Source organism: Genypterus blacodes, unplaced genomic scaffold, assembly GCF_046128005.1.
Source record: "Genypterus blacodes isolate CSIRO-AG114 ecotype Tasmania unplaced genomic scaffold, CSIRO-AGI_Gbla_v1 ptg000263l_1, whole genome shotgun sequence".
NCBI lineage: Eukaryota > Metazoa > Chordata > Actinopteri > Ophidiiformes > Ophidiidae > Genypterus > Genypterus blacodes.
In genome coordinates this window covers 142430-267500 of record NW_027467055.1, presented here as the reverse complement: position 1 = coordinate 267500, position 125071 = coordinate 142430, and the positions used below count along the sequence as shown (strand labels likewise).

Here is a 125071-nt window from a genome sequence, read left to right as displayed (position 1 = left end):
CTCCCTCGTCCTCGCTCTCTCTTGCTCTCTCTCTCTCCCTCCCTCCCTCTCCCTCCCTCACTCCTTCTCTCCCACTACCTCTCTCCCTCTCCCCCTCCCTCTCTCTCTCACTCACTCACTCACGCTCTCTCTCTCTTCCTCTCCCTCTCCCTCCCTCCCACTACCTCTCTCCCTCTCCCTCTCCCTGTCCTTCTCACTCATGTTCCGTCTCTCCAACTCTCCCTCTCCGTCTCCCTCTCTCTCTCCCTCACGTTCTCTCTCTCTCTCTCTCTCTCCCTCTCCCTCCCTCCCTCTCCCTCTCCCTCACTCCCTCTCTCCGTCTCTCTCTCTCTCTCTCTCTTTCTCTCTCTCTCTCTTAAGATGGGGTTACTAATGAGCAAATGTTCTGATGATGAAGCCTTTTTCCAAGAATCTTTTCTCCCAAACGCTCGCGGCCTTTGGATGACTCCCCAAGGAGACCATTAATTTAGATATCAGCGTTTGTGTGTGTGTGTGTGACTGCATGCGAGTATGTATTTGCTAGTGTGTGTGAGGGCAAATGCTTGTGTGTGTTGCCTACCAGATATTTTGATAAACTATTTATTTAGTTGCTTTGCTTTATCAAACGCAGACAAACAAAAAGGAAAGGCAGATCCAATGTAAAGTGTGTGTCGGCCCTAAAACATGCAACACACACACACACTCCCAAACTCCTCACTGTTAAGAGGCTACACCCCTTATCACGTATCCGTCCTTCCTATCATCATTCTACACCTTCACCCCAACTCGCTCCCCAAACGCCACCCCAAAACATCCTTCTATGTCAACACGTCCCACCCCCATTCCACCCCAGTTCAGACCATCACCAACTCAAAGGGTTAGGACACACACTCACACACTCTCTCACACACACACACACACACCCTCTCCTCCCACGTTAGTTACAGTACATTACATGTATATGCAGCAAATGAAGACACAGACACACATGCTTAACTGATGTACTGACAATGAAGCATTCCTTATTTCATCACACACACACACACACACACACAATCAAAGTGAGATGTAATGACCCCCCCTTACGCACACGTGGCTCTCGCTCTGGCCATCTGCCTCGCCGATGTTTGGATGTGGCTCAGTCGGGCTTCTTCTCGCTCTCTGTGCCGCTTTGTTTTTGGAGCAATATGTTTCCTTGCGAGAGAGGAAGAATCCACTCCACAATGCTTACAGCAACTCCTTCTCTATCCAAACACTGGCGGTCTCTCTGTCTGAGGCGCTGACAAAATGGCCACCGGGCCCCGCAGAGAGCCTATTAGCTCCGTCCGTCTCTGTCAGCGAAGAGCGGCAAAATGAGGTTTTAATGGGCTGCAAATGCAACCAGGAAGTTTGATTCTTAACGCCTGGGTTTTAATTTGGCTTTACACATTTTGGCAAATCCAAACTCTTGATTTGACTTCAAATAAATGACAACTGGCTTTATTTTGGCAGATTTGCTTCCATTTTAAAGCTCCAATGGCTGCAAAAACACATGGCAAATTAGTCAATCCGTAACCATCTTCAGACAGTAATCCTCATCATCCTCATAAATCAGGAATTGTGATTTTAAAATTAATCTTACCAAACAGCAACAATGTGCATGGAGTGATGAACCGCAGTCCTAAATCTGTTATAATAAAACTCATTCATCTCAGACATTCATCCTCAACTATTGGACCCGGCCGAGGCGTGATGTCATTTCTCTGGTTGCCAGTGAACAGCAGGTGCTGAGGCAGATAATACTTGCCGCCGTGTCATCTTATAGTCTAAACACGATCTCAGAGAGGACTAACTTATAACATTTGTGCAGGTGTGTTAATGTTAGGCCAGTAAATCTGCGAGTGTTTGTGCCGGAGCTCTGCCATGTGACGGCAGCGGGAGCTCGGCATTCTGGGTAGAAACTGTTTGGCCTTTATTCATTCTGTCTTGTACGTTAGACTGCTCCAGATTTAGGGGTTTGATTTTCAGTTTAATTTCAGTTTAGCTTTAATAATGTTTTGACCATTTATATTTTAGTTTTGTTCTGACAGTTTTGTGGTCAGTCAGCGTCTGTGCATTATAACATGCTTATCTCTGTATATGGGCATCCATGCAGTTACATGTGTGTTTGCGTTCACGCGGCTGCACACATGCATGTACGTGTATGAGGCCGGTGTCTTGGCTGTGCCCCTGATGCCTGGCTGACTGGTCCCAGTAAGAATAGGGGTCTGATGTAAACAGGCCTGGTCGTTCCCACGTCTCTGTTTACACTGGGAGACCCCGGAGCAGCGCTGCCAGAGCGCTGGATTCCCTCTGCACGGCTAACTCACACACCATCTATCTCTGTCTCCTGCAGAGATACTCGCAAGTACACACGGCCACGAGCATGAAGATATGAGCATTTGATGTACAAACACACACACACACACACACACACACACACGTACATACTGTATAAAGGTGCGAAAATGTGCTCAAACCCAAGTATAACAGGAACGGGAAAGGTTTTGTCTCTCTGTGTTTCTTCTTCTTGTTTTATCTCCTTCCCCTCATTTCTTATCTTTCCTTTTCTTTTTCTATCATTTCCAGGCTCGTGGCCATGTCCTTGTTGACTCCTTTATTTTCTCAGCATATTCAGCCATCTCTAGAAGACTCAAACCCGTATCAACAATCTGACACAAAGTTCCCACAAAACCATCAAACCCATCGTGAACCCAATTTAACAACGCTATCGCAGAGACTTTGAAAAGCTTTAACCTCCGTGAGTTCTTTTGAGATGAGCCTGTGATGTGCACCCAACATAAACACAACTCTGGGGTCCTGACAAACACGCCCAGTTTACAGGCAATGGTGAGGTCACCACAGCAGCACATCTCTGCAGCGATGCGTCTGCTGACACAGACAACTTGAGCTTTAAATAGAACGGCCGTATTTACGTTCAGTGTTTTCGAACAACAGCAATGTGAGCGGAGGCCTGAAGGATGAGTTCTTGTTGGAGAAGTTTAAAAGTTCTTTAGAGTTTTGGGAGTTTAGAGAAAAAGTTATGACCTTTTAAGAATGCAAAAGTGTTTGCAACATCTAGAAAATCAGTGGGAAATGCACCTCCTGGGATCTGGGTTTATATGTATTATGTGACCTCCATCCTCCCATTTGGTGCTACAATGTTGCTCCACCCAAGAACAAATATTTAGCATTAGAGTGTATTAATCATTTTGTTGTCATGCTTGGTAAGTACAAAGGTTAGGAGTTATTTCCCTTTCTGCACATAACATAGTTTCTCACCTCAGATCAAATCAGGATCTTTGTAGACACACACACACACATACACACATGCATATATGTATTACGCACCCTCACAAGTATTCCCTCATGCATCTCTATCTCATTCTCCCCCTCTGTCACTCTCTCCTCGACACACATGCACTGTTAGCTGTCACAGTGAGCGACCATCTATTTATTCTCTGAAATATCCGCAACTATTAGTCTTCAAGTGCTCACATCTGCGTGTTTATATGCTGCATCTAATGACCTAATGAGAATAAGAGCATTGTTCCCCTGGGAAGAGACTGTCCAACTGATGTGTAGCCCAACAAACTGTAAACACACTCCTAAGAGCCTGCGCCCTGCGTCAGCCGAATCACAACACACGCACACAAATACACCAGCATCGCAAGCGGCCCGACTTTCCTTACCTGCTCTAAATCCAAACCTTTATAGTAAACATCTTAGGACATCTGAACGAGGCTCTCAACGCGGAATGGATTTGATTTACAAGGCTATATTTCACCAAGAGGAACCCGGGAGGATTAAATGAGAGAGAGAACAAGAGGGACACTTTGGTAACCAGGGAGGAAGAACAATAACAAAGGGAGCTGAATCATAAAGAAGTTATTTTGCTGTTTTGTTTGGGTGCTGGCCAAGCGTGAGTGTTTGCGGTGGTCAAGCACAGAAGAGTTGGGTTATGGCACACAATGTTCAAACCAGTATAAGCAAGCGATAAGTCATGCACATTGAACATACAAACACACATGCTTGTGTACACATACAGACTGTATCTGTGTTTGGTTTAAGAAAATGATTCGTCTTGTAAACATTTTGTGTTATTCTCATCGGTGTAACCTACAAGTGATCATTTGTAATATTTCACATGGTGCAATAAGAAGAGTTACCGCTGCAAAGGCACTCGTGGAAAAGTCACCATCACTTAAGGGTTATTGGTTGAGACAGCATAAATGCCTCAGGCCATCAGAGCCCATTCACTAAATTCATTCATGAGCCATTGGAGCGGCTGTGAATTCTCTCATTGATAGCACAAACATTCCCTCGCCTCCAAACTCCTTCTCCTCTCTTCTTCTCCAGAATTCCCGATAGAGCGTTTACTGACCAGATGTGTTCATTTTCGTTGGAGATACAAGTCCACATACACATGCATGTCACTCAACCATAAACAATGAAAAAAGTCTCACATTGTTGTCTCTGCAAATGGTGTTAACATAAGCCTCTTAAGTGTAATATTGGCAGACGTGGACGATCACAATGACAAACTTGTGAACATAAAATTGGATTTGTCTCAACAAGCGTTTAACCCTTGCAAGTGATTTGCAAATTACCTAATCTTTCCTGATTCATCTTTTCATTTAGCCCAAGACTCAACCTTTCTTTCCTGCTCATATCCAAATGATGTAATTTATCTTCTACCGCCACTGTCCACGCGGGGGCGCCAGACAGACGTGAGACACAGATGACTGAATAACAAAGTGGAACCAGTTGCACCCGTAGTATTTTGAGAATACAATCTTTATGTATTTATCTATCTATTTGTGTATTTCTTCGTTCGTTTAGAGGTGTTCCAGGAAACGTCGGAGTTTATGTGTTTTATTTAGAAAGTTATAACCGGATATTGTCGTTTTCCATTTTGTGAGCTTTTACGGTGTCTCGTATTGTACAGGTTATACATGTGTTTAAGAGGTATTTAGCTCTTAGATCTGTACATGTTGAGCAAAAAATTAATCAAATATTAGTAATCTGGCCCTTTTATTGTGCGCAGTGCGAATGTTCGTGTTTAGTGTGTATGGATGTCGCTCTTATTCTGAAGGGTATCTGGACCGGAAAGGCTATTGTTATGGCTGCTGAAGGAAGAAGGATTGTGCTAGCGGCTCACCAGTGATCTTGCAGAGGAACAATTACTCTGTTTGAAACATCAAAACACAATAATACAACGATCGGCTGCAAGCAGGTAGTTAAACATTACGTCACACCTTCGGGATGCACATTTGCGCAGTTAATCGGTAAAAATACTGCGGAAATGAAGAAACGGGTCCTCAGTGTAGCTAAAGATACGTAGCAACCCTGCTAGCTAGTGTAGCTAACTACTTTTCATTCATTATTGCTAAGGCGCTTTGTGTGTTGCTAAGCTAATCGGTAGCTTCCTGCGTTACCCGATGTTGGCTGATTACTTCCGTGTTTTTTAAGGCTTTAAAATGTCTGTAATAACCGCATCGACGCGTTTTGTAAGTGCAGGGTCTCGTTTGATGATATCGGGATTAACAGTTGACATGACAACGAAAGCTGGACTGGAGTATGAGTAAAGGCCCGTTACTGCTTTATGTGTTGTATGTAACTTAAATAATTTAGCAGCATTGAATCTAAATACTTGCTCAGCTTAGTTGATGGATAGATTCCCGAAATGTTTTTTTAAATGTTATTATTTATTTTAAATACAGTGTTACACCATGATGAGGGTCGATCTAGGTGACTGGCTTTGCGGATGCCTTTGTAATTGTTGTTAACGAGTTTAACCTCCTAAACTGGATTACTTGTAGTCCTGTAGCGGTTAAATGTTCAGATTTAAGTCTAAAACATCCCTCGTGCAGAATACTATTACTTTCCAGGGCTGGCCATGTGTGTTGATAATGTTTATAAGCTGTTAGCATAGATAATAACTTAATAAACCTTGGCAGGACAAGAATAAAATGTGTCTTTGTTTGTTTGAGGAATCATAGGGGTAATTTTTCCAAATTGCCTAATAAAGTTGTTTTCTCGCAGCCTTGTCTCTGTCCGTCCTTGAAGTCATGGTGGCGTTAACGATGGGTGTGTGAGACGTAAAGCCCCCTGTGGTCCGTCCCCCGTGCTGCTCCACACACACACACTTCCTCATGGATTCCAGCAATGACGAGGCTCTCGACATCATCATCACCAACGTGGTGGCCACCTTCAGGACCAGGTGCCACCTAAACCTGCGCACCATTGCCCTAGAAGGAATCAACGTGGTCTATAAGCCTGAAGTCGGGGTGAGCAGATCGTCCCTGTTTGCTTTTCAACATTTCTTCCATCTATTTGTCATGTATGTGTTTGTTTTCTAATGTTTAACTCTGTGTGTTGTTGTTCAGAAAGTCTTGATGAAGCTTCGGAAGCCCAAGATAACCGCCACAATCTGGTCCTCAGGGAAAATCATCTGTGCTGGAGCAACCAGGTGGACAACGCTACACACACACACACACACACACACACACACACACACACACACATATTACCATACCTTCATCCATCAGATGAATAGCATAGTAACAACAAAGGTGTTTTGTCTTGAAGTTAACCATGTGTGTGTTGTCGGCCGTAGCATAGTTATTCCTTCACTCACTCTTCTTCTTGCTTTCCCCTCTTGCTCAGTGAGGATGAGGCCAAGCTGGGCGCTCGCAGGTTAGCACGCTGCCTGCAGAAACTCGGCTTCAAGGTAAGAATAGAAATCTTCATCCCTTCTCAGTTTACTCTGTCACCAAATAATAGAACACAATTAAAAGACACAATGTCCAGGTTATTCTGATTATATTGGTTTATATATAGTATGACATGGACTGAGTGAGTAGAATATTGTGCTAATCTACACTTTTGTTTTGGCCGATATCTAAATTTCTTCTCTCCTCGTGTGTGTGTGTGTTTTCTGAGCAGGTGAGGTTCTCGGCCTTCAGGGTGGTGAATGTGCTGGCTGTCTGCTCCATGCCCTTTGCCGTCCACCTCGCCGACTTCACCAAGAACAACCGGCCCATTGTTGTGTAAGACCCATGACATGCATCATCCCGGCCTCACAGCACCGCAGTCATCACAACAAGCGTTTCTCCTCACTTTAGTGTTCCCAGAGCTGATTGTATACAAATTCTGGAAGCAATATTGATTTTGCTTATTGGCACGATGGCACAGAATACATTTAACCCAGGGTCGAAGTAGAATTCTTGACGTTTTATTTTTGTAAAGCAGTGTCATTATCCCTCATCTCTGCTGTCATTTAGAGAGAATTTAGCCGTAGGACTGTAAACTAGCCTGTCTTTAACATTTGCAGTGATAGGAGGACCTCTAGTGGTCAGAGCAACTTCCTGTGACGCACACTTGGAAAATGAAAAAAGTCAAGACTTGGTACATGTGTGTGTGTGCATCTGTATTGTGTTTTAAAATTGTGCATGTTTGTGTTTCAGATATGAACCTGAACTCCATCCTGCTGCCACGTACAGGATCAAACACCTAAGGGCCACTTTACAGGTGTTCTCCACTGGCAGTCTCACAGTTACAGGTATGCTCACACACACACACACAAACACACACACACACACACACACACACACAGTATACAGTATTTTGAGAGATGTACTACACACTTTAACTCCTAAATTCTTCTCTCCCCCCTCCCCTGCATTTCCCCTTCTGCATGGTTCAGGACCAAATGTGCAGAATGTGGCGACGGCCGTGGAACAGGCCTACCCACTTCTGTTCGAGTGTCAGAAACCCCTCTATAAAAAATAAAGAGAAGAAGGAAGACTGATGACTGGAGGGAATATGAGCTTTTGTGTTTACCTGTGTATAGAAGCAACCCTATGTATGTATATATAATTAATGCGTCTGATGGAGAGGACGTGGACAAAGTCACGCCTCGAGTATGTTTGGAATGAGTATGTTTTAACGGTATATGAGGATTTGCAGAATTGTGTTGTTCATAATTTTGTATTTTGTATAAAAATAAAGGATAATGAAATAACAACTGTAGCACGACTCCTGAACCTCATTCCCTTTTCATTTCATGTATTTGAGTACAGATTACAGGCAGGAATACAACAAGAAACAATGAAAACATGTTGTCCCTGTGGCTCAAAGTGGTAGACCACCATCAGATTTCCTGAGTTTACCATTAACATGTCATTCCTACAGATTAAAACATCACAATTTAAAAAAGGAACAATTTAAAACATAAATATAAAATAAAAACAAGGAAAAAGTGTATTTGTAACAGACACTCCTCGTGTTACAGCCACAATGGGCCTCTAACTCACAACTGTTAGTTGTTAGTTAGGTAAGTTGTGAGTTACCATCAACTTTACTCGCTGAACTAAAGAGGGGTTATGTGGGTAAAAAATTGTCTTTAGTGTTTCTCCTCATCTGTCCACTGGGGGCTGCTTGTAAAAAATAGTTTCACTTTTTACAGTGTGAGCACACTGTAAAGTGGATTTACCCACCTCACTTTCCTGTGGGTGATCAACATTGAAAGAGACATAGGAGAGCGAGAGACACCGAGGCCTATTCAACTTGTTTGCACCAAAGGTATAAAAACCCTTGACTTTTTTACAGCGGACTCCTCCGATTAAAAACAGTAACAATTTACAGCGGATTGATTTAAATTTTTTATTACATTTTTATATATTACATTGTTCTTCACAATAAAATCTGTAGTTCGTATTTCTGAGGGTTAGATTTTAAAAATGAAAATATCACTCCTATTTTTCATTTAAGGAGCCCACTGTAAAAAATAAAGACAAAATTTGGGGCCAAAAAATTTAACAGGTCTCATTTTCTCTCACTCCTATTTCTCTGTCAATGTCGATCACCCACAGGAAAGTGAGGTGGGTAAATCAACTTTACAAAAGGTGAAACTATTTATCACAACGCCCCCCCAGTGCACAGATGAGGAGCAGCACCAACGAAAGTTCAGCCAGCTTCATCTCTCCTTAGCTCAGTGAGAATAGCTGAGGCTTGGTCATTACAAGGTTGTGAGTTGTGGGTGATTGTGTGTGTGTAAAAAGTGTGACTTTGGTCTTTATTTGATGTTTGAAGGTTGCCCATATGAACAAACATGAGAAACAACGTGCCTGTGACTCAGATTCAATGTTTACCATAAAATTCTGATTCTGACAGAGGAACATTTGCTCCAAGTAAGTAAGAAAACATTATAAATCATTTGCTAGGCTAATGAGGATATAAACATGTTCAAGTGTAAACATTTCCCTTTGTGACTTTTTATTTTTTACTCCTGCACTTCTTTCTTGAGGAGCCAAACTTCGTTCTTGCGGTTGGTCAGTTTGAAGGGGCTGTCGTAGCCGGCAGCGTAGTAGGGGTCGTCTCTGTAAGGGGCGCCGTCCCTCTGCAGGCTGACCATGAGCTTTTGGAGCTCCTCACGCTTCATCTTCTCATTGGAGAAGCCCCCATAGGTCCTGAGATGGGGAATGACACATGAGAGCATTGAAGCATTGAAGCGTTGACGTGCTCTGTTTAAGGATCTCTATAGTTTCTGACACCTAGAAGCAATGTGATCTACCTGACGTAAGCTGCAAACTCTTTTCTGTGCTCCACAAACACTTGCGGGTCACTGGGCTCAGGAGGCGATGCCTGGTGCTCTTCCGGGATGTAGAAAGACACGGTGAACTGGGTTTCACAAGCGGGGCCGGGTCCAGGGTCGACCCGACATGACACGGGGGCGGTCATCTCAACTTTCACTTCTAAGAGAGACGACAAACACACACACACAATAGAATCAGAGAGGGTTACACATTTACAGATCACATTCTCCTTAGATGGCAGATCTCAACAGTCACTGCATATAAACATTATATGTGCTCATAAACAGTGGCTTTGTGAAAAGCTGAGCAGGACTAAAAGGTGCCAATTCTCCATTTATTCCCTCATCTGTGAACCAAAACGTTCTCATTGTGACAAACATGTGCATCGGAATGGAGAAGAGAACTTTAAAAGCTGTCTGTTCGCAAGGAGGTTTAGTGCAGACAGTATTATTCCAGATTATAAATATGGAATTCTAGAACAATTAATTGAAACTCACTGTTTTGATTGTTGCCTTGAATGTAACTGAAGAGCCGTCGGAACCCTGTGCTCATAGCTTCATCCCACTGCATCCCACTGAGAGAGGTGCTCACCCACTTAGTATCATGGTAGGTGCGGACTTCATAGTCTGATGCCTGGAAACACACACAAACACAAGTTACAGATCATCGTATCTAGCATTTAAGATCGTGGATTTGGAAATGTTCGTTTTGTTTGTCAGAGACAGAGAGTAAACATGAACCTTTGCCTCCACTGGAGTGAATGTTGGATGCTGCAACCCGGAGGAGAACAGAACCTGACCCACAGCTTTCAGCATGACTCCTGTCAACACGAGTCAACAGGAACATATGTAGATGTTTGCCGCTCATAACAACTCGTCTAAGCAGAATTAAGCATTAAAATAACTAACACCTGTGTGTAAGTTGGCCAAGCGAACAGTTTTAGCTTTTGTACACAAACTAATTTCGCTCGTAATTCAAACCTGGCGAGCTAGTATAATACTAAAACAATCGTAATACCTGTCTGGTGTTTTATAAAGCTTATTTTACCTGAACATGTCATATTTTAATTGCAAACAAGACTACAAATTTACCTTGTCGTGTGCGCGTGCTCTCCCTGCTCAGACGTCTCTTGCGTCTGTTTACGTAACCTCTCCTCCTCCGGTTGTGTAACGCGAGCCGCGCCCTGATTGGCTAAAGCTAAAACGAACGGCCCCAACCAACAATAGCGAGTGAACAAAGAGTTCGGGGAGACGAACCTTAACCTGCTGCTTAATTTAGTTTTCGGGTTTTTAAAAAAAAAAAATATTTGAGCCTTTCTACACACACATTCTTTCTTATGGTGCCACCAGCTATTATAACATTAACAACAATATAACTATAAATAACTACATCTAAATCAACTACTACTACTTAACTAATTGTAAACAGAACATTAACAGTACTTCTGTGTGAGCACAGTACACTACTTTTGAATTCGTTCTAGCCACAATTTATATTCATGCTTTGTTTATCTTTGGCAGAGTTGGGCAAAAGGATTATTGTGATGTTCGTGCTTCTGTAGCCCAACTGTATTAACTGAAAACGTAAATTAAATACTGAGCATATTTTGATAAAGCCATTAAAGGATGAGACCCAACAATATGGCATGGATCAATGCTATTATACTGACCACCATTAACTGAGCAAGTTGGTTATTTTGGTTTTTGACAAAATCAAATTTCCACAGTCCAGCAGGCATTTCTGTGACGTGCACGTCCCTTTTATTTGCTACATTATTACTTACAACAGGAGATCGACAGCCAACGTTGAAGAAAAAATAATTCAATTGCATTTTTTATGAAAGATTCCAGGGAGAATGCAACACTCAAGTCCCACAGAAATAATCCAACACGTAACAGAACACCTAAAAATTGACCTCACACACCAGACAGATGAGTTTTTAATTGGAGGAAGCTGGCTACATCTGCACCCGTTATCACTAGAAAGTAATGTGATTATATTACGGCATGAATTGAGTTTTGTTTGATATGAATGCATAGTAGAACTTTACACCTGCAGCCCAAATGTAGCACTCCAAATGTGCAGACGTGTATATGTACGTACACAAACATGGAAACTTGGATGAGGAGCTATAAAATGTACTGGGACGACAGTGATGGACGCTTTCCTGTCTACATGATGTCGTTGCTGTCGGGCTCGGTTTGGTTTCACCGAGCGAAGGGGCGGATGGAGAGAGTGGTTTGTAAAATGTTCGACCGAAAAAAATGACTGCAAAAAGTCGCAGCGAGCATTTGTTCGATTATCACTCCTGGCAGGATATTATGAAGGAACTGGAAGGCCTTACAAACGCCTACAAAGCAATTTATTATAGTCAATGGTCAATAAACGAGTTTCATAAAAGGCGATACAAGCGAATAAATAAATCCATCAATTAATAGGCAGAAATATAAATCAATCTATTACATAATTAATGCTTTATAATTTGGTCCTACCCGTTACTGGATTTTTTCATTCACTTGTATTTTTTATTGGCCAATTTCCTATAATATAATAAATAGCTTTGTAAGTGTAGTGTGGCTCTCTAGTGGCTCCATAACAGAGGGCATGGCTCACACTGCCGCTCATGGCTGATAATTCTGGTGGATAAAGGTCAGCACGGCGTCTTTGGACAGCTTCTCCGGGTCCATCCGCGTCTGAGAGTCCGGGAGCACAATGACGCCTTCCACCCAGGCCCAGAAGAGCCGCTCCACGTGACAGACGCTGCAGAGGGGGAGGGGAAAAAAGGCAATAAACTGCACGGTTCATTCATTACACCATTTCATCAGGACTGAGTTGGTTCTGTTTCGCCCCTGTTGATCCAGGGTGGAGAGGACGGTACGTACTGGAAAGGGGCGGCAGAGTTGGCCGGCATCGTGTACGTGGCCTCTTTGGTCAGCTTGTTGTAGAAGAACTTCCTCTTGGAGTTCTTGCTGTAAGCCATGGTCCACGGATCTGATGGATGGATGGATGGAGGTGTCGGCGTCAGAGATATTTGCACATTCTTAATCCTCAAATAACAAAAACACAAGCCGCCAGGACACAAACAGGACATACCATCAACTATTTTGCACACTGATTGATCTGATAATGTCATCTACAAAAAAACATTCATCATTTGACCCCATAGCTAGACACACACACCATTGACTGTCTTGATGATGTAAAGTCCTGTGGGAAGAAAGTGCCGGTCATCCCTGCCGGTGTAGGACAGACGGCGGGATCCTCCTGAACCCTTCGTCAACTTCATCTCTAGTCTGCGTGAAGAAAAGAGGAACATTTGACTTCAATAAAACCCAAAAGCCTGGTTTGGACGATCAGCATAAGCATCTGGCGTCTAATCACATCATACCTGAAAAAGATTTTCTCCATTTCCTCCAGCCTGTAAACTTCCTTCACTCTGTATTTGGAAAAGCAGATTAAACACTTCAAAAGGTAAAACAGCGATTTCTCAGTCACACGTGTTTGCTTCTTGTGGACCAATTCAAACTCCCTCACGTCATCACTTACCTGATAGGGTTCATGTCCGGTCTGCTGGGCTTGGCCACTGCCTTCACAAACTTCTCTGCCATCTGAATACTGAACATATAAGAACGACAGGCTTCATTTTAAAGGAACGTCAAATGCAATCAATCAAGTTTCCCCAGTAAAGCATACGGCGTGTAACTTCAGAAGTTTTGTTTCCTGCGACTCAATCCGACATCGCCTTACCGTAAATTGAAGTGTTTATCTCTAACGTCAGTGCCGTTGAGAATGAGTACATCCATGACGTGCACGGCGTTAATCCTGCGCTGTGCTTTCCTCTGACGGAACAGACAAACAAACATGTGAAATCCACAGTCGTGTGAGTCTCAAAAAGTGGCCTGTAAGTGTTATGATCATGCACTCTGCTCTGTTTTGCTCTGCTCTGCTCTGTCCACTCACCTCGCCCTTCAGCTCTTGGACGATCTCCACACTGAGGAGTGTATCTCTTGGCAGCTCCAGCTTGAAATTCTCCAGCTTCTTCCAGCGCAGAGGCATCTTCCCGTCCCACGTGTATATCTGGGACTTCTACGTGAAACAAAGGAAAACGGAGAGAAGGAATGAGGAGATGAACGCCTTCTTTTCTTAAATGCATAAACTGGATCACAAAGCCTCCATCTGTGACTCTTCAGACTCACCCCGAGTGCCAGGAGGAAGATCTGCTCGCTGCCTCCCACAATGCACCGGTGGTCCAGGATAGGACGCAACTTTTCAAGTGTGGTGGAGGTGAGATTTGTGAGCTTGCTCTGGAAGGACTCCATGTCGGACGTCTGAGGTGGAACGGAAGCAGGAGAGCGAGACACTTTAACAAACTCTGCCCTGTGTGTTATCAGGAATGTATTATTGCCAGTACGGTGTCACTAGTCTCAGATTGACTTACCTTTATCAATTCATAGAACTTCGACTTGGGGTCTGAGGAAGCAGGAGTGACTCTGGCCTTGTCTGGCACCTGGAAATGGACACAACAGGTACTTGTCTTTATGTCAGTTCTGTCACAGTTCTAACATCAAAGTACTGACAACATGTATCTAAACGACTCACCCCCCAGAGCTTCAGACATTCCTTTCTAATGTCAGCTTGCCTGGACTCAGAAAGGGTCCTAGACAAACACACACACGCTCAAAAATCAGTTCGCACAAACCTCGAACACGTATGTGGCGGCAAATATTGGCGCTAAAAGAAAAAGAGCACTCACGGGTCGACCACGTAAGCGTGGATTTTAGCCAGGGCCTTGATCTGGACGGCACCGAGGCTGCAGAGAGAACGCAGACCTATGAGACCCTTGGCTAACAACGGAGCGGTCAAGCTCTATCTGATTGCAGTGCGTCTCTACCTCTCATTGGAGTTGACCATGAACCGGTAGAAATCGGTGTCTTCTTTGATGATGCTGAGCGGAACCACCTCCATCACGTCGGACTGGGTCTCCCTCAGCGAATTGAGTTTGAGGTTGACTCTGAACATGTACTCCCTGACAGGTTCTGAATGGGGCTTCAGGCTGCGGCACACAATGTACCTGCAGAGGAGAATATGAGAGGAAAGTTTAGCAGCTGCCCGAGGCCATGCTGACACCAGGAGCCTGTAATCTACTATAAACACAGTTATTGTTATTATTATTCCCTGAGATGCTGCACATTCACTTTTTATATTGTATATGATATTAAATATGATGTATATCATCTCACACACACCTCTCAGAGTTGGCGGGCCTGCTGGTGACAGGTTTGAAGAGTGAGATCCTGTCGAAACAGAGGTACATCAGGTAGACCAGGCCGACACTGAAGGGAGTGAACAGGTCAAAGGTCTTACATACAAAATGGCCACCTGAGGGAGACAGACAGCACCAAAATCACTCGGGTTGCCATGATCAACACTAAATGACTCATACACACACACACACGTGGGTTGCCATGATCAACACTAAATGACTCATACACACGCGCACACACACACACGTACGTGTCCTGAGCGTAGACAGAGCAGTCAGGAACTGACAGAGCAGCAGCTGTTTACTCAGGACCTCCTGCAGGTTCTCCTGGCCCTCCACAGAGAATCCCTGCCCATCAGAGAAAAAGACATCAATCCACGGATTACATCACTAAACACAGAGCCTTAAGGCGGCAGAGTCTGTGTGACATGTAGATTTGGGATTTTGCAATAAAGCCACTGAGCAGTCGGTAGAAACGTGTTCTCCTGTGCTTTAGTCTCACCCCGTCCGCCATGAGGAAGTGCAGCCCTCGTTGCTCGGTGCTCTCCATGACAAAGTTTCGGAAAGCTGTCATGTTTTCAGGACGAGTGATGTCGCCGTCCCCATCGACCCCTCCCTCACCTGGGAGACACAGAGGGCAGCTTTCCCCTTCAGGCACCTTTGTTTTGTGTCCTGTCTGGAATGTCATGAGTGTGTTTTTGCGATCGTACCATAATAAGGCTCGAACAGCTCGCTAGGCGCCGCAAAGAAATCTTCCAGTTTGAAGTCACAGGGTCCTTTCAACGTCATGCCGAAGCCTTTGGCGTGCCAGCGTCTCTTCCACAGCACGTACTCCGAAAAGCCGCCGGGACCAGCGCAGACGTCGCCGAAGTACAGGAGTTCTCCATCTCGATCCTTTGTCACAGGCACCTGCATGGTGAGAGAGGGCGGCGGTTTGTCTCGCACTCTGTCGATGCGGATCAGTAAATGTTTTCAACAACTCACCCCTTCTGCATCCTTTGGGTTGGTGAACATGTAGTCGAAGCAGTGGTCAATGTTTGACATTTTCATCGCTGCTCTACATGGAGTAAGGCACATATATGCATACGTCGTGTTACAGACAGTATGAGTTTTAGAGTTAGAATGTCTTTAATAAACAAATCAGAATCGTTACAATAAACTAACAGGTAGTAGTAGTATTAGTTTACTATAACCGAGATGGTTCCTACGTATTGGTACAGGAGAAATGTGTAATATTGTTTGATCTCTGAGGCCTACAGACTGACCTGTTGAGGAAGAAGACTCCTCTGATGGTCTCGTAAGCGTTGGAGCGCGTCCTTGCCCTCCTCATCTCCTCACCTTCCAGGTTGTCGAACACCGTCTGAATACATCACACACACACACACACAGCAGGTGTTCCTCCAAATTCCCCACAACTCAATGTAATACAGGACTGCGATTTGTAAACAGAGAAGCTTTGAGCCAGAGATTGAAGGCGAGTACGCTGAACAGTTGAAGGTATCAGGTGTTTTATAACTCACCTTGCAACGGAGAAGAGTGTGCAGGATATCTTCAGTGCAAAACTCTGTCTCGTCCTCAATCTTGTTTTTTCTCTGTTAGGAGTCAGAAACAATGTTTTTATGACTCAACATATAAATGCAAATCTGCATATTGTGTGTGAGTGAGCACACGTGTGTTTACCGGTCCGATTGCTATCCAGTCCTTCAGCTCATCTGCATCTGGAAACTCTGTGGTGCATTCAGGGAACCACTCTACTTTCTCTACAGCACTTGGCTGGACAAACAAACAAGGAAAACAAGGAAATGAGAAACGAGCAAAGACTGGATGTTATACAGGTTTGTCACTAACGTCCAGGGTGACAAATACATCTGAGTACTGGTCCTTAATCCTGCTGCATACCTCAGGTTCATCACGCCAGTCCACGTTGAGCTCCCCCTGGAAGCCCTGCAGCATGAGGCCCAGGCCCCTTCTCCCCCGCTGGGTCGAGGCCTCAATAATCTCTTTGCGGCCCTGGCCGAACTTCCCCAGACCCTCGCCCTGGCGGAAACCCATCTTTGCCTGGAGGAGGAAGAGGTGAGGAAGAACAGTGAGACGACGGTGAACAGCGCTCCGTTTATCTCTGTATACAGGGTGAAAACTGAAGTTTACAACTATGCAAAATAAAGGAACTGTAATAACTTGTAAAGAGACTTTGAAAAGGTCTTCTGCTCATGAAAGTTTAAGTACATTACCATGAGTTTCTGTGACACACTGTTGTACGATGAGAACTTGGAGGAGCTCTCTGTGGGGTCATCTGTGGGGTCATCTGTGGTTTGGGCGTCGAGAGATAAGGAGGGCATGGAGAAGGATGGTCTTTGATCTTCCTGGTCACTGAGGGAGTCATTTTGGCTGGAGTCTGGACAGCACCATCAACACGCACACACACACAACTATTACATACTGAACTGAAGGTACAAATCAATCATATCGACACAACTTGAATTAAGAAGTAAGACATGGTACCGTGTAGCCGCGACTCTTCGTCTGAGCTGCTGTCTTCACGGGGCCTCTTTGAAGTCAGCGAGGGCGCCGACGCTGTGTCGTTTCTTCTCTTCATTGTGACTGAAACGGAGCGGCGATTATAACAAACGTGAGCTGTTTTGTCATAATAATAATAATAATAATTTGGTAATAATAAAGTACAGGAAAAGGAACAAAACAGTTTCACGCACATGACAACAAAGCAACAAAGGTGACCTGTAACAACAGCTAGAAGAAACCTTTAACCACATGTGAAGGTACGTAAAGTGAATATTGATATACTATTTTGTCCATAAAACGTAAATAATACTAATAAGAAGATATTGCTATTTTCCACAGTCTCGGGTTGATCAACAGACTATTTCATGTTACATTAATTTGTATAGCAAACACCCCAAAAACCCAGTTATTAATTTTTCTTTATGGTGAGAGCAAATATCTAGTTCATAGGAGGACATAAACACAGCAGAATGCCCTCTAACTGCTCCTGCAAACAGCTGAAGGGAATCTTTAGAGATAAACAAACAACCCAAACACTGGACACACATCAGAGTGGCACACAAGCAGATTGAAACAAGAATGGAGTCAATTTTCTTTATTCTATTGGTTTTCGGGGGTTACAAAAATAAATAAATAGATATCATTACCACACATGATGTAAGTTTTAGAGTAAGGTTCTTTCCCTCCAGATTATGACAACAGGTCCCTGATTACACCTGCAGATGTGAACAAACACGGATATCTAGGTTCATGTTTACCTTTACCTCTTGGTTGTGGTGTAGTTAGCAGCAGCAGGCTGTTAAAGCTGAGTAGATTCGGCCCATTCCACTGCCAAATATGTATTTATGCGGGAGGTTGCGGTTACAGTTGAGGGGATTGTGCGGGTTACTGTCTGTGTTTTTAGCCTGAAGCGCAACTGAAACCAGAAACTACGCAGCTGCACTCAAATTAGCTGTTAGCTTACTTAGCCAGCTAAATTTAACCGCCACCAAACCAATACTTCCTGCTCCTTTAGCGACACAGCACCGACACCGACTTGATTATATGCCCGTTTCGAGATATTCGAAAAATAATTTTATTTGTTTATAACTTTTGGAAATAGATGCTCGGTATATTGAAGTTTATTAGCCCGCGTCTTGTTTCAGAGCTTTCAGGGTTCTTCCTTCCATGTTTGCTTGGCACGCAGTGATGATGTCATGTAGCGGCTGTCCACTCAAATGCCAGTCTGTAAATCGATCGAAAAACAAACAAAGTAAACTGTGAAAACAAACCCTAATTGTACAACATTTACAGATACTCGTTGTAAATAACACGTAAATAAATCCTAATAGGTCAGCAGATCCCCATAACCCATCCAGTTTTATTTGACTTTGATGTTGTTTTTCTATTGTTTGTTGTGTGGAGGGGTTCCCACCAGTGATTCAATATTGAGAAGGGCAGTCCAGAAGTCTTGAGCCAGTAAGGAAGAAGTACTTAGGAATCCTCCTGGAAGTAAACAAAACATACAATGGCAAAAATGCTTCTCTTCTGCATTTGCGTATACAGAAGTGGGACCATTTATTTGCCTCGTGATAGTAACCCCTGTAGACGTCATTACAGTGTTGCTTTGTCCCTCACTGATGGGGTTAAGTGTATATTTGTTGGTGCATAGATGGCCAATAGACTGAGAACATCTCTCACAGGTGAATTAGATCGCTTCAACTCTAGTGGCTCTGCTAATCCCCCGCTGACACAAATGTACACACACATTAGAGCACCATGTGACAGTCTTACGCAACCCACTCTAGGCTTTATATACCACCTGTGGGGCGACTTCTGCCTCAGGGACGTCTTCGCAGGTGCAGGTGTGTGTGCTGGTGCATCCGAGCAAGGAAGAAGAGTGTGTGTGTGTGTGTCTTCGGACACACACGGGACAACTGCTGCCACTGCCACCCTCAGACTGGTGGAGACATCTGAGAGCAGAAAGAGAGACAGAGAAGGAGAAAGCGTACCAGGGAGCAGAGGGACTCGGGGTTGCCTAGCACAACGTCCCGAAGGCTGCTTGCAGAGGCCTTTAGGTGGTTTCATCTGTGAACCAAGATGTTTTTCCGCATCCCTCGACTGACCCCTGGATATATTAGATACCTCCAGGTGCGTACAATGCTTTACAACACTTTTATCCTTTGTATAGATTAGATCTTCACTGGTATGACGGTGAAGAACATTTCCAGGAGGGCCTCTAATATCACAAATCTTCTTGAGATAATGTCATTGCACCTATTGTACATCGCTTTGGATGAGCCAGCGCTGTTCACAGATGCCCGCTCGTCATAGCTGGATTAGAACAGAAGATTACAGCAGCCTGTTTTTGAGTGGATTTGAATCAGGAGCAATTTAGCTACTCAGGGTCAGGTTAATGCCTTCTAATTGGATCTCCAGAGGTATGGCCTGAGAAGTGTTCATCATGTCATGTCATACTGCTGCAGGGAGGATGGTAGGTAAGATCAGCTAAGATTAGCCAGGTAGAGACGAGTATGTGAGCAGGGACTGAAGTGCTGACACACTTGCCTTGGCAATCATCAACCCTGGTGATGATCACGCCAAAAGGGGGTTGCTGTGGCTACGTGGGTGTTGACGCCTGCCCTCTCTTTCAGACTCAGGCGGCCCAGACTGTGCTGCAGAGGCGGGAGGGTCCAATGATGCCACGCTTGGCCTTCATGATGGGCCTTGTGGGAATCGGCATGTCCGGCTACAGCTCGCGCCAGCTCACACTGCACTATAAACCGTCCAGTCACCTCTTGAGATGAGATGACAGACACAAACACGCACACACACACACACACACACACACACGCACACACAGGCACACACGCACACACAGGCACACACGCACACACACACACACACACACACACACACACACACACACACACACACACGACATGACCCCATTGTGTGTTTCTGTCAACAGGCAGTTTTTTCTCTGTGCATCTCGACTCTGATTACCCTCTGAACAGTTGAAGTTTAATTTCATCCTCTTAATCTGGATTTCATTATGAGTGTGTGGTGTTTGAGTTTGTTGCCTTAAGGCTCTGCTTGTACAGCGATGAGTAAAAACTATGAATTCCTGCTTCTTTTAAACTACCTCTCTCTTTCCGCACACACACAAACAGCTTTAGGCGGCGTTTGTTGTTGTTGTTAGGTGAATTTGGTTGATGTTGTTGCTTTAACCACACATGCTCTCGATGACCATGTGCCTTATCGTGGGAGCATTCAGTCTGAATTGACCCTTAAAATTGTATCGCAGTTCACAGAAAATAATCCCGTTGCCATGACATCGCAGAGGCCAGTCAGTGAGGTGATAGATTTCATGATTGAGTGATATCACATCAAAAAGCAACTTCAGCTCAGAGAATCGAGGAATCTGTGCTCATTCTTGATTCTGGAGTTGACAGAATGAGTTTTTGTTTGTCTGATTCTCTGTGTCTGCACATCTAAAGGCAGAGATCTATCACACAAGTCCACTGTGGCTCTGTTTCATGGCTTTGCTCAGCCCCTCAGAATGCACAGAGAAAATACTCCATTGACTGAACTATGGGATAATGTATATAGAAATAGAACAGGTGACATTCCATATGGTAACGCTGCTACTTTGCACTTTGTTGATGTGAGTGTGTGCATAAGATGTGCACCATCTCGTAAATATCAGTTTGATGCTGAATGAGATTATTGGAACAACACGGGGAGTGCTACCAGCTTTTGTTGTGACCTGGACTGGGCGATTATCTGGCTGGACAAACACATGGCACGGCTGTGTTGTTGTCAGGCTGTGTAACCAGGACGACCACCCTGGATGCCACCCGACAAACATGTGAGTCCGCCCGGATCTCTCCCAGTTGCACGACACCGTTCAATTAAACAGAAGAGGACAGGAAAATGAACCTAGATGAATGACCGGTACGGTCTCTTAACGTAGCTAGAACACTTGTTTGTTTTCTCTGTAAATATATTGTAAATATAAAGTTTTTGTAAGGGAAAAACCTTTGACAGCGTTTGAATGTGTCACCGACGAGGAATGAAAATTAGCAGTTTAACTGTGATTGTCCAGATATGTGTTACCTGTGGGGGCACGGTGTCATAAGGGGTCATAAACACACACGCATACACTCATACAGACAACAAGAGATTAGCCTGAGGTCGTGCAGTGATACACTGAACCCTCACAGATCCTATTAGGGTTCATACCTTTTTCTAGACCAGCTTATACTGACTTATGTGACAGGGGTCAGCCACATGAAATGGAGACAAGAGATATAAGTGGGATTGTTTATGCTCTCAGCTTTGCAACTGGGATGTAAACTGATGATGGGACTTCAAAAAGGCATTTACACAGGTGGTTTAGAGTTTCAGCAATAAATGACAAGTTTGCAATGTTTAGCTTAATTGTTTGCCAGTTGTTAATAGTTTATATTGTGTGAGTAAGGCATAAAACGTCTGAATTTGTATTAAAAACCAACTATGAATATCATAGTCTTAATTTACAAGATGTTTTTTGCGATTTAATTCATTTAAATTATTATTATTATTATTACTGTTAAATATTTAAGTGTATATTGTAATTTAGCTATATGGCATCATTCCTTTGGCTTCAGTGACATGAAGCATTCTAAATGCAAAACAAAGCACCTTTGATCATGCATTGCTTTTTTATGGTTTCATAATTGTGTTTGCATGAATAAAGCATTAAGAACATCAAACAACTGGCACACCCTTGCTTTTTTCAAACTCAATTGAGGAATAATCCAGCATTGATGACAAGATGAACTACGTCGGTCAGGCACTAGATGTCACCATTGATTTCTAGCCTCTAAGTCCTCACACTGACGCTCTACCTCCATCAGGGTGTGCAAATGTGCAAATGTGACCGATAGAAAGGCCTGACTGACCCCACACAAGCTGCAAGCCACTTAAAGGACTGAGAGGAAGCAAGCCATCACCTCAGTCGTGATTTGATATCCAGGGCAACTCTAAGAGGCAACATTGCTCTTCCATCATTGCTCGAGCCATATCATGTTTCTGGTAAACAGCCAGACGTGTGTGTGTGTGTGTGTGTGTGTGTGTGTGTGTGTGTGTAAATCTATATGCTCTCCCTCTGTGGTATCTTCCTGCTGATTCACGCTGGCTTAACGCGAGCAAGCTTGACAAGATCGAGCTTGTCAGACAGTGATCTCCATTGTTGCCAGTTAGCTTGTAGCGATTTGTGGTGGAGGCTGAGGCACAAAGTGCTGACCCAGTTATAGATCTAAGCTGCTTTGGGAAGGAGACCAAACCGACCCCTGCGGGAGCCAGCTGGGGTTACAGCAGCCACGCCATTCCATCTGCAATTAACAGGAGCTTGGACTTGAGCTTTACATTGAAAAGAACTGGAAACAAAGTGGAAGCTGAACATCACCTCGTTAAAATGGGTGGAACAGTGGTTGGACACGTTCATACAACACATGTGAACACATACACGCGGGCAGAAGTGTTTCTTACAGGGGGAAACACACACCTGTTCATCTGAGGGTTTTATCAGGTTCCCAGCCTTGGGGAAGACTGGAGTCAAAGGCAGACAGACGCAATAATTTCTTACTCTCCTTCTCTCTGCAAGTTCACACACACGCAAGCACGCACACACACACACACACACGCACTCACGCACATATGCACACACACACACACACACAGAGGTCCATTGTGTGTCTGTTTCATTGCCCTCTCCTCAGGAGGCTCTTGTTACAACCTCCTACAGTCCTACGGCCAATAACAAAGACTTGAATGTCTTTGCTCCCAGAGAGATTGATGAGAAAGAGTAAGGGACACACACAAGGAAGCTCTGGCCTTACCTGTATACGTACTGTGTGTGTGTGTGTATGTGTGTGTGTGTGTCCAGAGGGCATGGTGTTGTATCTCTCTGGATCTAACCTTTCATTACTTTCATACCTTCGCTAAGCGACTGAAAGTGTCTCATATGTTTTTCTGCAGCAGCTCAAATCCAGTGAAACCAGGTAACGTGTGAGTTTCTTCAAAATAAAAGGTAGAATCATTTGGCACAACACAAAGATGTGATGCTGCGGTGCCTCAGGGGCTCAATCCCAGGCCGAGACTGTGGCTGAAAACGCACAAACTAAGTTCTGTGCAGACGAAACCAAGTATCTACTCACAGCTTTTGGTTCAGCCCAAGTGCTTTTGAGCAATGGACCCTGTCCTCTGACCTCCCTGTGAAAGATTTTGCTTTTGTTTTTTCAGCAGATCCTAAAATGTGCTTGTGTTTGTTGCGGTATCTTCTTTGTCTGTAGTTTCAAAGTCTCAGACTTATATTTGCAATTATACCATTTTCTTGGCCAGATGTCTTGGAAAATGGACTTCATTTGTGATTATTTCAAACCAAACTCTCAAGTTCTTGTTGCACCAAAAGATAGACAGAAAACAAACACTCGCAAAAATAGAGATAAGGAGAGAGAGAGAGCGGCTGTGGCATGATAAAGCACAATTCCTATTTTAGCCTGTTGGCTTACGTGTGTGTGTATCTGTGCTTGTGTGTGTGTGTGTCGTCTGTGACGCAGCACATTCTTCCCTCTTTAAACAGCTCTTCTTTAACAGCTTTAATAGCTTAGCCTCGTTTACAAAGTGTCTTCAACCTCCAGCTCATTAAAAATATTCATGTGCAAAGGCCTAATGAGTTCCTCGATAGCTTCCACGCTGACACAAACACACACAGCTTTATGCACACACACGCAAAACACAAGGCAACATATGCGTCGCATGTCGCAAAAAACACAAAAAAACCACTAAAGGTTAACCAGTTGTGACACTGGGCTGATTTATACACACAGCTAGTCTCGGGTTCTGTAGCGGGTTGTGTGAATTTGTGTTTCCAAACAGTGACCAGCAGGTGTGTATGCCAGGACACATCCCATCTATTTTAGACCTGGAGTGCAGAATTGATGAGGCGTGGCTGAAAAGGATGTTTGTAAAGGGACATTCCCACTGACGCATGGTTTAAGAAAAGACGTGACAACTTGATTCTAAGACATGATGTGAAATCTGGATCTACAATGTGAATCGTTTTAACATATTTTCCTATGACTTCATCAAGACCCCCACCCTCCTGACACCGCGCTTCACAAACACCTGACCCCCCTCCTCTTCGTCATCGCTGACCTTTGGCATTTTGAGCCACAATCCGCTCACAAAAACAGGGCAGGAGGAAAAGCACACAGGAGGAGAAAGAGAGGAAGAGGAAGGAGAGCAAAGATGTTTTTCAACTCACTTCAATCATTAACTAGTTGTCTGAATAAGTCATAGCTGAGAGTTATAGTTTCCTCAATTTGCTGTGCTAAAATATAGATACTATAATAATTTCTACTCTCATTCTCTTCACTGTTTCTTCTGAAATGACAATGAATCTAATTTAAAGTCTTACATGGATGCTCTGCAAAGTTTACAGATCAAACTTATCACAGACAAAGCCGTTTACCTCTGAGGGGCATTTCTGTGAATTAGCCTCTCAACATTAAATGCCTTAATCTGCGTTCTTGGCTAACGAGACTTAGCGTGTTCCAGTGGGTTTTGTGCCGGAGAACCCTGTGACCGGTGAATCTCCTCAGATAGTTATGGAGTCATGGTTAATCTCAGCTGGGTGCTACCGAGGCTGTGTAACCTCAACGGATTATGAGTGCTGTTTAAAAGCACTGGAAAATTCCAAGCGGCGACTTATTTTCCGTATAAATGTCAAACTGTTTACGTCCACAGGTGGTCAAAATCCTGATGGAATGTACAAACGTGAAAGTGTAGACGTTTATGGGGCCTGAAGAGCTCATAGTATTCTGTCTTATGGATAGCTGAAATACAGAATGGCTACCTGCTGCCTTCAGTGTTGATTTGCTGGTTCGTATTAGGAGCCATGTCATAAATTTGGGATGCAGGAACAGACTCAACAGGTCATTTAAAAGCACAAATCAAGCCTCAGGAACCATAGCAACACTTAGAGTCTATTGATTTAAACCTCAGATGTTGTATGTTGTTGGTTTTTACATGTATCTACCATACAGAATGTGATCTGCAGTAACCTTTACACAAACATCTCTTAGCTCTTCAAACGTCATGGAAGATCCTCGCATGTCTTCTTACTTAGACAGACTGGACCTAGACCTGTCACACACAAGCATCCGTGATAGCCGACGTGGTTAATCCCAGACGTGTCACGCAGGCCGGACTCAATGATCTGACATGGGGGCTGATGCAGACACACATGGGGTCATATGTGAATGTTGTGAATCTTAGAGCAAAGTCTTAATGCAGCTCCATCTGTAACGTCCCTCAGACTGCAGCTCTTATTCACCACCAACCAACCGCTGCCGTGCAGATATGAGGATATAAGGGCCTCAAATAGTCCCGGTGATGACCCTCAGTGTCAGAGGTCGCTGACCTGCATATTGATAAGTGACGTTCGGTGATGGACACGTCCTAACAGCCACCTGTGTTTAGTGTCAGCTGGCACTAATCTCAGTGACACCAACCTACATAGAAGCACTTACCTAAAGATACAGCACAACAACTTTTTAAAAGATTTTCTGGTTTGGAAACAGCTGATTTCTGTCTTATGTTGGCTGATTTCTGTAAACATCAAGTTTAATAAAACGTCTTCCCAGCTGACTTACTGTAGCTCAATGTGGACACCAAAACAGGAATTTACAAAAGACCTTTGAATCAGGTGAGTGCTCTTGAGCCGCACTAACCGTGGCTATTTTAAGAGGTCAGACCACGAGCATAATGTGTCATTTGTTTGCCTGGCGTCAGAGGTCTTAGAGAGAGAGAGAGAGAGAGAGACGGAGAGAGACAGAGAGAGAGAGAGAGAGGCGGGCGTGGGAGGGTATAGTAGCTAATCTACTTTACGCCAAAGAGACGGGAGACTGATTTTCATGTTTGCTTAAACACACAACCACTGTCTTTTGTCTATTCATAACTCTTTACCCAGCAGGTTATGGAGCTTGAGATAACATCTTCACAGCTCTTTGCATGTTGCTGTACAGCCCACAGAAGCTACTAGGGGAGGGAGCACGGAAAGTAAATAGAGGTGGACTTTATTACAAAACAAACAGTCTAAAATTGTTTAGGTTCTTGGAAGAAAAGTGCATTTTCAAGACCACTTCCTCCCTGAATGACTCTATCTTTATCTGTGTTTGTAGTGCCACTGACACGTATTCATACCTTTGTTTACACTCTGTTTTATAGGATTGCAAACATTTTTCCCTCTCTGCTTAATAACCTTTTCACACACGGCCAAACACAGACTGTATACATCACCAGAGTATCGGTCATACAGTGAAAATATCCTGGATTAAGGCTCCAGTGACTCAGTCATGCTGAAGCCGTGATCATTCTACAGTCATGTGAAGTTCAGGTCACTGCTGAGTTCAGTGTTATGTAAGTATGAAAGATCTGATCTAACTTTCTTTCTTTCTTTCTTTTATTCTTTCTTTCACCGTCAATCTCATTCTGTGACATGTGACACTCAACCAATAGTTCCGTTCCTATCCAATAGTTTTAACCATTTCACCACCTTACACAGGCTTTTATTTTGATAAGAGTCCTATATTGTGCACAGTTGCTTTAACACACAGTCCACCAGTCATTCATCAACTCATCATCATCATCACTTCTTTTATAAGTTGACCCTTCACACAGTCTCAAAGGTCCCACATTCCCCTGGAAATGCTCCCTGCTTGGGAACCAGTGATCCAGGAAGCAGATCAGAGGACTGAACTGCAACACTTCAATAAACACAAAATATGAAAAACATCCTGCAAAAATCTGTTTTCCCACCTGACTTTAAAAATGAAAAGGTTACATTATTTCGGGAAAGTCTGGGCTTAGTGTTTGTGTTGGCCAGAGATGAGGAGTATAACCCTCTTCCTCCTCCTGCCATGGCAACTTTGTCAGAGAGAGCAGAGGAGCAGAGCAGAGGCAGGGGGGATGTGGGAGGGGCCAAGCTTGGAGGTCCAGGTGGTCCGGGTTGCGTAAAGACGCATCAAACACACAGCACAAACACTTTGGAAACGGAGGAGTGAGCTTCATTTCAAAGATCCGGGAACCTACATGAATGAAAAGCTGCTTTCACACAAAGCCTCTTGGATTTGGCTGCAGGGGGGAAATAACAGTAATAGCTGAAGCTCGATCGGCTGCCGGTGCGTCGCAGCGGACTCTCCAGAGAAAACCGGGACGGGAGCGAACCGGTTGCGGGATAAACCTGCTGGAAACTTCCCCCCCATCTCCCCCAAGAACAGAACAAGACGGCTCGTTTACGGAGGGATGTTCAGGAAAAGCAAGAGTCAAGTGCTGATGGATGATGCGTCAGAGGAAGACGACATGTCCTGGCACTACCATCACTCCTACAAGGTAACGAGGCGCAAACACACTCAGTCATTCAGTCTCCTGGTTGCTGTTTTACCGTAAACAAGAGCAGCTTTGTAAACAGTGACGTGTGTAATTCCGTTTGTTTTAATGTCATCTACTGGGAATGAACCTGTCCAAAACGACACGATTTCCTGGGATTGGAATGGGCAGTTTTACGCGCATGATGTCATCCATGTGCCCGTGTGTAGCTAAAAGTCTGTGATTGTCGCGAAGCAGAGAAGAAGAGGAGGCAGAGGAGGAGGAAGAGGAGCATTAAGTCAGACTTGTCAGCATAGAGTCGGAGATGTAATAGTCAGATTGACTCACATCCTTCAATTATGTGGTACTTTGGGGGCAATTTTACACATTTATGATCACAATTTTAACCAGAACCAGTTTAAAAACATCCTTCATACATGATTTCCACATGCATGTATTGAACTAAATACATGAATGTACAACTAATCTGAAATTTTGCCAGCAGATTCCCATCACAAGGGAACAGAGTTACACATGAACTAAACAAAATAACACAAAAGAGTCAAAACACAACATAAACAGTACAATCCACGAAGTCCAACAGAGTAGAATAATAAATATAACTGAAGAGTCAACACAAGGAGATCAAACCGCCCCGACTCTCTAATATTGGAGGCGACGGCGTTCCACTTGCCCACTGCCTTTTTGCATAGAAACGCGTTGGAGGCCTCACTGGCTTATCCCCATCTGGGTGTTGCCACGGCGCTACAGGAAAGTGTTGCTGTAGGTGGAGTTGGTTTAAGGTCCAAATCAACACGCACAACGTTAAACAACCGGGTTCTCTGTGAAGCGTAGATGAGTCATGAGCTATTAAGATGATTTTATGATGCCCAGAATGATACTGGATCAGCTTGTATGTTTATCCATATTCAAGCGTGTAGATGGAGTCTATATACACCCACACATACACACACACACCAGACACTGCTCTCCCAGGTGAGTGGGAGCAGTGTGTGTGTGTGTGTGTGAGGTCTCCTATCAGCACTTGCAAGCAGCTGGGTTCTGTCAAGGTGCTGGTGGCGGAACATAAGGGAGAATTCATCTTAAAAGAACAGACCCACACCCACACCCACACACATAAACACTTACACCCATGCCGGGATGATCTAAAAGCAAAGGTGTGCTGCATTCTTGCACATCAACAAGACAGAACATCTTTATTTCTTGAGCCTTTTGCTCACACATCTCACTCGGACAATTGCTTCAGATATTGACTTTTTACAATCCAGATCCTCAGAGTCGTCAGCTTTGTACAAAAACAGCCTGGATGGATTGATGTGGCAGATAGGAGGCAATTGGGACGATCAACCAACACTATTTCCCAGCGTTTTTCACCCGTTGTTGTTGTGTCAATGTGAAGGGTGTGTGGCCCTTGGCTGGATTTGTCTGGGTTGTTCGTCACTCTGCAGCCTGGGAAACGACGTATGTGGCCTGTACCTCTGAAGAGCTGCTTAGATTTGCGTCTGCGACTCTATTATCACTCCTGTGTGTGTCTGTGTGGGTGATATCAGAGATCAGGCCAGATACTTCAGCTTGAAATTCATGGGAAAGTCATCAGGGGAGGTCTCTCAAAGTTGCCATGGCAATATAGTCTAGCCAGAGGTCTGGGATGGATCATAAAACATCGTAAACGCAGTAAACAGTCAGATCCAAGTGCACAGTGATGCAGAATGAAGCTGCGGTCGTCGCAGAAAGAGAAATTGAAGTCTTTTTTGCTGTACTTTAGGCACAATTAGCCATTCGTAACGATATTAAATCAAATTTGTCAGGTTTAGCTGCGCCAGTAACATAGAGATGAAGTTCCAGCCCATATAAAAATCCATAACATTTATTTTTGCTATCTTCTTTTACAATTCTGGGTCAATTGTCACAAATTTGACCCGTAGGATGTCTGGATCAAACTGGGCCAAAGTTGCATCTTGTTGTTTTGATGGTAAAGACCTGATGGTGGCGCTGTAACAACAACAACAGTTACATTTTGTCAATAACACTGGAAGCAGACGTGGTAGACTCATAAGCTTTCTGTTTGTTGTGAGTTGTTATTGGAGGACTAATCCGCTTGTTTCATAGAGAGAGGACCAACGTGGACAAAGAGACAGGTAGAGACAGACGGAGGTAAAGACAGGGAGGAGAGAGGAGGGAGGAGAGAGAATGCAGCGCTTCAGGGGGGGATACAAGACTCTGTGCTGCAGCTTGCTACCCCCTCTCACACATACAAACACACACACACACTCCATTGAAGTTCACCAGGCAGCTGTGAGTGTGTAATGTAAATGTGTGTGTGTGTGTGTCCAGCTTAAGCGCACCTGAAGACTTCAATAATGGCCCCTAATTCCAGTGGCGTACGTCTGTGTGAAGTGGGATCAGCATAGAGCAGAAGAGCTCCGGGCCCAAACCTCAGACATCATCACATCTTTGACGCCCGTAAATCATCAGAGGCAAAAGAGAGAATAGCTGAGCTCAGGGGTTAGATGGTGGGAATCACAAGAGGGGGTGACGGAATCAAACTGTCAGAACACACAAAGGTTTTTTTCAAATCTTTTACCTTAATTATAGAAGAAAATTGCTCAAATGCATCAATTATTCCAGGCCAGTGTCAACTACACAGATGAATGCCAACGTGTGATGTTGAAATTCTAACTGTTATGTCTTGGCTTGGCAAAAAAAAAAGACTATCTCAAATTACACAGACACACACACACACACACACACACACACACACACACACACACAGGAAGAGAGAAAGAGTGAGCGAGGCCAAATGCCCTGCCTGAGGCGTGAAAACAAAACTTTCTCTCGGTCTCGTTTGGAAAGTTTTTGTTGTTTTTATTCCGCCTCAACTCTGGACAGACAGACCCCCCCCCACACACACACTCTCTCTCTCTCTCTCTCTCTCTCTCTCTCTCTCTCTCTCTCTCTCTCTCTCTCTCTCTCTCTCTCTCTCTCTCTCTCTCTCTCTCTCTCTCTCTCTCTCTCTCTCTCTCTCTCTCTCTCTCTCACACACACACACACACACACACAAATGCACAGAAATCTCCCTCCATTGCTCTAACAGTATGGTCACTAGCCCTATGCTCTATGTGTGTGTCTTTAATCAGTTTAGGCGGTGTGTACCCAGGCATGTCCACACATCTCTCTCTCTCTCTCTCTCTCTCTCTCTCTCTCTCTCTCTCCCGGTCTCTTTGATGGTTTTACGGGCATTGTTGCTCCACCGGGCTGATCCCAGGCTCAGTTCTGATGTCTGGTGATCTCTCGTTCCTGTGCATTAATCGCCCTCGAGACTCTTTGAAGTACATTGAAGTACTTTGCGGCTGAAATACCTGAACAGCTTTGCCCTCACATGCTGTCACGTACAGTTAACAGGTCACGGGTGAACCCAGTTTGTTTTCTCTCTCTTTTGTCTAGCGCTGCCCTCAGAGTCCCCTCGTCTTCCCCATCCGCCCCTCCGTCCCTCCATCCCACCTTCCAAACACGCTGTGTTTATGTTCCAGCTCTACAAATAGGTTACCCTGTCTCTTACAGGAAGGCCTGCACACACTCCTCACACAGCATCCCCGCTGCGTGGTGTGGACGGCGTGTGTGTTTGTGTTGGGGGAGAGTTGCTATTTGTGTTAACTCGCTGCCTGTGTGTGTGTGTGTGTGTGTGTGTGTGTGTGTGCCTTAGGACAAAGACATAGAAGGAGAGGAAGAGGAGGAGGAGGTGGAGGAAGCTGTCACTTCGATATCCAAGGTAAACAGCACCGCTCCATAAGTATGTGGATATAACACACACACACACACACACACACACACACAAACACACACACACACACACACACACACACACAAAATGTACTTTCCTTTCCCATTTCCTTTAACTTTTTTCTATTTCACTTTTATGCAAATACACACCTTTTATCTCTGAGTTACCCTTGTGCTAAACCCTCCCACAATCTGCACATGCCTGTCAAACTCTTATCTTCTCCCACACACACACACACACAAAATATTGCATTCATACCATCACACGTGTTGCGAAACCCTAAAACAGTCAGTGTTGCTTCACCCAAAAACCGACAGCTGTCTGCTGACCCCTCCAGTCCACACGCGCGCACAAACACACACATACACACACACACACAGAGATGACCACAGGGTTGCACAGTGCAGCTGAGGTAAAGCAGGAGGGAGCAGAGAGTCCTGCTGAGGCTGCAGTGTTTATCTGTAAACACTCCAGCAGTCAGGCTATCATCCCAAACCTTATCCTCACCTTATCACTCCGAAATGGCCTTGTTTACTGTTATGTTTTGTGTTTGTGTGTGAGTGTGTGCCGTTTGAGTCAGATTTAGTTTGATCCTAATTTACTGATTAAGATTTCCCCAAAGTAAGGTTTGTACTTCACTAATCCTGGATTTCAAGGGTAATGCAGGTTATGTGGACGATCTCTTGCTTATTCTTTTAGACAATAACTTGGCAATTATATAACAAAAATACATGAAACTTTAATTTTGAATGATTAGAACAAGGTTGAGTTTGTATGAGCTTGTTTGGCTTCGGTGGAGGTTCACTCATGCCTGAATTCTTTATTGTCTCCGTGCTCCGGCCGGTCACTTGCGAGGTGTAAATCTAGCGTCGGTGATTTTATCCACAGGACGCATTTTGTGGCTCATGTGTGTAAAGCGGGGACACGGCCGTCTGGACTGGAGAAGGGAAGGAAACGCGGCATTCTTTCGACGAGAACAGCCGCTTGGAAGGAACAATCCGAGTGGAAGAAAAACAAGGCTGAAAATAGCTACGGCCTGTCTGACAATATGAAAGGCCTTTTCTTGCTACCACGGCATTCTTTATGCTCATATTAGGACACACACAAAGTGGATTTCCAAAACGTGCTTTATATTCATGCCAGTTGTCAATACGGGAAAGTTGCAGCCAAAAAAAAAAGTTTGTTATTTACAAAACTAATGAAGAGCTTTTTCGGGAAATGCCTCTTTAATATCCCAGCTCTATCTTGGAGGTATTGAAGAATTTGCTCCAATAAGAGCTCTATTGTTCTGCCAAGAGTGGAGCTGTAGGTATAGCTGTGCAACCCACACACACACACTCTTCCACAAACCCACTCACACAGAGTGCTTATCGGTTGGTGGGCGAAACCCGCAGAATGAGATTACTGGGCATCGAGCGGGCCTGGAGGTTAATTCTTGGGAGAATTGTGAATAGGCAGGCCTCTGTTTGTGCACACATACACAGCTTGGATTTAGCTACACACACACACGCACACGCACTTGGTCTCTCTTGGCATCTCCAGTTTCTGCTCAGCGGTGCACAGGGGAGCGTGGGGTGGGGCAGGGAGTTGGAAGAGCTCGGAGAGGAGGGCGGAAATGGCTGACAGATGAAATTCAGCCCATATTTCTTGATGATGTTAAACTGGCTGGATACTAGCAGCCGCGCTTGGCTTCGAGTTTAGGACGATGAGAGATGAAGAGGAGGAGAGAACGTTTGTATTCATTAATCAGCAACTATCCTATCTCTTTAAGATACGCAGTAAAGTGTGCGGAATCTATCAAATGTGACTTTAGTATAAACACGAGAAGAGCTCACGAGTGAAGTTGATTCAGTATGTGTATGTTTGCGGATGTGGATTAGTCAGTGTCAGACCTTTATGTCAGCTGTAAGTGCTGTGTTTATGCTCACATTATCTGAACATAAGACTCATGCTGGGATCTTATTGTTAAGTGGATTGCTCGCCCACTTTCTTGTTTGTTTGTGCAGCTGTTATCACATCTTCTAGTCTGGAATACAGAATGAAAGGGGAGAGATGAAAAGCGTGCGTAGTGCAGGAGCTCCAGTCCTCCATGAGGTGAAATGTAGACAGAAATAAGGAGGTAAAAGGGTCACGGGGGTCAAACGCATTCATCAAATAATGTTGTGAGTACTCAGAGTAGGAGTGAACCTCGTGACCTTGACAGTTGACATTGGGAATTCTTCCCAGGCACAGGGAGGAAAATGGAGCCAATATTTTGCTCCGCAATCGCTGAGGAGGGAGGTACGGGCGCTCCGTGGAGAGCGGAGAGGGCAGAGAGGAATTCTGACTCTGATGGGAGTGGAGGGTCTTCCACTGGAATGTTCTGCGTGGTACTGCCAAGTCAACAGCCTCTCTCACTGTCTGGCTCTCGCCTTCTCCCTCTCTCTATTGAGGTTCTGTGATAAGTCAGGGAGATCGGACCCAAACGCAGACTCAGACATTACATTACATTACATTACGATCATTTGGCAGACGCTTTTATCCAAAGCGACTTACATTGCATTACACTACCACCCTTCGCAGAGGGGGGAGCAATTGAGGGTTCGGTGCCTTGCTCAGGGGCACCTCGGCAGGGACTCGAACCGGCGACCCTCTGGTTCCCAAGCGGAAGCTCTACCGACTGAGCTACTGCCTCCCCAGACGGAAGACAGTTGTAGGAAAAAAAGGGGTTTTAATCCCAGTAGTAGACAGTGGAGTCGTAGCAAACAGGCTCACGCACGTACTGACGAAAAATCACAAAGTCAAGCCAGACAGGGATCCAAAACAGAGGAAGGGAAAGGTACAGAAGGTTTAAGCAACAACGAGACATCAAAAGGCAAAACTAGACACAGGAAGATGAACCAAGTAGAAACAAACACTCACAGTCTGGTAGTGTTTTGATGAGTTGATTGGATGCAGGTGTGCAGGCTGAGCAGGTGTGCTGAATGAGTGGTAATCAGGAGGGAGTTAATCAATCCTTCATATTTGTACTGAACATGGAGATGAGGCTATTGAGCAAGAGTTTGGCCCAACATTCATGTTTTGTAATGGGTCATAGATAATGTCTTATACTGTAACTGATGAACGTCCTCACATAGTCTTAATGACAATCGGGGGCAAACGAGTGGGAACTTTCTGAAAGCACAATTCATTAAATCCTCCTGTTCAGAAATAATGAGCAAACACGCAGGAGATGAGGTCAAGCACTTCACTTCACTTCAGCCCAGCATGACAAAGTGAAACACGCTCATGTCTACTGATTTCTGTCAGGAGGCCAAAGTGAAGAAGATAACGTCCAAGAAAGAGAAGAGGGAGAAGAAGATGTTCTCCTCTAAAGATGACGAGCACCTCTTGCTGACGGGGGTCAAGCTGGCTGACCGCAGAGGGTGAGTTTCACACTTCATATTCTGACTCATGAAGATGCTGCTTTGAGATTATCACACTATCAATCAAATATGGACGTCTTTGTTTTGTCATTTTCTTGATTCTGGTGTTTTTCTCTGATTTGTTTTAAGAATCTTGATGGACATATACATAAAATGTTATTTCCAGCACAAATTGAGCAATTAAGCATTTTTTTCAGCAATTAAAATGTATTAATATAGATTTTGCTTGACTATAATTAAACTACTAAATGTATACTTATGAATTAAAATGTTACCAAGCTGTTTGTGACTTTAGAGGGTTGAAGGAATTTCATTAGTCTGGATTTTTGCTTAAATTCATGGTTCACATGATCTGAATGGAGTCACGCTCTGTGTTACAGGTCAAGCAGCTGTACCAGAAATATTTACAATCTGGAATAGAAATAATGGAGCCATGTCCAACCACTTAAATGTGTTTACGTGAGGCATAGCTACACGTTTGACAGCACTGATTAGCTTCAGATCCCTTTAGGAAGTGGAACATGTATAGAGAGGAAAAACTGAAATCAATCTACCCGCTGTGACAAACAAATGGGAATTCCTATGGGGAATGTTCCAGTCTCCACAAATAATATGTCTGAGACACACCCGGTCCACCTCAGCTGGGTATGTCCTGGATCTCATGTATGCATTTTCAAATACAGATAAGGCGCCTGGACGAGGTTCCTAGAACAGGGTTTAGACATTCTTAAGGGAAATTCAGGGACATGTTGCTGCATTTAAATAAATAAAAGAAATAACTGTAAATGTATTTATTGTTTAAAATTCTGCCGATTGTCTGTTACCAAAATTGGTATTTCTCTCTCTTTGATTTCTTCATGAAGGTCTCACAAGAAAATCAAGGAGAATGAGAAGGAGAGGGAGAGGGAGAAGGAGAAAGAGAAGGAGAAGGAGAAAGAGAAGGAGAAGGAGAAGAAGGACAAGCCAGAGAAAGGCCACTGTTTTTGGGAGAGTGTCACCATGACCATGAGGCAGATCTCACCAACCAAGAAACCGGAGAAGATAGACGGCTGGGATCCGCCCCACCTCCAGGACCTAAACGAGTCTGAGACTGACCAAACCCCAGAGGTGGAGAACCAGACAGGAGACTCGCTGGCGTCCTTCCCCGACCCCTTAGACCTGCCGTTAGGATTGTCCTCGTGGGCTAGCTGCGGCCTCGAGGAAGACTCCTCACGCTACGCCAACCTGGACCCCAAGGATTCTACGGCCGTCAGGTGGACAGCCCGCGCCAAAGGCAAGCTGGCCGGCATCAGCAGGAGGAGTCGAGGGGTTGTCTCAGAGAGCCCGTGGGAGGGGTTTAAATAGCCACACCCCTTTACCTTTGACACCCAGCATTCCCCTCTCCACCCAACATCAGCGCATCTGTTTAGTTCAGTCTCTGGACAAAACCGAAGTGAGAGAAATGGTGTGTAAATAGGAAATGCTCTCATCAAGGGAGAAAACATTGCAGCGCCTTCCATTGACTTGCAAGTCCTTGTCTTTTCTGTCTACTATTTAAGAGTATGAGATGTCAAAGTACCTAAACGAGAGTATGAGGTACCTGGAGAAGCTCAGGACTGTTGGATTCTCTCGATGTCCCCTCTCCTTAAGTTCCACATACTGGAGAAATGCTCACACTGATTGGCACAGAGGTGACTACTGTGACTCAATATGTTTGCTCCATACCTTTGGTGCTGCACAATACAAGTCAATGGAAGGCGGTGCAACGTTTTGCCCTCGAGGGGGAACGGTTTTCAGAAAGCAACGTGACGATATTGAGGCGCTGTAGTGGGGCCCTGAACTTAACACATGAAGTCTGTCTTTACATTATGTATCTATTAATGTTCCATCGTCAAAGTCCTAAAAGATAGTATGTCAGAGTTGTCATTGGGGCTTTGGCAGGATTGCCAGTTGGGTAAAATAGCGCGGCCACATTGAATCAATGACAAACTAAAGCCTTACACTACTGTACCATTATAACTGTGAGGTCCACTGGTCTGGCCTTTTGATATTTTATATTGCCAAGCAGCGATAAGAGTGTTTTGCTTTATTTTCTTTTGCTCTAAGTGGCAGAAATGTGATGAGAAATATGCAAACCTGCTGCTGGCACGCTATTCAAAGCTTTATGGTAGAATAACTACATTTTCCATATCTATGCAGTTAAAGCCTCTGAGTGAAGAATGTGAGTCTGTAGCCTGAAGTGAAACACTGGTAAGGGGCTTATCTTCTTTGTGCAATCACGAAGCAGATTATGAAATACCTTGAGGCTCTGGAATGTGTGTGTGTGTGCATGTATGCGTCTTTAAGGTGGTTCTCAGTCATCCAGGGACTCATCCAAGTGTCTGTTTCAGATCTGAGTCAGTGTTTTGAGAATCGTTCCTGACTTGTGCCAGGTCATGTGAGAGCGGTTGGTGGTGACTCCAGCACAGTCGATCCAACCTACAGTGACTCCCACATGACAGAACTGTGATTCTAATGACCCTCCCATGACTACTTTGAGACCCAGTGAGTCACCTGGAACTGGAGGATAAATGCTGACTCAGAACCAGTGCCCGAACATGTTAAGTAACATACATGACTGCTGAGGGGGGGCATCTAACAAAACAGACCATGACCATGTCAGAAATACAACCCTTGGCTTAGTGTGTTCATATATGTTGAGTGAGTCTTTCCAAACAGTAGTCAAATATTCAGTCACGTAAATTGGTTCACAGAGGCAAGAACCAGCCCATCGAACCCAGCAAGCTCTGTTTACATGTTCTGTCCCTGTAAAGACAAGCTGTGATTGGTCAGAAACAAATAGAATACTTGGAATTCCCTATTCAACACACTTTTGCCCTCAATTCTATGTCCTGCCCTGCTCGGAACTCAAAAAGACTTGAACTAGTGACTAAATAGCAAGCCTACTGCTACTACTGCTACTGCTAGATGTGTGTGTGTGTGTGTGTGTGTGAGAAAGAGAGTTGGCAGTATGTGGGGGCAATGAACGATAAGTCTACTTGTGTAGTTGTATATTTTAAACACATTTGTATCGTGAGAACTCTTCGTATGCTGAGACTACTGTTTGTCAAGGAGCAAGCACCTGTCAAGTGCCTTATGTCAACACAATGACATCATGTTTGTTGTCAATTTGTACCAGACCAAATCATCCGCCCCGACCAAACACCTGCCATGCCTATCGAAGTCCATGCAGGTGAAGATGAGTCACCCCATCATGCACTTCTGCTTTAAACACCACCAGCAGCAGACGAGCTTGTGTGGTAACTTGGTGATCAGTTAAATTTTGCGTTTGCATTAATCGTATCGAAGGTCGCGGAGAGTGATTGGTTCCTCCAGTGATTGTTTATGATTGCTCCGCTAGGTGAATGAATAGTTACAATTCACACTGCTTTGCTTCTCTTATTTTCTCTTCTGTTAATCTGTTTACTGAATCTATTTGCTGATGCTGAAGTCTGCTACATCGCAGCCAAGAATGTGCACAGATACGGCTCCGCTGCCAAAGGACGCCCGTATCTTGTATTTATTTACAAAAATGCCAGGGTCACATTTTCTCCCAACAGAATAAAGATCCACTCTGGACAGTCTGGCTCTGCTTCTTTCTACACTTTCCATGCGGTTTGTTTTGAACCGACCCTTGCTTTCTCGATGGTTTCCACTGATTGGGCTCAAGTCCTTTTATAAGACTTTTGAAACGGGTCAGTGTGTGGATTTACAGCCCCACTCCTCAGTTATTTCAACTTTACATAGGAATGTGGTTGTGTCTTTGTCTCTGAACTGCCCTCATAGAAAGCCACACAATGGGGTGTCAGGAGAAAAATATTATTTGTAGAGCTGAAATTGTTGGGAGTTTAATTTCTCACGACAAATCTTTTTAGGTGGGTAAACAGTTGGCTCCTGTGATGATTTGTTCAAGTACAGGCTGCTATTTGGTTAAGTTTAAAAGAAGCTCTTCATACAGGAAACAGAGGAACACATACTTCCCAAGATTAGGAACAGTTTTTATAAATATTTAATTATCATACAGCAAGTTTCCGTCCCACAAAAGTCATGATCGTACCACAAAGAGTCCATAAAGGAATATTACAAAAGTCGGAGGAAGGATTACAAAACGTTTGTCATAAATCACGTTATACATTTCCCTTGATGGTTCTTGTCAAAAGTATATTGTAAAAACTTGTACGGTAAATGTTATTTTACATTATTTTCTTTTAGTGTCAATGCCTCAGATGTACAGAGAGGCACAGAGAGAATTCACAAAGGACAACATACACAATGTAAACAGTCTTGCACAACATTAAAAACAGTTATTGCAGAAGAGAGCCAAAGTAGAACAGCTCAAACCCATAAATAAACACTAAACAAAAGTCAGTTTGTTCCCCCAAACTGTAAATGTTCCCCCTGTTACATATTTCACTCATCATCAGTTCCCATTATTTATTTATCGTAAACTCAAGCCATTTCACATTTGCCCGATTGATATATATATATATATATATTACATATTATAGATAGATTAATTTTATTTTTTATTTTTTGTGCATACGGAGGAAAAACCTTCTCAGTACCTTTCTTAAATATCAATAAAAACACTTTTTCCTTCCCTTCATCTGGAGTTTCCTTTGCGTCATTTGTGCGTAAGGGAATAAAAAAAAAGTCTTTCAGTTCAAGCCCTTTGTATCTGGGTAAAAGACATCAGAACGTCACACACTTCTTTGGAGTGACAGCAAACACATACTTCAGAATTTGAAGAGGTCGATAAAGTGCTGAGGAGAGACGGGCGTGAAGCAGGTGGCTGGATCCACGGCTGTGCAGGGATGACCGCCATCCTGGAACACAGCGAAGAAACAACATCATCGTTACAGGTACAACAGCATAGATACACACACTGTACACACACACACACGAACACACAGACAGACATATGATCTGGATGTATGCAGACAGCTCACACTTTCCTTCAGGCGCATGAAGTGATCAACACGAGGAATTAATGATCCTACAAAACCAAGCTGTTAAACGTTTACTACAGTTACAGCAGAAAGGGTAGCAGTGTGTGTTAAAAACTCCTCAAGCGAAATGTGATGAAACCATGCAAAGAAATGTAGAAGAAAAAACTCAATACGTAGGAAAAAAAAGTACACATGCGTAACAAGATTGGCATAACACAAGACAAACGGAGAGGCAAGATGGGAGAGAGAGTACCTTGAATAACCATGCCAGGTGGCGATCCTTAAGGAATTAGGGAGAAGGGGGACCGGGGAGAGAGAGGAGGATACAGGACATGAGTACGTAGGCAGAGGTTAAAAAGTATATAGGGACCCGGCCAAAAGGATAACAAGATTTTTAGGGTAGTAAATAATTGCAAGGGAAAGGAATGGGGAGGTTGGACGTTATGGTAACAACACTTGGACAACAAGCCTTCCCCAGAACTCAAAAGTCACCAGAGGATAAACAAAGCATTGGTTTGATTTAAGGGGAAGATACAGACATGGTTAAAAATGTTGGTACCGTCCCAATAAAACTAGTGCAACTTGTACTTGACTCTTCTGTACCGTATTCCTCTGTAATTCTACAACCCGTGTGGGAAATCTGTAGTTAGATTTCATTTACCTTCCAGAAGACGATGCTACAGTGTTTGCAGAAGTGCAGAGTGTCACTGTAGAACTCTTTCCTGGGGTAATGCTTCTGTAAGGTGAAGTACATCATCTTCCAGTCCACGTTGTCACTCTTGTTTAAAACCAAATTCTTGCAATACTGTGGCCACATAGACAAAGACACACACACACACACACACACACAACATAAACAAACAGGATTAGAGTCATTTACAACTTGAATACGGGGGACATTAATGTAATAACATAACAATTCTGAGTCTGTATGTGAGAGAGACTGAAGACTGTGGCAGCGCTGCACTCTAGTGGTCAGAAGGTGAATTACATCTAAAGGCAGCTCTCTCTCTCTCTCTCTTCTCTAATGTTCAAACCTCTCATGTTGTCTCACCGGTTTGTCTGAAAAGTGAAAGTGGCAGAGCTTCTTCCACAGCGTCTTGTTCTCGCTGAGGACTTGCAGAGTGGGCGTGGCCTGTCCCAGGTTGATGATGTCATAGGCGTCTGACAAGTTGTCGAAGATCTTGCTCTGCATGTTCAACGGCAAGTCGTTGAATGTCTTGGTGCTGGGTACCTGCTGAGGAAATCACAGCAACACACAGGGACAAGTGAAGAATGAAGCCAATGCAAATATGTCAATGTGCACTTCTCTCGCTCTCTCTTTCTCTCTCCCTCTCTCTCTCTCTCTCTCTCGCTACCTTGGGGATCTGAAGGTTGTTTAGCTGCTGCTGCCAGCTGTGAATGGTTTCTTGTCGACACACCCAGATGTTGGCGTTGCCCACCAGGACACAGTTGCCCATGTCCACAATCAGCCTGTGCAGCACCAAGCTCAGATCCCTCAGCAGGTCCTTAATCAGGCGTGGATTGTACTGGTCATCTAGGACTGGAGCACAAATAGAGCGTCGGCAAAACATCACCATGACAACCGTATATATAAGTAGTGTGTTTTCAGCGTAACATGACATAAGATCATTAAAAAGAACATCCTGTAAGTTTCTCTCTGTCTCAGGCCTCACACCTTTTCGTACAATCTTCTCCAGTGTGTTGAAGTAGTTCTTCTGAGCAGCTCCGCTCAAAGTAGGCAGCTGAGACTTGGCTATTAACTGGAAAAGCTGTGGGAGGGAGACAGGGGACAAAGGGACAGATATAGAGTGAACAGAGTGGCAGAGTAACTTTGTGGTGAGCATTTGTAATAAATCCGCAGCGGCTTTATTGCTCACTTTTGCAACGTATTCGAATCTTCTCATATCCTGAAGGTGGCTGGAAAAGTCGAGACGGTTGAGGGCCTCACCAAGCGTGCTGTAGCCGTTTCGCTGATGTTTGCGTTAATTATGACACACACACACACATACACACACACAATTTAATATGAGTATGAGTTGATCTTTAACAGTCACTTAATGCTTGTGAAATAGATCAAGCACTCACCTCTTTAGTGCTGTCTCTCTGCACAAAGACCCATTTATCCCTGTAAACAACTGGAGAAGAACAGAAACATGAGGTTTGCTGGCATAATAACAAAGTGTTCAATGCGTATACCTGTGCGATGGACAAGTCACACTCCCACAATGCATCTATTCCTAATAACCAGGGGTGTAAAACCAAGTCAAGCTAGGAAATGCACCAGAAATATTTAAATTCCATCACGACTCCTATTATTTTGATGCATTTAATTAAAGAAACTTTGCTGACTTTCCGAATAGGAGTAGGGAAACTTAATTATACACTTTTACTGGAGTACAACAAATCTGTATCCCAAAGTAGAAAGATTCAACTTTTTCAGAACAAACAACCTGTTGGGTCAAATATTACAACAGCTTGAACATGTCAGAGTTGTTGGTAACTCAGTTGACCTCAACACACAGCTCAACGACTTGCTTTGATTCAGCATATACACAACTACACACTACAGACTAGCCTTTAAATGGCCCAGAAGCAACACAAATAAGAGCTGTTTAGCTGACAACTGTTTTTCAAATTATCTTTTTCTGGATCTGATGTTGCAGCAGCGATTTCCATTGGCAAAGAAAACCTGGCCTCCTTCTACTTCTTATCTGTTTTATCTCATGTTAGCCTCTCTGTGACAATATTTGGATATTGTTTTCCTTCAGGCGTGTCTTTTTCCACCACATTGATGCCAACAAGTTTTCCATGTTCTAGCCACATTTCTAACAATTACCATGTTTTAGGGGGGATGAAATGGCTCATTACGAGTCTACTCCCCGCTTACTTACAGAGGGGGGGATGGATTGTCTGGAATCGAACCAAAAACAGGGTTGAGTCGTTTGGGCAATTTTCTATTGACACATAACTGTTGTTGACAGTTACTAAAATAAAAACCTTCACAATCCAGTTTTTAAGTTGATTGTGAACAGAACACACCCTAAAATAGACAATTCAAATAATGTGTGTGCAACTAGTGTGTCTGTTTGTAATCCTCATACTTCAGATGTCTCACACAGCCAGATGAATTATTATGCGTAACTCACACTGAGACTTGGTGGTGTTGTTGTAGAAGTCCTTTTTTCTCTTTGCAGAATTGAGATCACACACGTCTCCCACAAACAGGTTTTCTTTGCCGTCGTCGCAGAGCCTGTTTAGAACGACACACACGGGAGGAATCGATTAACGACGCATCCTGAAACTGCTTGCAGAATGTAAACATGAAAGGGTTAAGGGGTTAGAATGGACACTGAAGCTTCTGGAGACAACTCTGCTGCAGGTTTATGGAGCAAGTTGCGGAGGTTCTATCAGCTCCAGTGCGTCTGACACTGAAATCTTATCAGCCTATGTTGGCTCGTCAACACGCTACATGACATGATGGGGTCACGGGGAGTTTTTGTTGCTTAGCATATGTTAGAGATTAAAAGCTGTCAATTACACAATCTATCTGTCATTGTACTGGTAGCCACTGGAGAGGAGTAAATGTCCAAGCTGTGATTGTAACAATATTGTGGATAAGAAAGACATAAAGGGAGTCAAAAGTGGAATTCTATTAGATCATTATCTGAGCGAGGCTGCTCGGTCCAAAAGTGTGTGTTCTTATCAGAGATGAGCTGGACGATAGCCGCTAATATTCCAGCTGACCTCAACCTGACAAATGGTGACAATGGGAGCTAATACATGTTCAACTCTAACAGAGAAATGAAAATAAACACATTAAGTGTACAATTTATCCAGGTGGGTGACATTCAAGACCACACTCAAGATCCTCATCCTCCATATTCCCTCAAGAGATCTAAGCAGTAGTGATGGGTAAGTGTAGTATTCATGGGTGTGTGTTTGTGATGGACGGCAGTGACACAGAGTCTGTCGTTGCCTGAACTTAAGGTAATAATCCATCCAGTCTAACATTTACCCTCCTTTGATGTTCTTGGCCCTCACACAAACACTTTGTAGATAACCTGTGATCAAAGTTTGGCATCCTCCTCTTTCTTTCCAGAGGTTGCAGCTACAAAGCAAACTAAACACTGTCGCTTGTCCTTTGCCTTTTGTGATATTAACTGCTTGTGTAAGTCAAGAGAGAAGCAATGTAGATGTTGCAGATCATAATTCTCTTCCGCAAAGGTCAGCTACGAAAAGCAAACTGCCTAAAACTTCCCAACCAGTCTGATCTGGTCTTCAAATTATTTGGTGGCATTATTTTGATCACAGTAATAACCACTTACGCCTTACGATGTGATAATAGAACCTGTCACGCCTTTAAACTTTATTAGACTCCTGCTTTTGAAATCTCATCAAATTGATTGTTTAATCTTCTTTTCATTTCCACTGCACACATGCCAGATTTAGCCCCGACAAGCTCAGTAAGATCTCTCAATTGTGCGATCTGTATCAAATTATATGAGACTGTAAATAGAGAGGCGCTTTTTTTCAATGAGCTTTAAGGGAGAGATCAAAGGACTCGGCTGTTATTGACTGCCAGCGCATTAATAACCGCTTGGCTACAGCTCAGCGCATGACTGGCAGCACCACGGATACAAAATATTTACTGCTTCCAAATTGGAAAGCACTGATATGTTTTGAGTGTGACTTCTTTGAAACTATCTCTACTGAAATGGCTCTCGTGTAGATAAACTTCTTAGTGATGTGATGCTGCACATTTAGAGATGTTAAAGAGGATTTAAGGGTTTAGACATTCTTCTGAAAGAGAATGTCAAAGGTCATCAGGACTGCCTGATCTCACTTTTTTTTTTGACAGATTCCAAAAGAAAATGAAAAAACATTTAAGAGCCACAAGGTAATCTACAAACTTGAGGGTATAGCAACACTTGATGCTGTATCTATTTGCTCATTCTCACTGATTAAAGGCAGTGAGACAGCATCCAGAAATATTTGAAAAAAGTCTAATCTCCAAAATGTGGAGTCATGAGTCTTGTGATTACTTTTCAACACATAGACTAATTAGATCAAGAAACTTATTTGTGTTTTCTTCCAGCGAGAGAGAGACGGCTTTGGGGGTTGCGTGCACAAATGAGCTCGGAAACTGACGGACGGGATGCGTGAGCTCAACACTAATCCCCCTTGTCTCTCTCTATTTATTCAAGGCAAATTCTCCATGCACACACACACACACACACAAGCCAGTGCATGTCAGGAATGCGATAACCTTGCAATTCACAGGTTGCATGTTAAGCAGCAGCATCTACGGAGGGAATGCAAGAAGACACTGCAGCTGAAGCCTAATAGAAAAAGAACAATAGCCACCATCATGCTTCAGCAGCGTGTCAACATATTTGTCTGCTGTATGTACGATCTACTGTATGAAGTCATTGGCCTTTCTGAATGGGCCTTCATGTGGAGCAGAGCCGAATTGAAGAGATGATGTAATTGCTTATTGTCTAATGTCATGTCAGTGTTTGTCTTTGTGCTGGCAGGCTCATGTGGTACTGTGAGGTACTGTTGGTTGATCAGTAGCTTATGCTGAGCGACATCACTCACTGGTACTGAGATTCAGCTACGAAACATAACAATAACACCGATAAACAAATTCATAAATCAACCACATTCTTGGTACCTGTAGTCATCATGATGTTATTTTTTGTGTAAAAAGACATTCAGACACTATCACACACAGACTTCACCAGCTAGTATGAGCCAAGTACAAAGAACGATACTCCCTTGGTATATGTCAAAATAGTATGTGTTTCCTGTAGATAACAAGGCTCTCCTGCTAGGCTGCCAACGAGGGAACATGCAGCACAGAGGAGACGGACTGAAATGACCAAAACTGTTTTTACGTCAGCCGCCCAACAAAAACTGGTGAGGGGTGACAGCATTACAAGGGAGCAGAGAAGGCATTATTAAATATGAGAACTAATTCAGAGTACTTGTAAGTATTCTGAAATACTGCCCAAGTAATGTATTTTGTTAAATTCTATTTGAAGATGAAGTCCTGCCTCATTGCCCAGGCGTTTGCAACATAACTTCAGAAAAGATATCCATTTTGTACAATCTATAGTTGTCCAAAAAACCTGAAATCAAGTTTTTTCAATGAAACACCTTGGCAACAACAGACTGCAATTATGGGATGCAAGTCACTTCAAAACTTACTTTCTCTCCTATGTCCCTGATAAGAGTCAAACAAATGGCTTTCTATCCCATGGTAATGAGTAATTAGCACAACTTGGTTTAGTATTCTGTCACTTTTTACTAAAGGCCAGGCAACTTCCTGCTCATACACACTTCCTTTTCCACTGGCCAACAAAACATTTCCACGTTATACTTGTGACACCATTTATACTTGTTTCAAAGACTGTAGCTTGTATGGAAAAATCACCAACCTACAGTCACCAGACTGTCAGACACGTCAAAATAACAACTAAGTGGTTTGCGTTCTTCTGTGGATGTAGGAAATTACTGACAACCAAGCCAGCACGCATTGAACTCAAGACTTACATCTACACTGTAACTACTAAGGGACAAAAATCAATGGATTTACAGGAGAAAAAAACACGAAAAACACTAAACAAAGTCTATTTCGAACACATTCAACGCAGTTATAATTAATTTACATGTTGCAGGAACCTTTTTAGCAATACAGCAGTGTAGCTACACACTGTAATTTGATTTCCAGTGCTCACATTACAATAAAAGGCCATAAATGTGATGTCAAGTCATGTGATTACTTTCCTCTTGCAGTAATGTAATCTAATTACAATTTTAGAAGGGGAATTAGAGGTGACAAACGTAAACATGATGCCCTTACTCTTCAAAGTCTATGCCTCTGTAGTCTTCCAGCTGTTGTCCATAGAAGACGATCCTCTTCCAGCCATGCTCTGTCTTTGCCCAGGTCCATCCTGGCGACCTCCAGTCTTTACCCAAGAAAGGCATCCTTTATCTCGGGAATACACACCTAGAGGGTCATCACATGTAGTTCAATTTGTAGCTCACATCGACAGGTCAAAAACAGGTTAATTGTTGCTTCATTGCGTCATCGTGCTAATTCCAGTTGTTAATGAAATGCAATATATAAAATCGAACTGTTTTAATTACACAGGTGCAGCCAAACATGACGCATGAAGCTGAAACAACACGATAGATTTTGGCATTGGCGAGAGCCGTGATTAAAAGGAAAATAAAGGTGTCATTAAAGGCAACACATCAAATCATGACAAAACAAAAAATGAAAGCTCAGCTATGGTAGAATAAACAGTTTACCCCCACAAATCGACTGAACAAACCTTTATTTGTGAGCGACTCTATTGTATGGCGTATATCTCTGCTTGTGTCTCTTCTCTCCTCTGCACTGCTGGACGTATTGACGGAAGTAAACACAGAGCTCACAGCGAGATATGACCCCGCCCATAATACTCTCTGATTGGTCAAAACGCCAGCAATCGCATTGTTGCTACCCAGTATCGAGGCGCTGATAAGTCACCACTGTTGTCAATCAATGTCCTTAGTTTTTCTCTCCCTGTGTTTTGTTCAGCCATTCTCCTACACGTGACAAAGGTCTGCGCACATGTACTTGTGTTTTGATTTTGAGATGGGGGATGGGATGGACACGACGGAGCAGTTTAACGATTAAGACGCAGTTAATAATATTTGTAACACAGATGAAATCGAGTAGTTATACACCGATCAATCACCATCTTATTTTGTACCACCCAGAAGCTTCAGGTTCTCAAATTATTGCTCATATTTTATCTAGGTCACCGATTTACTCCTGTGGGAATTTACAGTACTACACATGATTTATTGTTACCATATTTGCTTTTGTGTTGGTATATGTAATACAATTGTTTCCACACTCTATAACTGAAACCATTTTGAGAGCAGATGCAAAAAACAATAGAATTGCAAAACAAACATTTGTCTTTTTTCTTTTCTTTCTTTCTTTCTTTCTTCTTCATCCCATCATGTTTACATGGTTCTTGCTGCACACTGTTGTCAATTTGAATAGTTGAAAATAACTGAATTTGCATTGCTGTTTTGACCACATTTTATTTGTTAGTTGGGGCCAAATTGTACTTATTACTAAAATGATTACCAACATCATATGTGTGTTATATTGTTATACTTTGTTTCAGGTATATCTAATGTAATAGCGGTTCATAAAACTCAAGTTATGGACAAATGTAGCAATGAATAATAACTCGTAGCTCTGTTGTTTCATAATAAATCAAACAAATTCATATCAAGCACCCAGACATGTTGGTAAGTAGTGATAGTTCCCCACGGCATTGTTGTGCTTTATTCCATTGTTGTCATTGTTTTGCTGTGATTGGCCTGATGACAGAGTTGTCTGGGTTATGTTTAGGTTCAGTTTAGCTGTGAGATACTGCCCTCCCTAGGGCCAATACAGTAATTTCACACATAATACTCACTGTAGCACATATTTAGGTCTTTTTTTCCATCTCCTCTTGTCCTCATTTGCTGTTCTTTCAATCACCACAAAACAATAAACAAGTTGTTTAACATTTTGATCATGACCAAGTTGTAAGGCCACAGTCTAGGTAATTATTTACAAAAGTGAAGACAAGGGCAGCAGCAGAAATGGAGACTGTTTCACAACATATAGTGAAATAGCTACTAACACCTTCCTCCAAGAGAGAAGACACTCAAAAACTATCAACCCTGTACATTTTTAACAAACCCTTAAAAACGTATACTACTATTACACTGTGAAGTGCATGAAAATTTTAATGAAAAGTCACATTATATCAAAATCACATTATATTGTAGACGTAAGATACACATCTTTAGCATTGTGGACAAATACAGAATGAAGTAAGATAATATTGAACAGCATTTTAGTACAGACATTTTATGAATATGAATTTCTTACAGAACTAACTCTAAATCCATGCAGTAAACTGACAGAGAAGACAGGACACAACTCGTCTGGAGTATATCAGTGAGGCTTGTGAAAGCGTGACCAGCATGTTTACAACATTTTAGTACAACTGAGTTATGTGTGTATAGATACAAAAATGGTAACTCGCAGTGTGTGTGTGAGAGAGAAAAAGAGAGAGAGCAAGAGAGAGAGAAGGTGAGAGAGAACTCACTTTCATGAATTGATTCAATAATCTTCTATCCCTTCCTTTCATCTCACTCATGTTACAGCCTCTGAGCTTTGATCGGGATGTTACTGCACAGTAACTTGGCTAAAAGGGAAAAGAGAGAGAAAGTGAACAGACAAAGCAGAGAATGGGAGCAAAGTGGAGATACAGTTACAATGGGTCACTGGACTTAAGCCTATCAGATTATCAGGAACATTCCTCTGACACAGAACTCAAGGGCCAACTGATTCCTCACTTTTTGTTAAAGTATTGAATTCCAGAGCTCTTTTTTTGTCAGGGTCCAGTTATGCATGACTAAAGTAGTGATTTTACCTGGTTAATTATTGTTCAATACACACGCTCCACCTCAATGACACAAAGGGAGCACTAGATCCCCTTGAGGCAGAAATGCAGAAATACCTAATGTTCTAATTTGAGCTCTACATTCTGTGGGACAGCACTGGACACATTAGCCACATTCAATCTTCAAAGTGTTATGTCTTCAAGTAATAGTGGGAATATTACCTCTAAAGCTTATATACTGTAGCTGTAGTTTGTACACACAGGCTGATTTAGGCTCACACACACACACACACACACACACACCCACACACACACACACACACACACACACACACACACACACACACACACACACTAGTAACTGAATAATGAAGCCTAATCAGTGTTTCCCACAACCCAAGGCCACAAGTTACCTCTTGCTGTTTCCTCATAAAGACTGATCAGGCCAAACCACTGAACAGAGAAATGCATTGACATGTCCTCTCATTCTGTGTCTTGATGCGTGGATAATAACACAATAAGTGAAAGTTTTCCTTTATACACATTCAAAAACAATACATCGGCATACATGGAACATAGTTGATTCTCTCAGTCAAGGTCTCTTAGCTTTTTCCCACTTTCTTTAGCATTTTTGCAACTGTAAAGCCATTTAATAATCCTCGCATTGCGCTCAATAACCGACGTCCCCTGTCGCACCTTTTCCCGTAACTCATCTTCCATGAGTCCGTCACAGTCAGCACTGACGCCGTCGTCCGATGTTGAGATGCTGACACTTAGCATGGTTTTCGCGATTTCGTCTGAGCGAGCCGAGAAATTCTCCTTCCCCAACGACTCAATGACTTCCCCATCCAGCCCGCAGTATTTGAAAAAAGCGTCAAAGTCTGCAAAGTTTTTGGAGTACCTGGAGCTGATGTCTGAGTGAGAGCGACTGACCCCTCTCCCACATCTCCTCTGCACCTCCACAACCCTTTTGGGCCCGGGTTTTTTCACAACACCGCCTGTCCCCGCTGTAGTTTCCATGTTGGGCTGGTCTGGTTGAACTGGTTGCTCAGATTGAGAATGAGCTGTATTAGAGATTAAGTCCTTTGCAGATTCCTCAGGTGTAGAACATTTTTCTGTGCCTCCAGTCTTACATTCCACATCTGTTGTCTCAACTAATGGGGAATTCTTTCGCACCCGCCCATGTGTCCTATTGTGTTTCCAGTGATTGGTTGACCCTTTCAGTAATTCACATTTCTGCCTGTAAAGTAGAATAGAGTCTGGTCGTTTTTTAGAACTTGACCGACGTCCCGCTTCATGTTTTTCTGGTGAGCACCTTTGTGCGTCGCTTGTAGCTACTGGTGAGTTCCTACCTGTGTCTTGCTTTCCACTACGGGTAGAACTCCAGTTGGACGACCCAGTGCTACTCACGGAGGCTGACCCTAGACTAATCACTGGCTCCTGAGTATGTACATGTTGACTCTTCACATATTTAGTTTTGCTTGCAGCGAGCCTCTCGACAGCACTCATACCTCCTTTTGTCTCACTTTCCAGTTCCATTTGTTTCCGAAGGTATTCAGGACCTTTCTCCAGTATTTTGGTGGTATCCACATCATTGATCGTCTCCATAATGTCCTGCGATATTATCCAAAGCTGTTCTTTCCGAGTAGAGGAGAATCCTTTCCCTTACTGTGTCTCCAAAGTTGAGGGTGTTAGAATTCCATTCAAGCCCGTTCTTTGCCTGAGCACGTATCACTACAGGAACATTCACCTTGTCTGTCCAAACACACATTGCATTACTCCACCCATCCTGTGTCAGACTAGTTCTAGCCAAACACAGGTCCGTTCAAAGTACACTTGATACCATCACAAGTGAGAACAGTGAAAGCTGACACTGCTGCTGGCTTTCTTTTCTCCTGCTGGAAATGTGGGTCTTGATCCTTTTTTGTGAGTAAAGAATAAAATCTTATATTGTCTCCTTTAAACAACACGTCTATCTTGTGTCACTCCTTGAATAACTTGGCGGTGAAACGGACTCATCGAATTGGCACGGTAGTTTACTACCATAGAAGTGTTTCGCAATAAATAACAACCCACCAGCTTATTCATCCTGAAATCATACACCATGGATATGATGTCTTTGGGGTGTGTCTCACACTCCCAAAGTATGCGTAATTATACTGTTTTTTTGTTTAAGCCACCAAAACAATATTTTCTAAAGAATAAGCAAGATCCATCTATCTTTTAGCACCTTTGGGTACATATTCACTTGTACATATTGTAACTGGAGCTGTCTCAGAGTGGGAGAGAGAGAAATGAACTTATATAAATAAATATAAGCAACATGAGTTCTGATCCAGAAGCAGCAGTCAATTCACACACCTTTGTGGACCCAGCCAGCATGACTAACCAAACAGGAGAGTAATTCTTCTTCTGGGGTCTCTGGGACCCACAGGGGTGCTTGTCTACTCACATGAACAGGTTTGATTGCATGAAGGGTTGATCCAGGCAGTGTTTACTGGGTTAATGGGTTAACGGTTATCATTGTGGAACTGAGATAATGTTACCCACCACACTGAGGCCATTCAAATGTCTCCAAGCGTGTTCGTACAATGCACACAGATTTCACAGGAAAAGGTTTACGAGTGTGGATCCGCTCACACAGCCGCTCAGCTCAGCAGGAAATATTGTGACTGCATTCACCTCTCACTCTGGAAGGGTGTGTTGAACAAACAGTCATAAACTGAAGTTACAGAAGAACCACAATCAAAGGAGTTATATACACATTTTCCATTTGAGACTCTTACAGCACCACATTCTGTATATTTGTAAAGCCCCATGTTAGTACATATACATTCACTCAGCTACTCAGCTTATCAGAAAAATCCATAATCCTGCTTTATGGAACAGCCAGAAGATGAACAGAAAAGGTTACTAAGTGAAAGATTCTTTGTGAAGGATATGATTACACACGTTTACAAGTCAGAACAAAGTTGAGGAAGTGGTACCTGTGCTGTTTTACAGGCAGGTTTAGTTTCAGGTAAGTGCTGCTCAGTTCCTCCTCTTCATTGCAGCTGTAAGGAGGACAAAGCATCAATCTGCGCCTGCTGGGTGAACTGTGTGAGGAAAGTAAAGAAGAAGAAGAAGATGACTTGCTGGGTCAAAGCTCAACTAGCTAACACGGCCATCCCTCAAGATTTGCATGTTCATGTTCATGTTTGGGTTAACATATGAGGGAGGAGACCAGCACAAGGATGTTTAAGATGAATGAATAAGAATTACACAATAAATCAATGTTTTCATATAACCAATGGAGAAAATAAATCAAAAAGCAAATCCAACTCCCGATGTTAGCGGGGAAGGGTTCTCTTCCCCTCTTCTTCAGTACTTGGAATTCAAATCGAACCCAAATTGTTTGACTGTTATCTCAACCATAAAGTGTAAATTTTCAATTATTTTTGTGTCACAGCTTTAGTCTGACTCCAGTCCAACACATCACCACAAATTTTTCCATTTATTTTGGAATTTAGGGCCAAAAGGCCTTGTTTACATCCGACATACCCTATTTTTGAGTTTAAAAATGGGGATTTTTTTTTTTTTAACTATTTGACATGAGCCGGAGTGGAATATGGCAGTTTAGTGAGGGTGCCGTTTTTGAATTTTTTGAATTTTCTGAATGAGAGCAAATACTAACACCTATTGTCCTCTGGGGTCAAATTGACCCCAAAATGGTTTGACTGTTATTTGAAGCATTAAGTATAAATTTTCAATTAATTTTGTGTTACACCTTTAGTCTAACTCCAGTCCAACCCATTACCACAAAAATTTCCCCTTAATTTTAAAATTTAGGGCCAATAGCGCTCGTTTACATAAAAGTAGGTAAATTAAGGCAGGGATTTGGGCTTCTGCCGCACCCAAAAAATGCACGTTTTTGGACCTGGCATTGCATGCTGTCCATACCTCCTGTTGTTGTGCCATTATTAAATAACCATTGCTTGACCACAAACATCAAACATACAAGATAAAAAATGTGTTGGAGAGCAGTAGGGGGTGACTTTTTGCCCCATTACATCACTTTGTGCTTCGGCACCATTTTGACCCCAGGAGCAAAGGAGTTAAAAATTCAATAAAACACCCAAAATTCAATCAAATGACTTCAAATTTCTTCTAATCACGAAGAGCATAGTATCAAACAACCCCTATAAAGACCAGACCATCAGACCATTTGATGAAAGAAAACACATTTTATCAACTTTTTAGTATTGTATGGTCCTTGGGGTCAATTTGACCCTGAGGACATTACGAGGGTTAAACTCTCGAACATCTGCATCCATGTTGAACCAAAATATATCTGATAAACCGCATTGTGAGAAACCAATTATAATCAGGTGTCTTGGCTGTATTGCTCTGTCATGGTGAGGACAGGCCAGTGTGAATTCAAAGCGCCCATACAGCGAGCGTCTTTGAGATCCGTAGTTCAACTGAAGACCAATTTATTGAAACCAATAAAAAGGGATCAAGGGGCGTCTTTAATGACTCCTCTCACATCTTTGGATTGGACACAGTTTTCAGTGTTTGTAGATAATTATCAAACCACAACAGTGCTTTGGTTGATTGCATTTAATCAGCTGTATATTTTCCTTTTATTGGTTTCCAAAAGATCTGGCTCATGAGTTCATTGACTTGTGTTTTATCCTTGTTTAACCTCGTCATAATAATGTCCCTTGTGTTAAAAATGAAAAGGCTTGAAACCTATTAAGTTTAAGGTGAAGTCGAAGGGAATTTGAGTTGGACACTTGTTGATGAATGACGTTTATGACGATTAAGATAATAATACTGTACATATTTCAGAGCGCTTTATTAAGTTATTTGACAGGTTACTTGTCTTTATAATGGACTCTAGTCTGTAAAATGGACAAAACAACACTGCCCCTGTGTTTCACATTTTAGTTGATCTTAGCTTAGCTTAGTTTATCACAAATGCTTCCTATCTAAATCTATCTGGAAATGTTTACACGTGTTATTAGGTTGAAAGATTCAACATGTAAAATCTGTTTCTTATGATTTCCAGGGAAGAGAGCGAGAGACGGTAGAAGGCGAGCAGATGGGTTCATCCAGCTGAGGAAACATGAGCATTGACGCCAGGTTTTATAAATGAATCACTTTCCCTAAGAGCCTTATCACCTTTTTCTTAATTCTTATATTAAGCTGCTACTTGGAAAAATATTTCCTCCTCTCTAATGTGACACTGTTTGCATCATCTCCTAATTGTATTTTTATTGAGTCATTCACTATAATTACCGTCCATCATTGAGACGTGAATGAAACTGGCAGACTCAATTAAAAATGGCCTGCAAATTATAAGATGAAATTGCTACAGGCATCTTTTGCTTGCAGTTAGTTGTTGAGTATTATGTAAAGTAACCAATAATGGGCGATTATGCATGCAGTGCTAATTGCCAGACTATAAGGTAACCTTCCTCTCAATTAGTTTGTATTTATCACAAGCTCATCTTACTGTATTACAGAAAACATCTGTGTATTTGAAGGGCTGCTGTATCTTAATGGTACATTAAGGTTTGACGTTGTTGCTTAATCTTATTCCAGCGGGTTCTCATCAAACGGTGGCAGTTGAAAACAATCAATTCTATAGAAATCTACAAATGCCTGTCTTCAAATAGGCAAACCTGATCACAACCAGGCATGTCCATGTCTTTAAGCATGTTTGTGTCAAACTGCTCAGAACACAACAACAGAGGGGAGATTTGAAACAGATGAAACAGATGCCAGCATGAATATCAAAGACAGATTCTTTCTGATTTCTCTGTAAATATGCCACCAGGGGAATGGTTGTGATTGAGCGTGAATAATTGCAAAGTAATTGTCAAGCAAAACCATGGATAAATGTAAGCCTTAGCTCACTGAAATGTTGGCCCTTGTCTTCATTTAGTCTTACTTGGCATTAAACAGTGAATGTGTACCTGTGCAAAAATAGAATCATCATAAACATCAAGGGACAAAATATTAATCTACTGTTAATATGCATTTATGGAGAACAGCATAATGAATATACGAGGTCACTGTTTGCCTATGGTCTTCATTTCAATCAATCATACCACAAATTGTTGTATTTGTGGTAAAGTTCTATCATCTTTAACCTTTTGACTATATACATAACAATTTTGTAAAGTTTGGCAGGGTACAGTGATCTAAGGTCCAACACTGCAAATGCAGGAAGTATTTCTCAGTTGATTTATGTAAGTTATGATGCTCTGAAAAACAGTTAACCCCTCCAAGTTAAGGTTAAACTTTTTGGCAGTTCAGCTTTAACAGCTTTGGTCCTGAGCCCAGAGCAGTCAGGAGCTATAGATTCTTTGCGGTTTGGAGACTGTAAAACTGTTCCAGACCTCAGCAAAAGGAAATCTATGTGTTTCTATTTTGCATCACCAGCTCTATATACTCTGCTGCAAAGCTAATGGTATATACAGTATGTGTCAGTGTTTGCACCCTTTAGCTGGGGTTTGATATCTACGTCATAAAGTGTTGTAGTGTTTCAATATGTGTAACAGGTGTGTAACACTGGATCAGGTGTCTCCCTTTCCTTAGAGAGAGTGGCTGGTAGTGTTGAGCCAACTGAGGATCCTTATGTGCAACTCACAAAATCCTCGTTTTATTTCTCAGCTATTTTATGACAATTACCTGTCATGCAGCAACAAACATGTTAATGTTATTTCCCTCTGGATAATAAACTTTTATCTTATCTTAACTTAATAGTTCATTCTAGGATACTACTGTTTCAAAGGCCCTATTCCTGGTCACTCACACAGTTTTGTGATTAAATAAAACATGTGACATCAGCATTTGACAGGTTCTTGCTCACTTCTTTTGCTGTAAAAACATTCATTCATTCCTTACATCGTTCTAATGTTTCAACGGTCAGTTCAGTCTCCCACCTTTTGAGATTTTTTTCAGATCTGGCTCAGGATGCAAAATGTAATAATTGCCTTTAGCTGAGCATTGTGGCGTCACTCAGTGAAAGTTAGATGTATAAGGGAGGGGATTAAGTTATAAACACTCTGATCCTGCCTGTTCTAACACAGAACTCATGCCTTACTGAAGGCGCGCAGGGACTGACTTGCTGGAATTTTGTTCTATGGGAATTAACATCTGTAGAGCAAGGGCGGTGTGTGGGAACATGTCTTCTCTTTCTGAGCCATTTCAGTGGATTGACAGATAATGCCTGCTGGGATCATATAGCTTCTGTCTCAGATTTGTTCTGCCCTGTAAACACTTACAACATTCCCATTTTGTGAGAAATTATTTTTCTTCTTATCTTATTTTCAATCTCATGAGTGTTACTGAGCAAGATGGCAAAAAAACAACAAAAAGACAACAGACAGCCGGCTGAGGAATTTTCCTGGGATATTTGTTACCCATGGGAACTTGACTGAATGTTAGAATATTTTATAATCCAATGTACCAACCTCCATCTATTGGTGCTCCAATAAGCAAAACATTTTGGGACGATATCTTCTTCTAAGATTTAGAGCGTTTCTATATGGCTTCAAAAGTAAGGTTGTATAATATGTAATATGAAAGGTTTTATTTTTCTTCATTTTATTTATAGATTATTTTCCCTTTTATATCTACCTGGTGCTTGTTTTCTAAACAACGTTTGCGGAAATTGTTACAGGAAAATTGCTCAGGCGCTGGTTGGCCACCACTTGCTGCGTCATACAGGACCCTCAGAACAACATGGCGGGCGCCGGTACAAAGTCTGTTTTGTTCGTGTGTTTGGGTAAGATTCAGTTTTTTGTAGCCGGAAAACCTCTTCTTTTCTCACACACCTTGAGCGTATAGAAGCAGCCAACATACACCATCAGCACATACATTTTCCTGAATGCGACTAGATTTAGCTACATTCACGCGGGATGCTAAATGAATGACGACATAAACTGGCACGTAGTGGTTTAACTCTGTTTAACCTGTTAACGGTTTCTAATTCTGCCGTGATAGTTCTACCAGGAACTACAATGAAACAAGTTACACTTTATTTAAAGAAGGAACACGCCAAGTGACAGTATCGTTGGCTTTAGGGCGATTTAACCTGGACAGGTGTCGACATCGACGGGTCATAGTCCAAATTTCTCAGGAGCCTAATTCGTCTACAGTGTTGCCAGCCACTCCTCAGCAAGGAAAGCAGCTATTGGCTGTTCTAACGCCTAATTTGCACAATTTGAATTGTGCGTGTAAATATATTGGACGCTGTAGGAGAGGAATAACGTCGTGTTTTTTTCCAAGTCCTAGTTATTTATTATTTATTTGGTTAATTGGTTATCGGTGATCGACCTGTCCGCTAGGTGTCGCTAGTGCACCCTGCAATGAATGAACGTCCTGGCCACGCGAACTATTTTTAAAGTTTAATTATCTTGTTCTTAGTGGAGGTTTCATCAGAGCCATGTGCGAGCAGGTTGTCATTTGTACTTAATGAGGCATCGTCATCCCTGTAAGTGTTTGATGTTTCAAACGGTACTGGTCATGCAGGTATTAAACTCCCTTTATTGTTGACAGGGAAAGTGTTACCATTTGCTCTGGCACAGTAAACCTGACACAGGTTTCATACATTCATTGAAATTCGGGAAAAATCTGGACCGTAATTTCCAAGTCATGAAATGTTTACAGATGTTCTAATGTAAAATGACACGGTAAACTTCTGTTTGCCCAAATGCCACCATGTTTATTCATTTTTTAGATTTGGAAACAAATCTAATGAGGAATGTTCCATCTGCTCCTTTATGGTCAAATTTTCTGAAAACTTTTAACTTTAAAAGTGATTTAACTTCACGCTGTTTAACATTTAGAGGGATCGTCAATGTTTACAAGAGAATGCCAATCCTTTGTCTGCACCGAATGTCTGTTTTTCTTTGATAATCCCTTAACTATTTGATGAAATAATGTGATAAAATCGGGTCTGTTGTTGCAACTAAGTGTGTTGTGTTTGTGGTTTTGAACAGGGAACATTTGCAGGTCACCCATAGCCGAAGCTGTGTTCAGAAAGATGGCCACGGATGCTGGTGTTGTCGATCAGGTAACGTTGTCCAGCCTGATTAACACAACACCACAAATGAAAGACATGTTTCTCACACATGACATAGATTTAGCATTATGTGCTGGGAGGCTGTACCTGGAAACCACTTTTCCACAAATGATTCATTCACTAGTGTGAATGGCCCGGCGGAAAATGCCAACCAGAAACATACACACAAAAAAAGGGCCGTTGATTGTAGCACCGATCCGAGCAGCCTGGAGTCGTTAAAGAGACACATGTGCACTGTCGGCACGCTTTGTCTTCATCAAAGCTTGTATTTCAGATGGAAGCATAAACACAGCAGTATATCAGCGTACTCTTGAGTATTTTGGTCACATGATGTCAATGTAATTCATGGCAGATATGTCTATCAAGCACACATACGGCACACACACACCCCATAAGTGAAAACACCTGTGTGTTGTGTAGGACTTCAGACATACACGTGTGAATTCATTTGGAGATTGAAATGAAATGTCCTCCAGTGAGGTTGGCCAAGGCGTAGCAGTGAAAGGTGGATACCATGTCTGCTTTCCCGTGTGTCTGTAAGTCTGTCAGTTATGCTGCTACCACATGGAACAGACTGAACACTGGAGTATACTTATGCAGTTAGTGTGACAGGCGAATGAGCTAAAACACACACCACATGTATACCGCCATCAAGAGGAACTAGTTCTGCTTCTGCCTGCAAAGTCTGAGTGTCACAAATGAGCAATTACCACCTGTGTCTGCCCGTGTTTGTGTGTGTGTGTGTTTTTGAATCACGCTCTGCTCGGCTCCAGTGGAGGATAGACAGTGCCGCCACCTCCACCTACGAGATAGGAAACCCGCCGGACCACCGCGGTCAAGCCTGCATGGAGAGGCACGGCGTGCCCATGAGGCACGTGGCCCGGCAGGTACGACCACCCCTCCCTCCCTCCCACCTGTCTTAGCGGTAGCTCTGTGCTCTCTGTTGTTGCAGTGGGTCATAGACAGTGCCGCCACGTCTGACTGGAATACAGGCAGCACGCCGGACGCCCGTGGTCTGGCCTGCCTAAGGAAGCATGGCATTGAGACCGACCACAGGGCCCGACAGGTACAAGCAGACGACCCACCGCTGCTCGCCTCGTCAGTGTGTGTGTGTGTGTGTGTGTGTGTGTGTGTGTGTGTGTGTGTGTGTGTGTGTGTGTGTGTCAGTGTGTGTCAGTGTGTGTGTGTGTGTGTGTCACTGTGTGTGTGTGTGTCACTGTGTGTGTGTGTGTGTGTGTGTGTGTGTGTGTGTGTGTGTGTGTGATGCCTGTGATGCCTGTCCTCATCAGGTATCTCTCAGGTTGTTTTGTATTGCCGTAACAATGTCTCTGTAATCATGTGCAGCGATGGAATTGGTGTGGAATATTTCCGAATGTCTACCAAGCCTACTAATCATTTATAATGACTTCCTAGAATGTGTTTCAAATTCTGAGAAAAGCCTGAAATCACAGCAAGATGTTTGGGCCCGCATGAGCTACAGCCTCATTGTTTTGATGCAGTGTCTTGAGCAGATTTCAGATGCAGCGTCTCATTGATCTCCCCTTAGTCAGACCCTCATCTAATCTCCTCAAAGCAGTGTTGTGGTGACTCAACCCTGAACTTTGACGAGCCTCCCTCCCTCTTCGCCCGCCATCTCTCTGTTGTCATCCCGCCACTTTCTTTGCTTTTGCTCCGTCTCTCGTATGAATCCACCTGCGTCCCTAAAGAGATTAGCCAATCGGGGGAATCGTTCGGAGGCTACGGCGTCCAAACAAGCGTGTTTGTTTCTATTGTGCAGTTATGCGCTGTGTTTTTGCTCTGTCAGTAATCCCAGCTGGAGTCGAGGCGTAACGGTATCAATATGTTATCCTTGAGTCAATATTTTGAGGAATAGGAGTGTTGCTCTCTGCCAAAATACCATCAGTCTTCTAAAAGCACATTAATACGACCCGTCATCACCGGGTTGTAATTCAGCAGTGAGGAGATAACGTCGACGTGTCCGGGGCTCTGGGCTCAGAGCTCCACCAAAGATTGGCTCGCTGATTTCTCCTTCATTTTCTGCTTCGTCATTGTGCGTCTTTTGTCTTCTTCTTACCGTAGTTGTCGTTATCCCCCCCTCGTTTTATCGTGTGTCGTTAACGAGATCTAAGAAGTGAGATCGTTTCTGTGAGACACATCAGTTGTTCATTAATTCAGACGATAATTGGTTTGGTGAAATTGGGGCTATAAGCTCATCTCCTCAGGAGCTCCTTACTTTGCTCGTCTGGGGTTGTTTCTGAATTCGCTGACCTCGTGCGTGTCCCTACCTGATCCCTCGCCCATCTCAGGAGATTGGAGACGAGAGGTGAGTGGCGAGATCGCGGCGGTCGGATGCTGCTGGCCACCACCCGCAACACAAACAAGGACCTGGCGCGACTTCAACAAACGGCCGTAACAAACATCTGTCCACCCCCCTCTGTTCCTTCTCAAAGCCTTTGGAGGACATGCAGGGTTTCTTCTTCTTCTTCTTCTTCTCCTCCTCCTCTTCTCTCGTTTGGCTCTCGTATTTAGTGATGTTTTATTTTAATGCCTCATGTTTGATTAAATCATCACTTTGCACAGCATCCCTCCGCATGCCAACAGATGTGCAGCTTAGATCTCTTTTTATTAACCCTGTCGGTGCATGCCTCCTCCCTGCCCCTCTCCCTCTCCCTTCCCCTGGCACAGGTCCCAGCTTTCAGCAAGTTCAAAGTCATCAATCAGAGTTAAAACAACGGCTCAGATTTTACTGCTCATGATGCGAAGGTTGCACTGTGTTCCCCCCCCCTTCTGCAAAAAGTAATATTTGTCTTGTCCTTCCTTTTTTACAACCCTGCATCCAGGTGACCAAAGACGATTTCATGAGCTTTGAATACATTCTCTGCATGGACGAGAGCAATTTGAGGTACTACTTTTTTTTGTTTGACCTACAGCTGTGCTTCCTGTCTTTGCCCCGACACAGGTCGCGGTCAAATGGAACGCGTTTACCATCCCGTCTCGCGCGTTAGCGGCTCCGCTGGATCGAAAAACCATTTTGCCTCGATTCAATTCCGCTGGGAGCTGTGCCGCAGCCCGGCCGGAGAGCCGAGGCTACGCAGCCGCCGCTGCCGGCCCAGCTATAAGTAACGTGTTCCTTTAATGAGCAATATCCTCTCCTAAGCCCTTTGCAGAGGTCAGGGGGAGGGATATTTTTTGCTACTTTGAACGTTTAGGGATCATTTTGAGATCACATGCCTCCAGACCTGATCTGTAAGCAGCTTACTGAGTTCTTTGGATGCCTCGTCTTTGCTCTTTGGGCAGTCCCAACCCCCACACACCCCCGCGTTCTCCCACACTTATTTTTCTCTTCAAATGTTAAGCTTGCCAGACTGAGGGGGGGAAAGGAGTCCTTATACTGGACTGAAGGGGATCCCCGTCCATGTAGCGTTTGCTTTCATAGAATCTGTCTGTGATCCATTTTTCCTTCAGCCCTAAATACATATGTCAACCTTTTATAGTCATCTGCTGTGCTCCCCACAGGACCACTCATGTCTTTGTGGGGCCAAACTGATGGTATCGTTTCACCACAGTGTTCAGGGAGGAAGTGTTTTGCTCGTAATGAATGGAGTCTGTTCTGCCGTGGCAGCGTTAGACACGGGACAGGACCGCGGTCTCGTTTCAGCCCTTAACTGATTATTAGCGTTCCCTTTATTCTTCTTTTCAGACCAGAGTGCGTCTGACCTTGTGTGTCCTTCCTCTTCCTCTCTTGTCTTCGCAGTGACTTGAATCGGAAGGCGAAGCCTGTGAAAAACCTGCGAGCAAAGATCGAGCTCCTCGGTTCGTACGACCCCGAAAAGCAGCTCATCATCAACGACCCGTATTACGTAAGTCTCCGCCCCCTTCGGCCGAGTATTCCCCAGCATTACGGAGCAGATTTGTTGGCGTTAAAGCGCCTGAGCACCTGTTCTATTTATACATCAGGTAAGAATGTAAAGGAAACGTCAAACACTCGCTGAACTGCCTTAGTGAGCAAGGATTCCTTCACCGCCTCAGCACTCCAGACCTGAATGCACTTATAGATTGCAAAACTGTAATTAACTACTCTTGGAAATGTAAAGCAAAAATGTGTTTGGTTTGGCATTTTACGTTCCAGCGCTCAGTCACGATTCTTTGACGGGCCGATGTTCTGCCAAAGTATTCGGATGTGGCTCCCTGCCGGCTTCATATCAGAATGAATTGGATGTGTGTGATGGTTCTGAGTGAGAAAAGCCAGGACAGGAAAAGTGGAATGTCAAGTTGCGGTGGGAATGGATAACAGATCTTCAGCTGTAATTGACATCCAAGCTCCTCCTGTTTCCAAGTTCAAACCGTCTTCATTTAAGGGGGAATGTTGCTGGTGTCAGTTTGTCATTTTTCCCAATTCAACAATAGCGTCGCTTGAAAAGAACTGGTTCCCCTCTGTGGTCTCAATAGTGGAAATAGATAATAGATGTTGGCCTAATGTGCGTTTCTATATTAAATTAAATTATAATATTTTCCAAAGCCTCAGCCCTGTGGCCGTAGGACAAAAGGTGCAGTCCACCAGAGTTTATGTCACTGTAACTTCAGACTCAGGCTTAGGTTTGACCTTCAACTCTGTGTGAGGGTCTCTGTGTGGACTGTAGGGTTAAGAGGCATTCAGTCACTTTGATCCTTTAACATTGAACTGTTCTCCTGAGGCAGAGAGGGCGACCCAAGAGACACACACGCCTTTGTCTGTTGAGTCTGAAGGCGACGATGAAGTCCTGCTGATGCTTCACCAGGCGGCTCTCAGCATGGCTCCAATTGAGAGATAGCAGGAGACGTAGCAGGAACATGCGAGCGAAACCAAATGTCAGGGTTTAGTAAATGCGTTGCGTAGCCACATGTAGTTCAGATGGATGGCCTCTCATCAAGGCAGCGTCTCTCATCAGGTTTCTTTTATATTTGGTCTCATCACAACAACACTTGCAGGGGCGAGGTTTAGCTTCTTCCAAAAGTCCATCACTTCATCGTCAGTTATTACCTCTGGCAGCCGCTTCCTCCCCAGTGAAATTAGTTATGATACTAAACTCGTGTGTGGGTCTGTGTGTTGGCTAAGAGTGCGTCTAAAGCCAGTTGGCATCCATCTGGGATCGGCTTCCTGCAGAACAAATAAATCATTAGTCCCCCAGAGGAACAGTCTTTTCCTTTTAACGCCTTCCTTTTGTTTGGTTTTCCTGGGGAACCGATCTACACGCACGTATCTACCTACAGCGGCGGGGTTCAATCAGAAGCGGGATAGAACGGGATTAGAAAAAGGCACCACAGCTCAGCTACGGAGAAACACAATCCAACAGCACAAAGGCGCTCTTGATTTTTGATTGAGTTGCGTCCAGTTGACAAAAGCACTCCAGTGACTTTGATACAGATACTGTTTTGGTTTTGGTTTGGAATTCATTGCTTGATGAGTATTAACGGCGTTTGGACGACACTTATTTTTTTCTCTCCGTCTTGTTTTCTTTGCTCTGAAGGGAAGGGATGAAGACTTTGAGAAGGTGCACCAACAGTGTGCGAGATGCTGCAGAGCCTTTCTGGAGAGCAACTCCTAACAACATCTGCCCTGAAACGCTCTTTGCACAGTCTGCTTGACGAACCCAAGTAAACGCCTTTAATAAGCTTTGGCCCTGTCACACACACTCTCATCAGTAAAAAAAAAAAAAAGCCTCTGCGGATGTCACTGAAAGACCATCAGAGCAGTTTGTTTCTTTGTTGTAAGCGTAGAAAGAAGCACGCCATGTAGATCTAAAGCAAAGCTGTGTGGACCAGTTTGTTTTCATTTGAGTGATAAATAAAACAAATGAATGAATCCATTGCTCCTGGGTTCCTTTGTCATGCAGATAATTCATCTTCCATCACCATGGATCCAGGTTTCCTGTCGGTCATAACGCATGACCTGACATCTCAGGGCTCACAAGTGGGGGTCAAAGGCTGACCTCAGGCCTCAGGGGTCACATTAATGCTATCCTGAATGCTAATCCTCCTGGGTCATTTCTTAGGTCTGTGATTGATTGTCTGGCTTCACGTTGGCCTGCAGATATACCAAATAACTATTTTTTAAATAATTGACTCATCTGATAAACAAAGACAGGTGGAGTTTAAGACTAAAAATAAGTTAGGATTAAAACCACTTCCAATCTGTCATCTTAATAATGAACATGTAGGTGATCAAGCTCTGGCTCCTGGTCACATTTCTGGCTCCTATAGGCCGGCGGTGTTCTGCATCCTGTTCTGTTACATTGTACAGACATACAGCGCTGCAGAGAAGGAAGTGAAATATTACAAAAGGTGTCTGTGACATAACGTTACCCCGGCGACATTCTGCAGGCATGTGTGGCTTTGGAACAGTTAATTCCATCTCAGGGCTTCACGTGGCTGGCGTGGAAGAAACGTTGCTTATAAGCTTCACGCTCGATGACGTATCAGATGGAATATCTATGTGCTGATTGTAGCATGAGAACTGAAGAGAGGTATTAACGTCTTGAGGCAGCGTCCAGTTAACGGTTAAGACTTTAAGCAACAGGACAGCATGACATGAAGTTAAAGGTCTTCGAAAGTGACGCCAAACAGTTTGGAAGCAAGAAAGCACATTGTCCTCTCATTAAAACCCAAACTAAGTCATGATTTAAGATGAACTCCAGATCCCCAATACTCATTCTGCAGCCGTCTCCGTCTTTTCAGGGTGCAGCTTTTGTGTCTTACACGGGATCTCTCTTCTTGAACTAAAGAGACTTCTTGTCCAATATAAATAGCATCACGCTCCAAATATGTTGACTCAATGTGGGAAACGTTCAAGAACGCACAATGATTTCACAACATCTTCTAACCAACCCCCCAAAAAAATCCCTTCATAAATCAAATACCACCCATATTTGTACCAATCTTATAATTTATTTAAATATATTTCATTTTTAAATATATATGTTTCCAAACACCCATTTGATGTACAGTATGCCACTCACTTTCATTTACAGGATCTAGATGGGGTTTTTGTCGTCTGCTGCTTTGTTGTACAGTATGTACACGTTACACACGGGGTTAACATGGTCACGGCCTGCATTATGTACACTGGAACGGTTTTGTATGTATAAATATATCATGTACCACACTCAACCAAGGCTCACAGGAGGGGCCGGCGACTTCAGAATGCTTCCGCCGTCGCCACCTGCTCGTCTGGTACCAAACACCGAGACAAAGCAAAGAAACGCTCGTTAATAATTTAATCACGTAGTTGTCGGGTGTGTGAGCAGACGTGGGACCGAACCGTGACCGCCGGCCCGTTTTACGTCACATGTTTAAAAATATTTGGATTCTGTCACAAAATAAACATATGCTATCCCCTTTCTTTTTTTTTTTTTTTCAAAAGATCTTTTGGATACCGGCAAGGAGAAAAAGGTCCCGAGTCGGTTTCCTGTTTTCCTCCTTGGCGTGTTTGTCTTCTTGTGTTTCACCGTCTGCCTCTCTGTCTGCTTTCACTGCCTGGTTGCTCCCTTCAAATTGACGGCCAACCGTGAAGTCCAGCCAGGGCGTTGGTTGTCAATAATCCACGCTTTAGCACACCGACAACTCTCGGAAGGAGACAACAGTTGCTGATAAGCGGTTGGGGCTGGTGGGAGCATTCTATGCTTCCCTCTTATTGTCCAAGGCACAATTTGTTTCCAAGATTTTTCTTCTGCATCGCTTGGCTTTGGCCTCAACCTGAAATGAAGAGGAAGTGCAATTCAGTGCTGTCTTACACTTGGCAGTACCTGACAAATTCTTTCCTATTCCAGAAGAATCATGAACATTAGATCAGGAAACATGATTTGCTGCCGGTCTGCACGGCACACACACATATCGCTAACATCTCTACGCTCTAAGCTGAACCAATGAAAACATGACTGATTCATGGATTAGTCTCCATGTTCTCTTTCTTCATCGTGTTGTTCGTGTTTTATGTGCTGTGTGTTTTGTGTGTGTGTGTGTGTGTGTGTGTGTGTGTCTACCTCATGTTTTATAGAAATGTATGATAAATCACAACGCAGCAGCTTGACAGTGTGTGTAGGATGAAGTATTCCCCGGTGCGTTGGGGTGCCGTACCTGGATCCGTGCTACCCCTCCGTACACTGCGGGCTGCCGGCGAGCCGCTTCAGAAGCCTCGCGCATCTTTTGAAGTCTGAGGAGAGAAGACGCAGATGAGACACTTGCGCGAGAATTCGTCAGAGAGAGAGCACGACAGGTGAGTCTGTGTGTGTGTGTGTGTGGTCAGCTTACATGCAGGTATCGTGCATTCCCTGGTGTGGTGGTAGAGTCTGTACACGTGCTTCCTGCATTTCGGACTGAAGTACAGAGGACCTGAAAGAAGACGGGGGGTTTAGATTGATCGATTGATTTCAGGTCTCCGGCCATCAGAATGTCACATCTGTCTATCCCTCATCACTCTGCATCCATCCTCCCATCTCAGTCTCTCACTCACTCTTCACTCTCACTCTCAATCTCTGTTGTCTTTCCCACTTCCCATAATGCAGCAGGCTGATGTCTTCTTACCTGTCATGTGTTTGAGGAACTTCTCCTTCTTTCTGAGGTCTCTGGGGGATATTACTGTTCAAAAAAGAAAGAAAGAAAGAGTATGAAGGAACAATGCTTTAGTATTTTATCACAAAACACAAACACCTGTACGATGTAAGCAAGCCAACAGCCAATGAGTCAACAATTTTCTATCTTAGATTCAACTCTTTAATTATTGAAACCTTAGTTGTGGTTGTACATTAATCTGAATTATATTTCTGGCACCTTGTTTATTTATATTGAGGAGCAAAGCGACACTACAGACTTGAACAAAGACTTAGGATCAGGATTTGAGACAAAGTGATCGGTTAATAGTTTATGGATAAAAGTTAATAATTTGTGTTTTAGTCATTTAATAACCTGCATTTCTCATTTTCACATCACAGTGACAGGAGAACTTTACATGATTTGTTGATAAAGAAATTGTAGGAGACTTTCAGACTAAATTACAAAGACTTATTGATGTTGTAGCAAAGTTTAGGTTCTAATTTCTTCACATTTATTGTAATTAGAATGGGGCTTTCTGAAACACGCACACACACAGACGCGCGCGCACACACAGGCGCGCACGCACGCACGCACACACACACACACACACACACACACACACACACACACACACACACACACACACACACACACACACACACACACACACACACACACACACACCAACCAACCAACCAACCAACCAACCAACCATCCTCTCCTCCACTCACCGATGACCTGATCCGCCCGGTCCGACCTCACATCCCGGAAGTCCCTCCTCACCACCGAGGTGCTGCTGAGCGGCGCCGCCGTCTGCGCTCGGTTCTCCTCCACGCTTTTCACCTCCGCCACCATCCGCCGGAGGGTCTGCGTCCGCGCGTCCCCGCCGCTCACCGCCTCCGGCGGGGGCGCGCTCAGGCAGCAGTGGCCGGTAAGCGCGCTCATGAGAAGCACAAGTCCCAGAGAGAAGTGCCCGCGCACGCCGCGCATCGCTCCCACGGAGTGAGAAGAAAGTCAACTCCTCCGTCGCTGGTTGGGGGGGGGGAGGAAGGAGGGAGGGGACTTGACCCGGACACCTGCGAGAGAGGACCGAGTCAAACTTTGACAATCCACCGCCCGGTCACTGAATCATCCACACACACACACCTTAAAATGACAGCATGGATCATTTTAGATAGAGTTTATAAAGTTAGACCAAACTTTACAAACAATTAAAAGACGTACAACAAAATTGTCATCATTTTACCACAGATTTGTCCTGAATCTATCACCCAAATATATCGATTAAGTTCTTTCGATTGATTGGTTGGTTGATTTATCTTCGTTTTACAGCAAATAAATCCGCAACCCAGTCTGTGTTTACCAGGCGAGCACACAGATCTCATACAAACACGACGCGTTCAAATGTAACTCTTTAGCTTATTCTTATTCCAAAGTTCTTAGTGTGTTTTTGACATTTAATGGAATTTAATTAGTAGAAATGGATACGGAGGGTGTGTAGGATAAAACACTAGGAACACAACAGGTTTGCCGGTCACCTAATGTGGCTCTAAGAAGGCGGAATTTCTTATAAACAAAGTGCACATTTTTTGGATAAAAGCAATATAATAACTGATATTACCTTCGGCTCTTCAAGTCTGGATATTCCCCTTGCGTTCAACAAAAATAAATAAACCAAAATCAAATGTAAATAAAGTCACAGGTAAGTTCACTTCCTGGGTCTGTCCGCTCCGCTGTGCGTCCCTTTGAAGTCTCCTCTTATTTAGGGAAGTTATATGAACTTATATGAAGTTATATGTAGATGTAATTAAGCATCATCCTCTAATCCTCGGAACGAAAGAGTCAAAGTGGGGGAAAAAGCTTCTCCTGCGTCTTTCCTCCAGGTCCCCGTGTGCGCCTCCGCTCAAGTGCAAGAAGCAGCTGGATCCCTCTTTATCCTCTCAGGCAGACGTGGTGACCTGCTCCCTTGTGGATTACGCCGCCGTTTCTCCTAACGAGACGCATTATCGACGCTCTTTGTCGCGGAAACTCAACTTGACTTTACTTGACCATCGCTTTGAATGCGGTGGGAAGTTTGTCCCCTCTGCTGCTGCTGCTCTCCCCCCCTCCCTCCCTCCCTCCTTTTCCGTTACTCCGCTTACATGTGCGATACGCGGTTATAACAGGAAGCGTTTTCCCAACCTAATCCTTCCCTACTGGAATTCCCAAAGCAGCCGGTCAGATACTGGCACCTCTCTGGACTCTTTCCCACTTCTTTACCCCTGCGTTTCTCATCGCCCCCCCATCCTGCTAATTGGCGCGTTTTGCATCCATAACGCAGAGATTACGTCACAGTTATTCGCTGGAAATATAATAGATTAATTGGAATTTAATTAGGCATAATTCTATATGAACACATTCGCTTCCCCAGGGGCGACTCGCTGTAATGTTTATCCCGCTGGAGATGAGTTTCTTCATGGGTTAACGTGGCTGGATGAACTCTGGCGTCGTGTTGGCGTCCGTCCTTTCCCTCCTCAGAAGTGACGTCATAAGAGCATAGCGTTAATAAAAGCGTGTCATCGGGTCACTGCTACAGGAAACAGAAGTGTTACTGTTCCTGAGTAGAGGACGTTTTGTGGCCGTGTATGTGTGTGTGAAGGTTTTTGGTGCTGAAAGGACAGCGCGCCAGCTGCAAACATCTGGGTGAATAGGTGATGCGTGGAAACGTTGCATAACATGTCACTAAGTTAAAACAATGGCAAGATTGGACGGACAGTGTTGGGAAATGTAGAGCAGCTTGACTTCTCTGACTTGCTGGTGGAACTGGTTTGTCCCTTAAAATAAACATTAAAATCTGATCATCATGGGTGAGATTGGAGTTGGAGGTACATTTCTTATTTGCTCATATGTCCAAACTCTACTGCTCCTATATCCCCGTGACAACTGCTACCTAACTCTATGTGTTATGTCTGTTTAAATGCACAATGTGTTTATTTGAAAATCCAGATATTTGAAACATCCGCTTGTTTGGTCCGAAGAGGTAAATTTCAAGGATTTTATTAATTTATATTCCTAAACACTGCAACATCACAGGTAATCAACAGTCAATCACAGTCCTTCAACAATATCTACTCAAACCAAAGAGGTTCAGCAGGGGGTGCCATACTGCAAAAACTGGATTTTAACTCCCATATGGCTGATTTATGTCTGTTAGCCTTCATGCAAACTTATTTAAATAATCGATGTGTTCCTGCCTGATCTAAGGTTGAGCCAGGCCCAACACGGTGAGTTCCTCCCTGCTCTACCCCTTGAGATAGATCTCCAAACAGGAAGTAATGCCCAAAAGAACAAATAAAACCTCAGCTAAATGTCCCTAAGTTCACCTAACAAAGATGAAAAATAAGAACATTGACTCTTAACTAAGCTCCGAACACAAAACCAGGAGAAAACGGCGACAACAAAACATGTATTCTGCCTTCCTGAGGCATGTTACAAGTAATAAAGTTGAGCAGACACATTAGGGATCAATAAGAGCTATGTCTGACGTGTCTCATCAGAGGAGGAGAAGAGAGAGAAGAGGGCAGATTGCTGTCAGCTGGAGCTTAAATGTCATCACAGCTCACTTTTACATGCCGTCGGACATTTTTTTGAATTCCTGGTCACATCACACATGTCCAAAACACACAGACAACAAAGGAAATCAGTGTTGGGACTGTATGTGTGTGACCGTGTTTAATTTGCTGTTGACGGAGGCGAGCTTCTTTTTATAACCGCTTTGAGCTTTATTGATGTCACATGGCAAACTATGTTGACCGATGTTTTGCAAGCAGCTGCGTCATGTTCAAATGATCTTCATGAAGAGAACCTCCCATGTGTGGCTGTGGTCTCTGCTTTTATCACCCTGCTTGTCTCGTGTCCCCCTCTCTCTCTCTCTCTCTCTCTCTCTCTCTCTCTCTCTCTCTCTCTCTCTCTCTCTCTCTCTCTCTCTCTCTCTCTCTCTCTCTCTCTCTCTCTCTCTCTCTCTCTCTCTTCCTTATTTTCTTGTACTGGTTGAGTTTTCACTTCCTCAAGCCGTTATTCGAGGTCACTTTCTCGTCTTTGTCAAACAACCGCCATCTTGGCATCAGCGCACCGGCTCACTTCTCTTAATCAAGGATGTGTGTGTGTGTGTGTGTGTGTGTGTGTGTGTGTGTGTGTGTGTGTGTGTGTGTGTGTGTGTGTGTGTGTGTGCGCGTGCGCGTGTGTGGGCCTTTTAAACTGGACACGCTTTTACAAAAACAAATGTGATGGCTGCTGTGACCCTGAAAACAAGCCAATAACAACTTTGGGCTTGGATCAAGACATTGTTATACATGAATTTGAAATGGTAATAGAACGGTGAAAGGAAGGATAGTAGGAATAATAACATTGTGGTGTCCTAGACAAACGCACAGACTTCTATGTTATCTATTTGTGGGCCTAAGTGATTTATCAGCCACAATCGTTTCCCAGTTTCTATCTCATCTCACCGCAGGTTTCCATGTTACACGTTCCCTCCAGGTGGTTCTGGTTAGAAGGAATCCTCCTAATAGACAAACTGAACCCTGCAGCTTATTGTTTCTCTTGAGACGCGTTCCCTCTCTGTAATCTTCCACAGTATTCACTCATTCTGTCAGATGGTTAGTTATGGATTTGATTGCCACACACTGACTCCCCTCTACACTCCCACTCCACCCTTTTTCCTTTAAATCTCCCTTCTTGCTCGTCACCTCCTCCACTGAACACATGACTTAAACACTTTATGTCTGATACGCAGAGACAAAATGTTTGCTTGGACTTACTGTGATCTACCGATTTACTCTTTGTTGTCGCCTCTCCGTCTCTCACCCTACAAATATGTCACTGTCCATGTCTGCGCTGACTGACCGCTTCCTTATGCCAGAGCTTTGGGGTGAAGACAACGGGACAATATTTTGAGAAAGACAAACGCAAGAAAGAGAAAATGGGCTGCAGCTTTTCCCAGATGTGATGATTGTTACAACCACAGTGTTAGGAAACGGGTGTGATGCAGGAACCGTCCCCCCTCTGTCCTCCTCTGTCCTCCCCTGTCCTCCTCTGTCCTCCCCTGTCCTCCTCTGTCCTCCTCTGTCCTCCTCTGTACTCCTCTGTACTCCTCTGTACTCCTCGGTTCTCCTCCCTGCTGGTTCACAGATCGATAGGAAGCGGCTTAAGTAAATGTTAGGAAAAGGGGCATCTTTTCAACAAAGACAATGGCGTTTATTAACCTTTTCCTGGACAGGTCAGGGATGTGAGGAGCAGTGGTGTTGTGGTTATTTCAGCACATGGTCTGAATTAACAAACCAGTATGGATTTATGGAGAAGTATGTTTGTCTGGCGTCCCGGTGACACCTCGAATTGGACTGGAACAGGATTTGTTTACACCTAGAATGGATTTCAACGTCTATTCTAGTTTTCTACGGTCACACTCTTCAACTCATCCATTCGTTATAGCGGATAGATTTTAAGTTGGGGGGGTCGTTACAGTAAATCAAAACTCATCCTCTGATACCTTTTATGAGAGAACTTGACATTTACAAAGGCGAGGTGAAGGCTGGCGTGATGAGGAGCACATCAGAGTCATGGAAACCCACTGCATCAAACAGCTGCACGTAGTTTTACATCATAGGTGAGTCAGGGTTTATGTTCTGCAAAGGATACAGTTGTTGGCATCACAATAACCTCTAATGAATAGAACACTACAAGCAGCTGCTGCACGAGGCCGCTTGAACGTTGTGTCTATGTTGCACAACACAAGGTTTTGATAATACAACTGCAGTCTGGTGAGGACTTTGCTTTCTGCTCTCTTTCCTGTTTTCCCCTCACATTTGGCATCTGGTTGGTCTGGTTCAGATGCCCACCGGACTTGTCCCTGCTGAGGTCATCTGGGAGGAGACAGACAGGACAGACCCAGAATATACCAGAGGGCCTTTATGTCCCATCTGACCCAGCGATGTAGAGGAGGGACGCAGGGACAATGATGACAAGCAACGGATAACAGAAACATGATGATAATGCTGATTGGTGGTTCAAAGCTCTGAATCCACACTGATGGACATCTAACAGTGTTTTGATCTAAACAAACACTTGGTTTATTCATAATAATCTAACAATCAGATGTCTGTGAGTGTGTATGTCTGAAGCTCAAATCCCTGTCAAGCTCAATTTGGCTCCGAGCAACAATTCCACTCCAACTGGAAGGAAATTGTTCCTACAGAGTGGATAGATTAATATACATGCAGTTTCACCAGCCGCTCTCTCTGCCTCTGTCTGTCTCTCCCTCACACACACACACACACACACACACACACACACACACACACACACACACACACACATTCTCCCCACCCTAATATTAGTAAGAGCCATTGAGTCATTTGGTGTCAGTCTTGTGTGTTAGCTTAATGACTCACTAGAATTCAGAGCTTGCTCCTCCACATCAGTTACATGACAGTGATGATTTGTTATTCCACATAAACCGGGGAAGGAGTCAGATATCTTCACATCAGGGAGAGCTAATCTATCTATCTATCTATCTATCTATCTATCTATCTATAGATGTCATCGTCCAAATAATACATCCAGATGGCCTGAAACTGTGATCTGTTGTTTGTCTGCGATCCGATCTGTAATTTGTTTATGGACAAATATTCCTCTACCAGCCTACATAAATAATCTCTCATTATTTGCTGCCAATTTTAATTATGAACATTTTGTGGATTGTGTTGCTTTTGGCAATAGCTGTGTTCATTTCCACCAATTCATGCTTTTAGAAACAAAATGTGATTGCTCTTTAGTATTTACAGCCAGCGTATGTTAGCATGTAGCCTGAGCCAAACACGGCCTTGTGGGGAGATTCAGGCCTCACTACTTTCTCAGGTTACTCACTTTCTTCTGTCCAAACTAATTTTTTTCTCCAATAGTGTTTTCCCTCTTGATGCCATCAGGCACATGATTGCAGTCCCACTAAAGTAGATAATACTTCAGATCTCAGCTTAAAGGGGCTTCTCAGGGCAAGTTGGCTCCTGTCCTGAGAAATGAAAAATATGCACAGCAGTCTGTGAGGTTGGGAAACACAAATCAAAGTGCTGTGAGTTTGAGGAACAACCTGAAAACTAGAGATGTATTTCACAGAACCTGTAACTCTGCATCATCCGTTTTGCAAGCATGAAAATGATTGATTTAGCAAACTATAAAACAGCTTCATTCCGCCCAAAAGGTTTGTGTTTGCAGGCATTAGAGGGCATTCCTACAGCTCATACCTCTGCCAAGGCTGAGTATCCTCTAGTTAAGGCTCCATCTCTCATCTCATTGATGGAATTGAACAGGTTATTAGCTGGACCTTGGTCAAGAGGTCAAGAGCTACAGACGTCATCATCCAGATCCACATTATACTTTTGACTTAATGGGGAATTGTAATCATCTTCTGTTATGTTTCCTTTTACTTTACCTCCTGCCCTTGTGTTCCTTTGTTGATCCTTGTTGATGTTGGTTTCACCTGCGTCTGTTTGGTTGCCTTTTGTTCCACTTTCCCCTCACCTGATCCTCATTTGCTTGTTTATGTGTTTATGTACTAATATATTTATGTATTTAAACTCGTTGTTCTTCGTTGTTTTTCGTTGCTTATGAGAAACATTTAAAGTAGACGATCATCACAATTCTTCTCTTCCAGTTCCAGGAAATGTTTTTGTTCCGCTCAATGCCTTTCGTCAGATCATCCAGGACTTTTTTTGCCCGTCCATTTGTGCACTGAAGTCAAGATTGGAGGTTTTGCTCTGTTGAATCCCAGCGCCCACCTGCAGTGCTTGGCTTGAGACAGTGCAAGCAAATGTCTGCAACACACTGTAATGCAGATGATTATAGTATACAGATAACTTTGAAGTGCGTGAGTGAGATGAGAGGATGCATACGATAAAAAGTGGGCGATGAGTAAAGTTTCCAGCGGTTTGTTGAATTTAAGTCTCACAAAACAAATGAGGCAACACTATGGAATCTATTTGTTTGTAGAAGCTCCAGTGTTCCCGCTTTCTAATTTCCGGGACAGTCTTTGACTTCAAGTGTTTACTTCTTTTGAGCAGATGAAGAGATTGCAGAAATAGAGCACGACTGGTCAGTGTCGTCGATGTCACTGACTGTTTCCCCCAGCGTCTGATCTCCGTGATGTATCTGCCTCTTCCACCTCTCTTATGGTGTTCTCATATGACCGTCACGGTGGGTGGAGGTCGTGATAACTAGGATGTCTGGAACGTTTCAGTACGCAAAGTCTCTCTCCTCTGTTGGCTCATTCCACGCTGTAGTACTGATGGCAAGGAAGCTCTTCCCAGATGTGCTGTCATGCTTCCAGAGAGCAGCAACTGATACTAATAAACCTTTCCTGCAGACCCCCCCCGACACACACCGAGAGAGAGAGAGAGACAGCGAGAGAGAGAGAGGGAGACAAATGAGACTATCTCGGCCCAGTGTTTGTAAATGTTTGTGGAAGAGAGAGAGTTTTGTAAATGGAATTTCCTCTTGGGACATTAAGCGGTATGGATGTAGTATTATTATTAAAACGTCATATTTGGCAGGAGGGAGTTTGCAAGAAAAGGCTGCAGCATCGTTGTACTGAAACTCTACATGAGAACAGCTATGGAGACCACACTCTGTTACACAAACGAACATGAACTACAAGACAACTCCTCAATATATGGGAACATTTCCTACACGAGTCTTAAAACATTTCTCACATCTGTAATCTGTACTAATCTGTAATCCTTTTCTTTCTACTCATCTTTCCCTCTCCTTTTCTTGTCTTTTATGCTCCTTTGGTTCTTCATATTTGCTAACTCCCGCCCAGTTGCTTAGGTGATGTTATTGTTTTTGCTTCATGTTGTTTATTTGTTTTGATTAGTTCCACCTGTTCCTGATTGGCCTCACCTGGTCGTCACTGTGTTTTACCTCTGCTGTGCCCACCACTGGGATTTCTAGTGTTTTCCTCCTTGGTTTTCCTGCTCTTGGATTAGGCTTTTTGCTGCTTGTAGTAAAGACTTTTCAGACTTTATATCTGCTTTTGAGTAGCTACTGAGTCGTGAGTTTGAGTCCACATCTGTTGTTACCGCCGCTACAATATTTGTCTTTCTTGTATAAAGAAGAAGGATGATGCAATTGAAATGAACTGATAAGGCACTCAAGCATGGAGCACTTAGAGTATCTGAGGCCTTCATCTTCTCTTGTAATCGGCCCCGACACAATTAACGCTTCTACTGTACGTCCAAATGATTCACACACGCTTATTACACACCACTTCAGTGTAGGGTGGCAATAGCTGCGCGAAGCATATGGAATCTGTGTTCTCCCATGTGACACACACACACACACACACACACACACACACACACACACACACACACACACACACACACACACACACACACACACACACACACACACACAGGCACGCCGAAGGCAGGAATGCATTTTGTGGCCAGGCACTTTCAGGAAGTTTTTGTACGGAAGCAAGAAAGCACGGTCTGCTCACTTACAATGAACCCATTTATCACACACCAGCGGCCTGTAAATTAGCCTGTAATGCCCTTAACTCGTTTGGCTGATAGATACAACTCTAGCTTTAGGGGGATGGATGGTTATAAATTGGCTTTATTGTGACTATACAAGTTGCAAAGCATATGGCTATAAGGGAGGGAGAGAGAGAGAGGGAGGGAGAGAGAGGCAGAGCTGATCAAATTAGAACCAGGATTATGCCTTTAACAGTGGAGATTGATTGATTGATTGATTGATTGATTGATTGATTGATTGATTGATTGATTGATTGATTGATATCCACTTCCTCATCTCAGGCAGAATGTTGTGCATTTGTTAATCCTTCTGTTGGGAAATGCAGAATGTACCAGAAGCCTTCATTACTGAGGCATAAATGATGCTGATTCCAGTGTATTATTGTGTGTGAACCGATTTCACTGTAAGTTTCACACTAAGTATATTATCTGGTGATGTATGCAACGCAACCAGACACACACACACACACACACACACACACACACACACACACACACACACACACACACTTCCCATCACCCACTTCCGACCCTTCTGAGCAGTGTGTGTTGTATTCCCGTTACATCTGCTCATCCTGATGACAGAGCAGGATAATGTGACCTCACAAGTGAAAGGAGATACGCTCTGTGGCGTAATACATATTCCCAGGCATGCTCATATATGCACACAAAAACAAACAGAAACACATTAACTCAGCACTCCCCACTCAGCGGGAACAGAAGTGTCCAATTCCTAGAGGTCAAAACCGATTTCACACATCAAATATCTTCAGAGAAGGACACAGAAATGGGGAAATGTTTGAGTTTGGAGAACAGGAAGCTGACGTGAGGGTACGGAAGCGTAAAATAAGGGGCAATGATGGTAAGCAAGGTGCAGTAAAAGGCAGAGAGGAAAGATCCACAAGAGAGAAGTTCATTTCCAGCCAGTGAAGTGTCGTTGGAGTTAGACCGTATAGTGTCCAACTCCAACGACTGCCATCCGCTCCACAATCTCCCTGACTGCTGCTGTAATTCAGCATAATGCAGAATAAATAAAAGGATGGTTTGAACAATAAATGAGCTAATTATGGGAATTCTTGTGTCTGGGGGGTCAAAGGTTTCGCCCGCAGTTCAGATTCCATCAGAAGGAGGCGCTACAGAGACATAATACTCTTCACATGGCCGCAGCTTATTACTATCAAAATATAATTAGAATTTTAGCAAATTCTACAGGAGAAAGGGTTGAAAATGTTCAGTTGTTAACAAGTATCTTTATTGAATCCAGGTCAACATCGAGGTCTGTTGGGTTTCTCATCACAAGGGAAAACGGAGCATTCTCACGCACACACGCACATGCACGCAAGCTCTCTCTCTCTCACACACACACACACACACATGCATGCATGGTTATAAATGTTGTTTGGCAGAGTGTGAAGGGTGCACAGCGTGGGAGTTTTTTTTACTCTTTTTCAGGAAGATTTATGAGATACCAGTCATCCAATAAATTCCGAGTGTCTAACTTCCTGTCGGCTCCACATGTGCTTTGCACCTTGAAGAAGGATATCGTTGCAGTGAAAGTATTCATCTCTGCTCCTCAAAGGTTGAATGAAGACTCACTTAGGACAAAACATTATTAAAAGGGAGTTGATCAAAGAAGGGCAACGACACCTTGGAATGTTAGGGAGGATAAGTGCTCTTGGATAAGTGCTCTATTTGTTTTAGTTGCACAGCAATTTGGACCTCAGTTGTGGTCTGAGTTGTCGTCATTTCGCTGGCACTTTCTTTACACCTAACGTGAGCTTTTCTGCCATCTTCAGCAACAGGTTTGTCGTAAAGCTCCCAGCTGTGCTTTACACCACCTGAATCTAAAGCGGTTAAGTCATCGCCCACCAAGGAACAACGCAGAACGCACAATGATGCCTCACTCTATCATCTATGCCCAACACTCGCCTCATCTCTATATATCGTCATGTCAAAAATAATCGAAGCATCCACAGAAACTTCTCAAACAATCCAATGTGATCAAATGTGTTGCTATGCTACTTCAGGAGGAACAGTTCGTTGTCCCTGAATTTGTTGCACTTGACTTTTAAAGTAATTAGAGCAATAAGGCCACCTGCTGGGGCACGAAGGCCAATGATTAAACTGGAGTTTGACTCGCAGCAGATGTTGTAGTTGTTGTGTTTTGGAGGCTGATTTATTTCATTTCTACTCAGCGCAGTTGTAACATTTGGTGTTCTGTCCTGCAAGGTAACACACACCACAGATGCTTTTACTGTGTGTGTTGATGTATGGACGATGTATTTCTGATGCCTTAACCTGCAGAACAGTTCAAAGAAAAGCCGCTTTTCTATTCCCCTGAGGCAAAAAAAGCACTCAAGCAACTAGAAATATACAACTGTGCAAGATAAAATGCTCTCATCCACTTGTTGAGTACACAGTGACTCATCCGGACGACTTTAACGCTGTTGTGAACGCTGCTGTTGCTACTTTACCTTCCATATAATGTGTGTTTGTCTAGACGGATTGATGACATCACTGTAAATACATTAGTAAGATTGACATTTACCTCTAGCAGGGTAAGAGGCATTGTGTTGCTTGAGTAGTGACTGTGCCTTTCAAGCCAGCGCTTCACGATCACTGAGCTGCATCACTTTAGCCACGGTGGTCATAATAGTCAGAGCGCGTCTGTGTAACATGTGCTCAGAGGAGCCAAAGCCTGATGGGATTTTAAGTGCTTTACTCAGATATTCCCTGTGTTTTGCCAGGTATCTGTGGTGTTTACCAGATGTTCCCTCTTGAGATTTTCTGGGTTTGCTTTATCTGTATTATTAACTCCTCCACTGGAGCTAAACAGTGATCAGACTGTCATCACATTCCCTAAGTGGGGTGGCTGTGTAGAATAACTCTGGTTACACTGGGTTATAAAGCTACAAAGCCTTAATGATTTATTACCCCGGTTAAAAAAATTGAGCATTAAAGTGATAAAATGGCAGCGATCGCATTTGGATAATAAAGGAGCTGAAAATCAACAACGTTGGGAAAATGACCATAGTTTCCTTTTTTTTATTGCATATAAAAGTGACATTGTCTATGCTCAGCAAAGAGTGCAGGTGAAATGTGAACAGAAGCAACAAAATGACGAGAAGCTATAGAGAGGACTAATGCAGCACACATGTAAACTGGTGATGCAGTAGAAAGCTGACATGTGGATGCTAACATGTGGACGTGGATCAAAACACTGTCGATATCTGGTATCAGTCATCTTAACAACATCAGACAGTGATCTGTAAACTGTTTCTTTTTCTTTTGTCCCTGTCCAAAATATTGTCCCTAGTCCTTGTTTTCCCTTAATGTCTTTGTCATGTCGCCATGTGACATCACAGCAGTTATAAGAATCCATTGTAATGTTCCACAGAATCCCTGCAATTACTTATTGATGAACAAATTCAAGTGAAAAAAATGGCAAGAACATAAACATTTCAACTCAGGAAGTGGAGTAGACAATAAATAATGCAGCAGGAGAATAAAAACACACACAATGAATGTTTCCTCTCCTGGTTCTCTTCAGCGACCATGATGATATATTTTACATGGATATTGCTCATCATACAGCCCACCTTCATATTGTCTACACATATTAAAACACGGGCCTCTCCTATTTCACAGATCTACAGGCTATGCCAGACCAGTGACTGATTACAAGAACACAGATCAGATCCTTTTTATTTTATTTTATCATTTTATTTTGCATTTCAGGCAGTCCAGGACCAGGGGGGTGTGTGAATGCGGGGTTGTATGAATGTGGGGTTGGGTGGGGTTTCGGGGCGGGATGCCATCTCTTTGTTTTTTTTTTGGTTTGGTTTGGTTTGTCTCTACCCTTTCTCTCTCTCTCTCTCTCTCTCTCTCTATCACAACCTATGATGCGATTTGTTCTAACCTACATTGCTGTTTGACATCATCCTGTGAGTTCTGTATGTACCCTATGACTTCATTGCAAATCCAGCCCACTTGTATTTTTCCTCAGGGTCTATGTATGTATAAAGTTCAACAACAATAGTAGGGATACCACAACCTGCCTCCCTTCTCTCTATCTCTCTCTCTCCTCTTTCCTCTCTTTCTATATAAAAAATGATCTCCAAAATCCCCTTTAACCTGTATGCACAATGTCATGTACAATATCTGCTTCAATAAAAATAAATTGTAAAAAAAAAAAAAAAAAAAAAAACACAACCCTCACAAAACATTAAGATGCCATTTTTATCAAGAAAAATCACGAGACGACGTCCTCAACAAAGTCTCTTCTCTTTTAACTTTCCCACAGATCCACTCTTCGTCCCTTCCTCCCTCCTCCTCTTCCACACAGATAAGACGAGTCACTTTGTGTCCATATATCAGAGGTCCAGGGGAGAGCAGACGATGGCCGGACAGGACAGACACAGCGTCTCGTCACAAAGATGAGCCGTCTCCAGCCTGATTACCTCCCTCGTCACATTTTTTCCAATGTCAAAACAATGTGTGGATCATGTTTGACAGATGTGCTCACATTTGTCAGAGTGATGTTGAGTTAAATGGAGACGTATGATGTGAGAGGAGAGATAGTCAAGGGCTTGGAGTTGAATTAGGGGCATTTAGGGTTTAGGGCTCGGGTTCGGCTTAATTTATGTCTGTTGTATATATGTCTACAGAGAATAATCGGTAAAGGAACTTCAAAACCTTAATGAAATCCATTTTTGGTGCTTTATTTGTGAAAATGCAAAGTAATAACCAGAGATATTCATAGATTTCACTTGTTTTGATCCTCTGCAGAAACCGTCTGAGAACCACACAGTCTTGCTGCATTTAACAAAGAAAATGTGACATCAACACCATCAAAATGCACGTATAATGTAGTAAAATAACAAAAGATTCCATGACGCACGTCCAGGGATATCAGTACATGGATTGTTATTGATGTAAATGTGGCGTTTCCTTCCTTTTCAAACTTTATGCCCTCGTGTGTCTGAGTCATCAAATCAAATCACAACGGTTTTTGAAACTGCATTGGCTTGTGGCATCAGCAGTGACGTCGTCGCTGCTATTTCTGTCCGTTTGAATTCAGAAAGTCCCCATTCTCCACAAATGCCATTATCTTTCAAATTCTATTACAGATTCAGGGTAGGGTTAAGTGGGCGGTGTTTTTCTTTGACTAAACACAAAGAACATTAGTTGCAGCCCAGGCTCAGGGAGACACGATCTCATCCTTACTCATCATCCAACATTGCACTGAATTCTTCTTCTTCTTCGAGAGAGGGAGAGGTTTGGCCCGGCTTGTGAAGTCCCAACAAAGCTCTCTCATTTGTTTTCAGCTCCATTTCCACAGCACATCCTCTGTGTTTCCAGGGGGAGCTTTCACTTATGGCTGTTTGTGGCCTGTGTGTGTGTGTGTGTGTGTGTAATGGGAAAATGTCCCTGGTGACAGAAATGCACTTCCGAGGAAAAATCCCGGATGAGAAAGTCTCCTCGCCCCAGACGGAGCCCTCGGCAAACATGTCTGGTGACGCAGTCGTCGTAGTAGAGGGCGAGGAGGAAAGAGTCTACTATCACTGCCGACCAAAGTTTACTCAAACCATGTGTCAAGAGTGCAACGTTTTAGATCAGAGGTTAATACTGTCATACCTCACTGAAGGAATGTGCTGGGTTTGAAACCCGGTGAGGGTCGTCTAAGGCCTCTCTTGGTGGAGTTGCACACCAGTTTGTGTCCTGCTTTTCTGGTTTCCTCCAACCCCAACAACATGCATTATAAGTATTTAGTACTGCCAACGTTACAGCTACTAGTACTACTGTATTTCTGTCCTGATATTTGTAGCAGTACTGCCTAAATCAATAATTTGAGATCAACTTTAAATCAAATAGGTGTAAAGGTTTCTCATTGTGACAAACCCACAGAAATTAATCATAACACTCAAAATATGATCATGAATAAACATGAGAACATACATGAATGTTAAGAAAATGTATCCCGGCATATATCATCACAGGATTCAGCATTATGTCAGTGAATTCAAGCGCAGCCCTGACTAAGACATCAGCAGGACAGTACTCGGCATCGCTCTTGTGTAAGGGAAAGGAGCCGGCAGTTCCGACCAGGTGTCATGCTGTGAGAGAGCGCGCCTCAACGCTCGTCTCCTGTCAAGCAGCGCATCAGCTCGCCATGATGGGAGTACGTGTGTTCTATTCAGAAAGGGAAAAAAGTGGTAGCGATGGAAGGAGTCGAGTAAACAGGGTGGGGCAAAGTTGTTTGCAGCTGTTTTGAAGGTTCGTCCGGGTCAAGATTCACTGCGCAAAGACAATATTACTACTTTTCAAACCTCCTTCTTCCACCGCAACAAAGGATAAAGAGGCAGGATTTCATTTAGTGGTGAAGCCATGATGCAGAGCTTCTAGTTATCGTTTTAAGGTATCGTGCGGACCTCTGTGTCCTGTTTACACCTCGTCTGGTCCATAAGCCTCTGAGAGTGACACCGCATCACCCCTGTGTTCACCTCTCCTCACTGGCCTTCATGCATCAAAGCTCTCACTGTTTGCTTTAAGACTCTTATCGCACTGACCCCACGGTATATTTAAGAACTTTTAACTCCTTAAATCTCTTCTAGATTTCAAATGACATCTGACCTAAAACTGTTGGCTGAACCATGTCTGGGCTGAAGCGTGAAAGGGATTGTATCTTTGTTATTGTGGCCACCAGAGTATGTGAGAAATCAAGTCCCGTTCAAACCCTCAAAGCCATGGCAGGAAGTAACAGAATATATTTGATCAATTATTGTATCTAAGCATAATTTTGTGGTATTTGGTGTTTTTTATTTTGCAGTTTTATCAAGGGAAATTTGTACTTTTTACTCCACCCCGATGTTTTCGAGACTTCAACATTAAAACAATAATAAAATTAGCTTGTCTCAATTAAAGTCTCATGTATGGAGTTTAGGGAAATCTTTGCATCTCAATTTGTAGGAGAAAGTGAGATATAAAGATTGTTTTATTTAAATAGGTTGTTACTTGTATCCATCGTTACCATAATTGTTGTCAGGCATTAAGCGTGGAGGTGTTGTGTGAAAGAGCATAATATGATTTTAAAAGCCCTGAAGTGTATCATTGCCGTTTGATGACATTATGTAAGCATTGCAAAAGTCAAACCCCTGACAATGGTGCATTCATTAAGGTGAACTAAAACGTCACAGCCACAGCTTATATCGCTTACCAGTGGAGAACACAGACGAGGCCAAACTCGCCATCTGTTTTGTGTCCGTGGCGCTGCACATCATCTGCTGCTGCTGCTGCTGCTCGATGTCCAACTCTCCCGCAAAGGAACAGCCGATTGCTGCAACCAGAAGCCAGAAAGGCAGCTCCCCAGGTGCGGAACTTTCTGAAATCCTGTTAAGCTTTATGCTTCTTTGAAGTGTTAGAACATATGCAGGGAGACGAAGAAACGTTAGAAAGTTAAGGCTGTAGCCAGTGTGTGTTTATGTTTGTGTGTGCTTGAAGCATCTAGTACGACATATCCATGACTCTGATGTCATTCACTTGCGGATCATATTTCAAGGTCAGAAGGTCACATAGTTCTGCTTATGATAACACATTCCACCTTCACATTTTCTCCGATTTTGTCTCCCAACAGATGTTTGTGTCCAGAGGAGTAAAATAACATTAATTCTTCATATTTCATAAAGACAGATTTCATAATTTCGCTTGGCAACATTTGACATTTTTACATTTTTACTGACTTAAGATATAAAATCAGAACATCAAAAACATCTTTGGACGATGCACTGGGGTCTTACTGCCAACTTGGCTTCTCTGATGTCGGTCTGCACCACCCAGGAATCTGCTTCACATTATTGGACTCATGCCGGCATCCAAGAGAACAAAGTATTTTAGAAGCTGAGATGGAAGATGTGGCGAGTGTTGACATCCGTTCCCTAAACGACCTTATAGGCTATTGAGTTCTGATGAGGAAATTAGCCTCAAGAGGAAACTCAGATGAATCCATGACATAAGAACAAGACGAAGAGGATGATGAAGGTGACTCATCGCTCTGGACAGATCCAAGATGTCAGAATGTGTGGAAGGCAAAAAAGGGATGCTCATTATAATATTATACCTTTTTATTAAAAGCCCCCCGCCCCCACACACACACACACGTACTTCATAATTCCAGAGGTTATTCCTAGAATAATCAGCCACTCCAATACTTTCTTTTCATCTTTCACAAAGTACAACGTGTTAGTGAGTCTTGGTGTGTTCTTTGGCTTATGCTTCGGATGATTCTGATTTAATGTTATTTGAACAATGGCGCAACAGCCGTGCACTCAAAGACACAGACACAGACACACACACAGACACACAGACACACAGACACACAGACACACAGACACACAGACACACACACACACACACACACACACACACACACACACACACACACACACACACACACACACACATGCAGAAGATCTTGCCTGTCAAATAAATTCTGGCTCCTCTCACTTGGAATGTGGAGGATCTGGTTTTATGTGTTGCTGTAAAATAATGTATTTGTTTTAAGACAAAATGATCCTCTGCTGTTATAGAAACATGTGAATCTAATGGAGGGAACACGACCGGACAGATCAAGCTTGAGTGGCTTGTGGAGGCTGGAGAGTTACACAAACACCAAGGTGAATTTATCCAGGAAAACATGGAGATTGAAGAGTGAAGCTTTTTAGTCGCTGCAAGAATATTTAAGTCCAAATTATATGATGTGCATTTACAGTGTCAGAGCACACACACTTCCATCCTGCCCTCTGACAGAATGAGACAGTGGATACATGAAGTTCAAATGAGTAGAACCGCTGCTCCTTCACCTTGAGGGGGTTTGGACCACAGGGTAGACACAGAATAGATTATATTAGATATGATATTTACCTCATCCAGCCTGGGAACGTCTTGGGATCCCCAAGGAAGATCTGGCAACATGCTGTCTGCGTGACCCAGACCTTGATAAGCAGTGGAAAATGGATGAACGTTATAGAAGCAGTCTGTTATCTGAAGCCTAACAAGCAAAAACAAACAGAATGGTCTAGAAAACAGGAAATGTGTGTTTTGGCATAGTCATTTGAGATTCCAGACCTTAATCCAACTAAGATACAGTGGCATGACCTGATATTGATGAACAGAAGCAGTTCACATACTTTTCTCAGTTTGGCTTATGCGTATATACTGTATGTATGTTGGTTAAATGGCAGCTGTGGGTGCGTGAACTACACCTACAACCCATTACACTCTGTTGCCCAGGTGTTATTTATTTTGAAAACCAGCTGGGAGATGGGAGAACCACTGACACATCCTGAATTCCAGAACAAACTTAACACAGGATTTTTAACCTAGCCAAAATACAAATGTCTCTGAGCTTGCTGGGCACCTTAAGCAAGTAATACCACAGCCAGTCCAAACACAGGAGGCATCTATTGGACAGGCAGGATGGAATCCAGAAGGAATTCATTCTTTGTTAACATTACATCTAAACTCTCTTTGCTGGAAATTGTAAATATTTTATTTTGTATTTTTGTTGCCCAATTGGTCGGCACAGACTGTGCAAAAATGACACGAAAAGAAAAAGTCTATTTCATCATTTATTTGAAACTTTCCTGTTCTGATAGCGACGCCTCGGTCTCCGGAAGGAAAAGCGTTGAAAAGTAATTGCACAAATCTCTCCCCCTCTCTCTCCTTCTCTACTGTCTGCTCATAACGCCTGCTCTAAGGTAACGACAGCCACACAAGGTAATGAGACGTCTCACTCCAAATGACCAAGTTCTGTAATTCATCACAATAATGGCATATGATTCATGCATTTCAGACAAGAGCACCAAATTGGCATAAGTGACAATGGAGACAGTGTCCCTAGAGTGTACAAGCTGTCCAGACAGACGGATACATTTGAGAATGGACATTAATGGGCTTATTTCATTCAGCAGATCTCCCTCCAATCCAGGGATCTGTTTTTATGCATTCAGCTCTGATCTCCTTCCATTTATCCTCACGCATCAGGCAGAGCAGGTGTGTAGTTGCTGCCTCTGTCCTCAATTTACAGATGATAAATACTGTAAATATGTGTGTGCACCTTTGCAAATAAATGAATTAGACTTTCAACACAAAGAGCTTTCTGCACAGGGCATCAAACAGGGATGAGTGTTTGCGGTGATGATATATTAGAACGCCAAATCTACTCATTTAAGTTATATTATTCTAATTAACTGGATCCTAAATCTGAAATTTGTACCAGATGGGTGAACTTGGCCGACCTGCAGTTGTGTTGTGATGAACTCGTCCAGCACACACAACACACACACACACACACACACACACACACACACACACACACACACACACACACACACACACACACACACACACACACACACACACACACACACACCTGGCCTGTTTTGGCTTTCTCGCACTCCCACCCAAACAAGACAAATGCTTCAGTTTAAACCTTTATACTGAGAAATGGTGAAATGAAGCTCGCATCTGTGCATTGCGATCCGTCCTCTGGCGAGATTGGAGCGTTATTACAGAAGGTCTTGCCCAAATTCCCACTTATCTACATGATTCAGCATCGACTTCATTTCTATCTGTCACTTCATCACCATCACCTCAATTTGTCTGTGCATATCTGGATGAATTCTAATCCTCTCTGTAGCAACTCCTTTGTTGTGGTCTGTGTTGTTGTTGTTTTTTTCGGCAATGAATGTTTTCTTCCTCTTAACGCCAGTAGATATGATTTATGAGACTGGCGTGAAGGCCTTGTTGAAGAAGAAGTAACTAACAACTTGATGAACTAACACCAGTTCCAACAGCTTAGCAAAAGTCTTTGATAGTACAAGCAAACATTTGCAGATTTGGCTGCAAGTTTCTGATGTCAAGAGCTTCTGGTGCAATTACTTTCACAAATGTGTTATTATTATAATTGTGTTATTTATTTTTTATAAATTCATGCTTGTGAATTAAATATTATAAATACATCATGCATGTTTTGGTTTCGCTTTTGGTTGGGATATCTTTTCTTCCTACATGACAAAATTTTGCATTCCTGTAAAAAGTAACAAAACATTCCAGCAGTGTGTTTCCAGATATGTGAGGTCTTAAAATGCCTTATCCTAAAATGCTTTACTCAAGTGACATTACTTAACTCTAACATTCTTTTTCTATATAACAAGTAGAGATGAAGGAAAGTCATCCTCCTCATCATCGCCACCACAGAGGAGCTGATTGGGACGGACAGATGACTCACTGAATGGGAGACGGAGAATGACTCACTGAATGAAAATGGAAATGGTCTCTGTGACCTTTTAGTCCTGTAGAGATGCTCGATGTGTAATGATATAGATTAGGACCAAATATTAGATTCATCAACGTGTATGTAGTATGTCTCATATTATTTATATATCAGAAGGGATATCTCACTTTACATTCCATTATTTAGTAATATACTTTATCACCAGTAGGCTAAATATACCTAACAATATACATCTAGCATATAATGATGTATATCACAGTGACTCATTCTCAGTCACACGCTGAGTGAGTCATCTATCATCCATCTGTTTCAGCTACTGTGAGGGGAGACAGTTGATGACCAGGATTTGTTCTCTTCTCTCTTTATTACATTACGGAGCTTGACCATCCACAGTATGACTCAACTGCCTGTTTGTGTCAGCTAATAGTCTTCATGTGGAGTAGAAAAACGAAGAATGTACCTGCGTATAAAGTTTCAGTCTGCACAAAATGATTGATCTGGTCTCATGTTGATCAGGTTTCATTGGAACCAGGTGATGTCATGTGGGAATATGGATTCATGTTATAGTATCAAACTAATCCCAGCTTTATTCTAGATTCTAAATCACAACAATTTAACTCTAACTTCAGTGTTTCACATAGAGAACTGTCAAAGCTGAATGGTGCCTGTGTTAGTGGTTTCACCAGAGAACTACTGTTGAGCAATATTCTCTGTAAACTCAGCAATCATCAGATGGATCAGATAATTGTGACTCAAACAAACACCATATGAGATCAGGATCACAGAGGAATACAGGCTGCTCAGACTTTCATGCTTTGTTTATATCCGTCCTCCCACATAAAGGTGTCCCTAATAAAGTGTCCATGCCGGCATGCTCTCGCAGGTGAAGCATGCCTCAACGCACAAATCAACAAGCAACTATTCGCTTTTATTCCTTTGGCATGAGATCACTTCTTAGCAGACATGATGAGAGGGAGCTCGGCCGCAGAACACAAACTCATGTTCATCTCCACTCCACTTACATAAAGAACCAGCATCGCCCCTCCACCACCGCAACACAACTCCTGCAACCCAAGAGAGAGAGAGACCGCTGTGAAAACAAATAAAGAGAGGCACAAAGTGAAATGAAAAGTTGAGATTGGCGCCCTGACATGGAGCGTAAGATGAGAAAAAAGTCAGCTATCATAGCTGACTTTTTCTTAGGCGGAGAGCAGGATTACTACCACTGCGCTACAAGTCCAGGTCTTAAATCAACACTGCCCTCTAGTGAGACCTATCTCACTGTCAAAACTGTCAATGAGGACCAATGTACTGTTAAGGATATTCTTTGTTTGTTTGTGTAGGTTACAAAGCCCATCTAGTCCTCGTTATAACATTGTAAATATATAATACATGCCCCCATTATGCAATATTACATAATGTTTGAATCACATAATCATTTCAGTTGAGGTAAGATAGGAGATATACTTTAAAACGCACTGCAATGACGACCGTGCTGAATCAAATTAGAGAAGGGATTTGTGAGGAACATTGTTATGATCCTTGTGTCTAAATCAATTGTAATTTATTGTTACAAAGGAAAGAAAACACTCCATGAAGGAGAGCTTAACGACTTTAAACTGTGGAAACAACACAGATTGGACACAATTTGTATCAACAAAAATCCAAAAACACATGAAAACCATTGGCTCCTTTGGCACAGTGGGGATAAACAGGATTTACAGTGTTTCTAAGCACAACTGATCTGAATTAAGAGCAGCAGCGAGGCAGACTGATCGCTCCTCCAAAGCAGGATGACAGCTCAAACTTTCCTTAAAGTTTCCCATTGGCAGAGTCGTGGCAGGGTCGTCGTGGCAGGACACACACAACTTTTCTGCTTGTCACCATAGTTTATTACAGCAAATTATCTCCAACTGTGATTCAATCCCTTTTAAGATGTCATAGAACCTCATGGGAAAATGCATTTATTCACATACACACACACACTAAGTCACTGCAAATGAACTACAAGTGGAGCGCCAAGTTAAGCTGTGGTTTTACAATGTAAATGTTTGCTATGTAATATGAATACAAATTGAAAGAATAATAACAAAAAATGAAATCTATAAAATATATAGCTGCTGTCAGGAGTTATGGTAATATAATATTTGTATAATATCAGATAATGTGATGTCTCGTCCAGCTTCCTAGGTTATGCTCTTATTTTGCTTCATGTTAGTATTTCAATGTTCCTGTTTTATTTTGTTGGACTCGCCTCTCCTTTCGCTCCGGATACTCCCCTCCCTTTGGCCCTGCCCTGATTAGTTTCACCTGTTCCTGATTGGCCTCACCTGTTCCTCATCTTCCCATCATCACTGTCTTTACAACAACTACCTTCTCTGTTCATATTCATATTGTATTTTGCTTGATTATATTTCTCCTCATTTGTAATCACCCCAATTGAATTTCAACCCTCAAAATTACAGAAATAAGATGATACAAATAAAATTGTCAGTGATGTCATAGGACAGTTATATGTTTGTATGATGTCTTTAAGCCTCATTGAACATGCATTTAGTAGATACAACAATTTAAAGTATTAATGGGTCAATGGATTTGATTTCTGAATTATTACCAGAATATCTCAATCGACTAAGTTTAGAGCAGTGGAGGAAAATAGTCATTGGAGCGACATGGCTCGACTCTGAATCAGCCATGTTGTTCACAGACTTTGTCATGGAGGCCATGCAAAGCATTTCTACAACCAACTTCCTCAATTTAAATCATTCTTACCAAACGATGATCAAACGACAACCTGTGTTGGATAAACATTTAGAACAATCATTGGCAAAGCGAAACTCTGACATCTACGAATACATATACACTTATTCAACCGAATCCAGCCATGAAGAGTCAGTAGAATCGGCCAAGGGCAATATTTACATTGGAAGGTCAGTGCTTGATTTCTCTCTTCTGCATAGATTGGTCATAGAAATATACTCTGCATTAAGACAACCTAGCAGGATACCAGAGAATATTGGATTGGAGGAACTAAGAACTCCAGATTGGCACAGTTTACAAATGGCAAAAGGTGATTTGGTGAAATTGAAGACTTTTCATCCTTACGCACTAAAACGATTGCCCCGTCGGGTAGTTTTTCCTCCTGTGTCCCCACAAAGACTCGAGAAAATGTTATCATCACACTGCTTTGTCAGCAAAGTGACTGAAGCTGTCGGGGAAATCCTCACACGGCAGACCAGTGGTATTCATTTGGGTGGTAACATTTTACTTTATTCTAAACTCAGACTGCAATCCAACCCCCGTCTGAAGGCTCATGCTGCAGCCTCTGACATCGTCAAACAAATTGTGGCGGACCTGCAGCGTGACAAAGTCAGAGCTCAGTCAACAGCTAAATTACATTTCAATTCAACTAAAGTACAAACTAGTTTGATAATCTTCTTTCTGATGCACTTTGCCAGAGAATACATTGGTCGCATGCTGGTCAAACTATATTACTGTCTCAAACCGATGGAACAATCTGATTCTGCAGTGGCATCAGCTATCGATTCTCATCCTAATACTGATAACAACACATTTTTAGCCAGATGTGAGCGTGACCGGGCGGATTTGACTGAAATGTATAATATACTTAAAAGAATGAGATGCTCTCAGATGAAAGAGGAGCCAGTCATTTCAGAGGAAAACATGCAGGCTCTGACTGAATGTGTTGATTCTCTGCTCGGGGAGAGTTTACTGCAACCAGAGAGTGAGCTCACAGGAGACAATAGCCATCAAAAGTGTCCCTTCGTAACTTTGGCGAGGGGTATCACCAGCTGTACGGACCTGATTGTAAAAGGGTTCATCAATGCAATTTACAATCACATGATAGATCCAGCGGGAAACGGTTCACATGACAGATCCATGAGTAAAGAGTCGAGATTTGTTCATACTGTATTAGAGGATGAAGTCAGGTGTTTCCTGCAGCATTCCCTTATCTGGTTGAGAATGTGGAAGTGGAAACATTCCAATAACCAACCTGACCTGGTGTCTTTCACACTGAGAGACATTGGGAACTTGTTCTCATCAATGTTAACTGAAGAGAACAGCAGACAGGTCAGGTGTGAAGTCCAGTACCTGGTTTCAATGGTTGTACTGCATGTCAAACAGTATTCCTCATGTACATGGCAAGTGTCTGAATACAAGACGACCATCGGTCATCTAACGGAGAAACTGCTGGAAAACATCTGTGACACTGACATCTTTCTTGACTCATGCCAATTAGAAAAGATCCATGTGGCTGTTTTCAAAGACCTGTGTAAGAAATACAGAGATGCAAATGGAGGGCAGAGGGCAATGTCTTTAAAGGACCCAGGGGCTGACAGAGTTATCGTCAAAGCCTTCATGAAACACCTGCAGCCACTAAAACCAAAGACATTCTGGGCGTCAGTCAGCTCCATGTTTAAAGCTGTCAAGAAGCATTTTACTACATCACTCATGTGTAACTGTTTTGAAGAAGCCGCCTCAATAGACTTCAGTACCATAGGGAGCACCACTGCAGGAGGTTGAGGAGAAAACCAAACATACAAGTTTTTGATAGTGGGAGGAAACCGGAGCACCCAGCAGAAACCCAAGCAAATAAGTGGAGAACATGCAAACTCCACACAGAAAGAGCCTGCCCCCGACTGGGAATCGAGCCCAGGACATTCTTGCTGTGAGTGCTTGTCTGGGTATTCCTCATGGGTCCTCATCAAGTCAAGTCAAGCGAGCAAGGTACAGTAGCAAGACTGTTGCTGCTGGACCGTGAGGGAGTCCTGGCAGTTCTTGCAGTGTCTTCTACCAGTTAGGTAAGTGTCTAGCGTTAGTTCTACAAGCTACTCTAATAGGTCATGTCACTCATTTACATGTTCCTCCAACAAAAGTCATCCCTCTCTTCAAGTAGGCTATGTCACCTTCATTCATTACCTTCACCAATCAGGTCAATGTCTGCCGCTTAACTATCTTAGCCACGTCACTGTTCATGCGGGGGTCTGTCCAGTTTTCATTATTTGCAGACACTCATCAAAATGCATTGGTTACTTCTCCAGTGGAAGATCACATAGCAGCAGCTCGTTCAGTCAGTAAGCCACCTCAGGTCATCAATCTCTCCGTCCCTGTGCTCTCAACCTCAGGTCGCCAAGCCAGCAGCAGGCCAACATCTGGTCTGAGCCGATCCAGCCTTCACTCTGGTCAGCAGTACGGTAGGAGTTTCCCAGGCGCCACAATCCCTATCCCAGGTCTGAAGTGGCTCAAGGTAAAAACGTTTCTTTCACCTAATTCCTTCCTGCTCCCTTCACCTGGCTGTGATCGTCACCTGAGGCCTGTGGAGCGCGCTGACTCTTTCACAAACACCTGATCAGATTATGTCGCAGCTCCACTTTTTCGTGAATTCGGATCGTATTCAGGATTTACAGAGGCGTATTACAGAGCACCTACACAGACCGTAGACAAGAATCCAATGTTTGTTTTGCATGATGGCTGACGGTAATCAGGGGACGGTGATAAAATTATTTTCCGCCAATTATTTATGCTGCAGTCATTTAGCTGATATTGATCCAGCACGTCACAGCAGCATGGTCACCAGGTGAGGATGGTTGCTGAAATAGCCCTAATGTAAACATTCGGTCCGAGGCCTTGTGCCCGATTTGACTCCATTCCTTCTTCACGACTCCGCAATCAGTCACCAGTATTTTCTACCGTCCATCCATCCTGGGCTTTTTAGATGCCTTCGCTGACTCCTCACCCCACTTTCAAAAGACGTATGGGGGGGCGCGAAAAACTTCTGATCTAAAAAAGGGGGGCGCGAATGAAAAAGTTTGGGAACCACTGCTATAATGTGTTTGCTCTCTACAGCTCTTCTATTCTCAAAATCTTTCTCTGCCAGACAATCATCATCCGCATTCTCCATTTTATGCTCTCCGCTCTCCGAAGAGGTTGTTTTTCTCTGTTCACAGATTATCTTCTGGAAGCAGTATTTCTTTCAGCTTTCTACAGATTCCTTCAATGTGGACAATTCACTTCTGACTCCAGCCACTACAGCTGCTCAACAGGGCCTGTTCACGTCCGCCATCAACCCATCAACCAAGGCCAAACGGCTCTCTCCGAACTACCATCTGAAAGGTAAAAGCCTCCATTGCATGTGGTGGTCCTAAATTGTGAGCGGAAGTCTTAATTTTGAAATAGGATCTGCATTTTAAAAAGTTCAAAGTCTAATTATGCTTCGTACAATATTGTGTGTTGTGTCAAGTTGCATGCTATTAACTATTTACAATGTTATATACAGTCTAAGGAACAGACATCTACTTACAGTTAGACTACTTGTGTGCCTGTGAGTGTTTGTAAAGTGCAGGCAGAGAGAGAGAGCATTGTTTGTTTTATAATAAGTGGTTATGTAATGTCATGTGTGGCTGTAGGCGGCTATCCACAAAAGTTTGTTAGCCGCGAGAGGCTAAGACCGGAAGGTGTGTTCCGGAGACGTCACTGCACTTTGACTCTCTTCATTGGCAGAATAAACAATGGATTCTCCGTGTTGATGTCATTCCTTATTTATTTAACGTTCTCTTTAGCATACTGATGTGTTGAGTAATCCAGGAAGATTTTTGTGAAGCGTACAGCGAGGCTTGTTCGAAGCTTGTTCAAAGCTCGGAATGAGGGGCAGCGAAATGCAGCTGATCCCCTGCTCTCACATTTTGTAGACTTGGGAATCTGTCGTTAGCGATCTATTGGAGGAGCTTCTTTTTTGCAATGGAACCAGCGAGAAAGGGGAGATTTTTTCCTGTCCGGGAACCTTTTGAGCTGATCTCTCCTAATAAGGTATTATGACACCACAAGAGGCTGGGTCCCCCTCTGCTGGTGGCACTCGAGACTACAAACCCTAAAATGGCCGACGTAAAAAGACTACAAACATGGCGTACAAGGTCACACACCTGTTGGACATCAGGGTGGTAATCACCAGGCCTATAAATGAAGACAGACAGCAGAGAATCCAGGTACTTAATGGTGGAAGGAGGGGTCCCGGCCGAAGCTACAGACCGGTGAGACGTTGGTGAAACCTTGTTACTTTTGGTTGTACATGTTACAATCACTGCTGGATCCAAGATTTAAAAAGATTGGCTTCCTTACCCCCAACAAGGCAGCAGACGCTGAGAAGAGGCTCACTTCCGAATGCGCTGCTTTGATTCGGAACAGCGCGTCGCCTTCCTCCTCCTCACAACCACACATGGCAGAAGATTCTCCGCCTGTGACTGTTTGTCTGTCTTAGGGAGCAAACTGTGGAGTCATTTGGACACCACGGTCCTGCAGACGAGGACCCAAAACACCAAATGTACCTGAATAAGCCCAACATTGTCTGACTGGAGAATCCCCTAGCATATTGGGAAAGGCACACAAGAAACATGTCTTTGCCTACTTGTACAAACTTGCAATTGCATTTCTTTGTACCCCAGCTTCATCAGCACCGTGGAGAAGCTGCTATTTTAAATGAAAATGATTATGAATAAAAAAATGTTGTCCCTAGTAATATCTGCAGACACATCTCGACTTTCTGCCCAATTTGTTTCCACTTTCCCATCGCCTTATGAAGTTCATCAAACACAAACATCCATCCATTTATTCAATTCGAAGCTTCAAACACTAAAGCCATGGTGTCACTATAATCAGTCTGTTTTACATTTACTGTCCACTTGATGGCACAGTAGAGCAAATGAGTGAACCACTTGGATGGAAAGCTTTAATGCTTCATCTCGCCATCACTACTTTAGCGGCCAAGAAAGTAACGGCTCCCCTCTCACCCACTTTCCAATACAATTCCAAACAAAAGAACCGACCCCCCAGCAGGTTCAAATAATCATTAATCACCGCTACGCTCCGTGACGCACACACGTACACTGACTCACACAGGCTTTGAGAAGTTTGTAAAATTGTTAAGCTACAGAGTTTAAATTAGCTCTTGAAAAAGTACAACTCCTTGCATACACAAGGTTGGACATTTTAGTGAGAGGGACGCGTGAGGATTGAACTCAGGACCCCTGGATTACAAAACACAAACATCTAACCACCGCACCAGCGCTCCCAAACCACCACCCAATGTGTTTAACCTACAGCACATTTTGTAGGAAGCGGAAGTAATGGTGTAGATTCGGAGATTCGGACTTTATCGTCACAAATAACAAGACGGGCCACCATGGCGGTCGTTCAAATACTGTTAGGCTGGATCGCTCACATACTTTTCTACTTGTTCATTGTCGCCGTTGTCGCGTTCCTCGGTTATTGCTTGTACCTTCGCCACATCCACATGAAGTACGATCACATACCGGGACCCCCGCGGGACAGGTAAGGTCAAGCGAGGTCGCACGGTTTCCGCATTCACTCGTTTTTAAACAAAGTAAACATTATTTTGATTATCATTTCTCTCCTTTCCGTTAGTTTTCTCTTCGGACATGCGACGATGTTTTTGAGGGAAATGAAAAGCGGCAGAGTGATACACGACAAATTTCTGGAATGGTGAGCTTACGTCATTAAACCAATGCAAATGTAAACATATGCAGTATTGTATGAATAACATCTCAGGGCTTTACCCATAACAGCAGGAAGTAAAGTAGACAAATACAACACAAAAACACGATTAGTTTCAATTTAAGCTTCATAAATGACCTTTAATGCAATGTTTACATCAGGGGTGGGGAACCTTTTTTTTTCTCCCTCAGGGGCTACACTAAATTATTGAACACAAAAGTTCTGTTGAAAAGTTTAAGACATGCAGTTCAGAACGTCTTTTTAACTTAATGAAGTAACTCAGGATCATGACCGTTTATTTTTATGATTTTAGTCAATTTTAAATGTATCCATGTTATTGTTTCTTATTGTTTTAATGCTCTCCATTTTTAAGAATCTGTCCCTGTTGGTTTTATATTCACTGATTTGAAGTTGTTTTAGCACCTTTTTTATATTTCATATTATGAAAGGTGATATGAAAAATATTATCTTATTAGTATATCAGACTGACTTAGACTTCATTTAGTGTGTGTTATTTTGCCACTTCCCTCCTCTCACACACTCTTACTGGCTTTCTGATACTTTTGACACTGCAACTGATTTTCTGCACAGGGCAGAGATATACGGGCCCGTATGCAGGATCAACTTCTTACATCATGTGATGCTGCAAGTGACCTGTCCAGAAGCCACAAAGGTTAAGCCCTTCGTTTACTCAAGTATTTGCACAACTCTTGCGTCATAAGTAGTGTAAAGGTGCTTGTTTCATCACCTTATCTTATCTCTGGTTTCAGGAGATCATGATGTCCTCAAAGTACCCAAAAGATAAATTTCTCTACAAAAGACTCTTCTGTCTGTTTGGTCAAAGGTAAATATAATGTTGATCTGACGTATCTTGGCATGAAACATTTGAATTACCTTCATTGCCATCATTACCATATGTCACATTTCTTTCATGTATCTTGTCAAGGTTCCTCGGCAACGGTCTAGTTACCGCTCAAGACCACGATATGTGGTACAAACAGCGGCGGATCATGGACCCCGCCTTTAGCAGCCTGTGAGTTGTTTGTTTACGTACCGCGGAGGTCTATGGTGATTTGCTCTAAGAGCCGATTACTTATTAAATTTTACATCCAGACACATTTGCTTTGTTTCAATACGACATCAATACTTCATTTCTTGGAATGTTTACAGTTTTGTCGTCATGGCGATGCTTTTATCTGTAGCTGTCATCATTTCCAGGTTCCTGAGGGGTCTAATGGGAACCTTCAATGAGAGAGCAGAGGGCTTGATGGAGAAACTTACTGAGGAAGCTGATAACAAAGCGGAGACAAAAGTTCTCCCTCTGGTCAACTGCGTTACCCTGGATGTTATTGCTAAGGTATTGATCTATTCTACTACGGAAAGCCTAATCATTACGTATTCATCTTCTATCCAGGATCTAAAACTACTGAGGTGTCGTCAACAACCTTCTTTAGTCTTCAAACAACTTGGACAAACACTTAAGTGAAATGTGTTTTCTTATTTTAATGTATGTATTGTTCTGTCATCATTTCCAGGTTGCCTTTGGCGTGGACTTAAACATGCTGAAGAAGAGTTCACCTTTCCCTCGAGCCATTGAGACGTGCTTGAAAGGAATGATTTTTAATATCCGCGACAGGTTTTATGAGGTTCATCATCATCATCACACAGTTATATTGTTGATTTGAAGAACTTTTGTATTCTGAATGTCAGCTCTGAAAATCTTCTTTTTCCAGTTCAACCCAGCGAACAGGAAGTTTGTCAATGAAGTGAGAGAGGCGTGCAAGCTGCTGCGCTCCACGGGGGCCGAGTGGATCAATGCCAGGAAGACGGCCATCGAAAAGGGCGAGGATGTGCCCAAAGACATCCTCACACAGATCATCAAATCTGCCGGCAAAGGTTTCTGACTCATCATAATATTACAGAGCAGAAGTGTGAGGTCACATTAGTGCAAAGACGCACAGGTTTCATATTCTGCCTAGAGATGCAGTTGTTTTGGATCTCCATGTCTTATTGTGCTCTCATTCCTACGTTTGTATTATTAATGATCAATTTCTTTATGATTTCAGAGGACAGCATGACGAAAGAAGACGAGGAGTTCATGCTGGACAATTTTGTGACTTTCTTCATCGCCGGTGAGACTGATGTGTTCTGTTGTGTGAAGGAGCTTGTGCGATAGTTGATCTGGTCACGGTACAACTACAAGTAATCTAGATTTCTTCCTCGGGTAGAAAAGGTGTTCAGTGGTTTTGAATCACCATTGCTTGATCATTACTTCAGGGCAAGAAACGACAGCGAACACACTCGCTTTTTGCATCATGGAATTGGGGAGACATCCTGATATACTCAAGAAGTAAGATCACATACTTTCACAAACAATTTGACATTGTAGCTATGTAATGGTCATTTATCCAGCTGTGTTTTGGTTTCTTAGAGTGAAGAAAGAGGTGGATGATGTCATTGGTATGAAGCAGGACATAAGTTATGATGATCTTGGGAATCTGATCCATCTCTCACAGGTACTTATCCCGAAGGAAGGGGGGTTCACAGTGAGCGGAGAGTGAAGGTAGCTCACTCCCAGATGCCCCCTAGTGGTCATTAAGAATGTTATGTGTTTGATTTTGTTCACTCTGAGTTATCGTCAACTAAAAACAGCATTTATAAGTGCGCATTCTTCTCACCGAGCATGTAACTACAGGTCTCGTTCTGTATCCTCCCCCCCCAGGTGCTCAAAGAGACTCTGAGACTTTACCCGACAGCTCCAGTGACCTCTCGTGAGGTGCATGAGGACATGGTCATGGATGGCATCCACATACCAGGAGGAGTGATCTGTATGGTGAGGGATTTGGATGTACCTGTCAAACAGAAGCCGACATGGATGTGAAATGTCAATCCCAGTCACAATACTGACAAATGCTGTCGATTCTCTCCATAATAAAACATTCAATTTCATTTTGGATTTTCAGTTCAGCTCCTATGTGTGTGGGAGAATGGACAAATTCTTTAAGGACCCGCTGATATTTGATCCTGACAGATTTCACCCGGATGCTCCTAAGTAAGTACTAACGTGACTTTCACACAAGAATAATCCACAATTTTAATATCTAACAGTTTTGGTACTGGTCATTGCTTTAGACTGTGTAATCCTACACTACAGCCTTCTCTTAATTTTTTTGCAAGGCCTTATTACTGCTATTACCCCTTTGCCCTGGGACCGCGATCCTGCCTGGGACAGAACTTTGCACAGGTGAGTGGTAAAGATAGCTCGGCTCCTTTCAGGTGTTTCCTGTGAGATAGCAGGTCCAGGATGAATACACGCCGACGTGAACTCCTGTCAACACACATAATCACAGCGAATGGACTCAAGGGGTTAATTTGGTGATTTCAGATGGAGTTCAAGGTGGTCATGGCCAAGCTGCTGCAGAGGTTTAACTTCACTCTGACGCCGGGTCAGACCTTCGACATCGAGGACAGTGGCACCCTCAGGCCCAAGGGTGGAGTGATGTGCAGCCTCCAACACAGAAGTCACAGGGACTGATTGCTCAAGAGTGTGTGAGCAGGAGGTGTGTAGCTTTGTGCAGCTCTGGCTGTGATCTCACTAAGTTGCTTTCGTACTGCAGCTGTTGATATCTCTCCTCAAAGAATTTATTAGTAACAGTACTCACCAAATACATTTTATTTTGATACTTTTTCTCTGCTTGTTGTCGTGGTAATCATAACACATAAATATTCTGACAATATAACATAATGACAAAGACTGAAACATATGGATACAGTTGTCATGTAACTTGCATACATACATACTGACTGATTAATTACACAGTATATAATCTATCTAATCTGTGTTAAAATAATACTCAGTATAAATATCTAACTAATCAACCTCTACACACTGACTGTATTGACTCCCTAACACATTATACGGTATCGTGGTTCGTTTGTACTCTTATCTGCTCTGTTTTGTGGCATTACAACCTAACAGACGCAAGGGGACGCTGTGGCATCGCATAAATCTCAAACGCTCATGTGACGGCTGAAAAAATGTTCTCTGACTAATCCAACAATAAACTCTAAACTGAAACTCATCTGCTGGGTCCTCCTGACGTGTTTATGTCTTCAGACGCTATTCAAACATTTAGTTAGAGCTGTTGAACAGTTTTAATACAGATACAGTATTAAAACTGTATATTGTAAAAGTAAGGAATTATGAATTTAGAGAAACCGGACTGAGGTATTGATTAGTAAGAGGGGAGATATTTATAAGTGATTCCAAGCAGATAATATTACTAAAACCTAAATAAAGAATCATCACATTTAAAGGCAGCCAATGGAGAATGATATCTTTATGAATTATTTACTTAAATATTGACGTATGTGATGTTCTGCCTTAATACATTTAAAGCATTAAAACAATCATTTCCATCACGCATAACACGAGAAGAAAGGCGTGTTTGTATCCTAACTCATGTATCAAACTATTACAAAAGAATCCAGGTATTCATTATAAACTTCTCATATTGATTGTTGATTGTTTTCTTGATCAAAACTTTATCTGTCCCTGCTGTTCCTTTAAGAGGGCTGAGCCTGAGCGCTGAGGCTGAGGCTCCGTGCTGCTCCTCTACCTGCTGCTCAGTCCGGATTGGTCGTCTTGGTCCAAATCCTCTTGAATGATTTCAAACCGAGGAGTTTTCACGGGGGGAGGAGGAGGAGGGAGGAAGAGGAGGAGGGAGGGGGGGAGCTGCTAATCCGGTGCTGCGTGCAGGCTGAGGCTGAAGCTGAAGCTCCGCTCGTCCACCAGCGCGTCTCTCTCCAAACAAGCTTATCTGCTCTGCGCTGTTTACGGCGGAGACGCGAGAGATTCCACCGCTTACCGGAGACGTCACGGTTATTCGCTTATTCGGTAAACACTCTTTCAGTTGCGCGTTTCTTTCCTCCGTGGTTTGAATGGAGCCGCGTCCGGCGCACGACGCGTCGGGACGCGGGTGCTGCTGACTGAACTCAGGCGGAGGACCGGGACCTGATTGGAAATCGTTGGGTATTCGATTGAAATTCCGGCGTTTTTCCGTACTGATCAACACGTGAGTACCGACCCGCTGTGCCAGATTGATAAAGATTTCCTTTAATAGATCACAGAGGGCATTCCGTTCACGCACGGGTTGTCATAGCATCACATTCATATTTCTCGTAGAAGAAGAGAGACCGCGCTCTTCCCGTTTTTTTGAACCATGTCTTCTTTCTTTCACTCGACCCCACAGCTGAGGCTCGCTTAGATGCGCGTTGAGACTTAATTCCGTCCCGCTATCAGTCAGAGAGCAGAGCAGAGCGGAGTCATGGCGAAGAGCCCGTCCGAGGGGCCGAGGGAAGACCTGAGCCAGCTGACGGACGAGGAGCTGCTGAGGAGCAGCAAAGAGGAGCTGCTCCGGAGATTACGGAGGGTCGATGGCGAGAAAATGAGCCTGATGATTGAACACGGCAACATGATGAAAGACATCAACCGGAGGCTGCAGGTGCACCTGCACGAGATCCGGAACCTGAAGGAGATCAACCAGAAACTCCAGGACGACAACCACGAGCTGAGGGAGCTCTGCTGCTTCCTGGATGATGACCGGCAGAAGGGCAAGAAGCTGTCCCGGGAGTGGCAGCGCTTCGGCCGCTTCACCGCCAGCGCCATGTGGAAGGAGGTGGGCACCTACATGATGAAGCTGAAGGAGCTGGAGGCCAACCAGGAGAGCGTGCTGAGAGAGAACTCTGAGCTGAAGGAGATCGTCCTCATGCTGGACGAGGAGAGGAACGGTGCCGGCTCCAGGAGCTCCATAGACAGTCAGTCCAGCTTGACCAACCTGAATGGGGGCACCGGCACCGTCAGGGACGTCGGAGACGGCAGCAGCACGTCCAGCACCGGGAGCGCCGGGAGCCCGGACCACCACAACCACGTACACAAGCCCACCACGGAGGGCGGCAAGATAGGCCCCAGCATGAGGAGGTCCATGGATGACCTGTCAGCATCGCACCATCACAGGAGCATCCCCAATGGACTCAACGGTGAGTTCACACACACTCACGCACTCACACACTCAACTCCAGGTGGACACACACACACAAACACCACACGCACACACACCTGGTTGTCTTCTAATCATCCCTCATAATTACAGGCCTCAGACAGACACAGTCCCTCCATCACTCGTCAGGAGTTCAGCTGATGGGACAGCGGCGTCTCACTGTTGCCTTCTTATCAAACTAAACAGAGAAATCTTCCCTCAATTTATCCTAAATTCACCGCTAATATGTTTTGACTTTGTTGCACTCTAAACCAACACTTATCAGACATCACCAAACTTCTCCAGACGAGGTTTACAGAGCTGCTGCTGCCGCTCCTCTGAGGGATAAATAACCGCTGACGTGATGATGTGGCGGACTCCAGCGGATGATAATGTCAATAAAGCGCTAAGTTTGGCTGTTTGCTGCTAGATTACAGTGATGCGTGGTTACCACATGCGTGCACGACATATGCTGATCAGAATAACAATGGGGGATTAACATGAGGGTCTTAGCTTAACCTCTCCATACAGGCTTGATTGGGGTGATTATGACACGACATAAACACACACACACACACACACACACACACACACACACACACGCGCGCAGCATCCTCAAGTGGCCTTTCCACTCCCTTGATTTGAGTCTGTGCTGATTTAGATCACTGCTGTCTCTGAGTCTCAGCATGAGGACTCACTGCGTCTCCAAAAGCTGATGGATTGTTGGACTTGTCCGCTGATTGTGACACTTGAGCACTCGTCTCTCCGCTAAGAGGCTGTTTGATACGCGCAGAAATCAATGTCCCCGTTTCAAGACCAAAATACAGAGCGAGAGGGATGAAGAGGGGAGGAAGATGGCGTGATGGAGCAGACGGAAACTTCCCTGATTCTAGAGGAGCGAAGCGTTTGTATCTGCGCTGCTCGTCCTCATTCAGAGCACGTAGGTCACACGTGAAACATGTGGCCGCTGAGTGTACACGATACAAAGGGATGGAAGAATGAGGGAGGCCGCACACACACACACACACACACACATTCACACACTAGCACTGGCATTTCGGGTGTTGTTTGGCATTACGCAATGGCGATATGGCGTCTGCACTGGCCGAGGTGTGTGTGTGTGTGTGTGTGTGTGTGTGTGTGTGTGTGTGTGTGTGTGTGTGTGTGTGTGTGTGTGTGTGTGTGTGTGTGTGTGTGTGTGTGTGTGTGTGTGTGTGTGTGTGTCACAACAATGATGGGACATAGCCCTATTCCCGTAAGAGAGCATTGGCTGTTTTGTTGTTTAACCCAGTGCATTGTGGGTTGAGACGCTCTGGTTCTAAACAAAGCGTGTTAAAGCGGTGAGAGGGATTTGCTGTGTGAAACGTGAGTGGAGTGAGCGGGTCGGGGGGTCGGGTCCAATCGGAGCACAGGCACGGCGTGCGGCCTGCGGAGTGGCTTTGTTTTAATGCTGTCCAAGTGCCAGCCTGGCTCCCCTGGGCATGTGGGAGACCAGGAGCAGGACCAGGAGCGCAACAAGCATCTGTCCTGGTGCCAGAGGAGGAGGAGAGGAAGGGAAGGAGTCCACTCACTACCCAAACAGTCCAAATCAAGCACTTGTCAGAGTCTTGATTGTCGTTTGCAGTCTGATTTATATTTTTCCATCTTTTTTCCCCACTAAATTGGAATCTGGAAAAGTTCCAGCTCTTTAGAGTCTGAAAGAGCTCGGCAAAGAGCCCTCAGAGGGGCTCGGTAGTTGGTCGGGGTGGGGGGCTGGGGGGGTGGGGGGGGGGGAGGGAGTGGCCGAATGGTGGTAAGGGGTTGGCTGGTAGGCTTGGAGAGGAGGGGCGGGGCTGGTGGAGTGTTGGAGCTGTTGGGGGCCGGGTGGAGGTTTGGTTTCAGAGGCATCCTGCTGTCTGTTTAATTGAATTTCTTGCGCGTTGACACGGCTGACAACCCCCCCCCCCCCCCCTTCCCTTGGGGGAATACAGGCTGTGTGTGTGTGTGTGTGTGCATGTGTGCGTCTGTGTGTGAGTCTGTGTGTGTGCAAGACAGGGTTTGCACCGTAATGTGTGGGGATACCAAAGGATCCCACTCAGGAGAAGTGAGAAGCGGTGGTGTGTGTGTGTGTGGGGGGGGTCTCAGAAGTCTGCATTCACTTTTGGTGGTCTGCAGCTCGATTCCAGTCGAAGACCCTCCTGAAATCCGATGCTGTCACACACACACACACACACACACACACACACACACACACACACACACACACACACACACACACACACACACACACACACACACACACACACACACACACACTGAAGCCTCTTGGTGGGGTCGGGCTGACAAAGTGGCACATTTGGCCTTCAAAGTGCTGCTTTGACACTGAACAGATGAAGTGATGACCTGATCCTCTCTCCTCATCGTTTCTTCTCCTCTCTGCTGCCGTGTGGCCCCAGATTACGTTGTGTTTCAAACTTCAGATAAAAAGTCAGAGCAGCAGCAAGAGTCTTAGCTGAGACTCAGAGACACAAACGTTGCTGAGATCTTTGAACTTTATTGAGTCACTTTTGCCTCCTTGACGCCCTTCAGAGGTCGACCAGGCCGCAGGCGCTCCTCAAACACGGACACGCATGGTTTCAGATGCGTTACAATGTTTACATGACTTATGAAAATATTTGTTGCCTCACACTTAAAAGAACAAAGAAGTTTCCATGCGAGTCAAACCTGATAAAACAAAGTAACAAGTGCTGCTGCATCATTAATCAGATTTGCCACACGCGGTTACCAAATAACAAGACGCTGTGCCTCATTTAGATACTGTATGAAACAGAACGAGCGGCGCTGTGAGGTTGCGGTGATGGCAGCGTGCCTGCAGGGGTCTACGGGGTTAAATCGCTCCAAACCACCAAAACAAGCCGCCGCGCGAGCCAAGCGCACGGCGGTGATGTTTGTTTTACGTGGTCATATCATTTTAACGGCTCTTATTCTGCTCGAGCTCTGACTTACACACCCTCTACATCTCCACTGTCATATTTAACCCCGTGTGTCCCCTGTGGCGGCTGTAAAGTTCTTATCTAATCTGAAGAATGCGTAGCGAGCTGGAGTTACTACATCTTGGTGCCCCGTCCGTCGCAGTTAGGGACCGTCATGAAAGTGTCATGTTTAACGCCGGTGACCTAAATCTATTGTATGGTTCACCTGTAGTGTTGACTTGGAGGCTTTTTGCTGTGTGTGTTTGCATAAGTGAGAGAGTGTGTGTGTGTGTGTGTGTGTGTGTGTGTGTGTGTGTGTGTGTGTGTGTGTGTGTGTGTGTGTGTGTGTGTGTGTGTGTGTGTGTGTGTGTGTGTGTGTGTGTGTGTGTGTGTGTGTGTGTGTGTGAGAGTGAGTGAGTGTGTTGGCGGACAGCGTGATGTGGAATCGGCCTGTTGAGTAAGAGTCGGCGAGCTCAAACAGGCCGGCCTTCGTCACTGATTAATAGCCCGTAGCGTCCCCTCCCATCTCCCATAATGCCTCTCAGGCCTGGTTGCCACAGAGCCCAGTCAGTCATTCGGCTGCTTGGGGAAGCAGCCAGAGAGTGTGTGACGGTGTGTGACGGTGTGTGACGTGTTTCTGCAGTAACCTGTTTGCTGTGAATTTGATCAGTAGCTGTCGGAAGGCAAAGCACTTGTTGAATCCTCCCTGATGCTGCTCGCTTTAAGTGTTCACGTTCTTACACACACACACACACACACACACACACACACACACACACACACACACACACACTCGCAGCGCTGCATTCCCACACTGAGTCACCGTGTAAACCAAACCACTCGGGCTCAAATTAGTGTCTATTAACTTGCTGAGAACTCATAAAACTGTGTGTTTAAAATGGTGACTAACACCTGACCCTTTTTTGTGTGTGTGTGTGTGTGTGTGTTATTATGTGAGGTGCTCTCTCTCTCTCTCCCTCTCTTTCTCTCTCACTCACAAATCCTTTCCCTTTTGCCTTTGGGAGTGACTTGACCTATAATCTCATATTGAAACTGCAGAACCAGCCCTCCCAGTTGTCCACCAGTGTGTGTTACATTACGCCAACTAAATTAGTCAGTGACCTGATCTTCACGTTCATATGGCCAGCGGATGTGCGTGTGTGTGTGTGTGTGTGTGTGTGATCTACCTCGGAGGTGTTGTAATAAGCTTTTGAAAGGTGCGGCTCAAGAATTCTCTCCCAAGTACAGACAATATTATGTTTGCCTCCGGAGAGTTCAGTCATGAATTTAAAGTAGACGGCCAGACGGAAGATTGGACCCAAAAAAAAGCCGGAATCCTCCTTTAATTTGTTGACGCCAATGTGAAAATCTTCATCCCTCGTTTGTGTTTCTTGGAAAGACGAGCCAAGTTTCCGATGTTCCCTTTGTCTCGTTTTTCTAAAACAAACATTAGTCAATCACAGCTGTTTGGAGCGAGCCTCCACTTTCTCCCTCTGTGTGTGTGTGCGTGTGTGTGTGTGTGTGTGTGTGTGAGAGCTGCTTTCAAAGGAAACCAGCGGATCCACTACACAATGGTGTTTTCCCTCTGTGCTGTGGTTTCAAGTCATTGTGTTCAGTATCTGTGAGGCTAAAGAAAGGGCGTCCAACAGGAGTAGGAAGTTTCTGTATCCTGTTTGTACACACACACACACACTTTTTTACTTTCTCCTAACCTGATAAAAGTTCCTCTGTTTACGCCGGCTGCCTAAACCTCTCCCACAGATTTAGTTGTGGATCATGAAATGGGCTTTGTGGCGTAACGGAGCCGTGTGTGTCTTTGTGTGCGAGCTTCCCAGGGGCTCGGCCGGAGCGTCTCCTCTTGCGCTCCCTGGCTTGTGTTTCCCAGCGCCCCTGTCCGCCTGTGTGAGGCCCGGGCGGCTGATAAGGCAGATAATGGTGGAAGCACACACACTAACACACACGCGCACACACACACGCACGCGCGCATACACAAACACAAACACAGGAGCGCTTGAGTGAAAGAGCCACAGGCGGAGCTCTCAGCTGTGTGCTGTCAATGGAAAGCCGGCCTGTCGGGACGTCCCACATTCCTGGACAAACAAAAGGGGAAGTGGGTCTGGCTCCTCTGTGACACAGCAGGAATGGGAGCGCGTGGAAAGACGAGCAGGAAGACGCCGCACAAAGAGGAAGAGCTCACAAATGTGTCCGACGCTCCCTCACACCTTTCACCTCTCCTGCTTCCCTCTTATTCCTTTTCGTCTTCCGGAATTCCACAGCTCCCCCTGCGACAGAATGAGGTCGTAAAGCTGCAGACGTCGACTTACGTGCTGCGGCGCCGGTTCCCCTCCGAAAAAACATCCGACACGTTAAGCCAATTTTAGCTCCGCGTCTCTTGTCTTCTCTTAACCGAGCGTCCTTATCTGATCGCTGGAGGGGCTGGGCCGGGCCCGGTCGCCTAGGCAACAGCAATGTGCAGCGGGGGCGAGCGGCCGGCGCCCAGGCCGCAGCCTCAAAGTCACTGAAGCGGAGGGAAGCGAGGGACAGAGGAGGGGGGATGGGTAGAAGTTTGGGCATTGTGGGTCGGATTGATGCTTGCATGGCGAGTTCAGTGTGTGTGTCTGTCTCGGTGTGTGTGTGTGTGTGTCTGCTTTTTGTTTCAAAGTAACCTACTTAAGTGAGACAAACGGGGGCATCGGAATGTGTTGGAATGCTTTGCTGTTAGGCGATAAACAGGGAAGCAAGAGGCAATTTGATTCGATAAGGATTATTCAGGACACCTAAACTTCCTGTACAGACCTGCAGTCGTTCACCTCAGGCCCGGGTCCTCTGAATGAATCCTACGCTTCCATTATCGATGCTGGAAAAATCAGGAAAAAGGGCCACCAAAGCAGTCGGTTGCTCTAAAAGGCCCAAGTCTAAATCAGAAACACATTTCTTGTGTTTGAGTGTAGCGGCGTGTGAATGTTGGACGTCAGAAACGTGTCGAGGTTCATCTTAATCGACGGTTTTATGAGGAATGACTCAGACGCTGGAACGCTGAAGAAGGAATTTGTTTATTTTAGAATTTCTTTACCAGTCCGGGAAACTTCAGCGTCTCGGTTTTAGCGTTTGGAAAAGATAAAAAGAGTTTTTTGTTTTGTTTTGAACCATGAAGCTGACGGATCAGTCAAACGTTAATCTGAGTTGAGCAGTCCACCGTCCATCTGGCCGCTAATCAGCTCCCCCCCCACCCTCGCCACACAGCTGGCCCGACTGAGGCCGCCCGTCTATATTTGGACGGCCGGTCGCTCGTTTAACGCGGCAGAATAAAGTGAAACGGTCGGACCGGTCGCTACGTTTCCAGGCGCTACCTTAATCTCCTCTGACCTTTAACCTCCAACTACCAGATTAAAATAATCTACTGTATATTACTTCAGTTTCATACATGGACTCCGATTGGCAGGTCCCACTTGTAAACACACACACACACACACACCCAGGCTTTGTGTGTGACTCATTTTGTACTTCATGCAGCCAAAGTTCTCATAATTGAACAGAACACATGGCTCCTCCCTCCTCAGACTGTAAGACGCTATTTACAGTTCAGGTAAATAGGTCAAAGGTCAACAGGCGGAGCCATAGAGAGACATTTCTCACAGAGTGCTCAGGTTATGGAATCCCATCAGGAAGTAAATTGTACCCAAACGCCAACCTCAGACCTCTGCACACGTCCTTTCCTCACACGTCCTCTGTCCTTCAATTGGCCGAAAAAGGACGCGGTGCACTTCTGTCAGAGTGCGTATCGATCTGTGTATCTGTGCCCTCGGACAGTATCGAAACAATTTATTAAAATGCAAACTTTGCGAGCCCACGGTCACAGTCGGGGGAGAGAGAGAGAGTTTGAAGAGTAACTGGATTTAGGTGGCACGGTGTCAAGAACCATCTCGTGCGGGGGCGTTTAAAGCAATTCAATTCTGTCTACGCAACACACCCGGTGACCTTGGATAGTGGAACTGGTCCCAGGATGCCAGAAGTCAGCAACTCCCAGACAGAACGCCTCTCCATCAGCTCCTGGAGAGAAACAAGGTGCTCATCCGGATTTTCTGCCCGTCAGCTGTTTCCTTCTGGTTCGCTGTTGACACTGGAGAACGCAGTCAGCAAATGTCTTCTTCACCTCTGCTTACGGCGCCGGCGCCTCGCTATCCAACCTGAACTTAAAACAGTTACAGATCGTTCTGATGTCTTTGTTTTGTTTGGTCCTGCATGAAATGGATCATTTATTTAAGAGATGCCAGGTTGAGAAATTCCATCTACGGGGCTTTTGGGATCAATCCCTGTTGTTGTTCTGTTGAGATAAAGACGGATGTGGAAGGTGAATCGATGGCGGGTCCACAGTGAAAGTCTGCATACCTGCCGCGTCTGGAAAACAATGTAAGAAATGTCCGAACCGAGCCCTTGAGATGGATGAGATAAGGTGCAGAGATGTGACGGTGAGCCGGGCCGGAGCATCTGGAATGGATTGTTTGGTCCTGGACGCTGTTGCTCCACCTTCAGGAAGTTTTTCTGAGGGGGGATCGGTTTAGAGTAACCTCGCTCTGCTCCGTGCCGAAGGTTAATTTCCTCTCGCAGGCAGATTTCATTCTCTCAGCCTGCCAAAGGCCGGACAGAGTAAGCTGGGAAAACATGTTTCTTGTTTTGCTTTGGGATGGGCCCTGACGCAGACTCTCTCTCTCTCTCTCTCTCTCTCCGTCTGTCTCTCTTGCACTTGCTCTCTCTCTCTCTCTCTGTGTTTCCCCCTCTCTCTGTCTCTCTCTCTGCATGTTCTTGCAACATGGGAAGCAGCAGAAGTCTTAAAGTTTGGACGTAAAGCCGAGGAGATTAAAGGGGAATTATGCGCGTTGAACGCAGAAAATAAGACTGTTCCTTGTTTCTTTCTTTCTCCTAAACATGCAAATAATTAACTCTCTCTTTACTCTTTGCCTGATGATGGAACACGTTTGGTTCTGGGTTTTGGCTCAGTCTGGTTCTGGTTTTGTACTCCTAGGGAGTGGCTGTCGTGTCGGGGCGACAGAGTGCTATGTTGAAGCCTTTTGTTATGGTGGAGGAGTTCAGGCAGTTTGGGGGGGGGGGGTTGTCGTGTGACCCCCCTTTCCCCTCTCCATTCACCTTCCCTCCCCACTACCACCCCACATTAAGGCCTCTGTGCGGCCATCTGTCAGTGTGGCCTATTGTCGCCCGCACAAAAGTAGCCTCCACTCTGTCTTTCTCAACTTCCAGCAGACCTGCAGACGATTAAGGGCCTTTACATCGCAACGGCTGAAAACAGCAGTTAATGGAAGGAAAGTGACATCATCGTTTGCTCTGAGAGAGTCTCTGTAACCAATGTGTTTGCCCCGTTGGAGGAAATAGTTTTCACCTCTTCTTTTGACTCTTCCTCCTCACACTTGCATGCTTTTATTCCCAACGAAGGACTTATTCTCCCTTTTGCACATCGGCTGTATAATTGTTAATTTATTCGGGGTGTAGTAAAACCAGATAATGCCTCGTCTCCATTCCTTTCTAGCAGGGCTCGTAAATTATCAGCGAGGGTGTGTGTGAATTTTGGGCCTGGCGATGGCCGGGACTGAATTCAGGGACTTGGCTGTTCTCTGTCGAAATTCCATTAAAAACGCACATTAAGAGCATTCCGCCTAAGTGGGCTTTGACCTCAGATTAGATCAGAATCATTCATTTGAGCTCAGTTCATTTTTAGGAGCATTCGATTCCACTGAGGCAACTGGTGGCAGATGTGGAGCGCTTAGGTTATAATAAGCTGATGATCATACGGAAACGCAGGCCGATGTAAAAGAGCGAGAGAGGTCTGCTTGTCTAAATGGATGAATGATACAAACTGGACTTTAGCTTTTATTTGCTTTTATATTTGATTATTGTGAGTACAGAAAAATGTATGTGCTTTGCTCTGGAGTTGCTGTGTTTGGCTGTAATGTGGGATCATAAAAGGAGGAGCGGTGGGTCGATTGAGGATGCAAGAGATGGAAAGACTTTAACCCTCGAAACACTCCTACACACACAATACCTTGACTAGTTTTTGTTGTTTCCCCCCCGGCTGAGTTCTGGGTGTCAGATGAGGCAAATCAGCGCCTCAGTTCTTGGTCTTCAGAGGAGCATCACCCACCCGGCGTATTTCAAGCCCGTCTCACTCTCACGCTGAGGGGAGATGACACTTCTGACAGCCAATTATAGCCGACCCGTCTTCGCTCCGCGCCGCTGTGGCCTCTTTTTCCTTCTGATCTCGTGCGGCTGCGCTGTCGTCGCTTGCTTTTCGGGAGTTTGGCATCGGCACGTTTTGTACCAATGTTCTGATGTGTACCGCCAGAGTAAGTTTCTCAATCTTGGGCTCAGGACTCCGTATAGCTCAATATATACAAATGGAGTCACAGGTGGATTTCTAAGCCTGATACCGGTCTGGTTCTCCTCTGATGTCCGAGCTGTGGACGTCTACAAACAAAGCCTCAGACCAGAGTGGAGGCGGAGGAGGATGTGAGACAAAACTGAAACCTTGTGACCCTCTTGAACTAACTCGATAATGCTAGTCAGGCTCGCTAATCATCGCAGAGCTGAACGAGACACTTTGTGCCGTGGGTAATATGACCTGACGTCCCCCTTCGCAATGCATAAAGGCCCTAACCAGCTACAGATCAACCACTGAGCTCTGCATGCCACGATAACAGCTTTGCGTGATGTTCTGCTGCTGGTAAAGTGATCTACAGCATTACGTAACACACAGCACTTACACCGCACACTTCCAATTAGCGCAGATGTGCTGATGCTGAGACACTTTCTTGGCTCTCTAGCGTGAGTTTAGCATTCAGACGGAGGAATGTGGGCTCTGACATCTCGAGACGCTCCTGTGATGTTTCTGCTTGGACCTGTGGCCGTCTCAGCTGATCCACGTCACTTTGTTTGATCTCGCACTGCAGTGGATGGATTGGAAAAACAAAACCAGCCCTGTGGTGCTTTAAGAGGTTGCACTGTATCTCCTTTGTGTCCCCCCTCTCTCTCTCTCTCTCTCTCTCTCAGTCAACGAGGGGATTAAACCATTGATGTAGAGCGTTTGGAGGGGCGGCACGTCTCTGTTCTAAAGTGTTTGAAGAGTGCGACCCAGTATCTCTTCCCACCACTGCTTTAAATACACAGCACGCTGCCATGTGTGTGTGATATGAACCGTACAAACCCGAGCACCCTCTTCAAAACCTTTAGCAGATAACAGCGAGCGTGCTTACGAACGCACCCCCCGAAGGTGGCAACAGGGTGTCCTGGAAGAACAAGTGGAGGGGAAAAGGGTGGGCGGAAGGATGAAAGTGTCTCCTGGAGGGCCGTGGAGGATAACATCTGAGAGAAACGGAGGATCCAGGAGCAGCGGAGGACACTGCAGAGCTAGCAGGATTCTCCTTTGGCTTGTTGCTAGGATACTCTTGCCCTCTTTTTCTTTTCTCACGTTTTGTGGGGTTTGCTCTCCCACTCTTTATCTCCACTGCCGCTGCCGCTTTGCTCCCGTCTGGTTATGCTGTTTGTGTTTGTGCTGTAACTTCTGAACAGGTCGGGTCTTGTTGCAGCGTCTTGGCCTGTCGAGCCAAAGCTTTTCCTTGCCTGTGGCGGTTGGTACAAAGGGCCATATTTGTTTTTGTTAAGCCCCGGTACACCATACACCCTGGAGGAGACGCGTTTAATGTCTACCTGTATACCTGTTGGACCTTCTGTTATTCCACCCATCTGTATTTAGTAAAAATGGTCGTATAAATCTTCTCAGGCCCGAGGAAGCAAAGTCGTGCGAGTATTTACACATTTTCCTTTTAGTACGTCGAACAAGATGGCAGCCTTCCCAGCAAGCGGAGCCCGTAGGTCGTCCTTAGATTTGCTTTGCACGGTTTGTTTTCGTGGAATTGGATAGGTAGGGTCTGAACGCTACGATGGGTTTGGATTGGATATTCAGACTCGAGATGGAGCCCTCTGATTGGCCGGACTGAAACCATCAGGTCCGCTGGTCAAATTCAAACCCAGGACCTTCTTGCTGTTAGACGACCAAACCACAGGACAGATGAAGAAGCAGCATATGGTGCAGGGTTTGTGCTGTGATGTATAACGTGTGGTTTCCATTCAGAACATTCGGAAAATACTGGATGATCTCATAAAAGCCCACCAAGTTGAATGAGAGCAGAGGCATGGGATTGATTTCTATTGTGTTGACTTTGCGCTCGGCGCTGTCGTGCCAGCGCGGTACGCCGAATCGTCGGAAAGGCTGACGGAGGGTTTTTTTTTGTGATCGGGAACCCACATCAGTGCTGTCGGGCCAACGAGGGCTGAAGAGAAGGGAAATCTGAGAAAGGAGGAGGGCGGAGGAGGGTGAGAAAGAGGAGAGATGGGATTAGGTGAAATGGAAGATGAGAGGAGGGAACCGGTGGAGGAAGCAGTGAAGAGGACAAGGATGGATGGAGGAGGACAGGAGAGGCGGGAGGGGCGAGCAGAGGGGTTCAAAGCGAGGACAAGAGGAGTTAGAAGACGAGGATGAAGATGTCATAGCTTCAAATCGTCCATTCTTTAAACCCCATCTGCCGCTGAGAGGCGAGGGAGGAAGTCGCACTCGCTGTCTTGACGAACACAAAAAAGACGACGTCCCTGGAAATACCGAGCGCACCTGCAGAGCGCTGAAAGATTCATGTCGCCGAGCGCAGAGAGCAGAGCGGCTGCCAAATGTCTCAACTTTTTACTTTCAGAGAAGGAACCTTTGTTATATCCACACAAACTGTAACCACTACACTTTACATTTTGGCTTTGTCACTCGTGGCAATGCACAAATGTACCTACACACCAGACGCACAGGCCAATAGAAGTGAAATCAAATCATCTCACCAAGAAGAGAAGTGTTTAGACGAGCAATGTTTGACTATTGTGCAAGTATTCAAGTCATTCAAAGTTTCATGATAGGGGAGGATTTGTTTATGGTGGGAGAGATTTGAGCATTGTTGGTGTAGACGCACACATGCTGCACATTCCTGCTCCACATTCCAGTCAGCAGCAGCTTAAAACAACCAAACCAAAGCTTTTACAGCAAATCCAAGCCGTTATCTGCTGCTCGGCTATCATCGAATGTCTTCGCGGTGGTCCAAAGTCGGACATGTTTACAGTTCCGTCAGCAGTTATGAGATATTGGATGTTGAATTGTAAATATTTCATAGACGGCATCTGTTAGAGGTCCTTGGGTGGGGTCGTTTTTAAATGTCAGAAGAAGAGCGTCCTGACAGGAACTTGGCTGTAAGGTGCAGCAGACGCAGCAGATAGCCGTAGCGTATGTCATAATACAAAGCACCGAGTGAGTTATGGGAGTCGGGGCGTCAGCATCTGTGCCCCGCGCATGAACCGCCCCACGGGAGCCCACATCTGGAAGGAAAGGAGGGAGAGAGAGAGGGAAAGGTCAAATCCGAGTTGATATTCCGCAGGTCAGTGAGGGGAAACGGGGAGGCGGCGTGTTTGACAGATTGAGAGTACCGCGTCATAATCTCACAAAATGCATGTTTCACGGAGCTAATTAAGCAAGTGAAGCAAGTAAACGTGCTGACATCAGCTTCCAGCCCGCAGCGCTCCAGTCATCCTCCGGTTTGTTATATGGACAAAAACCCACGCTGACGTCTTTCTTTGTTGTTTTGATGATCCGCACAAAGGCAATTAAAATGATAAAGTGGCAGAAAACACCACAAAACTCCTTCATTTTCAAATCTTAAATCGTAGTCATTGGCTGTGCTGAGAGCCGGATGGTGTGATTAACACCCCTGCACCTGTGCTCGTCCTCCTCATCCTCCTCTTCCTCACCCTCCCGCTCCTTCCACCATCATTTATCCCACCGCTGCGGTTTCTGCGATATACCGATGACCCTCTGCTGTTGGCCCCGAGGCTGTAAGTATGATCTATTGACTCGCCGCCTGCCCGTCCTCATTGTCTCCAGTCCCCCTGCTGATGCGAGCTGACGCAGCGGCTCCCGAAGGACGTCTGGCTCAGCCTCAGACGGCGGAGGACACGTGGCGCCTGACCTCGCTGTCCTGGCCACGTCTGGGTTCGGAGGTAAAAGTCAGTCTGGGTTTTGGCCTGGAGTCAGATGTAGCGTCGCGTCGTCTGGGGTTGCAGAAGGGGGCGTGTCCAGTTGGGTCAGGTGTGTTTGTGAGTCTGAGTAAGCTTGATTTTCACAGCTGAAGTGGGCTGAGACGTGGCTTTATCCGCTCTGTAATCAAACCGCTAATTGCAGCTTTAAAACTGCCATTCCAGGATGTATTTTCATTGCGGTCTTGATGGCTCATCAAACAAAACGTTCCCTCTCAGACCGCGTATCCAGTAGCCTCTAATATGTTATTTAACCCCCCGTCTCCCACGCTGCAGCCGCTCTGGAGGAAGAGAGCGGCGGTATATCGGGTCCATTAGCTCCGTCACAAAGTTGTAATTTTCCAGTCAGAAACACTTGAGTGGAGGATTTGGTGCTCACAGGCCGACGCTCTGTCGTTCGGCGCCATCAGAGGACCTGAAGTCTCTCTGTCCTGTCCCCTGCTGTGTGAATGATGGCCGAGTGTCGAGCGAGCGAGTGAGGAATGGGAGGAACGTGACTGGACGAACAGTTGATAGGGTGTCAAGGAGGTGCTGGATAATGAAATTACCGGTTGATGAGTTTCTGTTTCGCTGTGTGTGCAGTAGTCTTCAGTAGATTGATTCGGGGCAGGTTAACCATCTGGCTTGAACCTGGAGTCTCGCTCACTAATGGAATTTGTCACCATGACTCTCCCCTGTGTGTGTGTGTGTGTGTGTGTGTGTGTGTGTGTGTGTGTGTGTGTGTGTGTGTGTGTGTGTGTGTGTGTGTGTGTGTGTGTGTGTGTGTGTGTGTGTGTGTGTGTGTGTGTGTGTGTGTGTGTGTGTGTGTGTGTGTGTGTGTGTGTGTGTGTGTGTGTGTGTGTGCGCCTTATTACATTTCTCCCCCTACACATGCTACACTAATAAACCTAATGGCTACAAAGTCGGAGGCAGGGTGTATTAAAAGGATAGAGTGCTTCTATACTGCCGAGTCGGTTATAGAATTAAGACTTTTACGACGTACATAATGACATTTAAAGCTTCCTCCCCGCACTTGGCTGCAGGAAATGTAAAGCCACCGTCCATCATCAGATCCTGCCGAGTTTAATGCCCCGAATTCTTACTTTGACACAGGCGAGCAACAGCCGTAAATGTCATTAATGTCTTATGGGAGGGGGGGGGGGGGAGGAAGCGGCGGCCGTTTATTAGTCGCGCTCGGATGTTTTTGCTGGTTTGATTTATCGCCGCCGTGCAAATGGAGCCGGATCGGGTTTAAATGCTACTTGTTTTATTGATTGTGTACTTTGGAGAGCCCTCAAACACTCTCGCCGGTGTGTGCGTGTGCAAGTTTGTGCGTATGTGGGTCAGCCCCAGAAGCCATTAATCTGTGTATTCCCTTAAGTGGGATACACACACACACACACAGCAGGACCCCTTCTGCAGCAAAGCAAAGCCCCTATTTTTGTGATGATTCCCTTAGATTCCGTGTGTGTGTTTGAGTGCGGACAGGCCAGCACCGATATCACATCGGAACAATCGCACAATCCAGACAGTCGACTGGGAGGATCGACTGAGTCTCCGCAACTAGCAATTAGATCTCATTTGATGAAAACAGGTTTGTTTCCTGCCCCGGCGGTTCTTCGCACTGTGTACGACGACTTTACAGCGGAAAACATTCACACCTGGTAGCGTGGCTGTAAAATCTAAGAGGTATTATCGTTTTGTTGAAACCTGCCCGTGATGTTTGCTTTCTTTGGCAAAATCCAAATCTGCAGTGTTTTGTGCTCTGTTCAGCAGTGACGCACAATTTGGCCCAATCCTGTCTGTCTCTGTCTCTGTCTCGCTCTCTCTCTCTCTCTCTCTGTCCCTCTCTTGCTTGCTCTGTCACCCTCTCTGTCTGTCTGTCTCTCTCCACTCTCTCACTCTTTCTCTTTCCCTTTTCGAGGTCAACACACTGATAAAGATAAGGCAGTGAAACGATGGGTGTGACGCGGTGATAAAGAGTTATTAAGTTACAGAAGGACAGGACAGAGATGCACGGCAAGAGACATCATTTTGTTTTTGGAGGACACTTTGCTCGCAAACTGGAAACAATTAGACAAGATGAGACACCTCGTAAACGCTTGGCACGTCCAATGAATGAGAAGTGATGCGTTAAGGAAACGAGCGCTCCTCCGTGAAGCTTTGGCCGCCGGCCTGGTTGGCGTGGCGGCGGCAGGAATAAACTCGGGAGTGCAACCTAATGTTTGCTTGTCAGGGCAGGTTAAGGCCTCTGCTGAAGTGTGGAGGCGGGTGTGTGTGTGTGTGTTCACTCGACTCTTCCCGGTTGATTTTTCAACACCTTCAACTCCATCTTTCGCAAACACACACACACACGCCATCGTCAAGTGAGGCTGAAAGCATCTTAGCAATGAATACCAGAGGGGAAAGGGTGTGTGTGTGTGTGTGTGTGTGTGTGTGTGTGTGTGTGTGTGTGTGTGTGTGTGTGTGTGTGTGTGTGTGTGTGTGTGTGTGTGTGTGTGTGTGTGTGTGTGTGTGTGTGTGTGTGTGTGTGTGTGTGTGTGTGTGTGCGCTCAGAAGATTAAAATGTTATTTGGCTGCCGCCGCCTCTTACATACAGATTCTGTGCTTGCAGGGGTTAAAAATAGCCTTTTTCTACACGTGTGTGTTTGCAGCGTGTCCCCGTTTTGGGACGCGTCTCCGATCATTCTGTCCTGCGTTGGAGGATTTGTTGCATCTGGGATTCAAAGCCAGATGCGTAGGTCTCTTCTCCCGCTGTGCCTCTAATCTAAAGGCCGGCTGAAATGCGCCTCCAGGAGAGGAGCTCAGTCACGTGGATAATGAATCCTGTCTGGCCCGGTTCTGTCCTGCAGTGGAGACCTGGATGAGGCCACGTATCAGCGTCGCCCCCCCTGAGCCAGCATCAACGCACCACGGCGTAATGCCGTCTAATAGACTTCCCCCGGGTTTCAATGCTCGTCTCATCTCTCCTCCTCCTCTGCCTCCTTTGTGTTTACGTTTCCCTGTCATTCCCTCCTTTCCTTTCCTTCCCTAATGGCCTCTTTCCTGATGACTGAAGAGAACGGGCGGCGTCGCCTTCAGTCAGAACGTTATTGTCACGGCGAGATTGGAGCCTGGAGAACCCAAGGCTCCGCATCGATCCAGAGGTTTGAGGAGATGAGGGTCTGATTTTTGCGGCAATTATTTGGTAAAACTGGATTGTGTTGCTGCGGAATGTAAAGGTAGATTCCAGATTATAGTCGAGGTCATTACAGTCATTACTGTAATCCTACTGGAGGTGAGGAAGTGCAGCGTAAGCCTGAACATTGTTAATGTACCGTAACCACAAAAGGCAACATGGGTGTGTGCAGGCCAAACACACAGTGGGAGAGTGTGTGTTTGACTTCAGGCGTCTGATCTTTTTTATGGCCACTGCAGCGTTTTCATTGTTTTTTTTATACAGTTTCACCATTTTCCCAAACCGATAAAACTGGCATCACTACAGTTAATGATCAGGACCATCATTAAAGTGCAGACTACGTTTGTGTGTCTTTGTGTGTGTCTGTCTGTGTGTCAATAATATGACAAATAAGCCAAACACCCACTTAGGCAGATTAAGTGATCTTCTCAGATCTGCAGGTTCAGTCTTGCTCTCCTTTTCAGTTTTCTGTAGATGAAATCAGAGATATAAACGGTGACAAAGCCACAAGATGATGTCATTGGAAAAGAGGTTATTTTCACAGGATTGCAAGAGGCCTTACTTTGCACATTGCATCAGATCCCACACGGACAGATGGGGTTTTCAGACGTGGATAATAGCGGGGTTGAGGGTTGTAGGTATTGAGGAACGTCCTCCGCTCTGTGTTTACCACCTAACTGAGCGCAGTTGGGGCTCCGCTTACATAAGCTCAACCTTTGCCAGCTCAGCAGCCAGTCGGACAGACTTGAAAGGAACGGGCCGGTATGCAGATTTATGCAAATGAGGTTGCCAAGGGGTTTGTGGCAAGCGAAACCGTGGCAACTGGGAGAGGAATGAGGTTAAAGAGGGCCATGGGCTCCGGGAGGACGTTCCCTACCCACAAGTCCCTCTGGTGTTTGTTTACATGCATGTGGTGGGTTGCGGGTTGTGTGAGGTAAAGCCAAGCTGCCTTCGATAAGCCTCTTCTGCAGAAAAGCCACGGGTGTCATGTTGATGACATCCAGACGTTTAGGCAACACGTCTGCGTAGGTATGCGAGTCTTATCTCAGGAGGTAAATCACTGTTTCTGTTCACATCCACAATGAAGGAGAGGGTGAGCTGGTAGGGAGGTATATATTCTGTAATCCCTGTCAGCAAAGAACACGCCATGCCCATAACAAACCTTACAGTGAAACTAACAGTATGTATTGAAATGTATCTAAACAAAAGGGACTGTGCAGTTTTGTAAAGCGCCATTGAAAACAAGTGGGCGAAACATAAACGAGCGGAGGAATCCCACGGTGATTTGCCACAGTGTTGTTCTGTGCGAGCAGCGAATGGTAGCTGGTCGGCTAATCCAGAGGAATGTCATGCCGCATCCCAGAACCCATCAGGAGCCTTGACCCTTGACCTTTCAGTGTCAAGGGCCATGAGTGTCACTGAATATGAGCCGGCTGGCCGAGGCGTCCCGGAATGTGACGATCGGAACGAATCGATGAGACAAGGAACAGCGTGTGCTCTCGTACCTGAGAGGACTAAAACACACATAGCAGGACTCTGAAGTGAGGACAAGCCAGACTTTAGGTCCTGACTTCAGCTAGAAATAGACTTCAAACCAGACGTTTCCTTCGTACTAATGGAGCTTTTTGACTCTGACCACCGAAACGTTTGCACAAAGGCATTTCACGAAACCATTTGCCTGAGTCTCGACCCAAACAATAACCCTCAGCTAATCCGTCTCTCAAATGTCACTAATCGTTTCTGTTTCTCCTCCCTGCATGTAGCCGACTCACGCACGCACGCACGGATAGTAATTAAGGATGTGGACCAAATATAAACCCGCAGCTTTGATTTCATGGGATTAAATCCCACCGGCTGCCAGATTGACATTCTTCTAACCTAATCAAAAGATTAAGGCCAGAGGGCAGCAGCCATGCAATTTGCCCCAATCATCGATAAAAACTATTTACGATGTGGCAGTGCAGCGTTATCGCCAAATCATGACCTCAAATAAAACCTCACCCACGTTCTTGACTCATTAACCAGTAGAAGTTGCTTGCTGATGATTCTTTTTTTAATTAATAACGGTCACAAATTAACACATTGGCATAGAAATGTCACACATACACACACACGCACTGGGGCTTATTTTTAGGCGGCCACACAGCTGTAGGCGTGGGTAGAAGCGATAATGAATTGAGACAGCGGAGGGACGCGTCACTTTGCTGGACATGATGTGTGATCTGCAACAAGACGTCCAGTTCATCCACGCCGCCCCCAAACACCTATAAATAATCACCCTCCCCCCTCCCTCCTCCCTCCTCCCTCTGCCACTCAGGATGCTGAGACGTGTGGATCGATACCCGGACACGGCAGAATTAAACCGGTCTTCAATTTCCACTCGATAGAAATTAACAACACTCTTTGCGTTAAAGAGCCCCAGCTGACCTCTGCACCGGCCGCCAAATTACACCGTTACAACCCTCCAGACGTTTGATCTATAGAATCAGAGCGATGGGTCGACCTACTCAGCGAAATACAGGACGTTGAGTTAATTATCTGGCATTTGCAAAGTGCACTGATCCAAATGCAGCCTGGCAGTACAACCAGTGGGCAAAATGTCACAAAACACAGTGTGGGACAGAATCAGATATGATGGAAACCAGAGCAAAGCCTTCACTCAAATCACACACAGAAACTTTCACATTTCTTCATTTTAATTGCGCTAAATTGCGCGCAGTATAATTTAATTGGAGCCAGACGAATCTAAACCGTGTCTGTCTATGATTTTGCTTTCGTGCCGTCGGCAAAAAAACACGTCTCTTTAACAGTGAACCCGCTTGTATTCAGTATCTGTGACAGTATGGGGTCAAGGTCTGAGTCCCCCCGCCTCGCCCGCTCCCCGTGTCAACAGGTTCACTTCCCGCTGCTGAGCCACGCGTGGCGACGCAACAGGCGGCAGTAAATATTTAAAGGCAACACGCCTCCTGGTAGTTTGCATTCGTTTACATCATTCCTCCTGTGATCCCGTTACCTCATATTAGGAGAGAAACGGATGAAGTCATGAGTTCTGAGCCCGTCTGTGGTTGCCAGGGAATCGGGTTTGGCCTCAAAGGTGGCAAATGATTCAAAACCCGGTCAATGTTTGAGCGGTTGACGCATGCCGGCGTGCGTCAAAGCATTTCTCCGTTTGGTTCTTTCGCTCGTCACTCGGCTCTCTTCAGGCATAACTTCATACTTTACACGTACAGGAACATTCACAAGCACATGAAGGAACATGCCTCGCCCCCCCCCCCTCCTCACAGCTCTCCAGAGGACACTTAGACACACACACACACACACACACACACACACACACACACACACACACACGGACACGCTGCAGAGTGCGTGGGGAGGCGAGGCGTTCTCTCCCTCAGAGCGGGTGCCATGTCTTGTCAGATGGGGTTAGCTCCCCGCCAGCTGATGAGCCAGTCGAGCCTTTGAAAGCCTTCCAGGGGCCTGTGGTTTACGTGCTTGGGTTGCCAGGTTTTGCTGTCCCCCTCATTAATGCAGCATGGGTGCCCGCTTAACTCCTTCCTCTCTAAAGCGCGCTGGTTGTGTGCGTCGCCCCGGCTGTGACCGGACGCTGGGCAGCCGAGCAGAGGAGGCACGCACCCACGCTAGCGTGCCGGCCGAACAAATGCCTGCACAGACACTCGGAGGACACAGAGAGACACAACAACAAGCCTCCTGTGCCCACTTCCCCCTCCTGCTCTGGCTTAGCCCCCCATCTGTCTACCACAGGCGCCTCGACCCCACCAGTAGGGGCTGCAGGTGTAACACATGACGTCATTCTCTCATTCCAGCATCTCTGAGTCACATCCCTCAGTCCCACTCTGTGCCTTTGAGTTCATAATTCGTACTTTTGTTTCATTTTCCGTGGACTCTCTTGACCCCATGTTCTGGACTCTTGGGTCCTTCGATCTGGGTCTTCAGGCGTTCCTCTGATCCAAGTTTAAGACCGGGGGATGATCCAGCATTTACTGTCTCGGCCCCCAGGCTTTTGGACCCCCCTCCCCTCCCCCATGCCGCGTTTAATTGTGTTTTAGACTTTGATTCTTGTATCTGTTCCCCCTGAAGCTCTTTGACTCTTGTAGTTCTACCGGAAATCAAACTGCAGGAGACTTTTACCTCAACGCAACCTGTGTGCCCTCTGCTTCCCTTTGTTACAGGAGTGTGTGTGTGTGTGTGTTGCCTTCACAGTAGAAACTATGACAGATTTCCTCAAAGGAAAATAGCCACTGAACCCTGAGCTCTGCGTCCTCACTGGAGGCAGCGCTGCCCCTTTTTCCTCTTCTCTCTTTCCCGCTTTTTCCTCCATGTGCAAACTTTTCCCCTCTTTCTTTGTTCTTCCCCCTTTTTCCATTTTTGTGCCCCAGTCCGATTCCCAGCGTGCATCTGGTGGGCGCTCTCCAAATTCGCTGCTTAATGGAGACCTTATAGGCTGACAGATTGGACTCTCTGTAGCCGGCAAGGTCGGATTTCATGGAATCCACTGTACTGAGAGAGAGAGAGAGTGAGAGAGCGAGAGAGAGAGAGAGAGTTTAGACTGTTTCTGCTCTTTCTTCAACATCTTGAGGTAATTGACCCAACCTCCCGCCTTGAACACACATACTCACACACATATAAACACACAAAGCCACACACATACACATACGATCACAGATGGGTTTCAAAATCCCCTCATTCTCCCTCTTGCTCTCTTTTATAAGTTCTCTCTCTCTCTCTCTCTCTCTCTCTCTCTCTCTCTCTCTCTCTCTCTCTCTCTCTCTCTCTCTCTCTCTCTCTCACACACACCCACACACACAGTCCGCTTAGACTCCCACACAACCTACATATTCCCTATGTAGCACATGCTGCATTCATTCATACTCCACGCACACACACACACACATCGTGGAGAGAATATCCGTGTCTCCGTGCTGAGACGCTGCGATGCGGCCGTGAATCGGAGATTAAATCACTCAAAGCCGAGGCTGGAATAATAAGAAAGCAGAGTGATTCCAGGGCTCCGCATGCGTCTGTGGGATCTGACCTGAACACATGATGATGGCACTCCAACTTGTCTGATGTAATGCAGACCTCTACACTCTCTTTCTACATGTGCGGTACAGTTGCTCCAGACGAGACTTTCCCCCCTTTCCCAGCGTTCCTCAGCGCTTCCCGATACTCCCGGCCGCCGCTGACCTACGATGAACCCGGTCCCACCCGACGGGCCGATACTGGGATTTGATGATAAGTAGGGAGGGAGGGAGGGAGGGTGTGACACGGAGAGACGGAACGAACAAACAAAAGGCCGAGTATGTGAGGAGGGGAAATGTAAAAGGAAGTTCAGGATGTTATGAGATCCTAAAATGACAGCTTTTAAAGGTCACTGGCAATTATGATGGAATAAACCCTTCAGGCGACCAGGAATATGACTGAAAAAAAGCCTCCTTGCAGTTGATATGTGCTAACCTGGCGACTGCGCTGTATGTAAACAACCGCAGCACAGTCCAACATACAAGCTAGCAATATGACAGCAGCCTGTTTAGAGTTAAAGTTGCCAAGTTTCCATTAATTGTGAAACGAGACGAGTCTTTCGGGTTTTACATTTTGTCCAGTAATGCCAGGAATGTTATGCTAGTTTGTAGCCTCAATGATAGCTTGTAGCTAGCAAGGAATAGGTTGTTTTTACAAGAGGTGAGAGACGTAAACTCTTCACACATTAGTTCTACAGTTGTATTCTTTTATATTTGCATTTTAGGAAAAATTTTGATGTGTAATTCATTCCGTTTGGCAGTAAAAATGTCTCAATATTCTAACTTGACTTGACAAACTCCCAGACACTGTGTGACACGGTGTCTAGACTGGAGGACGATCAGAGACAAAAGGGGACGGGGCTGCGTGTGAAGAATGAAGACCAACAGGTCGCGACCTGAAAAGGGTCAAACCAAGTCGTTGTGTTTTCGGCGGGGGGGAGACAGACGAGCGTTACAAGTAACAGAGAAGAAACCGGCAATATGGAGGCGAGGGGCTGCTTCTGCTTCATCTGAGGTGGAAAAATTGGAAAAAGGAGGGAGAGAAGTTAAAGTAGAGGGATGTGATGAAAGAGGGGAGGGGGCGGGGGAGGGGAGCGGCGGTTGGAAGTGGGTCACGGCCGGGCTGATGTGATAGAGACCGACGTGCACAGAGAGGGACGGACTCACGCCACCGCCTGCGTCACCTTTTGTCTTTCTTTCTTCTTTCTGCACACACACACACACACACACTCAGTGAGACGCGTCGGCTCGTCCTATCGGGCAGACGCAGCTTTTTAGAGGGTAAAAATAGCCCACAGACGCC

The 125071-nt window shown here is 44.5% G+C and overlaps 10 protein-coding genes across 17 annotated transcripts in view; 5 read left to right on the top strand and 5 right to left on the bottom strand.

Annotated features, from left to right (window-relative positions):
• The first annotated feature begins 5108 nt into the window (after positions 1 to 5108).
• On the top strand, positions 5109 to 8031 carry tbpl1 (TBP-like 1). The gene is made up of 7 exons (XM_076171678.1): positions 5109 to 5233; positions 6043 to 6287; positions 6387 to 6469; positions 6667 to 6730; positions 6946 to 7049; positions 7467 to 7561; positions 7706 to 8031. Exons 2-7 carry the CDS (start codon positions 6153 to 6155, stop codon positions 7789 to 7791), a joined length of 567 nt encoding a protein of 188 aa, XP_076027793.1. The 5' UTR covers positions 5109 to 5233; positions 6043 to 6152; the 3' UTR covers positions 7792 to 8031.
• Positions 8032 to 8041: 10 nt separating this feature from the next.
• Positions 8042 to 10781, bottom strand: hebp2 (heme binding protein 2). The gene is made up of 5 exons (XM_076171677.1): positions 10688 to 10781; positions 10337 to 10416; positions 10094 to 10229; positions 9575 to 9755; positions 8042 to 9470 (listed from the first exon to the last, which is right to left on the bottom strand). Exons 2-5 carry the CDS (start codon positions 10409 to 10411, stop codon positions 9284 to 9286), a joined length of 579 nt encoding a protein of 192 aa, XP_076027792.1. The 5' UTR covers positions 10412 to 10416; positions 10688 to 10781; the 3' UTR covers positions 8042 to 9283.
• Positions 10782 to 11333: 552 nt separating this feature from the next.
• Positions 11334 to 18560, bottom strand: cmtr1 (cap methyltransferase 1). 2 transcript variants are annotated; one of them, XM_076171666.1, is made up of 24 exons: positions 18138 to 18560; positions 17362 to 17460; positions 17091 to 17254; positions 16759 to 16917; positions 16540 to 16632; positions 16380 to 16451; positions 16125 to 16219; positions 15844 to 15916; positions 15570 to 15768; positions 15362 to 15480; positions 15111 to 15207; positions 14843 to 14975; positions 14488 to 14667; positions 14350 to 14406; positions 14196 to 14253; positions 14035 to 14103; positions 13793 to 13924; positions 13557 to 13682; positions 13344 to 13435; positions 13143 to 13211; positions 12985 to 13032; positions 12777 to 12889; positions 12479 to 12587; positions 11334 to 12356 (listed from the first exon to the last, which is right to left on the bottom strand). In XM_076171666.1, exons 2-24 carry the CDS (start codon positions 17453 to 17455, stop codon positions 12218 to 12220), a joined length of 2490 nt encoding a protein of 829 aa, XP_076027781.1. In that variant the 5' UTR covers positions 17456 to 17460; positions 18138 to 18560; the 3' UTR covers positions 11334 to 12217. The 2 variants fall into 2 exon arrangements, with proteins under 2 accessions (XP_076027781.1, XP_076027780.1); XM_076171665.1 differs by having other exon boundaries at positions 18144 to 18560.
• Positions 18561 to 27375: 8815 nt separating this feature from the next.
• Positions 27376 to 37858, top strand: LOC143017066 (testis development-related protein). The gene is made up of 4 exons (XM_076171672.1): positions 27376 to 27798; positions 31499 to 31564; positions 34865 to 34980; positions 35844 to 37858. The coding sequence occupies exons 1-4, from the start codon at positions 27712 to 27714 to the stop codon at positions 36322 to 36324; spliced, it is 750 nt and encodes a 249-aa protein (XP_076027787.1). The 5' UTR covers positions 27376 to 27711; the 3' UTR covers positions 36325 to 37858.
• A 1132-nt stretch (positions 37859 to 38990) lies between these two features.
• On the bottom strand, positions 38991 to 49203 carry fbxo25 (F-box protein 25). Of its 3 annotated transcripts, none has more exons than XM_076171668.1 (11): positions 49118 to 49203; positions 46816 to 46962; positions 43097 to 43200; positions 42036 to 42085; positions 41828 to 41920; positions 41626 to 41719; positions 41306 to 41490; positions 41002 to 41184; positions 40609 to 40752; positions 40201 to 40227; positions 38991 to 39824 (listed from the first exon to the last, which is right to left on the bottom strand). In XM_076171668.1, the coding sequence occupies exons 2-11, from the start codon at positions 46938 to 46940 to the stop codon at positions 39735 to 39737; spliced, it is 1095 nt and encodes a 364-aa protein (XP_076027783.1). In that variant the 5' UTR covers positions 46941 to 46962; positions 49118 to 49203; the 3' UTR covers positions 38991 to 39734. The 3 variants fall into 3 exon arrangements, with proteins under 3 accessions (XP_076027783.1, XP_076027782.1, XP_076027784.1); XM_076171667.1 differs by lacking the exon at positions 49118 to 49203 and adding an exon at positions 47291 to 47907; XM_076171669.1 differs by lacking the exons at positions 40201 to 40227; positions 49118 to 49203 and adding an exon at positions 47291 to 47904.
• Positions 48735 to 51415, bottom strand: fam110c (family with sequence similarity 110 member C). Its single transcript, XM_076171670.1, has one exon. It carries the CDS (start codon positions 51020 to 51022, stop codon positions 50003 to 50005), a length of 1020 nt encoding a protein of 339 aa, XP_076027785.1. The 5' UTR covers positions 51023 to 51415; the 3' UTR covers positions 48735 to 50002.
• Positions 51416 to 57091: 5676 nt separating this feature from the next.
• Positions 57092 to 64332, top strand: acp1 (acid phosphatase 1). 2 transcript variants are annotated; one of them, XM_076171673.1, is made up of 6 exons: positions 57092 to 57191; positions 58408 to 58481; positions 59443 to 59556; positions 61331 to 61392; positions 62245 to 62350; positions 63998 to 64332. In XM_076171673.1, the coding sequence occupies exons 1-6, from the start codon at positions 57149 to 57151 to the stop codon at positions 64073 to 64075; spliced, it is 477 nt and encodes a 158-aa protein (XP_076027788.1). In that variant the 5' UTR covers positions 57092 to 57148; the 3' UTR covers positions 64076 to 64332. The 2 variants fall into 2 exon arrangements, with proteins under 2 accessions (XP_076027788.1, XP_076027789.1); XM_076171674.1 differs by lacking the exon at positions 59443 to 59556 and adding an exon at positions 59264 to 59377.
• Positions 64333 to 66131: 1799 nt separating this feature from the next.
• alkal2a (ALK and LTK ligand 2a) lies at positions 66132 to 68125 on the bottom strand. Its single transcript, XM_076171675.1, has 5 exons — positions 67790 to 68125; positions 67050 to 67103; positions 66777 to 66857; positions 66603 to 66678; positions 66132 to 66221 (listed from the first exon to the last, which is right to left on the bottom strand). The coding sequence occupies exons 1-4, from the start codon at positions 68046 to 68048 to the stop codon at positions 66614 to 66616; spliced, it is 459 nt and encodes a 152-aa protein (XP_076027790.1). The 5' UTR covers positions 68049 to 68125; the 3' UTR covers positions 66132 to 66221; positions 66603 to 66613.
• A 27700-nt stretch (positions 68126 to 95825) lies between these two features.
• On the top strand, positions 95826 to 100531 carry LOC143017056 (cholesterol 24-hydroxylase-like). The gene is made up of 15 exons (XM_076171652.1): positions 95826 to 96266; positions 96360 to 96437; positions 97041 to 97122; positions 97220 to 97293; positions 97396 to 97482; positions 97668 to 97806; positions 97985 to 98095; positions 98183 to 98345; positions 98516 to 98581; positions 98727 to 98799; positions 98881 to 98965; positions 99172 to 99282; positions 99413 to 99501; positions 99627 to 99693; positions 99835 to 100531. The coding sequence occupies exons 1-15, from the start codon at positions 96118 to 96120 to the stop codon at positions 99982 to 99984; spliced, it is 1524 nt and encodes a 507-aa protein (XP_076027767.1). The 5' UTR covers positions 95826 to 96117; the 3' UTR covers positions 99985 to 100531.
• Positions 100532 to 101178: 647 nt separating this feature from the next.
• Positions 101179 to 125071, top strand: part of ccdc85cb (coiled-coil domain containing 85C, b) — a 37425-nt gene continuing 13532 nt past the window's right edge. For all 4 annotated transcript variants that reach the window (XM_076171656.1, XM_076171655.1, XM_076171654.1 and 1 more), the window contains exons 1-2: positions 101179 to 101524; positions 101702 to 102488. In XM_076171656.1, coding sequence (XP_076027771.1) covers positions 101777 to 102488 — 712 coding nt within the window. In that variant the 5' untranslated portion in view covers positions 101179 to 101524; positions 101702 to 101776. The remainder of the gene's footprint in view (positions 101525 to 101701; positions 102489 to 125071) is intronic.

Bases quoted from the DNA above. Each gene is read 5' to 3' on its own strand.
- LOC143017066 (XM_076171672.1), top strand. From the start codon at position 27,712: ATGTTCAGGAAAAGCAAGAGTCAAGTGCTGATGGATGATGCGTCAGAG. The intron at 31,565-34,864 runs GTAAACAGCACC...GATTTCTGTCAG, and splicing joins CTGTCACTTCGATATCCAAG to GAGGCCAAAGTGAAGAAGAT. The intron at 34,981-35,843 runs GTGAGTTTCACA...TTCTTCATGAAG, and splicing joins AAGCTGGCTGACCGCAGAGG to GTCTCACAAGAAAATCAAGG.
- hebp2 (XM_076171677.1), bottom strand. From the start codon at position 10,411: ATGCTGAAAGCTGTGGGTCAGGTTCTGTTCTCCTCCGGGTTGCAGCAT. The intron at 10,230-10,336 runs GTTCATGTTTAC...GTGTGTTTCCAG, and splicing joins TCACTCCAGTGGAGGCAAAG to GCATCAGACTATGAAGTCCG. The intron at 9,756-10,093 runs GTGAGTTTCAAT...CGTCTCTCTTAG, and splicing joins TCAAGGCAACAATCAAAACA to AAGTGAAAGTTGAGATGACC.
- cmtr1 (XM_076171666.1), bottom strand. From the start codon at position 17,455: ATGAAGAGAAGAAACGACACAGCGTCGGCGCCCTCGCTGACTTCAAAG. The intron at 16,918-17,090 runs GTAATGTACTTA...TTCCTCCTCCAG, and splicing joins GTGTGTCACAGAAACTCATG to GCAAAGATGGGTTTCCGCCA. The intron at 14,104-14,195 runs GTGAGTCGTTTA...GTCCATTTCCAG, and splicing joins AATGTCTGAAGCTCTGGGGG to GTGCCAGACAAGGCCAGAGT.
- LOC143017056 (XM_076171652.1), top strand. From the start codon at position 96,118: ATGGCGGTCGTTCAAATACTGTTAGGCTGGATCGCTCACATACTTTTC. The intron at 97,294-97,395 runs GTAAATATAATG...TATCTTGTCAAG, and splicing joins TTCTGTCTGTTTGGTCAAAG to GTTCCTCGGCAACGGTCTAG. The intron at 97,483-97,667 runs GTGAGTTGTTTG...CATCATTTCCAG, and splicing joins GACCCCGCCTTTAGCAGCCT to GTTCCTGAGGGGTCTAATGG.
- tbpl1 (XM_076171678.1), top strand. From the start codon at position 6,153: ATGGATTCCAGCAATGACGAGGCTCTCGACATCATCATCACCAACGTG. The intron at 6,731-6,945 runs GTAAGAATAGAA...TTTTCTGAGCAG, and splicing joins TGCAGAAACTCGGCTTCAAG to GTGAGGTTCTCGGCCTTCAG. The intron at 7,562-7,705 runs GTATGCTCACAC...TGCATGGTTCAG, and splicing joins TGGCAGTCTCACAGTTACAG to GACCAAATGTGCAGAATGTG.
- fbxo25 (XM_076171668.1), bottom strand. From the start codon at position 46,940: ATGCCTTTCTTGGGTAAAGACTGGAGGTCGCCAGGATGGACCTGGGCA. The intron at 42,086-43,096 runs GTGAGTTACGCA...GTTCTTCTCCAG, and splicing joins CAACACCACCAAGTCTCAGT to TTGTTTACAGGGATAAATGG. The intron at 41,185-41,305 runs GTAGCGAGAGAG...TGATTTCCTCAG, and splicing joins ACAACCTTCAGATCCCCAAG to CAGGTACCCAGCACCAAGAC.
- fam110c (XM_076171670.1), bottom strand. From the start codon at position 51,022: ATGGAGACGATCAATGATGTGGATACCACCAAAATACTGGAGAAAGGT.
- acp1 (XM_076171673.1), top strand. From the start codon at position 57,149: ATGGCGGGCGCCGGTACAAAGTCTGTTTTGTTCGTGTGTTTGG. The intron at 58,482-59,442 runs GTAACGTTGTCC...CTGTTGTTGCAG, and splicing joins ATGCTGGTGTTGTCGATCAG to TGGGTCATAGACAGTGCCGC. The intron at 62,351-63,997 runs GTAAGTCTCCGC...TTTGCTCTGAAG, and splicing joins TCATCAACGACCCGTATTAC to GGAAGGGATGAAGACTTTGA.
- alkal2a (XM_076171675.1), bottom strand. From the start codon at position 68,048: ATGCGCGGCGTGCGCGGGCACTTCTCTCTGGGACTTGTGCTTCTCATG. The intron at 67,104-67,789 runs GTGAGTGGAGGA...TTTTTTGAACAG, and splicing joins CCGGGCGGATCAGGTCATCG to TAATATCCCCCAGAGACCTC. The intron at 66,858-67,049 runs GTAAGAAGACAT...GTCTTCTTTCAG, and splicing joins GTTCCTCAAACACATGACAG to GTCCTCTGTACTTCAGTCCG.